Raw genomic sequence first — 144,179 nt, 5'->3', positions numbered from 1 at the left:
CTTTCAGAGAGAAGGTTGCCTTTCAGAGAGAAGGTTGCCTTTCAGGGAGAAAGTTGCCTTTCAGAGAGAAGGTTGTCTTTCAGGGAGAAGGTTGCCTTTCAGAGAGAAGGTTGCCTTTCAGAGAGAAGGTTGCCTTTCAGGGAGAAAGTTGCCTTTCAGAGAGAAGGTTGTCTTTCAGGGAGAAGGTTGCCTTTCAGAGAGAAGGTTGCCTTTCAGGGAGAAGTTTGCCTTTCAGAGAGAAGGTTGCCTTTCAGAGAGAAGATTGCCTTTCAGAGAGAAGGTTGCCTTTCAGAGAGAAGGTTACCTTTCAGGGTGGGGATGATAACTGTACAGAACACACCACATTGCGTCCATCTTCTTCTTCTTCTTCTTCTTCTTCTATTTTTGCTGGCAGCGCCACTGGGGTGCTATATCTCCAACCCCCCACTGAAATAGAAATAGAAATGGAATGCTGTCTTTCATATCCTCCTCCTCCCACCACTCCTCTCCTCTCCAGATTGACAGACAGGCCTCAGACAGTTCAGGTGATGAGGAGGAGAGAGTGAGAATGGAGATCGAGAAGGTGCCATGTTTGAACACTTCCTAAAGAAGGAGGCATCATGATGCTCTAGTCTCAGTGCAAAACACTGGTCTCCCAGACTCTGTTGGCAATTTCACTAGCATTGACTATTTAAGGATATGACAGATTGTGTTAATGTGTCTATTTCGTTTATCAAACTTGAACCATAGGACGGTTTTCTGAGTCTTTATTTATGTCTTTGAGGAATAACACATTTATTGATAGAGGAGAGCAATATAAATAATGTTCTTGTCATATGCCAGATGATGCATGGTTTTGGATTGAGCAACACTTACTGTAACATGTAGAGAAATAGTTACTTTGGCTGTAGATTGGTTCTCACATGAGGGAGGAAATTGATTAATATGTTCTTAGATAAAATTGAGTATGAACCATTTATGATCACAGTATATTTCTGCCTAAAATGTAGGTATAGGAATGAATTAATAATATGCATCTTCAATAATTCTACACCATGCCGTAGTTTAAGTACTTTTGCCCTAGTTTTGAAGATATTGAAACATATATCCCCAAAATACACCCAACAAGAGGAAATAACACCTTGGATTATGGTTTTAGGACAGTCCTCTCTTTGTATTTCTCTAAAATATCAGTTCTCCTCCTCAATTAAGTTATATTTTTGATGAGTTCATTAAGCCTCTTTGAGTCGTTAAGTAGCTTCAGTAACTTGCTCCACTGGCATGTTACGGCTGGAGGAGGGATAGGGCCACAGAACAAGGATTGTTCCAATCTCAGTCTCTGCTTCTAACCTGAACACAAGTGGCATTATTCTTCAAGATGAAATCGCTGTGAAACATTTATGGGGCATGTAGCAGATTACAGGGGGAACAAGATTAAGCCTTAGCGAGTGACTTTTCGGAGGTTGTTGAGTTAGCTTTTCTCACTCTGCTTCTCTGGATGGGGTTCAGATCACAGACACAATATTATTTAGAGTTTTAGAAAAATGCCACAACTATCATTAGTACATTATTACTTTTGTTGCTTCTAGTACAACTAAGATGTTTCCCTTGTTTCCATATAAAACATTCTGGAACTAGGTTGTGCTATTACCATTTTAATACCTTCTATTTAATTTATGCTAATTTACATATCATATTTGAATCTAATTTGAATAAGCACAACTTTGTTATAATTTCTAGGATCTGCAAACCTTATTTATGTGCTTTTTTTATTCATGTTATTTTAGATATCAATTTCTATGATCTGAAATTGTCACTATGGCAAAGTAATGTCTATGTGAAATGATGTGGTCTGGAAAAGCTGTGATGCAGTGGTTGTACCAACGTTGCTACTTTACTGTGCCTTTACTTCATGAATGTAGCTACAGTACATCAAGACTCTTCCCTGTTAGGGTGAAAACAGCTCCAATCCCCATGGTACCACCAGCACAACAAATACAGCCAGACAAATCCATTAGATAAAGATAGCTAACTGCTGTACCTAATTATTCTCAAGATAGAATTATGTAGGCAATGTGTTGATTACATGAGAAAAGATCTAACAACTGCATTCGTTTTAATTTACTTCTAACTTATTGATCAAAAGGGAATGTCAAATCCAGTTATGATTAATTTTGGACCAGTTAGTGAGTGGATTTGCTTCCCAGTAAATGATGTATGCTTGGGATATGCAGTTCCAGATACAGTGCCTTCGGAAAGTATTCATACCCCTTGACCTATTTTAAATTATCTCACCCATCTACACACAATACCCTACAATGACAAAGTGAAAACATGTTTTAGGATTTTTCTTCAAATGTATTGAGAATGAAAATACAGAAATATTTCATTTACATAAGTATTCACTCTCCTGAGTCAATACTTTGTATAAGCACCTTTGGCAGTGATTACAGCTGTGAGTCTTTCTGGGTAAGCCTCTAAGAGCTTTCCACACCTGGATTGTGCAACATTTGCCATTTATTCTTTTCAAAAGTAAAATTGGTTGTTAATCATTGCTAGACTATTTGCAAGTCTTGTCATAGATTTTCAAGTAGATTTAAGTCAAAACTGTAACTCAGCCACTCAGTAACATTCACTGTCTTCTTGGTAAGCAACTCCAGTGTAGATTTGGCCTTATGTTTTAGGTTATTGTCCTGCTGAAAGGTGAATTCATCTCCCAGTGTCTGGTGGAAAGCAGACTGAACCAGGTTTTCCTCTAGGATTCTGCCTGTGCTTAGCTCTATTCCATTTATTTTTTATCCTGAAAAACTCCCCAGTCCTTCACAATTACAAGCATACCCATAATATGATGCAACCACCACTATGCTTGAAAATATGGAGAGTGGTACTCCGTAATGTGTTGTATTGGATTTGTTCTAAACATTACACTTTGTATTCACAACAAAAAGTTAATTGCTTGCCACATTTCTTGTAGTATTACTTTAGTGCCTTGTTGCAAACAGGATGCGTGTTTTGGAATATTTTTATTCTGTACAGGCTTTCTTTTCATTCTGTCAATTAGGTTAGTATTGTGGAATAACTACAATGTTCTTGATTCATCCTGTTTTCTCCTATCACACATTCAACTCTATAACTGTTTTATAGTCACCTTTGGCCTCATGGTGAAATCCGTAAGCGGTTTCCTTCCTCTCCGGCAACTGAGTTATGAAGGACGCCTATATCTTTGTAGTGACTGGGTGTATTGATACACCATCCAAAGTGTAATTGATAACTTCACCATTCTCAAAGTGATATTCAATGTCTGCTTTTTTTATTTTTACACATCTACCAATAGATGCCCTTCTTAGCAAGGCATTGGAAAACCTCCCTGGTGTTTGTGGTTGAATCTGTGGTTGAAATTCCCTGGTCAACTGAGGGACCTTACAGATAATTGTATGTGTGGGGTAGTCATTCAAAATCATGTTAAACACTTTTATTGCACACAGAGTGAGTCCATGCAACTCATTATGTGACTTGTTAAGCACATTTTTACTCCTGAACTTATTTAGGCTTGCCATAACAAAGGGATTGAATACTTATTGACTCAAGACACCAGTCTCAAGGTCAGCAGTGAAGAGGCGACTCCGGGATGCTGACCTTCTAGGCAGAGTTGCAAAGAAAAAGCCGTATCTCAGACTGCCCATCTTAATCTTTTATTTTTATTGGCCAGTCTGAGATACGGCTTTTTCTTTGCAACTCTGCCTAGAAGGTCAGCATCCCGGAGTCGCTTCTTCACTGTTGACGTTGAGACTGGTGTTTTGCGGGTACTATTTAATGAAGCTGCCAGTTGAGGACCTGTGAGACACCTGTTTCTCAAACTAGACATTCTAATGTATTTGTCCTCTTGCTCAGTTGTGCACCGGGGCCTACCACTCCTCTTTCTATTCTGGTTAGAGCCAGTTTGCGCTGTTCTGTGAAGGGAGTAGTACACCGCGTTGTATGAGATCTTCAGTTTCTTGGCAATTTCTCGCATGGAATAGCCTTCATTTCTCAGAACAAGAATAGACTGACGAGTTTCAGAAGAAAGTTATTTGTTTCTGGCCATTTTGAGCCTGTAATCGAACCCACAATTGCTGATGCTCCAGATACTCAACTAGTCTCAAGAAGGCCAGTTTTATTGCTTCTTTAATCAGCACAACAGTTTTCAGCTGTGCTAACATAATTGCAAAAAGGTTTTCTAATGATCAATTAGCCTTTTAAAATGATAAACTTGGATTAGCAAACACAACGTGCCATTGGAACACAGGACTGATGGTTGCTGATAATGGGCCTCTCTACGGCTATGTAGATATTCCATAAAAAATCAGCCGTTTCCAGCTACAATAGCCATTTACAACATTAACAATGTCTACACTGTATTTCTGATCAATTTAATGTTATTTTAATGGACAAAAAAATAGAAATGTCCTTGTTTTTGAAAGAAAATCTAAGTGACCCCAAACTTTTGAATGGTAGTGTAGGTTGGATCAACATCGTAGTTACTCCACAATACTAACCTAAATTACAGAGTGAAAAGAAGGAAGCCTGTACAGAATAATAATATTCCAAAACATGCATCCTATTTGCAATAAGGCACTTAAGTAAAACTGATAAAAAATGTGGCAAAGAAATTAACTTCATGCCCTGAATACAAGCGTAATGTTTTGGGCAAATCCAACACAACACATCACTCAGTACCACTCTTCATATTTTCAAGCATGGTGGTGGCTACATCATCTTATAGGTATGCTTGTCATCAGCAAGGACTAGGGAGTTTTTGTTTGGATAAAAATAAATGGAATAGAGCTAAGCACATGCAACATCCTAGACTAAAACCTGGTTCAGTCTGCTTTCCAACAGACACTGGGAAACAAATTCACCTTTCAGCAGGACAATAACCTAAAACACAAGGCCAAATCTACACTGGAGTTGCTTACCAAGACGACATTGAATGTTCCTGAATGGTCTAGTTACAGTTTTGACTTAAATCAGTTTGAAAATCGATGGCAAGACATGAAAATGGCTGTGTAGAAATGATCAACAACCAACTTGTCAGAACTTGAAGAATTTTAAGAAGAATAACGGGCAAATATAGTACAATCCAGGTGTGCAAAGCTCTTAGAGACTTACCCAGAAATACTCAAATCAAATCAAATCAAATTGTATTGGTCACATGCGCCGAATACAACAGGTGCAGACATTACAGTGAAATGCTTACTTACAGCCCTTAACCAACAGTGCATTTATTTTTAACAAAAAAAGTAAAAATAAAACAACAAAAAAAGTGTTGAGAAAAAAAAGAGCAGAAGTAAAATAAAATAACAGTAGGGAGGCTATATATACAGGGGGGTACCGTTGCAGAGTCAATGTGCGGGGGCACCGGCTAGTTGAGGTAGTTGAGGTAATATGTACATGTGGGTAGAGTTAAAGTGACTATGCATAAATAATTAACAGAGTAGCAGCAGTGTAAAAAGGATGGGGTGGGGGGGCAGTGCAAATAGTCTGGGTAGCCATGATTAGCTGTTCAGGAGTCTTATGGCTTGGGGGTAGAAGCCTAGAAGTCTTTTGGACCTAGACTTGGCACTCCGGTACCGCTTGCCGTGCGGTAGCAGAGAGAACAGTCTATGACTAGGGTGGCTGGAGTCTTTGACAATTTTGAGGGCCTTCCTCTGACACCGCCTGGTATAGAGGTCCTGGATGGCAGGAAGCTTGGCCCCAGTTATGTACTGGGCCGTACGCACTACCCTCTGTAGTGCCTTGCGGTCGGAGGCCAAGCAGTTGCCATACCAGGCGGTGATGCAACCAGTCAGGATGCTCTCGATGGTGCAGCTGTATAATTTTTTTGAGGATCTGAGGACCCATGCCAAATCTTTTCCAGTCTCCTGAGGGGGAATAGGCTTTGTCGTGCCCTCTTCACGACTGTCTTGGTGTGTTTGGACCATGATAGTTCATTGGTGATGTGGACACCAAGGAACTTGAAGCTCTCAACCTGTTCCACTACAGCCCCGTCGATGAGAATGGGGGCGTGCTCAGTCCTCTTTTTTTTCCTGTACTCCACAATCATCTCCTTTGTCTTGGTCACGTTGAGGGAGAGGTTGTTGTCCTGGCACCACACGGCCAGGTCTCTGACCTCCTCCCTATAGGCTGTCTCATCGTTGTCGGTGATCAGGCCTACCACTGTTGTGTCGTCGGCAAACTTAATGATGGTGTTGGAGTCGTGCCTGGCCATGCAGTCATGGGTGAACAGAGAGTACAGGAGGGGACTGAGCACGCACCCCTGAGGGGCCCCCGTGTTGAGGATCAGTGTGGCAGATGTGTTGTTACCTACTCACAGCTGTAATCGTTGCCAAAGGTGATTTTAACATTTATTGGCAAGAATTTCAAAAAACATGTTTTCACTTTGTCATTATGGGGTATTGTAGGTGGGTGAGAATAAAAATATATTTAATCAATTTTGAATTCCGGCTGTAACACAACATAATGTGGAATAAGTCAAGGGGTATGAATACTTTCTGAAGGCACTGTATGTCTTCAACATGCATAGTTAAGTTGTGTTTCTCTAACAATTGCATTGACAAAGGTTAATAACATGTCACCTCCAGAAGACGTCAAAGACACTCTATAAGTATTCCTCATCAACCCTGTCAAGGAACTGAAAGGTTCGAATGTAAACAGAGATGCTAGGCCCAATTCTTAGAAGGGTCTCTCTCCTTCTCTCTCTCTCTTTCTCTCTCCCCAGTTCTCAGTCCTTCAACAAGGTACTTATCCAGGTAAATATCGAACTGTGTCTAAGAAAAATAAATCATATTAAACATAATCAATGCAAGTTGCTCAGGGCTCAGGTATTGAGATGCCAGTTCGATATAAATAATTCCATTGAAACTCAACAGAAAGATACAAATGAACTGTTTTCAAGTTCTAAGAACTGTATCTGTAACGCATAATTAATCCCTGTTGCTGCCTTAGCCAATCAGAGGGATAGTAGGGGAAGGGAAAGGAACAAATGAAAATAGCCGGGGGCGGGAGTTTTTAAAATGGTATTTCTGGTTAAAAGTGGATAGCTGTGGACGTTTTTTGTAATGTATACTGAACAAAAATATAAACGCAACATGCAACAATTTCAAAGATTTTACTGTTACAGTTCATAAAAGGAAATCAGTCAATTGAAATAAATTCATTAGGCCCTAATCTATGGATTTCACATGACTGGGAATACCGATATGTATCTGTTGGTCACAGATAACTTTTTAAAAAGATAGGGGCGTGGAGTCAGTATCTGGGGTGACCACCATTTGCCTCATGCAGCGTGACATATGTCCTTCACATAGAGTTGATCAGGCTGTTGATTGTGGCCTGTGGAATGCTTCACTCCTCTTCAATGGCTGTGCAAAGTTGCTGGATATTGGCGGGAACTGGAACACGCTGTCGTACACGTCAATCCAGAGCATCCCAAACTTGCTCAATGGGTGGCATGTCTGGTGAGTATGTAGGCCATGGAAGAACTGGGACATTTTCAGCTTCCAGGAATTGTGTACAGATCCTTGTGACATGGAGCCGTGCATTATCATGCTGAAACATGAGGTGATGGCAGCGGATGGATGGCACGACAATGGTTCTCAGGATCTTGTCACCGTATCTCTGTGCATTCAAATTGCCATCGATAAATGCAATTGTGTTCGTTGTCCGAGCTTATGCCTGCCCATACCATAACCCCACCGCCACCATGGGGCACTCTGTTCACAACGGTGACATCAGCAAATCGCTCGCCCACACGACGCCATACACGTGGTCTGCGGTTGTGAGGCCGGTTGGACATACTGCCAAATTCTTTAAAACGACATTGGAGGTGGTTTACAGAAATAAACATTACATTCTCTGGCAACAGCTCTGGTGGACATTCCTGCAGTCAGCATGCCAATTGCACGCTCCCTCAAAACTTGAGACATTTGTGGCATTGTGTCGTGTGACAAAACTGCACATTTTAGAGTGGCCTTTTATTGTCCCTAGCACAAGGTGCACCTGTGTAATGATCATGCTGTTTAATCAGCTTCTTGATAGGTTGATGGATGATTTTGGCAAAGGAGAAATGCTCACTAACAGGGATGTAAACACATTAGTGCAGAAAATGTGAGAGAAATAAGCTTTTTGTGCGTATGGAAAATTGCTGGGATCTTTTATTTCAGTTCATGAAACATGGGACCAACACTTTGTATGTTGCGCTTATATTTCAGTTCAGTGTCAACATCTGTTGTGTATAGCTAGCTGTGCCACTAGAGATCCTGGTTCGAATCCAGGCTCTGTCGTAGCCGGCCGAGACCGGGAGACCCATGGGGCGGCGCACAATTGGCCCAGCGTCGTCCAGGGTAGGGGAGGGAATGGCCGGCAGGGATGTAGCTCAGTTGGTAGAGCATGGCGTTTGCAACGCCAGGGTTGTGGGTTCGATTCCCATGGGGGGACAGTATAAAAAAATAAAAATAATGTATGCAACTGTAAGTCGCTCTGGATAAGAGCGTCTGCTAAATGACTAAAAAATGTAAAAAAATAAATATATAGTGTATGAATTGTATACATTTCTAAGAAGAGTTGATGATCGAGTGACGATAACAGGTAGCGACTCTAGATACCAGGAAATTCTAGGGTTTCCTCTGAGTGTCGTGAAGAAATGTAATCTGGCTAACTAGCAAAGCCAGCCCTCCGCTTCCCACCACTTCACTGAATATGGACCGCTCTCGCCTGCATTGAAACACCCGCTCCAGAAGCCACACACACCTACTACCCACCTAGCAAAATGTTGTTGAAAAGACGTTGAAGATGACTATGCCTGACGTCCAATCTACGTTAGGTTTTGGTTGAAAATTACATATTTTTCAGATTGTTGTTTCAACGACTTGAAAACAGCGTAATTTCAATGGACTTGCATACACATGGACACAGTATCAAACATTTGTCTAGGAACAATCATACATCACTCCAGTATTTACACACAGTATTTATTTACTACATTCAAGTGCTAATTGTCTTTATTCCACTACTGGGAAAGCATGACTCAAATCACCTACTCACACTTCAAACATCACAAAAAATGTGAATTATTCCATGCCTCACCATTAAGTGAATTATTGCCAATACATATGAACAAAAGGGTTTCCATTCAGTTTTTGATCATTCATATTTAGATTTCATGTAACATTTAGTAATCATCATTATTTATGCAACCAACTGAGAATGTATTTCAACAATGATATTGTTTACAAAGCAATGGAGTAAAACAAGCTTATATTTTGGGTTGGACATTGCATCCTATTCTTACTATTTTAATCAATGGCATCAACCAATGAAAACCAATGAACCGACCAATCAACCAACTCTTGCAAAATGTAGACATGGATTGTGTATATGTGCCATTCAGAGGGTAAATAGGCAAGACAAAAGATTTAAGTGCCTTTGAATCGAGTATGGTAATAGGTGCCAGGCACATCGGTTTGAGTGTATCAAGAACTGCAACGCTGCTGGGTTTTTCACGCACAACAGTTTCCTGTGTGTATCAAAAATAATGCACCACCCAAAGGACATCCAGCCAACTTGACACAACTGTAGGAAGCATTGGAGTCAACATGCAGCCCTGTGGAACGCTTTCGACACCTTGTAGAGTCCATGTCCCGACAAATTGAGGCTGTTCTGAGGGAAAAAGGGGGGTTGCAACTCGATATTAAGGTGTACTTAATGTTTTGTACACTCAGTGTAAGTTTAGTATCACTTTTCAACACATCCAGTGCATTTATGTTGAAAATTAAAAATGTTGAAATCAACAATACGTCAAAGGATTTAAATAGTGGACTTCCTGACGGGCCGCCCCAGGTGTTAAGGGTAGGCAACAACACATCTGCCACACTGATCGTCGACACGGGGGCCCCTCAGGGATGCATGCTTAGTCCCCTCCTGTACTCCCTGTTCACCCACGACTGCGTGGCCAAGCACGACTCCAACACCATCGTTAAGTTTGCTGACGACACAACAGTGGTAGGCCTGATCACTGACAACGATGAGACAGCCTATAGGGAGGAGGTCAGAGACCTGGCAGTGTGGGGCCAGGACAACAACCTCTCCCTCAGCGTGAGTAAGACAAAGGAGCTGATCGTGGGCTACAGGAAAAGGCGGGCTGAACAGGCCCCCATTAACATTGACGGGGCTGTAGTGGAGCGGGTCGAGAGTCTCAAGAACCTTGGTGTCCACACCAACGAACTATCATGGTCCGAACACACCAAGACAGTCGTGAAGAGGGCACGACAACACCTTTTCCCCCTCAGGAGACTGAAAAGATTTGGCAGGGGTCCCCAGATCCTCAAAAGGTTCTACAGCTGCACCATTGAGAGCATCCTGATCGGTTGCATCACCGCCTGGAATGGCAACTGCCCGGCATTTGACCGTAAGGCACTACAGAGGGTAGTGCGTACGGCCCAGTACATCACTGGAGCCAAGCTTCACTCCATTTGTTTTTACACTGCTACTACCCGCTGTCTATTATCTATGTATAGTCACTTTACCCCTATCTACATGTACAAATTACCTCGACTAACCTGTATCCCCCGTACATTGACTCGGTACCGGTACCCCCTGTATTTAGCCTCATTATTGTTATTTTATATCATTTTTTACTTTGTTTATTTAGTAAATATTTTGTTAACTCTTTCTTGAACTGCATTGTTGGTTAAGGGCTTGTAAGTAACCATTTCATGGTAAGGTCTACACCAGTTGTATTCGGCGCATGTGACAAATAAAGTTGGATTTGATTTTGACCTCTCACTTCACTGGCTGTAGAAGTGTTCTTCCTAACCAGTCCCTCAACAGCTCTCTGACTGAGCTCCACCCTCATTGGGTCCTCAGAGAAGAGGAAGGCTTGGGAAAGATGGAGGGATGGAAGGATGAATGGATCAATCATTCAACAAGTCAGTAAAATAAAAAGAGCGTTGATAAGCTTAAAATGTCCATCGCCCACCCATGGAGAGACCTATATACTGCATCTTACCCGCCAAATAGTCTCGTAGGTAGCGTGGCGTGGCGGCTTGGCTCATCTCCTGGTCAGTAGGGGGTGAGCGAATCATCACTGGTTCATACACACACAGGACAGGGGCATAGAGCCTAGTTAATACAACGCTACTATAGAGAGAAATAGAAATGGCGTCTTTTTGAAGGCACTAACTCCACCTTGGTTCGTTGGACAAAGCCTACGGGGAAATTAATGCCGTTTTTTGGAGGTTTTTTGGATAAACGCTGAAAATAAGGTCTGTTGTAAACACAGGCTTAGGAGATCTTATAAGTTTTGTTCTATGTGATAATCTTCATCAGCTAACGTAACTTTTTGTGAATTTTGAAGCATTTATGTAATCAACTGACTGATGTTATCTCATAGAACAAAACGTATAAGATCTCCTAAGCCTGTGTTAACCTCAGACCTTATTTTCAGAGTTTATCCCAAAACCGTATTCTTTCCCCCATAGGAATGCCTGAACGAACCAGAGGTAACTCATTTATTGATTTTAGGACTACAAGCTGGCGAGCTCTATACCATGCCTTCTTAACTGCCATGGGAAGATTAATTAAGTTCTAATGATATGAATTAAATATGAAACTTGTTATGGGTTTGATTATGATAATGCTATCTCTTACCTATCCAGCACTGAGTTTGGGTCAGCTCCTAATTTCTGGGCCACTGAAGCAGCCTGGGATGGTACTGCCTGAGAGGGTACAGTCTGCCCTTTGACCTCTTGAGGAAGATCCAATCTTTCATCAAGCTGCTTCTTTTCTTCACCAGACGGTGGAGTCATCAGTGAGAGCAGCTCCTTGGTCTCCTCATCCTAAGGGAAAGAAACACTGAACACACATCCTTCCCTGTGTCCTAACACAGGACTCATAACAAGGCATAGCCTACTGTAGGGGTGCACCTCAATAGTCTTCAGCTTCCTCTATCTCCTTTCTTTCATTGTCACTGATCTCAACAACAGATAGGTGAAAGCATTATTTGTTTTCCCCCGTCCAGTTCATTCAGATCAGTATGAGCAGAGAACAGAATATAGTGACAGTGAGCCACTTCAGACTATTGAGATGCACCCTAAACCTTGGGTAAGGTGCTATACTGTACTGTACCTCCAATTTGAGCTGGGCTCAGTTGATGTTCATGCAGGAGCGGAGACAGTCCCCAGCCACCATGCTCCTCACATGCACTACGTTGCTGTCCAGGTGGCTTTACATTCCTCCCAGCATGAACTGCAGCAGCTCTGACAGGGGAAAGGACATGAGGGTTGTGATTATTAGGCACCAAACGGAAGAAAACAGACTACTTCAACAAAGCGGGACTACATGGACACTTCCCATAACAAAACATTCATAGTCGTTTCCTAGGAAAAATGTTCTTCATTTCTCAAAGGAATACCGGAGGCGGACAGGTCAGAAAGTAGTGTGAACAGCTCTGATGGTGTGACAGTACTGTGCCGTAGTGCTGGGGGTGTTAGCTGAAAGTAGCTCCTGTAGCTCTGCATCACTCAGTCGTCCAACACAGCAGCAGAGCCCTGCTCACAGAGCTGCTGCTCCAGAGGGGGTTGGCCCAGGCCTGGCACAGCGACCACAGCACCTGGACACACGCACAGTCACGCACAATCAACAACACTGTCATAAATACACATATACAGTTGAAGTCGGAAGTTTACATAGACCTTAGCCAAATACATTTAAACTCAGTTTTTCCACAATCCCTGACATTTAATCCTAGTAAAAATCCCTGTTTTAGGTCAGTTAGGATTTATTTCAGCTTTTATTTCTTTCATCACATTCCCAGTGGGTCAGAAGTTTACATACACTCAATTAGTATTTGGTAGCATTGCCTTAACTTGGGTAAAATGTGTCGGGTAGCCTTCCACAAGCTTCCCACAATAAGTTGGGTGAATTTTGGCCCATTCCTCCTGACAGAGCTGGTGTAACTGAGTCAGGTTTGTAGGCCTCCTTGCTCGCACATGCTTTTTCAGTTCTGCCCACACATTTTCTATAGGATTGAGGTCAGGGCTTTGTGATGGCCACTCCAATACCTTGACTTTGTTGTCCTTAAGCCATTTTGCCACAATTTTGGAAGTATGCTTGGGGTCATTGTCCATTTGGAAGACCCATTTGCGACCAAGTTTTAACTTCCTGACTGATGTCTTAAGATGTTGCTTCAATATATCCACATAATTTTCCTTCCTCATGATGCCATCTATTTTGTGAAGTGTACCAGTCCCTCCTGCAGCAAAGCACCCCCACAGCATGATGCTGCCACCCCCGTGCTTCACGGTTGGGATGGTGTTCTTCGGCTTGCAAGCCTTCCCCTTTTTCCTCCAAACATAACGATGGTCATTATGGCCAAACAGTTCTATTTTTGTTTCATCAGACAAGAGGACATTCCTCCAAAAAGTATGATCTTTGTCCCCATGTGCAGTTGCAAACTGTAGTCTGGCTTTTTTATGGTGGTTTTGGAGCAGTGGCTTCTTCCTTGCTGAGCAGCCTTTCAGGTTATGTCGATATAGGACTCGTTTTACTGTGGATATAGATACTTTTGTACCGGTTTCCTCCAGCATCTTCACAAGGTCCTTTGCTGTTGTTCTGGGATTAATTTGCACTTTTCGCACCAAAGTACGTTCATCTCTAGGAGACAGAACGCGTCTCCTTCCTGAGCGGTATGACGGCTGCATGGTCACATGGTGTTTATACTTGTGTACTATTGTTTGTACAGATGAACGTGGTACCTTCAGGCATTTGGAAATTGCTCCCAAGGATGAACCAGACTTGTGGAGGTCTACAATTATTTTCTGAGATCTTGGCTGATTTCTTTTGATTTGATGTCAAGCAAAGAGGCACTGAGTTTGAAGGTAGGCCTTGAAATACATCCACAGGTACACCTCCAATTGACTCAAATTATGTCAATTAGCCTATCAAAAGCTTCTAAAGACATGACATCATTTTCTGGAATTTTCCAAGCTGTTTAAAGGCACAGTCAACTTAGTGTATGTAAACTTCTGACCCACTGGAATTGTGATACAGTGAATTATTAGTGAAGTAATCTGTCTGGAAATAACTGTTGGAAAAATTACTTGTGTCATGCACAAAGTATATGTCCTAACCGACTTGCCAAAACTATAGTTTGTTAACAAGAAATGTGTGGAGTGGTTGAAAAACAAGTTTTAATGACTCCAACCTAAGTGTATGTAAACTTCCGACTTCAACTGTACCTTTTTATTTGAAATAACTATTAAAATGTACTGTATATCTGTGATTCAATAATTAAATAACGGTCTGGCTCCGCTTTTAAGCAAGCTTAAAAAATGTAACCTCTAAAATTCACAGGCAGAGTTCTGGATACAAGGGCTAACATAAACGTATGTGGTAGCTGTGCCTTGCATTGTTGATATTCAAGTCAGCAGATTTCTGGATTTCTGGATCACTGGTAGAAGCTTGGAATAATGTGTACACTTGATATTCCTTCACTAAAGCCTTATTTCTGTTTCTGTTTAGATGAAGCAGGTAGACAGGGCAGAGTTCCATATATGGCTGTGGCTGCCAAGAAGGTGGTCATTGAAGTAGAGGGCATGCCGGGTGGGATAGAGTTAAAAAAGCCCTCCCACTATGGCATGGACCAACTATCTTCCATTTTGGAGGCAGGCCGTGGCATCAAGTTCTCAATGAATGCTCTCTACAATGTTTCAATGCATAATTGTAATGTCTTGGTCATTGAGATGAACAACAATGACATGTACAGTACATGCAGTGACTTGACCCATTACTTTAGGCAATCAGGACATTCCCTTTGAACAGATACCCATTGTGGCCACTGCTCTCACTAAAGGGCAACTGTGGGCTTTACTATATATGGCCATCCACCACTTGTTATAGTTTTTTTCTGGGTCAATGTGTCTGCTGATTATGAAAAGATGAAGCAAATATTTGATTTTAGAATATCTGTTTACAGCTGGGGGTGGTGCTGGGTCTAAAGCTGGGGCTGGAGGTGGAGCTGGAGCTGGGAGTGGAGCTGGGCCTGGAGATGGGAGTGGAGCTGGAGATGGGAGTGGAGCTGGAGATGGGAGTGGAGCTGGAGATGGGAGTGGAGCTGGAACTGGAGATGGGAGTGGAGATGAAGAAGGAGATGGGAGTGGAGCTGGAGAAGGAGATGGAAGTGGAGCTGGAACTGGAGATGGGAGTGGAGATGAAGAAGGAGATGGGAGTGGAGCTGGAGCTGGAGATGGGAGTGGAGCTGGAGATGGGAGTGGAGCTGGAGATGGAGATGGGAGTGGAGCTGGAACTGGAGATGGGAGTGGAGATGAAGAAGGAGATGGGAGTGGAGCTGGAGAAGGAGATGGAAGTGGAGCTGGAGATGGAGATGGGAGTGGAGCTGGAGATGGGGACATCCTAAAAAAGCTATTTACTTTTCAAGCTGAGTAGTCAGCTGAGCATTCCTGTAATTGACGGGACATCATGTCAGAACTAGAAAATATTATACAAATATATAAGCGAAAACGTAACAGTATGAAAGCATCTCAACAGAAAACTAACCAGTTAGGAAGGCAAAACCCATTTGAGTGTAGATTTGAGTGTAGAGTGGATTATGCAGCGTGAAGTGTTGGCACACAGGTCAGAAGACTTCGTGTAGAATGGATTAAGCAGGGGAGGGGGGAACTCATGTTTCTGGGATATGTAGTGAAAAGGGGCAGGTGACAGCAGGAGGTGGTGATAAGAGTATAAAGTAACAGGGAGTAGCTATGCAGATGCAAGAGATTGTGGGACCAGGACACAGCACACAGTAGGGTATAGAAATGTGGCAGTCATGACTGGTAGGGCTAAGCCAGACAGAAAGGGGTGTTTAGAGATGGGATAAAACCTTAGGTCAGATATGTAGCAACTACTTACGTGACTCGATGTTGCTTAGCGAGAGTTTCCACTTATCTCTCCTGTCAGGTAAGGAACAACGTCCTCTTGTCTGTGAGGGTCTCCTTTATCTGACGGGTCCAAACTTCCACGTCCGACTGTGTGCTGCCTACAACATAATCAAGGGCCTAATTAAATCTATTGCAGAACAAAATAAACCACACTGGCAGTTGTGCGGAGTTCTACATGTGCAATGCTCACAAGTTAGTGAAAAATATCTTATTAGGAATTTTACTAAAATATCAAATTGTCAGTGAAACCACAGCAAGGATTTCATCATCAAATCAATCAAATGTATTTTATAAAACCCTTTTTACATCAGCAGTTGTAAAACAGCGTCACAAAGTGTTTTACAGATACCCTACCTAAAACTCCAAAGAGCAATGCAGAGGCAGAAGCACAATACAAGCGGTTCATGGTGTGCATGCTTGTCAGACTGATGGATAATCACAACAGGATAGAGCACACAAAAAAACATTAAAATGTTCGTAGATGACCAGCAGGGTCAGGTAAAGACCATAATGGCTATAGAGGGTGCAAACATTTCAAGACTCTAGGGTCAGATGGCTTTCAGGTTTAAGGAAGTCAAGGTTTATGGGTGGGGTGGGTTGTGGGAGCTAGTACCTTTCTGTTCACCTTCCCACCCATGGGCCAGACTACACTCAATCATAGGACTGACAGAAGAGAGAAGTCTTCAGTCTAGACTTGAAGTTGAGACTGAGTCTGATTCTCTCACATCGGCAAACCATTCTATAAAGAGGAGCTCTGTAGGAGAAAGCCTTGACTCCAGCTACTGAAGCCCTGCTTCCAATTCATCTGATTGAATTAGCAGGAAAGGATCATTATATATTAACAAAATTATGAGCAAAACACATGGAATCTAACCTGGAATACTGTTTAGCAGCACCATCAACTCCTCCTTTGCCTCAGTTTCCTCCTTCATGACCTTCTGCCAACAGAGTTGAATTGCTGGTGCTATAACATATGAAGGTGAACATACATTTCATAGATTGTTTAAAATACATCAGAGTATTTTTTTGCAAAATGATATCAACACAATGCTGAACAATGGGTTGTCTCAATACTTGACCCTGGCTGCATAGTAGAGGAGGGCATCGGTGAGGGTGTCAACACGATGAGATGGTGTCATCTCTTTTGAAATCTTCCCAAATGTTCTAAGGTAGGACCACAACCTCTCCATCTGTTCTCCGTCAGCAAGCCCACTACCAGTCACATACCTGGTACCATCAGTGACCTGAAATGTAAAGTACAATCAGAAACCATAATGAGCATTACAATGAGTGATGATGATTAAGGGACTAGGACAAATTACAACAAGCTGTTTCTTAATATTGTTAGGGCAACTGTGCGTACTACAAAGAATTGGTGTTTAACAGAATATATTATAAAGAAAAACAATTATTCATTACCTGACAGTCAGCATCATGAGCATAGCCATGAAAGGCCGGCACTGCAAATGTAGTGTCCACCATCAGATCGGGACTGTTTTTCTAAATGTCAAAATAATTTAGTGAAGGAGCAGTTATTTTGTGCATTTTTGTGTTAAATATTACTTATGATTACAAAGCAGGTATGGAGCAAATTGTTTCAAGACATTCATAAAACCGTATCAAGCGATTCATGAATCTCTTACTACAGGGTGGTGTTTAAATATTAAATACATTAACTAATGTATTATGATAGCTAACATAGATTGATCTATCAATTTTACCTGTAAATGAGGCTTCAGCTGGCATGCAATGTCATAGTGAAGAAACTTTTTCTTTCAGGTCCCCCAGCAGGAACACAGCATTTACAAGCCTGAAATGACAGTTCAACATCAGTCATATATATATATATATATATATATATATATATATATAACAAAAATACATCAGCTACACATCTGAAGCATCCATCTATCCATCCATCCACATGCATCCATCGACATACTTCTCTCCTCTCTTCAGGTTCAGGAACTTCAGCGGATGCTCATGCCTGCACGCCATCCCAAACACACCAGTTATGTCCAGTTTCTGGGTTTGGATCGCAGCGCAAAAAAAAAAGTCACATTCACTAAGCAGTTCATGTTTCATCCTATCTGTTCAACTTTTTTTTTAAATATTGACAGAATAGTCCAATGGTAGAGTCGCATCACCAAGGATAAAGGACTTCTCCTGATTTCAATTAAACATTAGCCCAGCTGTTGGTAATACACACAAACACACGGCACACAGACGAGGGCTAGTGAAACTAACTAATTGTGAGATACATCCCATTCTTCAAAATCCAGTATACCTCAGTTGGTGTGTCTGATGCCCCTCCTACAAAGCAGTCAACTTTGTCTTGGTCACAAAAGAACCACCCAGAATGTTTGGGACCCTCAATGCTGGTCCCAGACTATCTTTTTCTGGGAAGCCCAAATAGGGCATCAGCTGCAATAATTTGATGACCGTTTTCCTTTAAAATAATAATGCAAATAATTAATTATGGTAAAATAGATCAAATGAAATCAAATTCAAAGTTGTCATTTGCGCAGGAATACAGCGTAGTGTGCACAATACAATGAAATAAGTAGATAACTACAGTATATTAAGTACAGTACAGTAGTTGCCATAGCAGCAAAGAGTCAGTTCAGTTTTCATCAAGTCTTATGGCTTAGAGGGAGAAACTGTCTCTGAGCATGGTGCTGCTACACTTGATGCTCTGATACAGTTTGCAAGATGGTAAAAGAGCCAGATGTCTTAGTTTCCTATTTTGATATAAGGCCTACCTCTAACGTCAACAACTGTCAGAAGACGGTTGTACTGGCTGTGACAGTCATGGTCATCTTGTCTCCTCCACTCCCATCGTAGGCCCACCGGGACACATGGGATGAACTGCCCTGACTAAGACAGACAGACAGACACAAAGTTGTTGTAGAACAGACTACAGTAGCTGCAGATTTGAAACTACACTATCAGGGGGATATTTCATTGCACAAGTTGTTAGAAAACTCCAAATCAACTCTGTGCTTGGCACGCCAGATTTAGCCACATTTACCTTACTGCTGCAGGGAACTGTATCATTAATAGAAACTGAACTGTATATACATGATCAACATTTTTGACTGGGAAGCAAAAATGTTTTGCCAGAAGGTGGACAATGTTAGGAGTGCTGTGTGTTCTCACAGCACAGGTGGCACAGAAATATTTATCTGAGCCACAATCCCCACAGCACCATAGCTCAGCCTCCTCCAAAACTATACACACAATGCAGATGGCGTTGGGTTGGGGACATTCCAGCTCCACTGCAGGCATGTGGAGTAGCTCCCTCAACGCCTTCCAGGCCTCAACATCAGCTGCCTTCCTTTTTTTTTATGCTGGTGAAGGAGGTGCATCACTGCAGCTGGGCACAACTTCTGCTGCAGAGGGAACCGGCTCTGTTCTCCCAGTACTCCCTACAGAGTAGTGACAATTGTTACTGAGTGGACTATCCTGGTTAAATTAAGTTCAACAGAACTGAACAGAGCAACTTTCTCACCGATCCAAGTTGATGGCAGGGGTGTACGTGCTATCACGCCTCTAGTCAGGTCTCTGTAAACCAGCGTGGCTCTTTTTCTTCAAAAAGATGGCATCTGTAAAGAAACACAAGACAATGACAACTGGCGCAACGGTCTAAGGCACTGCATCTCAGTGCTTGAGGCGTCACTACAGACCCCCTGGTTTGATTCCAGGCTGTATCACAACCGGCCGTGATTGGGAGTCCCATAGGGCGGTGCACAATTGGCCCAGCGTCGTCCGGGTTTGGCTGGTGTAGGCCATCATTGTAAATAAGAATTTGTTCTTAACTGACTTGCCTAGTTAAATAAAGGTTAAATAAAATAAAATAAAAGTTTGATTTACTCTAAATGAAGATATAATATTAATGACATGTAAATTATCTGATACATAATTATCTACTGTATCATAATGCATGACTAGTGGAGTTACTTTGCTTTCACTAAATTATTTTCTTATAGGGAATCTAAAAACAGTTATGGGTAGGAAGTTGTGCTTCGCATGGACATTAAGTAGTCTGAAATGCCTCCAGACAGGTGATGACACATCTTTGGGCATCAACAAGCATGGGACAGGAATATTTTGGGCATCTTGGCTAATGGATGATTATTGTTGGAATTGTTATAATGTACCATCTAATACTTGCTTAGTCCAGTGGTTCTCAACCTTTTTTGGTCATTGTAGGCCCAATCACATCTTGCTCTACCCATAGTGTGTCACAAGCTGATGTGGATGCGGTGTTGGAGTCAGGCACAGGACACAGAAGCTTAGTCGAAACGACTTTAATTGTCACAAAGACAATAACAAAAATAACGGGCCTCAAACACAGGAGGCGAGCGATTACGCAAACAGTGCGTAAAAACACTAACTACTAGAGCACAATAAAGATACACCAACGGACAGGCGGACAACAACACACAACTGCAAACAAAACCAAAGGAAACTTACAGGTGACATAATCAATACATAAGACGAAACAGGTGCACCAACAAGACAAAACCAAACAAACATTGAGAACATCAAGCGGTAGCAGCTAGTACTCCGGGGACGACGAACGCCGAAGCCTGCCCGAACAAGGAGGAGGAGCAGTCTCGGCGGAATTCGTGACATAGTGCCTCCAAAGTACCCCCTAATATGCATTTTAAATGTAGGCATATCATATGAAATGAGTCTTTCTAAGTACCCACTTTGGACATTGGTTCCTTGTTATATGAATGGTGTAAGCAGTGGCTACAGAGAGTTTAAATCAATGCAATAAAGTGTATATTTGCACACTTCGGGAAAAATGTGGATATTTAAGACAGAGACAGGACACGCAGCCTAGCACCGAAAACAGGAAATGACACCATGCCATGGTTCCCGGGAAATTTTAACCGAAAAGACTGCTAATTTCAAAATTGCAAATCCTTTTAATGGATTATATATTCAAATCGAATTGCACTCAAGACATATTCTTCCCTACTATGGGTCATATTAGCGGGCTATCCCGGGGTAAAAACACTTTTTAAAATCCATTAAATTAGGTTTTTAAATCAGTTTAAAAAGCAATACGATTAATTACCTTTGACGAAGGGGAAAGACGTCAGTTCTTCTAGTTTTAGTTACAGTGTCACGATCGTCGTAAGAACCGGACCAAGGCGCAGCGTGATAGGCATACATCTTTATTGGTGTACACAACACGAACAAAAACAACAAACGATAAAACGATACGTGAAGTCTAAAGGTCATACAACAAATCTTACGGAACAATATCCCACAATAAACTAGTGCCAAAAGGCTGCCTAAGTATGGTTCCCAATCAGAGACAACGAGAATCAGCTACCTCTGATTGGGAACCACCCTGGCCAACATAGAAAACACGAACTAGAACACAACATAGAAAATAACACTTAGAAACTCCACACCCTGGCTCAACATATAAGAGTCCCCAGAGCCAGGGCGTGACAGTACCCCCCCCCAAAGGCGCGGACTGCGACCGCGCCAACCAAACCCAACAGGGGAGGGGCCGGGTGGGCATTCCGCCTCGGAGGCGGATCCGGCTCCGGGCGTGACCACCACTCTCTCGCTACCCCCCCGTAGCGCCCCTGGTCTGGTCTGGCCCCGCTGGCCGGAGCTGGACTGGACACCGGTGGAGCGGATTGCTCAGGCTCCGGTGTGGAGCAGGCATGGGCTGTGCCGGACTGACGACGCGCACCACTGGCTTGGTGCGGGGAGCAGGAACAGGCCGGACCGGGCTGGCGACGCGCACCACTGGCTTGGTGCGGGGAGCAGGAACGGGCCGGACCGGGCTGACGACGCGCACCACTGGCTTGGTTCGGGGAGCAGGAACAGGCCGGACCGGGCTGGCGACGCGCACCACTGGCTTGGTGCGGGGAGCAGGAACAGGCCGGACCGGGCTGGCGACGCGCACCACTGGCTTGGTGCGGGGAGCAGGAACAGGCCGGACCGGGCTGGCGACACGCACCACTGGCTTGGTGCGGGGAGAAGGAACAGGCCGGACCGGGCTGGCGACACGCACCACAGGCTTGGTGCGGGGAGCAGGAACAGGCCGGACCGGGCTGGCGACGCGCACCACAGGCTTGGTGCGGGGAGCAGGAACAGGCCGGACTGGGCTGGCGATGCGCACCACAGGCTTGGTGCGAGGGACAGGAACGGGCCGGACCGGACTGGTAACACACCCCAGTACCTCTCGCCGTGCCTCTACACTCTCCTTCTCCCTCGTGACCAGTGGCCCCCGTAACCTGGCGGCCTCCTCTGCAAACCTGCCGAACCGCTCTATCAAGGCCTCCCGCTGCCTCGCCGTCCACGGTGTGAGACCCCCCTAAAATTTTTTGGGGCTTGTCTCTCCCCCGTGAACATGGCCTCCATGGCTCTCGCCAGACTCTCACTCTTCTCCTCCCAGGTCCATCCTCTCTCCTCGTCACGCTGCCTGATCCAGTCGAGGTGGGATCTTCTGTCACGATCGTCGTAAGAACCGGACCAAGGCGCAGCGTGATAGGCGTACATCTTTATTGGTGTACACAACACGAACAAAAACAACAAACGATAAAACGATACGTGAAGTCTAAAGGTCATACAACAAACCTTACGGAACAAGATCCCACAATAAACTAGTGCCAAAAGGCTGTCTAAGTATGGTTCCCAATCAGAGACAACGAGAATCAGCTGCCTCTGATTGGGAACCACCCTGGCCAACATAGAAAACATGAACTAGAACACAACATAGAAAATAACACATAGAAACTCCACACCCTGGCTCAACATATAAGAGTCCCCAGAGCCAGGGCGTGACATACAGCACAATAAAAATGGTCATTACCGCCACCAACGTATACGGGGTGTAATAACAGCCGTGGTTGATGCTTTTTGTTTTGAAAGTCGTCACTGTGCTGTGTGGCTTCTGTGTGGTCGCGAGAGGAGTAAATGGTGCGAATGGCTCAGTCTTTTGACCCCCTAGCACTTGCGCAGTAGCGTTGTCAAAGACGAAATGGTGGTCAAAATATCGAATTCAAATTGTTATAAATTCAGTTGTTAAATTATGCACCCAGAAGATTACAGGCCGTTTTCAGTCATATTCTGCCTATGTCACAACATCTGACAATTTGACAAAATTGTGTATTCTTAGCTATACATGGTTCACCCTGTGGACTGAGACTCTTGTAAGACTAGAGGGGATTTCATGAATCACTTGCCACGAGGAAGTGATTTTATGCGTTAGATATTTGTTTTGCCCAAGAGTGCTTTTGGAAGATGCTTTTTTATTTATTTATTTATCCGTTAATGCAGGCTAAAGCTGACAACATGACCACACAGAAGTTGAAATAAAGACACAAGCCATTCACTCTGAAGATTAGGCCAGGCCCAGCCTCCCATGCAGCTATCCCTCTGGGATTCTGGAGTTGTAATCAAAATCCAGAATGGATATTCTGAACATATCTGCTTTTAAGATATTAATCTTAGAAATGTTGCTTCTTGTTTGATCTAAGAATTTGTCTTTTAGAATTTGCAGTGAAATCAGGAAATGTGTTCTAGTTCTAGTAATGTGTTTGTGTTCTAGTAATTGAAGCATCTTGTCATTGTTAGGAGCATTATGTAACCGTTGCACACAAAATAATTTGTGATTTTGGGAGCTGCGCATATAAACATGTTTTAATGGAACCATATAAAGACAGATCTACAGTACTGGCCTACTTTTAACCCTCTGACCCCAATATTCATGGATCTGTCTCCACTCTCTTGTTTGATATATTTCACATTTGATGCTAATTCATATTAAACTATGTGAAAAAACATATTGTTTTGCAGGTAGAAGCCATCTATTCCTCTCTATCTATCTTCCCATGCCTATTCCAAGTCACACAGCCAGGCACCTGTTGCCCTGAGCACACAAACACTTAATTAGAGCAACTGACAAGCCAATGAGACCCTGAGGTTTAATGGCCTGGCCTGCTACAGCTGTAGGATCTTAATTTGATCACTATTTTGTTGCTGAGAATTTTCAAATGCAAACATGTAGTGTATTTGTGGTTTGAAAAGGCTTTTAAAGTTTGTAATTCCCACTTTAACATTTCAGACTTGATTCGCTGTAACAAAAATGTATCAACCCCTACAAAAGCCTATGACATCACCAGTTTCCAGATCAGTTCAGATGGAGAGGAGACAAACTGAGGAAGCCACTGTAGACTACTGAGATGCAGCCGGAGTGTCCAACAACAGGGTGGTATTCACTAGACCCCAAACGGAAGAAAACTGACTGACACGGGGTGGGACTGCCTGAACTTTTCCAATAAGAAACGCTTATTTGAGTTTTGCTATGTCTTGAAACGGTGTGCACTAATGAATACAACCCAGGTTTGAGGAACCTACCAGCAGCACCATTACTCCTCTATCAGTGAACCAACATCTGAGTTTCCATTGTCTGGTTAGAAAACATTCTGTGAACTCAACATAATGTGCCTTCCCTCAACACAAAATATCCTATTTGTAAGTCGCTCTGGATAAGAGCGTCTGCTAAATGACGTAAATGTAAATGTAAAAAAAACATTTCCATTAATTATAATCTACATAATAATTCACATTTCCTGTTGCTGCAGGATTATTTTCCTGCTGTAGAAAACTGGTTCAAATGAAGATCTTAGGTCTGTCCAGCTCTGATCATGGTGTGGTAGTCTGACCACGGCTGGGCCTATGGTAGTCAGCATGGTCCTGAAGAGCTACTGCCCCCTAGAGTTAATTCTGTCTCTGGTCAGTTATAATGTTGTTCTGATGGCCCACAAAGCAATTTTAGGTTCACTTTGATTTTACAGGAAACATTTTAAATATTAGGAGTATTCACTGTTACGATGTAACAGGGCATGAAAATAAGCTTTGAACAAAAGTAGGCTAAGACTACAGAACCAATGCTACTCTAGTTTCTATGGTAGGAAGGTCTTTCCTTCCTAATTAGAATCTTTACATGATCAACTACTCACTATCCACACACAGTCCAGAATCAATGTACTGTTCATGGTTTAAAAAAAGTTTTGAAGTTGAAGTGATATCTTCCTCAAGAGAAATGTAGGAAGTCTAATCATGTTTGCTCAATGCACAATCCAATCTGATTCGTCTTGCCATAACCATACTGAACGTATACCTAAAATGCATAGCAATGGTCTTAAATATATTTAAACATGTGTAGACAACAACCAGTCTCAGTGCTTTCTATGTTGGGGCCCTGTGGCTGTGCTTTGCTGTGTATATCAAAGAAAAGGCCTTGGTGCAGATGCCAGAGGAGAGAGGTGTCAGGACATGAGCAGGAGGAGAGGAATGGAAGCAGCCGGTCCTTGTTTAATTAGTGGTGGCTCCTTTCAATTCACCAACGGAGGATTTGCCTTGTTTATAACCCAGATCCTGTTTTTCTAATTCTCTCCCTTTTGTTTCTTGGACAGGGAGCGGATCTGGCTCTTTTTGGACATTAAATAGAGAGCCAATTCAATCGGAGGAGACGTTCTCTCTCTCTCTCTCTTTCCATCTCTAAATCTCTCTCTCTGGGCCCCGTCTGCCTCCATGCATAGCCTTGAGGCCTTTTGTATCCTAGCCCTCACTGCATGTGTCTTCACTCCCCGGGCTGGTCAGATTTTTTTTGTCTTGTGGGGATAATCAGCTTGGAAGAGTGCAGTGTGATGTGGTGGGAACTGGAGCTGCTCGAGGGTCCTCTCTGAAGGTGTTTGTTGTTAAATAGAACAATTCAGCTAGATCTTTAGAAAGCCTGACAAGAGCAGATACTCCCTGCTGAACATGTTCTTAGCCCGTCACACAAAGGCTCAAGTTTGTTTAAGAAATTGCTGCTAAAGAAAGCGTCAACCCATTAAGGTAATTATATGGAACCTGTGTCACATAAAGGCTTAATTGATGTTAATGTTTGTCTAATTGGGGATTCAGGGAGAGCAAAGGACTAAAGGTCTTCTTAGCACTTTCAGGCGAGCCTCTCAGAAGGGTCCTTCTGGTTTTCACACTTTCCACAATGACTGCCCGTCTTTCTCACATTACGGCCTGTTTTCAGCTCCTTCCAGAATTCTGCAGTATTACATAGAGCACAAAATAAGGGTGAAGAGCCATTGTCTAGTGCAAGCACTTCTCAAAGAGTGTTCCTGACAGGGATTGTTAAGGGACTCATGTAGGAGACAAGGGGGTGTGAGGGTGAAAGCCACAGTCATCCACTCCTGTCATGTCTCCACTGCTGCAGCAATAGGCTCCTAATTGCTGTATCGTTTTTTTTCTTCCATTCCTCTATTCTTTTAAACAAATACTTCACCCAGGCTAGGCACCTCGTGTTCTTATACTCTTATTGCACAAGTTTTCTAATGTATTTGCACAATGTGAATTTATTTTATTTTACTAGGCAAGTCAGTTAAGAACAAATTCTTATTTACAATGACGGCCTACAGCGGCCAAACCCGGACGACGCAGGGCCAATTGTGCACCGCCCTATGGGACTCCCAATCACGGCCAGTTGTGATACAGCCTGGAATCGAACCAGGGGGTCTGTAGTGACGCCTCAAGCACTGAGATGCAGTGCCTTAGACCACTGCGCCACTCAGGAGCCCATGTATAAGGAGAATGTATAAGGGAACATTAGTTTAAATAAATGGTACGTTTTCCTATTTGTTTTGTTCTATATATCTTCTAATGGGGAAAGAGATTTCTGTAATCTAACACAGCAAGAAACAGAGGAGAACTCTCAAACTCTCTCACACACAAACCAATCATTTTCTCTGGTTGTTTATTTAAGTCGGAGACATTATGTGGCATAACGTTTATCTGCCTCTAGTTTGTTGCTACTCCATAATTGATATACACAGTTATAGAGTCAATGTGAAATATGTTAACTGGAAAGAGTAGAGTGGAGTTAGAACCCAGAGTTAGAACCCAGAGTGGAGTTAGAACCCAGAGTGGAGTTAGAACCCAGAGTGGAGTTAGAATTCAGTGGAGTTAGAACCCAGAATTAGAACCCAGAGTGGGGGTAGAACCCAGATTACACCTTACTCTTGTCTAATTAACCAGTTCCATAGTCTGTTTTGATCGACAGAGCTAGAAGAGACAAAACAAATAAATGTTTCCCACATTTTGCCCTAACCTGTCCTCATCTGATTCTGAAACACCTGTATGGCTAAATCCAAGACGCTAGCTTTGTCTCTTTCAAACATTTCCTGTCTGTCTAATTGCTATGAGCCATGTGTTAAAACCAACGCATGCTTTTCTATGTTAAGCTAAAATAGGAGCAGTGGTGAATGGAGAAGTGATTGTGCGGCTGTCAGACTCCCGCTGGAGTCTCTCTTTGCAGACAGGGAGGAAGTGTGAGGGGAGGAAAAGGAAAGGCACTTCATTTAACTTCCACCAAGCTGATTGAGTGGAGAAGGCAATTCAGATCTTAAGTGGAGTTCACATCACAAACCTGACCCCCTTACCCAACCCCACCCCACCCCCACTCACCCCTCCCGTACTCACCCTGTCAGTCAAAGCTCACAAGCCAACCTTGGCCATATTCAACAGTCCCCACCACCACCAACAGTGAGTAATGAATGGCCACTGAAGAACACCCTGTGTGTATCCCAAATGGCACCCTATTCCCTACATAGTGCACTACTTTTGACCAGGTCCCATATGTAGGGAATAGGGTGCCATTTGGAACATAGCACCTGCCATGGCGGTAACCCTGGGCCCAGGCATGATGTCTCTGTTCCCCTTCCTGATTAATTTCACCCATCAGATGGAGAGAAAGAGGTTGACAAGCAGTTTCCTTGACTCTGTGGCCTTTTCTCATTTGGGCAAAGTCCGTCCTCTACCCTCTGTCCTCCGTCCTCTCTCCTCCATGGCCTGGAAACCGATACGTGGTTGAGTGGTCGAGGGGATGTGAATTTGTTAGTAGGCGACCAGAACAGTGCCCTCCCCTCCTCGATAGCCACCTTTCATCGAGGATAGTCATGTGAGTCCTTCGTGGAAGAATTTTGAAATCTGCCACACCTCCTTTGAATGAGCTTTTGTTTTGTCAGAGGAGAAAACCATGCACACATTTAAAAACAACACGCTACTTATCGTTTTATCTATTCAATGTTTTGCACAACAAACTTAATTTGTTTTGAACACTTTATACATTTATTTTGGGATCCACCCATGTAAACGTCATTTGCATGATGATGCGTGAGTGGAGAAGGAGTCTAATTTTATACAAGCACATTTTCGTCCACGTTCCCTCTCCTCGCCGCCTCTCTTCGATGACTTTTGACCGTTTTCAAAAGGAGCTGAGAGAGGACGGAGGAGAGATGACGCAGGAGTTGAGCAAATCCAGTTGAGAAAAGGCCTGTGTGTCTGATTGTGCCCTTTCACCTCCCTGGCCCGACTGCTTGTCATAGCATGAAGCCCAGACCTTGCTGCTGCTGGGCTGGCTGGCAAACCTCCATCTCCAGCCGAGAAGGGAATTTGAGACTTTCTTTGCATTGACTGGCTGCCACACCTGCGCCACCAACCCCTGTATTAGAAATATGTCAAATGCCTGTCACCAACACAATGACCAAATAACCAGGTATATTCACTATGCCTCAAAGAAAAATACACTCAATTTAAAATGTTTTTTCCCATCAAAGATTTGGTTCTTTGCAAGTGTAGGTTTATAATGACAGGAACCTACTGACTAAGTGACTGCTATTCATGCCAAACTTTTTCATTTGTCGACAAGCAATGAGGCACTCTACCTACTCGGTGTCAACAATCTCTCGTCATGAAATTAATAAAAAACGTGGAATGTCATTACAAGCAGTTTGCACAACTCTGTGACAACAACGAGCCTGCTGATAGGTTCAGGCAGTGGTTTTATACCCATGACATATTATTCATATTTCTTGATTGATTTTAAAAGCAAATGGACTCCTTAATACAAGTAGTTCACTTCCCCGCCGAAAGTGTTTCTATCAAAATGTCATCCCTGGCAACAAGGAGTAACATAATCACAGTATTTTGTTCGGAACAATTATCTGCAAACCCTTGTCTGCAAAGTGTCATGTTACTCATCAAAGTACTCTGCGGGTGAATAATGACCACAGGTCGTAACCCTTGACCTATCTGGATCACCTCTAAGAATCTGCGAGTCAATATGCCCCCGTCCATGCTGCTGCCTCCTCTATTACCCGAGCCCTGCCTCACTCCGGCAGAAAGAAACTTGACTCCACATCAGCCCTGAAATCACGTTAGTACTGTTGTTGTTCATGGTAAGTGGACAAAATATTTGGATGATCTAAAACAAGCACAATAATTGAATATGTGATTTGGCTAGTAGCAGGTGTTTGGAATCTCGAGCTTGTCTCAACATAATGAAGCATTCTGTAAACAAAAGCAGAGTTGTTATGTTGCTTCCAGCATGCTGGGGATATGCTCAAATGAAACAACTAATTTTCTTGATAGCATACTGTAATCATGCTGTTCCTCTACCATGCACTGTGCTGCTCTGGCTGAGTGGAGAAAAGCGTATTAATTAATTATCCAGCAGTTCCCCTGGTAAGAGAAAGAGGGCCCTCCTTCCAGGGCTAAGCTGCTATTAATCATTATACACATACAGGAAAGAAGTGAACAATCATCCAGCTCGCCTGGGAAGAATGAAATTATTGTGATTATTTATTTATTATACTCACGCCTCTGTGTGTTTTGTGTGGGGGGTTGCAGTCCACTTTTGATTGGGCAGTGCTCCCTGATCAAATGTAATTTAGTAATGATCAACGTTGTGGAGCAGTAAACAGCATTTGACTTAATTCAAGGTTGGTCCAAAAATAATATTGTGGCTATTTATTTGCCATGTAATTACCATCCGTATAATAGCATTTATAAAACTAAGAGTGGGCTGGTACACACTCTTAGTTTCAGAACACTTAGAAATAATTTAATAACATTTTAACGTTTAGCTTTTTAGTATTACTGTTTTTTAGCTAAGTGATAATTAAATGATCTGAACATGACGAATATAACTCACCATAACATCAATGATTTATTTACTTACTAAGAAAAAGTTAGATTTTCTATAACTATAAGATACCAGAACTCCATTGATTTAAGCTACGCAGCTGAGAGTCATCTTCAATAGATTGATGGAGTAGAGAGAGTTGGTTATCTCACCCTTCCATTTCTCTCCCTGTCCCCTAGTCTGTCCCCCAGTCTGTCCCCTAGTCTTTCGCCCAGTCTTTCCCCAAGTCTGTCCCCTAGTCCCGCTCATGCTCAGTCTTCTGTTCCCCAGTCCTACTGATGTCCAAGGGAAGGTCACAGGGCATCAGCACAAATCATCCCAGTCTCAAGAGCTTCATGTCTGCCTCTTCACCTCCTTTAGGATATAGTTTAGAGAGAGAACAATAAATCTGTGGCCACTTAGTATCTCCCTTGTCTTGCTCTTTGTCCTGCACCTGTGGAGAATGGCCCTTGTGAACCAGTGGAGGAACAAGAGTCAGGTCAAGGGTCAAAGGTCAGGGCACTGTCAAGAGGAAGTTGTCTCTCAGAATAGAGAGTCACATATCATTAATCTAAAGTGACAGCCATCTGTTAATCAGGGAATTACCTCAAGCCCTAGTTGTTCACTTAATGCAGCTTTGTCACAGTGAGATACACTTCTACGTGCCTGTAATTTGCTGCATGAGCTCGACCATGATTCATGTAACATGATAAACAGCAATTTTCTTGTAACTTTATTTCATTATTTATTCATAAAATTCTGAAGCTAATTTAAAGATCCTCTTCTCAAAAAACTTGAATCTATTCTTCTAGTTAGAGGTGTCAAATTCATTTTTCTAAAACATGAAAAAAATCTTCATCAATATATCATGAATAACCAATTATCAATCCAAATAATTTAATTTGGAATGGGTGTCCAACAGAAGGCCTCTCTTGGTGTTTTAATGAAAGGAAATACCCAATGTGACCCTGTGTTCATCCAAATACCCAAACTGTGATTTATTTTACCTTTATCTCACTGGGTAGCCTAAGTTGATTGACGTCTAGAACCAATAGGACCCTGAACAGCTTCTACCCCCAAGCCATAAGACTACTAAATAGTTAACCAATAGCTACCTGGACTATCTGCATTGACCCTTTTTGCACCAACTCTTTTGACTCATCACATACTGCTACTGCTTATTATCTATCCTGTTGCCTAGCCACTTTATCCCTAACTATGTACAGTTGAAGTCGGAAGTTTACATAATCTTTGGTTAGAGTCATTAAAACTCGTTTTTCAAGCACTCCGCAAATGTATTGTTAACAAACTAATGTTTTGGCAAGTCGGTTAGGACATCTACTTTGTGTATGACACAAGTAATTTTTCCAACAATTGTTTACAGACAGATTATTTCACTTATAATTCACTGTATCACAATTCCAGTGGGTCAGAAGTTTACATACAATAAGTTGACTGTGCCTTTAAACAGCTTGAAAAATTCCAGAAAATGATGTCATGGCTTTAGAAGCTTTTAATAGGCTAATTTACATCATTTGAGTCCATTGGAGGTGTACCTGTGGATGTATTTCAAGGCCTACCTTCAAACTCAGTGCCTCTTTGCTTGACATCATGGGAAAATCAAAAGAAATCAGCCAAGACCTCAGAAAAGAAATTGTAGACCTCCACAAGTCTGGTTCATCCTTGGGAGCAATTTCCAAACGCCTGATGGTACCACGTTCATCTGTACAAACAATAGTACGCAAGTATAAACACCATGGGACCACGCAGCCGTCATACCGCTCAGGAAGGAGACATGTTCTGTCTCCTAGAGATGAACGTACTTTGGTGCGAAAAGTGCAAATCAATCCCAGAACAACAGCAAAGGACATTGTGAAGATGCTGCAGGAAACAGGTACAAAAGTATCTATATCCACAGTAAAACGAGTCCTATATCGACATAACCTGAAAGGCCGCTCAGCAAGGAAGAAGCCACTGCTCCAAAACCACCATAAAAAAGGCAGACTACGGTTTGCAACTGCACATGGGGACAAAGATCTACTTTTTGGAGAAATGTCCTCTGGTCTGATGAAACAAAAATAGAGCTGTTTGGCCATAAGGACCATCGTTATGTTTGGATGAAAAAGGGGGTAGCTTGCAAGCCGAAGAACACCATCCCAACCTTGAAGCACGGGAGTGGCAGCATCATGCTGTGGGGGTGTTTTGCTGCAGGAGGGACTGGTGCACTTCACAAAATAGATGGCATTATAAGGAAGGAAAATTATGTGGATATATTGAAGCAACATCTCAAGACATCAGTTAAGAAGTTAAAGCTTGGTCGCAAATGGGTCTTCCAAATGGACAATGACACCAAGCATACTTCCAAAGTTGTGGCAAAATGGCTTAAGGACAACAAAGTCAAGGTGTTGGTGTGGCCATCACAAAGCCCTGACCTCAATTCTATAGAAAATGTGTGGGCAGAACTGAAAAAGCGTGTGCGAGCAAGGAGGCCTACAAACCTGACTCAGTTACACCAGCTCTGTCTGGAGGAATGGGTCAAAATTCACCCAACTTATTGTGGGAAGCTTGTGGAAGGCTACCCAAAACGTTTGATCCAAGTTAAACAATTTAAAGGCAATGCTACCAAATACTAATTGAGTGTATGTAAATTTTTGACCCACTGGGAATGTGATGAAATAAATAAAAGCTGAATTAAATCATTCTCTCTACTATTATTCTGACATTTCACATTCTTAAAATAAAGTGGTGATCCTAACTGTCCTAAGGCAGGGAAGTTTTACTAGGATTAAATGTCAGGAATTGTGAAAAACAGAGTTTAAATGTATTTGGCTAAGGTGTATGTAAACTTCCGACTTCAACTGTACATGTCTACCTCAATTACCTGTTACCCTGCACATCGACTTGGTACTGGTACCCTGTGTATATAGCCAAGTTATCGTTACTCATTGTGTATTTATTCCGTGTTCTTTTTTATTTTTTTTAATCTCTTTTTTTCTCTCTGCATTGTTGGTAAGTTAGCCTTTCACTGTAGTCTACACCTATTGTTTACAAAGCATGTGATAAATAAAATGTGATTCAATGTGACTGAGATATGTTGTTGTCCCACCTAGCTATCTTAGGATGAATGCACTAACTGTAAATCGCTCTGGATAAGAGCGTCTACGAAATGACTCAAATGTAAATGTAAAAAATGTAACACATTCTCTTTTAAAACAACGACCTGGAGTGTATGTGCCAGTGGAGACGTGGGGGCTGAATCAGCCAGCTGGGGGATGATTAGGTTACCATGATAGTATGACACTTCAGGTCAGCAGCACTTGGCAGGCTAACTCCGGAGTTAGCACCCTTTTAGCACCCCTACTCTTCCGACAATCTCCATGGAGTCTTTATTGACTACTACCCAGAGTCATTCAGGACCTCGGGTTGAACCTCAATCTCCTCCATTTGCCTGATGTCCAATACTGTCTGATCCCAGGTCTGAGGGCAAGCTGTCCTGGGAATAAAATCCCATGTGGAGTGCAGGCCAGTGGCAGCATGGCAGAGCGTCAGGGGGGCCGTGGGAAAGCATCTGACTTGTCCCCTCCCTCAGGCAGGCAGTGTGACTGTGACAGACAGGGCCTGAGGCTCACTGAGGTGTGTGTGTGTGTGTGTGTGTGTGTGTGTGCGTTTGTTACTGTGTGTGTGTGTGTGTGTGTGAGAGACAAGTCAGGTAGACAGGAGAAGACAGATCAGCAGCTGGGTGTTCCTCCCTCTCTCTCCTCCTGTATTTCCTCAGGTGGCATGCTGGTGTCAGGTATAACCTTCACAATGCACCGTGTTTGGAAACAAACATGACTCTCCAGCTTCTCAAATGAACGCCCATTCAAAAGTGTTAGGGAACAACCTCTGGCTGGGTGAGACTTTACTTTGAAGTGAAATGAATGGGCTAACATAACCATCTGGGCATGATTGTCTAGTTCTCAGTGCTGTGGATTATAATCAACCTGGTCTCAGAGCATTTCATCTTATTCTGAAAGGGTTAGGGTTAGGGGAGAGGTTAGCTAAAAGGGTTAAGGTAAGGGTTAGGGTAAGGGTTAGCTAACATGCTAAGTAGTGCAAAGTAGCTAAAAAGTAGAAAGTAGATGAAAAGTGGCTATTTAGATAAAATGCTAAAATTATACACCCACTCCGCCTTAAGTAACCATCTGTCTAATGTGACCATACCAAACGTAACATATCATACTAATTTGTGTGTCCCAGATTTACGTATACTATGTTACGTCTAGTCTATGAGACCTGGCTCTTATAATACATAAATAGGAATGATAGTATAGTGACTGTTTAGCATTTTCCAGACTTTCCATCTCACATTGGATTGAGAGTTGAAATAATTAAATGATTAATCTTCCTTTGCTGACGTGTGTGTTTTTATCAATTGCTCCTCAATTAAGAACTATTTCTGATCTCATCTCAATACGAATAGGTGATTAAAACAGGCACCCGTGTAATTATTATTGACGGCACCCATCGTCTGAATTAACATTTGCTGTGTCTGGAAATCAAAGAGGGAATTACTGTGATGTGTGATAATAACATGGAGATGTGTTTTCCCTCCATGTAGTCAGTAATCAGAGCATAGAGAACACGGCTCGACGGTGCACACATACACGTACACGTGCACACACACACACACACACGTGCACGCACACACACAAGCAAAACAAGCAAATAACAAACTAAATTGAAACAGGTAATACTGCATGTTCTTGACTGAAACAGTCAACATACGAGGAGAGTGATAATGTGTTCCATCATGTCACATTGTTGTCTGCTTTTAACCCTTGTGTGGTGTTCGGGTCTGTGGGACCCATTTTCAATGTTTACTAAAAGAAGAATGATACAATGAATTATTTTTTCAACCTGAGACTCATTGGCCTTGGCTCATTTTCTGTGAAGAACATGTAAAATAACACATTTTCATTGAGTGCACACTGTGCACCCCCCTACACATTTATATTACATATGTGGTGTTCGGGTCCACTGGACCCGAGGGTAATAAAGTGTGGAAAAGTGTGTGTGAAGGTTTGCTGTGTGCCTTCACTCTGTCTGCCTCCTCCCTAGGCCTGCTGTTTCAACATAGCAACAAGAACCTGTCTGTCTCCCTGCCTGTCTCCCTGTCTACCACATTTCTCGCACTCTTTACCCTTTGTAATGTGTGAAACCTCACAATGTCTTGCGGGAACCTGCACAATGTTATTACAATACATTATTTCGATACATTGTAAAATATTCAGTCTTTTCCCACACTCTACCCCAGCCAGGTGCAAATTGGGGGAGGGAAACAACAAATAAATAGGTTTGCATGTGTGGCTCTTTACCACAATCAATCATTATGGCAAAAAGAATCTCTGCTCAGAGCACCTTAGAATTTTTTTTTGCAGAGAGAGAAGTTGAAGAATTTTCCAAATCTCTGGACCGCCTTCCCCTGTTTTACAACCCTGGGCCCAACGTTACTGTTGATGAGCAGCTTATGACATTTAGGGTCCGCTGCCCCTTCAGGCAGTACATACCGTCTAAACCTGCAAAATATGGAATCAAGATCTGGGCTGCCTGTGATGCTGCTTCATCATATGTGGGGAACTTGCAAGTGTATACGGGGAAGCCAGATGGAGGAGCCCCTGAGAAGAACCAAGGGATGCAGGTAGTCCTGGATGTGACACAGGGACTCCGTGGCCACAACATCACATGCGATAACTTTTTTACTTCGCACAAGCTGGGACAGGAGCTCCTCAAGAGGAAGCTGACGATTGTAGGAACAGTACGAAAAAACAAGCCAGAGCTCCCACCTCAGCTGTTGAATACACGGAACAAGCCTTTCAATTCCTCTAAGTTTGTGTTAACAGCCGACACGTCCTTAGTGTCCTATGTGCCAAAGAAATGCAAAAATGTGGTACTCATGAGTACGCTTCATAAGGATGAGAGAATCTGTGGCCAGGAACATCAAAAAACTTAAATCATAATGGATTATAATGCCACAAAAGGAGGGTTGGACAATTTAGACAAGCTGGTGACTGGCTACAGCTGCAAAAGAAGAACCCTACGCTGGCCACTTGTGATATTCTTCAACATCTTGGACATCTCGGTGTACAACGCGTTTGTCATCTGAATGGCGTTGAACCCAGATTGGAACAGGGGGAAGCTCCAGAGGAGACGGCTCTTTCTCGAGGAGCTGGGCAAGGCATTGGTAAGACCTCAAATCCAGAGGAGGCAACATATCCCAAGGACCCCAGCTTCTGCAGCCATCGTGAGGAGGATTCAGGAGGAGGATGCTGGTGCCCCATCTGCCTGACCCACAGAACCAACAACTCTAATACCGGAAGTATGTGTGAGTGATATTGTTGCATGTGTGTCTGACTCTCCTACCTTGGCCTGCTGTAACTATATGAGTGAGTGAGTGAGTGAGTGAGTGAGTGAGTGAGTGAGTGAGATGTTAGTAAAATTCCTGAACTAAGTGTTTTCATCATTCTAGATAGCAGCCGGTAGCAACAAGAAGAAGTGCTGCGATGTGTGTGGATCCAAGAAGGACAGGAAGACACAGTACACATGCATCAAGTGCAAGAAATACATTTGCAACACACACACAGTAAAACTCTGTCCCTCATGTGGTGTGTAGACCGGCCTTAATTTGTGTTCAATGGGGCTCATTTATCATTTCCATAAAATACTGTATGTAAAATTTGTCCTTCCAATTTGTTCAGTTCAAAGCAATAAACATCAATAGTGATGAAAACCTTGTTTCATTTATATTTGTTCAAGATAAACATGATTTATTCCACCCATGTCTTCATTATAATTGATTTTTGTTGACAAAAATAAAATGTTATCCAAAGAAACTACTAGCACTTTTATATATAAATGGCAAATATTAACCATGTATGCTGTCAATATTGCTTGTAATTGATATAAGTCAACATCTAAGTATTAAGTATTTGTACGTACATTGTTATGGCTGTATTGTTTTAAAAACCCAATAATGTTGTGGGTCCATCAGACCCGCGAACATTGGGTGAATAACAAAAACATGAACACCACACAAGGGTTAATTGATTTTGGCAACCCTTGGTTGTGGCCCAAATAGCACCCTATTCCTGATGTAGTGCACTACTTGACAAAACTAAATTAGCCAACAGGTGAAGCAGGTCAGAAAGTTTTTAAGAATTCCAATCATCACACGAAAAATTCAAGTCGGCCGCGTGTCATACAAGACATGTGCATTTTATCTGATACAATATTATTTTTTATCTTCTTCTATTATAGTATTTTTCCATCTGATTGTATGGTTGCATTGAGTGCTGCTAGTCATCTGTAAAATGGCGGGATCCTAATTGGGAGAGTGTGGTTTGGTACACTGACTCTCCCACCAATATCAGTCATCTCTAATTGCAGTTCATGAGGGAAGATGTCGGGGGAGATCAAGCAAACTCTTGCCTCACCATTATTTCACGTTCCCTCCGTATTTCCACTATGTGATTCCATGTTGCTTGACAGCAAATGGAAGGAGGCGTGGAAGGTGGTGGCGGGATTGAAGGGCTGTGATACCTGCAGCTCGTCTGAAAGCCATGTTGTTTCAGTGCACTGTGGAGCCTGCTGCAGTACGTTGTGTTCAGAAGTAGAAAGGATCAGACCCCCTTTACCTGACCAGCTGAGGCATTCGGGCCCCACAGGGACCCTTCCAACAGATTGGTAATGAGCGCCCTGGCTGTATCTGGGGTTTGCTAAGGCATCACAGGTCGTGGTCGTCTCCCCCCACCCCCCTCCTCCCCCCTCCTCCAGGGAGACTGTAGTTGAGAATAATGAGAGGGCTGAGACTTCAATGTGTCCATGATTCACAGAGACCATCCGTGCGGATTAGCTTTCTCACCATGTACACAATGTCGATGTGGATTCCCAGGGTTAGGAACAACACAGCCAGATTGGCCTGGTTCGGCCCTGGGGGTAGAAGGCCCTTTCCCAGAGTAGAAACACACACCACTCAGTGGGCCCATGTAGTTTGATGGTAAACCATAAATACCTGTTGGCCCCCAAAAAATGGATTTGACAGATTCCTTGGAACACAAACACAATACTACCTGCTAGATTAGCACATGAGACAGAACAATGGCCTCGCCTTGCAAGCATTCACTCTCAAGATAATTTAAATGGATGGTGAGATAGAGTCAAGTGCAGTAAGTCAACGACCCGTTAAGATGTCGTCCTTGTGTCTTGAAGTATTAGCAACAATGCCAGTGTCACTGTAGTGTTCATCACTCTTTTCTCACTAGCTTCTCCCTCTGATTTTCTCTACAAGATGCCAGCAAGAAAAAACGCAAAGGACCTGAGGGACAAAGGAATGCGTAAGATTCAAAATAAACTCTCTCAATATGCACCTTAGAACAATATGTTTAGCATTTGGATTTTGTAAACAGGCATGTCTAATCAAGAAGAATGGTTGTGTCAGTAATGGCCATTGTACTCTCGCTATTAGAGTTATTCCTACAGCGCTTTGGCTGTGAACTGTCATTATGTTTGACATGAATTGGACTCTCTCACAATCCATTGTGCTCAATTTTGTCCACTTTGCACTTTGATAGATTACTTGATTAACTTTACACAAAAGTGAATTAATTTCTACATAATAACACTCCTCTGTATATCATTATGGAAGCAGTGGAAAGATATAACACTGTGTATGACAGCATTTTTTATCTATGGTTACAATGACTTTGTATTAACATTCAAATCAAATCAAATCAAATCAAATTTTATTGGTCACATGCGCCGAATACAACAGGTGCAGACATTACAGTGAAATGCTTACTTACAGTCCTTAACCAACAGTGCATTTATTTTAAACAAAAAAAAGTAAAAATAAAACAACAACAAAAAAAGTGTTGAGAAAAAAAAGAGCAGAAGTAAAATAAAGTGACAGTAGGGAGGCTATATATACAGGGGGGTACCGTTGCAGAGTCAATGTGCGGGGGCACCGGCTAGTTGAGGTAGTTGAGGTAATATGTACATGTGGGTAGAGTTAAAGTGACTATGCATAAATACTTAACAGAGTAGCAGCAGCGTAAAAAGGATGGGGTGGGGGGGGCAGTGCAAATAGTCCGGGTAGCCATGATTAGCTGTTCAGGAGTCTTATGGCTTGGGGGTAGAAGCTGTTGAGAAGTCTTTTGGACCTAGACTTGGCACTCCGGTACCGCTTGCCGTGCGGTAGCAGAGAGAACAGTCTATGACTAGGGTGGCTGGAGTCTTTGACAATTTTGAGGGCCTTCCTCTGACACCGTCTGGTATAGAGGTCCTGGATGGCAGGAAGCTTTGCCCCAGTGATGTACTGGGCCGTACGCACTACCCTCTGTAGTGCCTTGCGGTCGGAGGCCAAGCAGTTGCCATACCAGGCGGTGATGCAACCAGTCAGGATGCTCTCGATGGTGCAGCTGTAGAATTTTTTGAGGATCTGATGACCCATGCCAAATCTTTTTAGTCTCCTGAGGGGTAATAGGCTTTGTCGTGCCCTCTTCACGACTGTCTTGGTGTGTTTGGACCATGATAGTTCGTTGGTGATGTGGACACCAAGGAACTTGAAGCTCTCAACCTGTTCCACTACAGCCCCGTCGATGAGAATGGGGGCGTGCTCAGTCCTCCTTTTTTTCCTGTAGTCCACAATCATCTTCTTTGTCTTGGTCACGTTGAGGGAGAGGTTGTTGTCCTGGCACCACACGGCCAGATCTCTGACCTCCTCCCTATAGGCTGTCTCATCGTTGTCGGTGATCAGGCCTACCACTGTTGTGTCGTCAGCAAACTTAATGATGGTGTTGGAGTCGTGCCTGGCCATGCAGTCATGGGTGAACAGAGAGTACAGGAGGGGACTGAGCACGCACCCCCTGAGGGGCCCCCCGTGTTGAGGATCAGTGTGGCAGATGTGTTGTTACCTACCCTTACCACCTGGGGGCGGCCCGTCAGGAAGTCCAGGATCCAGTTGCAGAGGGAGGTGTTTAGTCCCAGGATCCTTAGCTTAGTGATGAGCTTAGAGGGCACTATGGTGTTGAATGCTGAGCTGTAGTCAATGAATAGCATTCTCACGTAGGTGTTCCTCTTGTCCAGGTGGGAAAGGGCAGTGTGGAGTGCAATAGAGATTGCATCATCTGTGGATCTGTTGGGGCGGTATGCAAATTGGAGTGGGTCTAGGGTTTCTGGGATAATGCTGTTGATGTGAGCCATGACCAGCCTTTCAAAGCACTTCATGGCTACAGACGTCAGTGCTACGGGTCGGTAGTCATTTAGGCAGGTTATCTTAGAGTCCTTGGGCATGGGGACTATGGTGGTCTGCTTGAAACATGTTGGTATTACAGACTCAGTCAGGGACATGTTGAAAATGTCAGTGAAGACACTTGCCAGTTGGTCAGCACATGCTCGGAGTACACGTCCTGGTAATCCGTCTGGCCCTGCGGCCTTGTGAATGTTGACCTGCTTAAAAGTCTTACTCACATCGGCTACGGAGAGCGTGATCACATAGTCATCCGGAACAGCTGGTGCTCTCATGCATGCTTCAGTGTTGCTTGCCTCGAAGCGAGCATAGAAGTGGTTTAGCTCGTCTGGTAGGCTTGTGTCACTGGGCAGCTAGCGGCTGTGCTTCCCTTTGTAGTCTGTAATCGTTTTCAAGCCCTGCCACATCCGACGAGCGTCAGAGCCAGTGTAGTACAATTCAATCTTAGTTCTGTATTGACTCTTTGCCTGTTTGATGGTTCGTCGGAGGTCATAGCGGGATTTCTTATAAGCGTCCGGGTTAGAGTCCCGTTCCTTGAAAGCGGCAGCTCTACCCTTTAGCTCAGTGCGGATGTTTCCTGTAATCCATGGCTTCTGGTTGGGGTATGTACGTACGGTCACTGTGGGGACGACATCATCGATGCACTTATTGATGAAGCCAGTGACTGATGTGGTGTACTCCTCAATGCTGTCTGAAGAATCCCGAACATGTTCCAGTCTGTGCTAGCAAAACAGTCCTGTAGCTTAGCATCTGCGTCATCTGACCACTTTTTTATTAACCGAGTCACTGGTGCTTCCTGCTTTAGTTTTTGCTTATAAGCAGGAATCAGGAGGATAGAGTTATGGTCAGATTTGCCAAATGGAGGGCGAGGGAGAGCTTTGTATGCGTCTCTGTGTGTGGAGTAAAGGTGGTCTAGAGTTTTTTTCCCTCTGGTTGCACATTTAACATGCTGGTAGAAATTAGGTAGAACGGATTTAAGTTTCCCTGCATTAAAGTCCCCGGCCACTAGGAGCGCTGCATCTGGATGAGCGTTTTCCTGTTGATTAATGGCCTTGTACAACTCATTCAGTGCAATCTTAATGCCAGCATTGGTTTGTGGTGGTAAATAGACAGCTATGAAAAACATAGATGAAAACTCTCTTGGTAAATAGTGTGGTCTACAGCTTATCATAAGATACTCTACCTCAGGCGAGCAAAACCTCGAGATTTCCTTAGTATTTGATTTTGTGCACCAGCTGTTGTTTACAAATATACACAGACCGCCACCCCTTGTCTTACCGGAGTCAGCCGTTCTGTCCTGCCTATGTAGCGTATAGCCTGCTAGCTGAATGTTATCATTGTCGTCGTTCAGCCACGACTCGGTGAAACATAAGATATTACAGTTTTTAATGTCCCGTTGGTAGGATAACCGTAATCTTAAATCGTCCACTTTATTTTCAAAAGATTGAACGTTGGCTAATAGGATTGATGGAAGAGGCAGTTTACTCGCTCGCCGTCGGATCCTTACAAGGCACCCCGATCTACGTCCACGATATCTCCATCTCTTCCTCACGCGAATGACAGGGATTTGGGCCTTGTCGGGTGTCTGTATGACATCCTTCGCGGCCGCCTCGTTGAAGAAAAAATCTTCGTCCAATACGAGGTGAGTAATCGCTGTCCTGATATCCAGAAGCTCTTTTTGGTTATAAGAGACGATGGCAGAAACATGATGTACAAAATAAATTACAAATAACGCGGAAAAACACACATAATAGTACAATTGGTTAGAGGGCTGTAAAACGGCAGCCATCTTCTCCGGCGCTGTTCATTCTTCAAATCGGCAGGTAATGACAAATATCCAGAGAAAAGCATTGAGACATCTATTTACAGTGGGGGGAAAAAGTATTTAGTCAGCCACCAATTGTGCAAGTTCTCCCACTTAAAAAGAGGAGAGATGCCTGTAATTTTCATCATAGGTACACGTCAACTATGACAGACAGAATGAGAATTTGTTTTCCAGAAAATCACATTGTAGGTTTTTTAATGAATTTATTTGCAAATTATGGTGGAAAATAAGTATTTGGTCAATAACAAAAGTTTCTCAATACTTTGTTATATACCCTTTGTTGGCAATGACACAGGTCAAACGTTTTCTGTAAGTCTTCACAAGGTTTTCACACACTGTTGCTGGTATTTTGGCCCATTCCTCCATGCAGATCTCCTCTAGAGCAGTGATGTTTTGGGGCTGTCGCTGGGCAACACAGACTTTCAACTCCCCTCCAAAGATTTTCTATGGGGTTGAGATCTGGAGACTGGCTTGGCCACTCCAGGACCTTGAAATGCTTCTTACGAAGCCACTCCTTCGTTGCCCGGGCGGTGTGTTTGGGATCATTGTCATGCTGAAAGACCCAGCCACATTTCATCTTCAATGCCCTTGCTGATGGAAGGAGGTTTTCACTCAAAATCTCACGATACATGGCCCCATTCATTCTTTCCTTTACACGGATCAGTCGTCCTGGTCCCTTTGCAGAAAAACAGCCCCAAAGCATGATGTTTCCACCCCCATGCTTCACAGTAGGTATGGTGTTCTTTGGATGCAACTCAGCATTCTTTGTCCTCCAAACACGACTGAGTTGAGTTTTTACCAAAAAGTTATATTTTGGTTTCATCTGACCATATGACATTCTCCCAATCCTCTTCTGGATCATCCAAATGCACTCTAGCAAACTTCAGACGGGCCTGGAAATGTACTGGCTTAAGCAGGGGGACACGTCTGGCACTGCAGGATTTGAGTCCCTGGCGGCGTAGTGTGTTACTGATGGTAGGCTTTGTTACTCTGGTCCCAGCTCTCTGCAGGTCATTCACTAGGTCCCCCCGTGTGGTTCTGGGATTTTTGCTCACCGTTCTTGTGATCATTTTGACCCCACAGGGTGAGATCTTGCGTGGAGCCCCAGATCGAGGGAGATTATCAGTGGTCTTGTATGTCTTCCATTTCCTAATAATTGCTCCCACAGTTGATTTCTTTAAACCAAGCTGCTTACCTATTGCAGATTCAGTCTTCCCAGCCTGGTGCAGGTCTACAATTTTGTTTCTGGTGTCCTTTGACAGCTCTTTGGTCTTAGCCATATTGGAGTTTGGAGTGTGACTGTTTGAGGTTGTGGACAGGTGTCTTTTATGCTGATAACAAGTTCAAACAGGTGCCATTAATACAGGTAACGAGTGGAGGACAGAGGAGCCTCTTAAAGAAGAAGTTACAGGTCTGTGAGAGCCAGAAATCTTGCTTGTTTGTAGGTGACCAAATACTTATTTTCCACCATAATTTGCAAATAAATTCATAAAAAATCCTACAATGTGATTTTCTGGAGAAAAAATTCTCAATTTGTCTGTCATAGTTGACGTGTACCTATGATGAAAATTACAGGCGTCTCTCATCTTTTTAAGTGGGAGAACTTGCACAATTGGTGGCTGACTAAATACTTTTTTTCCCCACTGTATATTGTGAATTATTGTTGAAAGTGATCCATATTTTACACTTTAAAAAGATATAACCCCTTCTCACTACAAAAATCTTAGTGATAGATATTTAAAGTTGTTAGAAGTCTGAACATTTCTCAGATTTAGTAAAGGCACTTAAGTGTCAATCCATGAGTATCCACAGTAGCAACTTTCTGTAGCCCTTTAAAAAAAATCTGTATAGGCAGTATATCTTATCATATATCTTATCATAAATACAATATTCTCACAGCATCATTTTATTCCACCTTTTATTTGAAAATTCATTAAAAGCCCCATTTCAGTTTTTACATACTTCAGATACTGTGCGATGTGATTGCATGGTGGTTTTGTCGCTCGTTGTGACACTCATTTGGTGAATATGTAATAATTTATCAATCTCCCTCAAGTAGGAAAAGGACTCTTTGATTAGCACTGATTTGCACAGAAAGCACAGACAAAGGGCCAGTGTAATATTATGATGTTCAGACTACATACTCCAATCATTTAACAGCCCCTTACAAGATTGTGAGATTGTGTTACCACCCTCCTCTCACAGTGCAACTTCAGACCACATACAACAATAGAAACAATAATAAACCTACCTTGCAAGACTCTGCACTACCTCCTTCCAACCTGCTCTGCTCTCAGTGTTTTTGCATAGCTGAACTGGAATAGTCTGGCCTGCCCTAGGCACAATAATAATGCTTTGAATACAGCAGCTACTAAGCTGAAATAGAGTAGGGTAGGCTAAATTCCCACAGAATGGCAAGGAGTTGTGGTATCCCAGAATGACTTGCTAAGCCCCAAGGTGAAGGTTATAATCAGGAGGTTATAAGGCAGAGAATCAGTCAGCTCCTACATGACTCTCTCTTTCTTTCTCTCTCTCTCTCTTTCTTACCGCATCTCTCTCCCCACCTCTCTCTCTCTCGCTCTCTCTCTACCCCCACTCTTTCTCTCCTCTCTCTCTACCTCCTCGCTCTCTCTCTCTCTCTCTCTCTCTCTCTCTCTCTCTCTCTCTCTCTCTCTCTCTCTCTCTCTCTCTCTCTCTCTCTCTCTCTCTCTCTCTCTCTCTCTCTCTCTCTCTCTCTCTCTCTCTCTCTCTCTCTCTCTCTCTCTCTCTCTCTCTCTCTCTCTCTCTCTCTCTCTCTCTCTCTCTCTCTCTCTCTCTCTCTCTCTCTCTCTCTCTCTCTCTCTCTCTCTCTCTCTCTCTCTCTCTCTCTCTCTCTCTCTCTCTCTCTCTCTCTCTCTCTCTCTCTCTCTCTCTCTCTCTCTCTCTCTCTCTCTCTCTCTCTCTCTCTCTCTCTCTCTCTCTCTCTCTCTCTCTCTCTCTCTCTCTCTCTCTCTCTCTCTCTCTCTCTCTCTCTCTCTCTCTCTCTCTCTCTCTCTCTCTCTCTCTCTCTCTCTCTCTCTCTCTCTCTCTCTCTCTCTCTCTCTCTCTCCGAACTCATTGTGGGCCACCAGAGTGTTATTTATCTTCTCTAGCCAGGGAACCAGTCTCTTCAAATACCTCTGCTGGATGTTGATTAATGCTGTTGGACTGCTGCTATAAACAACCATGACCAAGTCAACATGCCTGGGATCGTAATATTTGCAAACAGTCAGGCGTATAGATGACATTGTCAGCAGCAGTGTCAGTTCACCTCTAGCTCAGTCAGCTGGGGAGAATATGGCTGCAGATATCTCCAAGGTAAACAAAATAGCTATAATTATTTGTTTATGTTATGTTCAGGTCAAATATACTCCTCATTCAAAGATGCAGAGGCAAAACCTGTAATAGCTACAAAGATGTTATGTTAGGTAATGTTCACCAAGAGGTCAAATATGGAGTACATAGATTCTTATTCAAAGATGCTGAGGCTAAACCGGCAATCATGTAAACCATTCCTATACTATTATCAGTGCAGTACACAAATCACACTAATGGTGCTGTTGTTCCCACAGAAAGTCTGAAGTTATAAAAGTCATCATACAGACAATCCTTTGCCACAAGAAAAACGTAACATGGCATAATGAGAATGTGGGAACGAAACTATCACATAAATATTTACAGACTAATAAGAGTCCACCACATATACATCGGAACAAAACCCAGGCTACTTCGTATCAAACTGTCCAGACTACTAGAGGAAGGTTGTCAAAGCAGTAGTTTGAAAAGGTGTTTGATATGTTGAAACATCAGGTAAAACCCTTTAGTCACAGAGCCCAACAGCTTTTTCTAAGCCATGTGACACTACTTAAAATGAGGAACACAGAGGCTTACTTCACGTGACTCTCTAATTAGATTCCTCTAAGCAGGAGTAATGTCATATAGGGAAAATATTTGTGAAGCTTGGTTGAAAAAGAATGTGTTTCATGTAAATAGTCAGAGGACCATTACTTTGCGGCCAATTACATTGCCCTCAAGTCATTTTCTTTTTTGAAACTAGTCTCCTGTCTGAAAATAAAATACAGAATGTAATCCTGTACACAACAATAATAGAATGACAAGTACATACTCTAACTCTAGCTTTAGCTCCCACCAGAGTAATGTAACGTAATGTCAGTCTGCCAATAAACTGAGGGTGATTTTGTGAGGCACCCAATTTGGATTTTCAGCAGGACACCATGATGATAAAACAACCTTATTCTTTGAGGTGCCAATCTCTTTTCAGAAAACATAGTATGGCCAAATGCAGGAAGCTTAACGGAATAGTGGTCAGTAATTTGCAAACAAGTCCACTTTTCATATTTTTCTACAAAGACAAGTTCATGTTACCATGGTTTCTGTATCCCCACAGGAAACATATAGTAAGACATTGGATTGCATTTCTGACAGCGTCTCAACAGTCTTATTCACTCAACACAGTCCCCATGCTGTAAGGACCTTAGTTGAAGGTAAGTTGAAGGTGAAGTTGAAAGTAAGTTGAAGGTAAGTTGAAGTTGAAGATAGGTTGAAGTTGAAGGTAAGTTGAAGTTGAAATTAAGTTGAAGTTGAAGGTAAGTTGAAGTTGAAGTTATGTTGAAGTTGAAGTTATGTTGAAGTTGAAGGTAAGCTGAAATTGAAAATAAGTTGAAGTTGAAAATAAGTTGAAGTCGAAATTAAGTTGAAGAAAAGTTAAAGTTGAACGTAACTTGAAGTTGAAAATAACTTGAAGTTGAACGTAACTTGAAGTTGAAAATAACTTGAAGTTTAAGTTAACTTGAAGTTGAAGGTAGGTTGAAATTGAATATAAGTTGAAGTTGAAAGTAAGTTGAAGTCGAAGTTAAGTTGAAGGTAAGTTAAAGTTGAAGATAAGTTGAAGTTGAAGATAACTTGAGGTTGAAAATAACTTGAAGTTGAAGGTAACTTGAAGTTGGAGGTAAGTTAGTCTTACCTCAGGGACAGTACCCTCGCAGTCCCCATGCTGTAAGGACCTTAGTTGAAGGTAAGTTGAAGATGAAGTTGAAAGTAAGTTGAAGATAAGTTGAAGTTGAAGGTAGGTTGAAGTTGAAGGTAAGTTGAAGTGAAATTAAGTTGAAGATAAGTTGAAGTTATGTTGAAATTGAAAATAAGTTGAAGTTGAAAATAAGTTGAAGTCGAAATTAAGTTGAAAAAAGTTAAAGTTGAACGTAACTTGAAGTTGAAAATAACTTGAAGTTGAAGGTAACTTGAAGTTGAAGGTAACTTGAAGTTGAAGGTAACTTGAAGTTGAAGTTAACTTGAAGTTGAAGTTGAAGTTAACTTGAAGTTGAAGGTAACTTGAAGTTTAAGTTAAGTTGAAGTTGAAGATAACTTGAAGTTGAAAATAACTTGAAGTTGAACGTAACTTGAAGTTGAAGATAGGTTGAAATTGAATATAAGTTCAAGTTGAAAGTAAGTTGAAGTTGAAGTTAAGTTGAAGGTAAGTTAAAGTTGAAGTTAAGTTGAAGTTGAAAATAACTTGAAGTTGAAAATAACTTGAAGTTGAAAATAACTTGAAGTTGGAGGTAAGTTAGTCTTACCTCAGGGACAGTACCCTCGCAGTCCCCATGCTGTAAGGACCTTAGTTGAAGGTAGGTTGAAGCTGAAGTTGAAAGTAAGTTGAAGGTAAGTTGAAGTTGAAGATAGGTTGAAGTTGAAGGTAGGTTGAAGTTGAAGTTAAGTTGAAATTGAAGGTAAGTTGAAGTTGAAGTTATGTTGAAGTTGAAGTTATTTTGAAGTTGAAGGTAAGCTGAAATTGAAAATAAGTTGAAGTTGAAAATAAGTTGAAGTCGAAATTAAGTTGAAAAAAAGTTAAAGTTGAACGTAACTTGAAGTTGAAAATAACTTGAAGTTGAAGGTAACTTGAAGTTGAAGGTAACTTGATGTTGAAGTTAACTTGAAGTTGAAGGTAACTTGAAGTTGAAAATAACTTGAAGTTGAACGTAACTTGAAGTTGAAAATAACTTGAAGTTGAAAATAACTTGAAGTTGAAGTTTAGTTGAAGTTGAATATAAGTTGAAGTTGAAAGTAAGTTGAAGTCGAAGTTAAGTTGAAGGTAAGTTAAAGTGGAAGAGAAGTTGAGGTTGAAAATAACTTGATGTTGAAAATAACTTGTAGTTGAAAATAACTTGAAGTTGAAGTTAACTTGAAGTTGGAGGTAAGTTAGTCTTACCTCAGGGACAGTACCTTCGCAGTCCCCATGCTGTAAGGACCTTAGTTGAAATTAAGTTGAAGGTGAAGTTGAAAGTAAGTTGAAAATAAGTTGAAGTTGAAGGTAGGTTGAAGTTAAGTTAAAGTTGAAAATAAGTTGAAGTTGAAGATAACTTGAAGTTGAAGTTAAGTTGAAGTTGAAGGTAAGCTGAAATTGAAAATAAGTTGAAGTTGAATATAAGTTGAAGTCGAAATTAAGTTGAAGAAAAGTTAAAGTTGAAGTTAACTTGAAGTTGAAGTTAACTTGAAGTTGAAGGTAACTTGAAGTTGAAGGTAAGTTAGTCTTACCTCAGGGACAGTACCTTCGCAGTCCCCATGCTGTAAGGACCTTAGTTGAAGGTAAGTTGAAGGTGAAGTTGAAAGTAAGTTGAAGTTGAAGGTAGGTTGAAGTTGAAGGTAAGTTGAAGTTGAAGTTAAGTTGAAGTTGAAGGTAAGTTGAAGTTGAATTTATGTTGAAGTTGAAGTTATGTTGAAGTTGAAGGTAAGCTGAAATTGAAAATAAGTTGAAGTTGGAAATAAATTGAAGTCGAAATTAAGTTGAAAAAAAGTTAAAGTTGAACGTAACTTGAAGTTGAAAATAACTTGAAGTTGAAGATAACTTGAAGTTGAAGGTAACTTGGAGTTGAAGGTAACTTGAAGTTGAAGGTAACTTGAAGTTGAAAATAACTTGAAGTTGAACGTAACTTGAAGTTGAAGGTAGGTTGAAATTGAATATAAGTTGAAGTTGAAAGTAAGTTGAAGTCGAAGTTAAGTTGAAGTTAAGTTAAAGTTGAAGATAAGTTGAAGTTGAAAATAACTTGAAGTTGAAAATAACTTGAAGTTGAAGGTAACTTGAAGTTGGAGGTAAGTTAGTCTTACCTCAGGGACAGTACCCTCGCAGTCCCCATGCTGTAAGGACCTTAGTTGAAGTTGAAGGTAGGTTGAAGTTGAAGGTAAGTTGAAGTTGAAGTTAAAATTAAGTTGAAGTTGAAGATAAGTTGAAGTTGAAGTTATGTTGAAGTTGAAGTTATGTTGAAGTTGAAAGTAAGCTGAAATTGAAAATAAGTTGAAGTTGAAAATAAGTTGAAGTCGAAATTAAGTTGAAAAAAAGTTAAAGTTGAACGTAACTTGAAGTTGAAAATAACTTGAAGTTGAAGGTAACTTGAAGTTGAAAATAGGTTGAAGTTGAAGGTAACTTGAAGTTGAAGTAAAGTTGAAGTTGAAGTTAAGTTGAAGTTGAAGAAACTTGAAGTTGAAAATAACTTGAAGTTGAAGGTAGGTTGAAATTGAATTTAAGTTGAAGTTGAAAGTAAGTTGAAATCGAAGTTAAGTTGAAGGTAAGTTGAAGTTGAAGGTAACTTGAAGTTGAAAATAACTTGAAGTTGAAGATAACTTGAAGTTGAAGGTAACTTGAAGGTAGGTTGAAGTTGAAGTTTAGTTGAAGTTGAAGATAAGTGTCACGATCGTCTGAAGGAGCGGACCAATACGCAGCGCGTGGAGTGAACATGATGACTTTATTTAATTTAAAGCAACCACGAAAAAACAACAAATGACGATACGTGAAGTCCTCTGTGACACCGACAGAACATACAACACTGGAACAATAACCCACAAAACAAAGGAGAAAACACACAGAATATATATGGCTCCCAATCAGAGATAACGAGCCGACAGCTGACACTCGTTACCTCCGATTGGGAGTCATAGACCAATCACCACTAGACACAAACAAAATGAAACTCACCCATCCCCAACACCACCAAATGCAATACACCCAAACCAATGACAATGAACAACCCTGGCTCAAATATCAAAGTCCATGGAGCCAGAGTGTCACAGTACCCCCTAAAGGTGCGAACTCCGGGCGCACCAATATCAGGACTAGGGGAGGGTCTGGGTGGGCGTCTGTCCACGGTGGCGGCTCTGGCCCCGGTCGTGATCCCCACCCCACCACAGTCACAACCTGCTTCGGTAGCCTCCTCCCAATGACCACCCTCCAACTAACCCCACCTGGACTAAGGGGCAACACCGGACTAAGGGGCAGCATCGGCCTAAGGGGCAGCACCGGGATAAGGGGCAGCACCGGGATAAGGGGCAGCACCGGGACAAGGGGCAGCACCGGGCTAAGGGGCAGCACCGGACTAAGGGGCAGCACCGGACTACGGGGCAGTACCGACTAAGGGGGCAGTACCGGACTAAGGGGCAGTACCAGGCTAAGGGACAGCACCAGGATAAGGGACAGCAACAGGATAAGGAGCAACACCGAGCTAAGGGGCAGCACCTGACTAAATGGCGGATCCTGGCTGGCTGGCTCTGGCGGATCCTGGCTGGCTGGCGGATCCTGGCTGGACGGCTCTGACGGATCCCGGTTGGACGGCTCTGGCGGATCCCGGCTGGACGGCTCTGGCGGATCCTGGCTGGACGGCTCTGGCGGATCCTGGCTGGACGGCTCATGGCTGGCTGACGGAACTGGCTGCTCATGGCTGGCTAACGGATCTGGCTGCTCATGGCTGGCTGACGGATCTGGCTGCTCATGGCTGGCTGACGGATCTGGCTGCTCATGGCCGACTGACGGATCTGGCTGCTCATGGCCGACTGACGGATCTGGCTGATCCTGTCTGGCGGAAGGCTCTGGCTGATCCTGTCTGGCAGAAGGCTCTGGCTGATCCTGTCTGGCAGAAGGCTCTGGCTGATCCTGTCTGGCAGAAGGCTCTGGCTGATCCTGTCTGGCGGAAGGCTCTGGCTGATCCTGTCTGGCGGAAGGCTCTAGCGGCTCCGGTCTGGCGGACGGCTCTGATGGCTCATGGCAGACGGGCGGCTTTGCAGGCTTTGGGCAGACGGGCAGTTCAGGCCCCGTTGGGCAGACGGCAGACTCTGGCCGTCTGAGGCGCATCGTAGGCCTGGTGCGTGGTGCCGGAACAGGAGGTACCGGGCTGAGGACACGCATCTCAGGGCTAGTGCGGGGAGAAGCAACAGGGCATGCTGGACCCTGGGGACGCACCGTAGGCCTGATGCGTGGTGCCGGAACTGGAGGTACCGGGCTGAGGACACGCATCTCAGGGCTAGTGCGGGAAGCAGCAACAGGGCATGCTTGGCCCTGGGGACGCACCGTAGGCCTGATGCGTGGTGCCGGAACTGGAGGTACCGGGCTGAGGACACGCATCTCAGGGCTAGTGCAGGGAGTCGGAACAGGGCATGCTGGACCCTGGGGACTCCCATAACGCCTAGTGCGGGGAGCCGGAACAGGGCATGCTGGACCCTGGGGACTCACCTCACGCCTAGTGCGGAGAGCAGGAACAGGCCGGGCGGGGCTGGCGACGCGCACCGTATCCCTGGTGCGAGTGGCCGGAACAGGCCGGGCCGGGCTGGCGGCGCACCGTATCCCTGGTGCGTGGAGTAGGAACAGGCCGGGCTGGGCTGGCGGCGCACCGTATCCCTGGTGCGTGGAGTAGGAACAGGCCGGGCTGGGCTGGCGAAGCGCACCGTATCCCTGGTGCGTGGAGTAGGAACAGGCCGGGCTGAGCTGGCGACGCGCACCGCATACTTGGTGCGTATGGCAGGAACAGGCCGAACCGGGCTGGCGACGCGCACCTTACACTTAGTGCGAGGGACCGGAACAGGCCGTACGCATCGGGAACACACACTACTGGCTGCACCTCGGGACTAGGAACGGGCCGGACCGAACTGGTTACACACCCCAGTACCTCACGCCGTGCCTCAACACCTTCCTTCCCTGCTTTACCCAGTAGCCCCCTTGACCTGGTAGCCCACTGAATCCGTCCCTTCTCTGCCTCCGTCAGCCCCCTTAACCTGGCAGCCCTCTGACTCTGCCTTGTGGCAGCCTCCTGCTGCTCCGTCGCCCAAGCCATGTGCCCCCCAAAAAATTTCTTGGGGTTGCCTCTCGTCCTTCCGACGTTGGCTCTGCCGACGCCGTTGCTCCTCTCTCCGTCGCCTCTCCTCTGTTTCGCTCCATGGACGGCGATCCATGCCGTCCAGGATTTCTTCCCACGTCCAGGACCCTTTACCGTCCAACAGTTCCTCCCATGTCCAGACCCTTTGCTCCTGGACGCGCTGCTTGGTCCTTTTTTGGTGGGTTATTCTGTCACGATCGTCTGAAGGAGCGGACCAATACGCAGCGCGTGGAGTGAACATGATGACTTTATTTAATTTAAAGCAACCACGAAAAAACAACAAATGACGATACGTGAAGTCCTCTGTGACACCGCCAGAACATACAACACTGGAACAATAACCCACAAAACAAAGGAGAAAACACACAGAATATATATGGCTCCCAATCAGAGATAACGAGCCGACAGCTGACACTCGTTACCTCCGATTGGGAGTCATAGACCAATCACCACTAGACACAAACAAAATGAAACTCACCCATCCCCAACACCACCAAATGAAATACACCCAAACCAATGACAATGAACAACCCTGGCTCAAATATCAAAGTCCATGGAGCCAGAGTGTCACAATAAGTTGAAGTTACGTTGAAGTTAGGTTGTAGTTTAAGGTAGGTTGAAGTTGAAGTTTACTTGAAGTTGAAGGAAACTTGAAGTTGGAGGTAAGTTAGTCTTACCTCAGGGACAGTACCCTCTACACAGTTTAAGGTTCTAGACAGCACCTTTTCTTAAGAGTGTATAAAATGTCATGAGAATTTTCTCATTCTGATTGAATTCAAAGTAGCACTCTCTCAGTCAGCCCTACTGTGAGAAAGAAAGGATAACATTAAAAAAGACAGCATATAGACAATTTAGAACTCAATGTTTGTTGCATGCCCAACAGGTATTTTACCCTGAAACCTCTTTATAGAAAGGACACGTGAGAGAAAAACTAATCAAGGGACTTTATTATTTTTCATTTAGTTCCTGTTCAAATTGGAGCTATCCTGGGGTCTCTGTAATGGACAGTTATCCAATCTCGCTCGCTCTGATTGAGATGATGATGCTCATACGAAAGTGCTTTTAGAACATTGGTTTATAATAGGGGCCCTTCATTAAAGCTCTGGACTAATGTTCTCTTTCTCACTTACAGTAGGGGGCTTTTATGGTTACCAAGGTGACGTTAGACAAAGCTTCAGCAAACACAGATGGTGTCACCAAGGTGAATAAGAAAGATAGCAAGGTGAGATCGACCGGGGAAAATTGCATGCCATTACTGTTAATATTTACTAATTAAAAGATCCAGGGAACTGGAGGGATGCTTGCACAATTCCTAATTTTTCAAATAAACCTCTGAACATACCCTTCATTATGACCCTGCCACTCTCTCTCTCTCTCTCTCTCTCTCTCTCTCTCTCTCTCTCTCTCTCTCTCTCTCTCTCTCTCTCTCTCTCTCTCTCTCTCAAAGGACATTAAAAGTGAGATGGAATTGAGTACATTACATTATTTAAAAAAATGTACTTTTCCCCATTGCTTTTTATATAGAAACAATGACTTTCATGGCAGTGTTTTACTTGTCATTTAAATGATACCGTTTAAAGACTTAGGAAGAAGCTGGTTTAATATGTTACATCATTTTAGAAATTGTTATTGTGAGTCTTAATTGAGTCTATGCAGTATTTGACAGGCTCACTGTAAGATTAATGTACAGTGATAGAAAATAGAGATGAAAATATCCTTTCTTACTTGCTTTTATAGTGTAAAATAAACAACAGTTTATGACAATACATTTTTTGAATCAAATCAACTTTCAAGTATTCATGTTGACCACCTTTCATGGTTCCTAGGGGGTCAAAAACATATTTGCGCTCCATCTTAAGTGTGAGACTCAGAGTTCCTCCATCGTTAGCCAGTCAAAAGCCTGTCAAACTACTATGCAGGGGTAGGGAGAAACTACCCCACCAGTTAAGACTAAAAACAAGGCCAGAACAGTTATTTTATATTTCACAGCATTCTTACAGTATATGGAATATTGCAATTGTTGTTTTCATTTAACCTTTGATTTATACAGATTATTCTCATTGAGATCAAAGCTATTTTACAAGAGAGACCTGTTCTAATGTTCTATGAACTGTATGAAATGTGCATATAGGCTGCACTAGTGTATTTGACAAGCTGTATGTTTCTACTGCTTTTTCCCTCCAGACAGAATCACCCAGGTCCAGCTCTCATCAACATTCTACTGTCTGTATCTGACCTACATTCCCACCAACTGGCACACAGACTTGATCATTCATCTGAATAAAATAGCTCCATGATATAGCCACTGACTGACTGAGCGGGAGATAGAGTGGGCGACTGACAGACAGAAACGGCACGTCAGTGACACAAAGAAAGCTGCTCAGAGTGCTATGTACGCAGCCTAACATGAGCAGGCCCAGCCCAGTTAGAGTTGGGAGGACCAACATTTACATTCCTTTTAATTGCCGATGGGAAGAAGAACATGCTTTGGGGAAGAAGCAGGATCAACAGACAGCACTGAGGGCAGATCCAGGCAGACCCGTGTGGAGTAGAGGACCACTAACATTGGCCTGCTGTGTCTGTGCAGAGACAGAAAGGAAGGTTTGTTTAAGCCCTAAACCTGCCTCCCTCTGCCAAACCCGTAAGCCCACTAATCTCCACCACATTGCCCAAGAACACACAGAGACTCAAAGAATCCCCATACAGCTAGTCATCCAATCCCTGCCTCCCTCAATCCCAGCAGAGTGCAACCACTCGCTTGGTCAGTATGGCATCCCTGGCAGCTAAACACAAACACACAGGGACGTTGCAGTGTTGGTGATGTAACTGCACAGAGTTTGCTGTAGTAGTGGTGGACGGTGGTGGTGTGGCCAAATAAAGGAAATGTTACCCTGCTCGACCACTTCCGCTCCTGGCCCCTTGCGTGCGAGGCAGGGTGTGCTCATTGATGCCAACTATTGAATTTCAGACACAGAGGGGCTTCTCGCTCGCCGGGTGGCTCTGCTCTGGCTGCCGGAGAGAGAGAAGTGGTGACCCAGAATAACTTTATCCAACAACTACTAGGAGAGTATGGTGAAATAATCAGGGCTATTTCTCTCTCTCAGTTTTCTAGTCAGACACATTTTGCAGCAGAGTGAACGTTGAGCCTCTTAACTACTCTGTTGCCTAAACAGCTAGCACTACCATAACAAACAAAAGCATATGAGCATAGACAGGCTAGGTGTGAAAGAATCCCAGGCAAACAGAGAGGGGATAGGGGAGAGAGAGCCTGTGAACCTGAATCTGTCTCTCGATTAATTGACAGGGAAATTGTTTCATGACTTTCCAGATTCTCTCTCTCTGAACAGAGGCAATAGCGCTCATTGGATACAGACAACAGCACATTTGTGTTTGGGCTAAATAAGTTCCCATGATGCTCTCTGGCACAGTACGGTGCAGCGAGGTTGATCCCATCCCAGCCCCCATCCCAGGACCCTGCATTCCCCACCACTAGGTCCCTGACATGTCCATGAACCATGCACTTGAAATGTTGCACAGTAATTGATGTTGATCCTAGCATGTGTTCAGACTCCACTACAAATTAGAAGGGAAAAGGTTATCATAATATTTAGCTAGCCCAATTTGTAGAACTTGAACTTCTCCCTGTGGGGGCATCCAGAGGAAAAAATATATGTTTTAAAGTTTAAGTTTTGACTAAGGGGATGGCAACATTGCTGAAATATTAAACAGAGTGGAGCACTCCAACAATCAATTGGAGGCGTGGCTGTGGGGATGGACAGTTGTCCTGGATGGGGAATAAAGGCTTCAGCACTCCAACACCAACATCTGAAGGGCTTCTCAGAGGGTGTGAAGCAGAGTGCAAGGTTCAGCCTAAAAAAAAGTGCTTTTGTGGATTGTGTGCCCCCTCTCCTCCCTACCCAACCCCATTTAACAAACCTCCAACTAATGGCATTAGGCATTCCATCTGTGTATTCTACTAAGTTTGAATAATTCTACCAACTAATTGTACTTTGAAAATGTTAGTCTTTATTAGATTAAAAACTATTTGGCACTTTTTTTTTCCAGAGATAGGCCATAAGTTACACAAGCAGTGAGTGAGTAATTGTATTCAGGTACATTGGTGGAGTCATTTGCTCTAGGTGATGCTGCTGAATAATTGGAATGAACGGAATGTTTAATTGATGTAATATATTTTGATTGAGAACACCACTGGTGGAGTGTGTGATTTGTAAGGTTATTCATTCAATTTCTCTGTATGTCATGCTCTTTAGATGAGCTATTCCTGGTTTCAGTTGGAACCCAATGTTTTTATACTTTAGATGTGATCTATCTTTTATTCATTCCACTTGTCCTCGTGCATGACCTAGCAACCCCTAACACTATATGGCCTATTCATTGGACAAGTAAGTTTCATTTGTGAAACGAATATTAAAATATATTTCCTCTTCTGCAGACAACAAAAAAAGTGGAATGTTCCATGCAGGAATAGGTGCTGTCATATTGTGATTTCAAATTCAAACAGACTAAAATGTGCAAAATAATTTTTGGCGTCCCAATATATTGGCAATGAGTGTATTGTCTATGAAGACCCTATCAAATATTGTCATGTGCAGGAAATTAAGTTTTATAAGGATGAGGTCTCATAATATCTAAAAGAGAGTGCAAGTTGTGGACAGAATTACAAACGAAAAGAAAGAATATGAAAATACTTATTATGCGGAAATAAATGTAGGCCTATGTTTTTCTGTGGGCTATTTAAAGAGGGCTGTAATTTAAAACTCAGTGTTATGTATAGGCAATGTGTGTGTTGAAGGCCTGTTTATAAGTTATGCTTGAAAAGTTGTCACCTGCTGTCGTCGCTCACTGACCGGTGCAACCACGGTTGTTGTAAAGAATGTGTTTGGAGTTGCAGAGTGACGGATGGCAGAGTATAACTGCAGGTGTACATTCTTCAGACAGCGAACTGCCATCCACTCAGCCTCACGCTATTTCCGCGGGCTAATGGATTCACTCTGTTCACATGGGCTCAGTGATCCTCCGCGGCTATTGTACGGCGCTCATGGGCAACCAACACTGATCTATAAATGTACTTGTGATGATGTGTCAAATAAACACCAAAGGACGCATTAATGGTCACCAAGCATTTTATATTCAAAGTTAAGAAACTATTTTCAAATGATCCTTTGGGGGCAACCTGGAAAGGAAAACAGTCCTGACACAAAATCAATATCAGAGGAATACAAGCCACCACTAAACGGTGCAGCGAGGGAAAGACCACATACTAGTGTAGTGTAGCCTGCATGAAGAAGTCTCGTTTGGTCTAGGCTATGTTCTCAAAATGGACATGCCCTCGACTTGAAAATTGACTTTTTATTATAACAATCCCACATTTAAAATGACTTTGTGGCTGCATGAATTTACTTTATGCACTCAGCGTATTCTTCTGTGTTGTTTTCTGTATGCAAACATGGAATATGGTGGAGTAGGAGTAAGCTATTTGTCTGTTTTCGTTCTTGTTGTCTAACAGAAGTACTAAATGTTTTCCTTTTGGTGGAATTATTATTTGTTTAGAAAGATTATAAATCTTGTTTATTTGTAGAATATCTCATGTTATAATGTTTAATGTAATTTTTATGTATTAGTAAATCTTATTTGAAAAGAATGGTATGAAGATTATGATAGCCTATTTAAATAACAATAATAGTGATTTTATAATAACAGCAACAAAAATAACATTGTTAATAATAATGTAGGCCTAATAATAATTAATTATCAATTAATATCAATAATACAATCAGTTAAATGTCTAAGTAATAATAACAATAAGCTAATGGTAATACAATCGCTAATAAGAACAATAATAATTACAATTGTGCTAAGTTTGTTGCTTATTTCAAGCGTCGGAAGATCTGTAATGACCGGGGTCTCGAATTTCGTCGCTTAATTAATCAACTCCTCGGGAGACTGAACTGTAATTTTCGTTGCATTATTGTTATACTCGAAGAATTGTGTAGGCACACCCAAAGTAGAGTATAGCCTATAGCCAGCCATAACAAGTGAATATCCTGTCTTTCCAAAAATGTATTGCTGACTCTTCATGGGTTCTTATCGAATATGGTTACAGTTTGCTATTTGTGATAGGTTTGTAATAATGTTTGCAATAAGTCAATTGTCCTAGTTATTAATGCATTCAAAAAGCAAACCTTATAGAGGAGATGGCTTCTCTGCGGCATTTTTCTCTTTCGATATGCCATACATGGGTAAGTAATCTTGATTTCACCAAATTGTGGATCTAATCTAATTCTACATCTACAGCTTTCAAAGAAGGCAAAGTGTGAACCCTCGTCCACTATTTTGACAATTATGCCTATAATTGCACACTATTGCATACTGCATTCGTTTATGTTCAACAGAAAATATGAGATAGAGAAAAAGAATTGAGCTGGTTCTATCTGCTCAGTAAAATACTTTTAAGAAATTAATTTGGTAATTTAAGTTTATGGTAGGTACAGTAGGGTAGTATTTCTGGAAGGATGCACTTTGAACTTGTTGAGTTAGTCCTAATAGTTAAATAAGATTTTTACTTGAAGCAATAACTTCTGCTCTTATTTGTTTGCGGTTGCCTACGAAAGTAGACCTATAGCCTACAATAGGCCTATGATATGGTACCAAACCAGGGACTCCGTCACAAGTCTGGTCATTTATAATATTCATGTTTTTGTCTTGCATGGAATGCATGTTTTCATTTACCGTATTTCTTAATTGTGTTTGTTTTTCTTGTGGCCCTTGGTGCCCAACTAAACACAGAAGTAGGTATACATGGACCCTGATCCATTGACTAAGACGGAAAACATTTTGTATTGAGCGCCATCTTATGGTAGAATAGTAATTGTTGTATATTCAACAGTGCGCGTAACTTTCCAATGTGCCAGTATAAACCAGCATAAGTGTTCTTTGCCTTCGTGTCTCCAAAGTATGAAAACGGATAACTTATCTCTTCAATAATACACAAATAAAACGTATTGCTCTGGAAATTGTAAATGTAAATGAAATTGATTATGAATCAGTCCCCCGAATGAATCACCCAACCTACTTAGGCCTTCATACCTATAATAAACCAAATCAACCACCCGACTCAACCACCTCTCAATCATATAAATGTAATCTCAACATTAATCTCTAAGTGAATAATAGTTTCTCTCTCACATTAGTGTCATTCAGCCAATGTACATATGGTTTTGTCTCACCTTTGGCTTGACTTTCTTCTCCCAGTTTCGGGAATGGTGGGCTCTTTTTCCCTCATCTTTCTCCCTGATTCTCCATGCTCATTATTCATGCAGTCCCCCTAAACTATGAATGAAGCTGCAGAATGAGTATGGGTGCCATGTTTAAAATAACTTGCAATTTGTAAACATGTGTTCTTAAGTCCTGTGGCCAGTGTACTCAAATGTAGGTCAAAATATAAGGCATTAGGCAAGGCATCGGGGTGTAAATGTAAAGCAAACTCACAAATAATGTAATAAATCCATGGTAGTAAACACTTACATATCAGCTTTGAAATATATTTATTTAAATGTGTAGCCAGAGAAAATAATTTATTCCCTGCAGACAATAATGCTGGTTGCAATTGCGCAAAGAGCACAAACATACTGTACAGTAGCCACATATGCAACATTCAGCATGACATCATGAACATGTTTCAACACTATAGACTAGAAAAGCAGCTAGCTCTTGATGAGAACAAATGCTTACAGGTATTCTACATTCACTGTTACTCTGTATCCAGGCCTCAGGATTTTGTTTTTCTTTCTCTCTCTCTCTCTCTCTCTCTCTCTCTCTCTCTCTCTCTCTCTCTCTCTCTCTCTCTCTCTCTCTCTCCCTCTCTCTCTCTCCCTCTCTCTCTCTCTCTCGCTCTCTCTCTCTCGCTCTCTCTCTACCATTCCAGCTATACTGGTTTTATGTGAATTCTCATCATGTCATCATATAAAGGTACATTCAAGAGTGAAATAAAACTTAAGTAATAGTAATAATAATAATATCCGTTCTCACTCTGAGTACCACTGAGGTTAGTCCTGAGCTGTTTCGTTGGGTTGCACCCAATCACAGTGAAACACATCTCATTTTGGTTTTGACTAAATCATTCTGCTGGCTTTTTGGGGGGGATTGGTTGCTGCTGTTGACTTAACGTACAGTACACCTGGATGATCCCTCACACCAAGAGTTTTACAGTATTAGAAATTAGATTCTCTTTCATTAGGCAGGTAGGGAATACGCCTGGTTGAATCATATACAGACTATTAGAAATGGGATTCTTTGTAAGTTAGGCAGTTAGTTTGAAGGCAGGGTTTGAATATCGAGCCCCTAGTGCCTGGCTGGGAGTAGAGGGATCAGTCAGTCAGTCCGTTGTGCTGTGGTGTGTTGTGTTGTGGAGGGAGTGAGACGGATCTTAAGGGTGCAGAGGCAGCAGTGTTCAGTACTACAGCACGCTGACTCTTAAGGGGGCAGAAGCCCTGCGTTTACAGTAATTCACATCACGCTGACTCTGTCGCTGAGGGCCACCATGGTGTCCGCCTCCTCCGACTCGGGGTCAGGCTCCACCCCCTCGCTGACATCGGCGTGCGGGTTGACCAGGTGGGCGGGGTACGTCAGGCCGTGCTGCTCAGCGTGGCGTTCCCAGCGGGTGTCATCGCTCTCGTGTGTGATGTAGCGCTCATGCATCTTCCATTCTAGGCCACGCAGGTCCAGCCACATTTGATAGTCCTGAGAGGGACATCATTAGCAGGAGCACAGTAGTTAGCATTAGCCTACAGTTTCAATTGTTTTCTAGTGATAGTTTCAAAAATAATAATTTTGACTTTTTCCTGCTGTTGGATTACAAACTAATTTCTCTCATCTCTCTTTCTGTAGGGCTTACCTGTAGCCAGGGGTGTCCGAGAGACTTACTGTAGCCAGGGGTGTCCAAGAGACTTACCTGTAGCCAGGGGTGTCCGAGAGACTTACTGTAGCCAGGGGTGTCCGAGAGACTTACTGTAGCCAGGGGTGTCCGAGAGACTTACCTGTAGCCAGGGGTGTCCGAGAGACTTACCTGTAGCCAGGGGTGTCCGAGAGACTTACCTGTAGCCAGGGGTGTCCAAGAGACTTACCTGTAGCCAGGGGTGTCCGAGAGACTTACCTGTAGCCAGGGGTGTCCGAGAGACTTACTGTAGCCAGGGGTGTCCGAGAGACTTACTGTAGCCAGGGGTGTCCGAGAGACTTACTCTAGCCAGGGGTGTCCGAGAGACTTACCTGTAGCCAGGGGTGTCCGAGAGACTTACTGTAGCCAGGGGTGTCCGAGAGACTTACTGTAGCCAGGGGTGTCCGAGAGACTTACCTGTAGCCAGGGGTGTCCGAGAGACTTACTGTAGCCAGGGGTGTCCGAGAGACTTACTCTAGCCAGGGGTGTCCGAGAGACTTACCTGTAGCCAGGGGTGTCCGAGAGACTTACTGTAGCCAGGGGTGTCCGAGAGACTTACTGTAGCCAGGGGTGTCCGAGAGACTTACTGTAGCCAGGGGTGTCCGAGAGACTTACTGTAGCCAGGGGTGTCCGAGAGACTTACTGTAGCCAGGGGTGTCCGAGAGACTTACTGTAGCCAGGGGTGTCCGAGAGACTTACTGTAGCCAGGGGTGTCCGAGAGACTTACTGTAGCCAGGGGTGTCCGAGAGACTTACTGTAGCCAGGGGTGTCCGAGAGACTTACTGTAGCCAGGGGTGTCCGAGAGACTTACTGTAGCCAGGGGTGTCCGAGAGACTTACTGTAGCCAGGGGTGTCCGAGAGACTTACTGTAGCCAGGGGTGTCCGAGAGACTTACTGTAGCCAGGGGTGTCCGAGAGACTTACTGTAGCCATGGATGGCTGACAAACTTGTCCAAATACAATAACTCTTCTTACTCCTTTGTGATTTGTACAGTATTTTTTATCTGTTACGTTGTCTGTTAAATCTCGAATTTAAAGATGAAGGGGAATACGGATTTTATTTTGCCCATGCTGTTTAAAACAAAACTAAATGTATTTGAGTGTTTACCAGCATTTGTAACATGAGTCTGATTATTATCTGTACAAAACAGTTAATCTGATAATACTTGTGGAATATAACAATACTTGCTTGATTTATGTTTTCCAGTTTCTTGAAATACTTTGCAAATGCAACTTATTTCTATGTGAAAACTGATATTGTCTATTCATTCCTTTTCCATTTTAGTAGACACTCTTATCCATTTTTACATTTTAGTCATTTAGCAGATGCTCTTATCCAGAGCGACTTACAGTTAGTGAGTGCATACATTTTCATACTGGCCTCCCGTGGGAAACGAACCCACAACCCTGGCGTTGCAAGCGCCATGCTCTACCAATTGAGCTACAGGGGACAACAGAGAGCAACTTAGTGAGTGCACACATTTTCATACTGGTCCCCTGTGGGAATCAAACCCACAATCCTAGCATTGCAAGCGCCATGCTCTACCAACTGAACCACATCATCACAAACCACTTGATGTCTCAATGTACTCAATTACTGTATTGTGCATTGTTTTTTTTTCATTGTGATGGAAAATCTATAGGTACAAACCTAGATGACCAGCCTATGTACAAAACAGTAACTACATTTACATGAAGTGGCGCAGTGGTCTAAGGCACTGCATCGCAGTGCTAGCTGTGCCACTAGAGATCCTGGTTTGAATCCAGGCTCTGTCGTAGCCGGCCGCGACCGGGAGACCCATGGGGCGGCACGCAATTGGCCCAGCGTCGTCCAGGGTAGGGGAGGGAATGGCCGGCAGGGATGTAGCTCAGTTGGTAGAGCATGGCGTTTGCAACGCCAGGGTTGTGGGTTAGATTCCCACGGGGGGCCAGTATGAAAAAATAAAAATAATTATAATAATGTATGCACTCACTAACTGTAAGTCGCTCTGGATAAGAGCGTCTGTAAAATGTAAGGATGGTAAATTAATATTGTACAAAAAGCGGTTGTTTTCCATGTTATTTGATCAAGAAAACTATTTAATTTGATGTGGATGTTTTGTATCTTTGCCCATAACTTTGTACCTTTTGATGTAAATGTTTAAGGACAGGGTTTTGTTCCTTCTGGATCCCATTAGAATGACAACCGCAGAGAATGGGATAGGGCAACAACTCTTACAATATTAACTATTGAATCCTGCAAGATACTGTTCTTAATATACAACTAAGTGGAGATGCAGAAAAAATAATGTTTGCCCGCACTACAGATGTCTATATCAGTGGAGGCTGCTAAGGGGAGGAAGGCTCATAATAATGGCTGAAACGGAGAAAATAGAATTTCATCAAACATATGGCAACCATATGTTTGATGTATTTGATACCATTCAACTCATTCCGCTTCAGCCATTACCACGAGCCCGTCCTCCCCAATTAAGGTCCCACCAACCTACTGTGGTCTATATATCGGTCTGATTATACTAGTAAAGGCCCAGTGCACTACTTTTGTGAATAAATATATTTTTTAGAAAATATATATTTTAATTAATATATTTTTTTTATTGTGATTTTTCATTGGGTGCTGCAGCACTCAGCACCCCTACTTCCCACAGCTATGGAAGGGTAGCTTACCTGTAGTCAGGGATGGCTGAAAGACAGGGCCAAAATGTACTAACTTTTCTTCCTAATTTGTGATATATGCAGTATGGAGAGCTTACCTGTAGCCAGGGATGGCTGAGAGACTTGTTTCTATATCTGTAATGATTTCTGTTAAATATCTAGTTTAGTCCAGAGTAAGGCTTACCTGTAGCCAGGCATGGCTGAGCGACTTGTCCACGCTGTAGCGCTTCCTCATCTTGACTTGCAGCAAGTTATTAATGAGGTCAATTGCTGGAACAACAAAGCAGGCCGTCAGAGGATAACTCATGGTGGGAAACCTAGAGGATTTGGCGCAGGCCGCTTTCAGAGCCATGCAAGGGCTAATGAGCAAAGCCAACATCATGTTAAGATTATTTCAGGGGTCATGGTTCTCTGAGTCCCAGTTGGGATTCTTGACCTTTAGGCCACTCCTCTATAGTACCAGGGATCGCTTGGCATTATGCACATGAATAGGCTGCAACAAGAATTGGTTCTCTCTCTCTCTCTCTCTCTCTCTCTCTCTCTCTCTCTCTCTCTCTCTCTCTCTCTCTCTCTCTCTCTCTCTCTCTCTCTCTCTCTCTCTCTCTCTCTCTCTCTCTCTCTCTCTCTCTCACACACACACACACTTTATCTCTCTCTCTCTCTCTCACACACTTTATCTCTCTCACACACACAGACTTTCTTTCTTTCTCTTTCCATCTCTCGGACAATGACGCATGCCATCCGCTCAATTCAATAGCAGCATAGTTGTTGGGGCCAGGATATGTGTTGTAGGCTTTCATAGTGGTTTTGTGAGCCATGGAGCACTAGAGGTGAGAGCAAAGTTGTGATAAGAGAGGTTCCTATGCAGGCCAGACAGGCCCTAACACGATTCAATGCAAAAAAATCTGCAGACTCCCTCAGATAACCATAATACTGACTCACTGACCTGGTAAATGCATGGAGTGTATTCATGGATGCCAAGGGAAGCAAGGCTTGCCAAAAAAATTTACCAATAAAAAAATAAAAAATAATGTATCTTTCATCTCTCTGTGTTTCATAATTTTCCTTCAATTCGCAAGCTGAACGTATCTCACCGGAGAAAGCATCAGAGTGAGCGAAACAGCGCCCCTCTGTCTCTGCATGTGTAGGCCATCTATCTGATGTTGTCTGGTCATAAAGAGTATGACATTGTTGCCACCCGTACCATTGAATGCAAGGGAAGCCAGCGAGCATTTGGCCTCCCTTGATAAAAAAGTATCAAGGGAACCTGAGTGAGCTCAACAGTGAATGGTCATGGCGCACCAATAAAAGTGTCAAGGGAAGCCAGTTTGGATTTGGCTTCACTCCTATCACATCGCATCAAGAGAAATACGTCATTGACAGAAACAACTTAAATTGTTGCCTCTCGTTGTGTTGTTGTCCTCCGGTGGCTAGCTAGCTAGCTAAAATTGGCCCTTTATTAAATTAGCCATGGATGGAGAAAGGGATTTGGACTTGTGGTTTTACTTAATTTTCCGTACTGGCCAATGATTATAACGCCGATTCTGATCCAACCATAAATTCATACATTGTGCCCCTGGACTGAGAGGATGGAAGTTCAATATGTACCTAGATGTGGAAAGCTAATGTTAACTAGCTAACATTGCCCATGAAAGGCTAGCAAGCAAGAATTTTAGCCAGGTAAAAGCGTGTACTGTATGTCAGAGTCATAGATCATTTCGTCAACATGAAAGAGAGGAGGATGGCATTGGCGTTTCTCTAGGGTGAGTCAACATGTTGTTTCTACTTGCACGAACGCACACACGCACATACACACAAATCTGAACCATTTACAGCCACACCATATTTAGCTTACGTTGATTGGACTAAATTGTTTTTGGTATCTTTTAGTTGTCACTGTATTAGACTAAGCATAGGTGATTTGATGATGTTGAAATGTTGAAGTTAAAATGGTGCTGGAATAGTGGAGGCAGCTCCTGTTTTCTTTGTGACTTGCGGTAACTCTCTGTGGTTCTAAATCAATCGTTTTTTAGTAGTCCGAAAATGTCGGAAACATTAACTTGCTTGACCATGCTGTAGGTCATGTAACTATTTGTTACATGCAGTTTGTTTTGTGGACTTCACCGAACAGAGGTTTCTCTCCGGTTTTGTGATGAAACAAATGTGTGGTTTAATTTATTCTGCCACTGTCTTCTTATTGTATTGGCCTTTAGGCCCATATACAGTGAAGGAAAAAAGTATTTGATCCCCTGCTGATTTTGTACGTTTGCCCACTGACAAACACATGATCAGTCTATAGTTTTAATGGTAGGTTTATTTGAACAGTGAGAGACAGAATAACAACAAAAAAATCCAGAAAAATGCATGTCAAAAATGTTATAAATTGATTTGCATTTTAATGAGGGAAATAAGTATTTGACCCCTCTGCAAAACATGACTTAGTACTTGGTGGCAAAACCCTTGTTGGCAATCACAGAGGTCAGACGTTTCTTGTAGTTGGCCACCAGGTTTGCACACATCTCAGGAGGGATTTTGTCCCACTCCTCTTTGCAGATCTTCTCCAAGTCATTAAGGTTTCGAGGCTGACGTTTGGCAACTCGAACCTTCAGCTCCCTCCACAGATTTTCTATGGGATTAAGGTCTGGAGACTGGCTAGGCCACTCCAGGACCTTAATGTGCTTCTTCTTGAGCCACTCCTTTGTTGCCTTGGCCGTGTGTTTTGGGTCATTGTCATGCTGGAATACCCATCCATGGCCCATTTTCAATGCCCTGGCTGAGGGAAGGAGGTTCTCACAAAGATTTGACGATACATGGCCCCGTCCATCGTCCCTTTGATGCGGTGAAGTTGTCCTGTCCCCTTAGCAGAAAAACACCCCCAAAGCATAATGTTTCCACCTCCATGTTTGATGGTGGGGATGGTGTTCTTGGGGTCATAGGCAGCATTCCTCCTCCTACAAACACAGCAAGTTGAGTTGATGCCAAAGAGCTCCATTTTGGTCTCATCTGACCACAACACTTTCACCCAGTTCTCCTCTGAATCATTCAGATGTTCATTGGCAAACTTCAGACGGGCCTGTATATGTGCTTTCTTGAGCAGGGGGACCTTGCGGGCGCTGCAGGATTTCAGTCCTTCACGGCGTAGTGTGTTACCAATTGTTTTCTTGGTGACTATGGTCCCAGCTGCCTTGAGATCATTGGCAAGATCCTCCCGTGTAGTTCTGGGCTGATTCCTCACCGTTCTCATGATCATTGCAACTCCACGAGGTGAGATCTTGCATGGAGCTTCTTGGCGATGCTCTTGTAGCCCATTACAGCCTTGTGTAGGTTTACAATCTTGTCCCTGAGATCCTTGGAGAGCTCTTTGGTCTTGGCCATCGTGGAGAGTTTGGAATCTGATTGATTGATTGCTTCTGTGGACAGGTGTATTTTATACAGGTAAAAGCTGAGATTAGGAGCACTCCCTTTAAGAGTGTGCTCCTAATCTCAGCTCGTTACCTGTATAAAAGACACCTGGGAGGCAGAAATCTTTCTGATTGAGAGGGGGTCAAATACTTATTTCCCTCATTAAAATGCAAATACATTTATAAGATTTTTGACATGCGTTTTTCTGGATTTTGTTGTTGTTATTCTGTCTCTCACTGTTCAAATAAACCTACCATTAAAATTATAGACTGAATATGTCTTTGTCAGTGGGCAAACGTACAAAATCAGCAGGGGATCAAATACTTTTTTCCCTCACTGTATATCACGGTGGCAAGGCATATGAACTAACAGGTTATAGAGCAAACAACGCAATTATCACAACACATAGGTTGTAATATGGCTTTTCTTTCTGGCTTGGGTTCCCCAGTGATTTTGCCCACGCACCGCTACTGGGCAAATGTAAGTCAGATTATCATAAAGGCATTCTGACTGTGTAGCAAACATTCACTATATGGTTACAAAGTCCAACAGAGACTCAGGAAGAGCCTATTCAGTCTGATTTTCAGTATCATTCCAACACAACTATATAAAATGTTATTTTAAAGTAATACAGTTATCACAGTAATGCATGACTCATTGCTGCTCGACAGACACCCACCTTCCTGGGACACCTTCTTCCAGGGGTTGGGTGGGTACATGAAGGCAGCGTTCTGGATTTGGTCGTGAATGTCCTCGTCCTCGTTGAAGGGGAAGGTGCCGCTGAGGCTGACGTAGATGATGACCCCCACAGACCACATGTCCAGGGAGCGGTTGTAGCCCTTATTCCTCAGAACCTCCGGGGCCAGGTAGGCCGGAGTGCCCACCACTGACCGACGGAAAGACTTCTCTCCAATGATGCGGGCAAAGCCAAAGTCGCACAGCTTCACCTGAGACACAGATAGGGTGTGTCTCAAATTACACTAGATTCCCCACTATGTTGGGAATATCAGTGACGTTTGAGACACGTCCATGTTTGACAGTCGGCTACAACACAATCTCACACTAGTGAATTTTACACTGCCATAGTTCCAAGTCTCGTATTCACTTGAACATGAGAAAGCGTGTAGGTAATCGAGGGTTCCATACTAGAGTAACTGGACGAAGACTTGTTAGAGAAAGCTAATTCATAACATCCTGTATGTTCTCCATCCAAACAGTTGGTTCCACAGACATGGCACGGATTACGCAAAAGGCCAGTTAACGTTATCACACTGTCTGTTCGATCTGGACATGATATGGTCTACAGACGATTTACTGTAGCTACAGAATGTTACCAAAATAGACTTTGGCAAGACTGCAGAGGACGTTAGTTCTCAGCACTATAATGACGCCAGTGATGTTGCCAGAGCATATTTTGGGAAATGAAAAACAGATATATAACAACAGACTCTCCTTCTTCCCGTTCAGAAAATATTTGTTGTAAATAACACAAATGTAATTTGTTTAACACCCATCCGATGCCTGGCCATGCCTAAAACAGTGACTCATAGTACAGTACAGAGCAGTACAGGGCTACGGCTATGGAGAGAAAGGCCGTGTATCAATGATTGGGAGTGTATAATTAAAATCAAGAGACATAGAACATTGTAGAGACACTGAGCGTGCAGTTGCCATAATCATCCACATTATCTTAGAGTAGACTGATAGATGAATGTCTGTTTATGTCTGTGAAATTGATGTTTCTGTTTTGGCTTGTTTGGAAGCTGAACTGGAGGTTTTCTTACTTGTGGAAAAGCGTCTGCAGACGCCAGTAAGACGTTCTCTGGTTTGAGGTCACAGTGGACGATGTTCTTGAAGTGGAGATGACGAAGAGCCTGAAGAATCTGAAAAATAGGTGAAAATAATGATTTGTACACGGTGAATGATTACTTTAATTAGGGATGATTCAAAAATGTAATATAATCTGGTCATTTGCATTTATATACTGTCAAACATTACTGCAGTGGGCTATATCAGTGTTCTGCATAAAAATATAAATAAATGTTTATAAATTACGAAATTATGAAAAATATTAATAACATTCCATCCATGAGGCCACTAGGTCATTTGACTACAGCAAAAAGCTACTTGAAATAAATAAATACATTGCATATCATAGTTAAAAGTGCAACAACACATGATTAAACAGATATTATGACATTATCAGAAAAATACATAAGCATGCCCGTAAACCACTTAGTTCACTGACTGTGTTTGTATACAGTATACAGTATGTGAGTGTCACAGCATCTGTAAAAGCAGGTGTGTGGCACTGCTACGGCACGTCAGTCCATTGTCTGCTAGCGACAACGCTTGTCAGCCAGGGTTACCTGTGAGACGAAGAACTTGGTGATGCGTTCAGGCAGCCTCCCCTTCTCACTGGACAGGATCATCTCCAGCATGTCTCCGTGGAGCTTCTCCATGACAACGAAGACGCGCTCCGGCGTCTCAAACATGCACTCCAGGTTCACTACCCCAGGGTGGTGCAGGTTCTAGGAAGTAAAAACAGAAACACAGGAGCCTTTTAAAGGAAGCAGGCAGAGTGCTCGACAGGCTCTTCAAACACTCACTGTGTTGTCAGGATAATAACCTCATTATTTACCTACCTACTGACACAATATCAAGAGACTCTCTATTTTTGTCTTTAGCTCTGTCATTTTTTTCTCATGTGTTCATCATAATGTGTGTCTGGCAACATCTGAGAAAAAGGTTATAATATGATGCGTTTCATAAGCACACACAGGGCCATGCGTGCTGGTGTGTGTTTACCTGAAGGATGGCGACCTCATTGCGTAGCTGGCTCTCCTGCTTGGTGGGGAAGCGTAACTTGTCGATGATCTTAATTGCTACATCCCGGCCAGTTTTTCTGTGCTTTCCTGTAGTATGGAGACATTATATTATGGAGAAATCAAAGGCAGGTTACAGGTTTATACAGGTGTTACTTCTCAGAATGAATGATTATCTCAAATACTTTTTTAAAAGATTCAAATTGATCTGATTAACCACTTTTAACAATGTACTAGCCATTTTTAACAATGTACTGTATTTGTAATTTCCCAATACAATAAACACCTCCTTGGTCATGCAAATATTTTGCTGGCATGAGATCAGGAGAGAATTGATATCAAGGCTGTGTCCCTCATGCAATCAAGTTAACACCTTTTTTGCAGGTTATCAGTGTGACAAGGTGGTACAAATGCATCACCTCCATAAACTATCCCAAATTGGCCCGATCCAAGGACTTCATCCGGGAATATCTGATACACTGAGCTGATATCCTGTAGGTGTAAAAATCCAGTAAATGGGTTTAAATGAAAGCTTCAAGTGTATACTGTCACAAATATTTTGTTTTTGTTTTGTCTACAACCATTTTTATCTCTTCTCACATGACAACTTAATACCCACTAATCTCATACACGACTGGAAGAGTTGCCCAGAAATATAATTATAACCAGTGGTACTGTGACTAATTATCGAGAGTAGCTATGGCAACTGCTTGGCTGAGTGGGTAATCAAAATAATATCCATTTGAGCTACTTAGAGGATGATCTCACCTCAGAAATCAAACCATGCATTCAGCTTTTTTATTTATGTTGAAGGTTGGGCATTAAGTACCAGCCACTGTCATGTGTAGTTTAGTGGATCCATGTCTGTGGAATGTTAAGTTGTCTACTGTCTTTTGTCTATGTCTATTGTCTAAAGAAATGCCTGCAAATAACCTAACCATGTAAGAGGAGCAGACATGAACCGCAATATATTATTACCGCAATATTATATATAATATTACATATATTATTACTGCAAAATAATAATATTATTAACGCAATATTATACTCACAAAAAAATAAAAATATACCCAAAGTCTTTCAAATGATGTGAGAGCAAATCCTACTTACCACGTTCTCTTGAATCTGGCAGTTGGACACTGAAATACTGATGGAAACATCCTCTGTTGGTGTAAGGGAAATGTTAAGAGTATTCCATAAGAGTTAATAGTATTCCATACTATAACCTTGAGAGTGTTCTTTCCTAGTGCTGAGTAGGGTTGGAAAATTCTGGTAAATTTCCCAAATTCCCAGGCTTTCCAGAAATCCTGGTTGGAGGCTTTAGGATTTGTCACGCCCTGACCTATAGAACTCTAGTTAGTTTGGTCAGGGTGTGCATGTTTAGTTCGATGTTGTTGTAGATCTATGTTTAGATCTAGGTTTCTATTTCTACGTTTGGCCGGGTGTGATTCCCAATCAGAAGCAGCTGTCGCTCGTTGTCTCTGATTGGGGATCATACTTAGGCAGCCAGTTTTCCTGCCTGGGTTGTGGGATCTTGTTTGTGTTTCGGTGTGTTTGGCTTGTTAGTGTATAGCCTTCCGACGTCACGTTTCGTTGCCTTTTGTTGTTTTGTCAGTGTTTATCCAGTTTAATAAACATGTTCGCATACCACGCTGCAGCTTGGTCTGACCCGTTCCTCAACGAGCGTGACAGAAGATCCCACCAAACGAGGACCAAGCAGCGTGGCCAGGAGCAGACATCCTGGACATCCTGGATGGTAAGGGATCTAGGACATGGGAGGAGATCCAGGCTGGGATAGATCGCCGTCCTTGGGAACAGACAGAGGAAGGAGCAACGGCGACACCGACGGCGCCGACCGAGGAGGAAGCCCGAGAGGCAGCCCCAATATATTTTTTTTTGGGGGGGGCTAAAGGGGTGGTCGGGGAGCGAGAGAGAAGAACCCCGACCACTGCACCCGGTGGGTTTCCAGTTTGAGTCCCTACGACCATGGGAATGGAACTGTTTTATACTGAGGAGTCGGAGGATGACGACGACGATGAGTTTCTGTTCCCTAACTCGTGGGGGCTCCCGGAGTAGTCCTCACTGGAGGAGGATTGGGCGCGGAGAGTAAAGGACTGGTACAGTCGTAGACCTCCAGCGCCGGTTCCCAGCCCGGTACACCCCGTACCTGCTCCCCGCACCAAGCCAGTGGTGCGTGTTCCCAGCCCAGTACGGCCCGTCCCTGCTCCTCGCACCAAACCAGTGGTGCGTGTCGCCAGCCCGGTACACCCCGTACCTGCTCCCCGCACCAAGCCAGTGGTGCGTGTTCCCAGTCCAGTACGGCCCGTCCCTGCTCCTCGCACCAAACCAGTGGTGCGTGTCGCCAGCCCGGTACGCCCCGTACCTGCTCCCCGCACCAAGCCAGTGGTGCGTGTTCCCAGGCCAGTACGGCCCGTGCCTGCACCTTGCACCAAGCCAGTGGTGCGTGTTCCCAGTCCGGTACGGCCTGTTCCTGCTCCTCGCACCAGACCAGTGGTGCGTGTCCCCAGTCCGGCCCGGCCTGTTCCACTGGTGCCCAATCCAGCTCCGGTCAGTGGATACACTCCGGAGTCAGAGCAGTCCGCTCCACCGGTGCCAAGTCCAGCTCCGGTCAGCTGATCCATTCCAGAGGCCAGAGCAGTCCGCTCTACCGGTGCCTAGTCCAGCTCCGGTCAGCGGATCCACTCCGGAGCTAGAGCAGTCCGCTCCACCGGGATCCAGTTCAGCTCCGGTCAGCGGCTCCACTCCGGGTCCAGACGTCAGCCCCTCTCTAGGTTCGGGGTCTCTCACACCAGGGTCCAGACAGGGATCGGTGCATCGTGGGAGGACAGAGAGGGGAAGCTCCGCGTTGAGGTCCAGACCGGTCCAGGGGTGCAACGCGGAGTCAGTAAGGGAGAAGACGTCACGCCTGGAGCCGGAGCCGCCACCGAGGCTGGAAGCCCACCCGGACCCTCCCCTGTTAAGTCAGGTTTGTGCGGCCGGAGTCCGCACCTTTGGTGGGGGGTACTGTCACGCCCTGACCTATAGAACTCTAGTTAGTTTGGTCAGGGTGTGCATGTTTAGTTCGATGTTGTTGTAGATCTATGTTTAGATCTAGGTTTCTATTTCTACGTTTGGCCGGGTGTGATTCCCAATCAGAAGCAGCTGTCGCTCGTTGTCTCTGATTGGGGATCATACTTAGGCAGCCAGTTTTCCTGCCTGGGTTGTGGGATCTTGTTTGTGTTTCGGTGTGTTTGGCTTGTTAGTGTATAGCCTTCCGACGTCACGTTTCGTTGCCTTTTGTTGTTTTGTCAGTGTTTATCCAGTTTAATAAACATGTTCGCATACCACGCTGCAGCTTGGTCTGACCCGTTCCTCAACGAGCGTGACAGGATTTCCTGCTTATTCCCCTCCTGAGTCCGGGAATCTTCCAAGCAGGATTTCTGGAAAACCTGGGAATTTTGGGAAAGTTACCAGAATTTTGCAACCGTAGTGTTAAGTAAAACAAGGTTGCTTCAATTAAATTAAATTAATTTATATAAGAGTTAATCTATCCCAAAATCTATCCAATTCACTCTGCTTATACGTACTGTGGCCACTGTGGCGTGACCCGTGTGACAGTCCTTTAGAGATGGCGGGCATGAGGGCGTGCTGGATGGCCATCTCCCACATCCTAGCCACATCCGGCCCGACCCCGCTGACCAGCATACTGCTGTGGGCCGACATGCTCCCCGGGCCCTCCGGCCTCGCCAGGTTCTCCCCTACATAGTAGACCAGGCTGCCCGTAGCAATCTCAAAGCAGTGGGCGTTGGAGCCCTCAGACAGCAAGTTGAAGGTCTTGGCTGGGTCCAGAGACAACACCTCTGACAACGGAATTTCCTGCCACATAGCAGAAGTAGTATTGCTCTTTGCTGTTTGAGGTCTAGGCCAGGTTACTGTAAAGCGCTTTGTGACAACAGCTGTTGTACAAAGTGCTTTATGAAATACATTTGATTGATTGATGTAGTAGCAGTCATTTTACAGGGATTAGAGCACTTGCATTTCAATATAAAGCATGATATTTCAAACTGATCAATGTCTGATCAATGTCTTGGTCCAGGCCGCCTATTTCTTGCTACAAATTACATTATATCTTAAGTCTTTATATGAAAAAGTGGTTGCAGCCTGCTTATCAGTCGAGAGTATAGTGTAAAACTGCATGTTACCTTGTCTTATTCAAACCCTAAATTACAGTAAATTAGTTTGCATAAAGCTCAGTTCTTTGATTTCAATCACCCTCACCCATAATAATCTATATAACATTTCAATTGATTTCTTACCTTGTAGTATTTGCTCCCTGTGTCATTCTGGAAAAGCGTGATGCATTTGCTGTCCAGCCTCCAGTAGTGTCTTTTCCTCTGTAGTGGAAACAGATAGAGAGCCTTGCACAGACTGAGACAACATAACATATGTTCCTGGTGCGTTCCACCTCTTGGCAATGGGGGTTTCCATCTATTCATAGCATCTATTATGCCATAGGTTAGTGCCCATAGCAGATTTGATTAAATAAAAACACAATTTAACATTTAAAAGACAGGCATTCACAAAATAACTTCAACAAAACATACAAAACATTACAATCATGGAATTGTGCAACTCTACAGCAGATTGATTAGTTGGTGTGACAAAAATACATTAATATAATCAGACTTACTAGAGTGTCTTTGCTGGTGAAGTGCACTAGCCAACCTTCCTTCATAATATTGCTACTTTTCCTCTTGGTGTTTTTGACTGACTGGACCACTCGCATCAGCGGGATGTTGTTGCTAGTAGACGGGCTTTGGAATGAAGGGAGTCAAACAGAAAACTCTGTGAATGTTTCTTCTCAACTTCAGGACTCAGTTAGGGTTATGGACTGGGTCAGGGTTGATCCAACGTGTAGACATGAAGTTAGGGTTATGGACTGGGTCAGGGTTGATCCAACGTGTAGACATGAAGTTAGGGTTAGGTTACAACTAGGATGTGGACATGAAGCTATGGTTAGGGTTAGGGTTGTGGTTGAGGCTAAGGTTAGGGTTGAACCAGAATGTGGACATGAAGCTAGGGTTAGGGTTGTGGTTGAACCTGGACGTGGAGATGAAGCTAGGGTTAGGGTTATGGCTAGGGTAAGGGTAAGGGTTGAGCCGGGGTACATTGCTTCATTCTAAGCAGTATGCTAGAGTGGATATTTTAACAGGACCTATGACTACTGTACATATCCACAGCCATTGGGGGGTCCCCCTGTCCTAGTCCCAGGCCCAGTCAATCACCTTATAGCCCTGTTGCAGTCATCCTCTGGGTCATGGAGGTCTCCCATTTCCCCATGGCCAGCCTCCAGCAGGCCCGAGTCAGGCACTATGGCCTCCTCCATGTCATCCATCAGACCACTGTTCCTGTCACTGTCGTGGTCGTCACAACCCTCCCCCATCACCACATCAGACTCCGCCCCTGAGCTCAGCAGATCTGGAGGAGGAGGAGGAGCAACAGGTGGAAACACACAAGGTGTAGGAAAAGAGAATAGTAGAACATTAAGTATGCCAGAGAAACCCTGTTTTTTAAAGAAGAAGAAAGAAGGAACCAAAAGAAGAAGAAAAAAATGAAAAATACAAAGAATATCAGAGCGGTAGTGTGGAAGAGATTTTAAAATAAAACAGTGATGTTATTTTACAGTCATAATTCGGTCGATATTTCAAGGAATATTCTGGTACTTCCAAGAATTCAGCTGGTATCCTATATATGATTATCTTTCTTCAGTCTCTCATAACTGAAGTAAATGTTGCAGAATTGAAAGAAACATATCCTGTGACATTTCTTGGAAACTATATGAGATGGACGACCACTTACTAGGAAAGATCTGTCACATTTACAGCAAATGACTATCTAAAGTGAAACTTGCCTCCATTTTTAGACACTTCTCCAAGGCAGTTGTTTGGTACTTTGGGCGCACATCGTTTATGACAGTTGAATTTGCAATCTGTAACCGTGAGAGAGAAACAGAGAGAGTGTGAGAGAGAGTGTAAGATGGGAGGGAGAAAGATAGAGAAGAGAGAGAGAGAGAGAGAGAGATGACATATCCATATGTAACCTGTCCAATAGCACTGTGACTACAAACAGCACCTTATCTGTCTGCTAGAGTACCTAATGAACCGTCTCTCATATGATACTATTACACTCTGTTCTGTTGTCTATATAAAGTACAACTCTATTGAAGTGATAATGCCAGAGAAGCTGGTGTTTGGAGGATATATTGGCACGGGTGTTGTTAAGCCCGAGACGAAATCGACGGCCAGCAAACCGTGCCAATATATCCTCCAAACAACGGCTTCAAGGGCATTATCACTTTTATACAACAGGTTACCCACATATTCAAATAATGATTGACATATTTTCATTAAAAACCGTATTTTGATGAATTTATTTATACTATTTCATCCTTCCACAAGATATTGTCCCGACACAAATCTAGGGTTGCTACCCAAGCCGGCTGGTCGTTCGTTCTATCGGTTCGGTTGCCAGAGACGCAACGTAAATGAAAGCAACATGACGGCTTGTGCACACTGTAGTAACCATAGAATTACAGTACAGTACATCTGTGAATTATAGGATCTCTATGGTAGTCACAACACTGTTGCTGCATTTGTGATTACCATGTAATTATACAGTTACAGGGCTATCTATTATTTAGACCATAATAGTTATTCAAGATGTCACAAAGAAAGCTTGAGGGAGAAACAACTGCCGTCTGTTAGCTCTACCAACTCTGTGACAACAAAGTCTTGAGATATCCAAAAATACCACCTGAAAATATTGAGCTGGCAAAAGCCCACGGGTGAGTCACACAGTATTACAGTAAGTACTGTGTGACTCACTATCATCCACACCTCCTCCACCAACCACTGTCAACCTCTCTCATTATCTCAAGTTTCTCTGAACCCCTACAGTACCTTTGCATTGCAGGCCTTGACGGAACAGGCCCTTGAGTAGCTTCTTGCAGTGCTGGCAGACGGTGGGGCGTGTGTAGGAGTGGACGACGAGGGTGTGAGGCACCTTGACTTTGGACAGGAGGATTTTGTCTAACTCTATGGGCCGGCCGATGTAGGAAGAGGACCTTCTCTCTCTGCCAGAAAAGAAGTCTGTCTGTGTCTTCTGCTGTGGAGAGTAGCAGGGTAGATCAGTCAGGGTGTTGCCCTGATGCCCCACTCAGAGCAAGGCACAAGGTAGGTAACAGATGTCATCAGCTACCTAAACAACATTTGTATTTGTCTTATTTTGACACAGGGAAAGAGCGACGTGCTTCTGGTGATAATAGGCGTATTGATACTGCAATAAGTGAGGGCAGGGTATTGGGGTACCTACCTCCATGCCAGGACTGACAGGAGACTGAGTATACAGCGAGGAGAGGACAGGGACACACACAGGGAGGAGGTGAAGAGAGAGATCAGAGTTAAACCAGAACAATATTCACACACATGACTGACTGCTGCTGGAGTAAAGACCTGCTCCAACAGAATTCATCATGAACACAACCAGCAACAGAGGCTTTCAGAATCACATCAGGTCCTTTATAGTAGGAACATGCTTCTCATCATAATCCAACAATTTGCCATTGGGAGGTTGGGAATGCGTAGGGCATGTAGTAATCTATGGTGTGTGTGTGTGTGTGTGTGGTGTGTGTGTGTGTGTGTGTGTAGTGTGTGTGTGTGTGTGTGTGCCTGGGTCCGTGCGTGCGTCCATGCCTGTGTGATAATGTGCATGTGTGTGTGTAGCTCTTCATGATGACCCACAGTAACCAGGGGTAAACTCACCAGTAAGGCCTCGTCGGAGGTGAAAGGCGAAGGCTCATTGGACCGTGTGGTGGTAAGGGTGGTCAAGCCGGTCAGAGAGACATTGGACAACCTCCGCTTGCGGATCCCACTGCAGTTATTTGGGATTTTAAAGGCACAGCGCTTGTGATAGTTCAGACCACAACCTTCAGAGGAGAGAAACAGACGGTTTCAGAGCAAAGGTGAGTTCACATGTAACGTGGCCATTTTTATACTTGCATCAAACTGGTGAGAGACTGTCTTTATGGAACTACACTGAACAAAAATATAAATGGAACATGTTAACTGTTGGTCCCATGTTTCATGAACTGAAATAAAAGATCCCAGAAATGTTCCATATGCATAGAAAGCTTACTTCTCTCACATTTGGTGCACAAATTTGTTTACATCCCTGTTAGTGAGCATTTCTCCGTTGCCAAGGTAATCCATCTGACAGGTGTAGCATATCAAGAAGCTGATTAAACAGGATGATCATTACACAGGTACACCTTGTGTTGGGGACAATAAAAGGCCACTCACAAAACACATTGCCATAGATGTCAGGTTTTGAGGGAGTGTGCAATTGGCATGCTGACTGCAGGAATGTCCACCAGAACTGTTGCGAGAGAATTGAATGTTCATTTCTCTACCATTAGCCGCCTTTAACATTGTTTTAGAGAATTTGGCAGTACATTCAACCGGCCTCAAAACTACAGACCACGTGTAACCACGCCAGCCCAGGACCTCCACATCCGGCTTCTTCACCTGCGGGATCATCTGAGACCAGCCACCCGGACAGCTGATGAAACTGTGGGTTTGCACAACCAAAGAATTTCTGCACAAACTGTCAGAAACAGCTCAGGGAAGCTCATCTGCGTTCTAGTCGTCCTCAGGTCTTGACCTGAATGCAGTTTGGCGTCGTAACCGACTTCAGTGGGCAAATGCTCCCCTTCAATGGCCACTGATACGCTGGAGAAGTGTGCTCTACACGGATGAATCCCGGTTTCAACTGTACCGAGCAGATGGCAGACAGTGTGTATGGCGTCGTGTGAGCGAGCGGTTTGCTGATGTCAACGTTGTGAATAGAGTACCCCATGGTGGCGGTGGGGTTATGCTACGGACAACGAACATAAACTACGGACAACAAACACAATTGCAATTTATCGATGGCAATTTGAATGCACAGAGATACCTGAGGCCCATTGTCGTGCCACTCATCCACCACCATCACTTCATGTTTTAGCATGATAATGCACAGCCCCATGTAGCAAGGATCTGTACACAATTCCTGTAAGCTGAAAATGTCCCAGTTCTTCCATGGCCTGCATACTCACCAGACATGTCACGCATTGAGCATTGCTCTAGATCGACGTGTACGACAGCATGTTCCAGTTCCCACCAATATCCAGCAACTTTGCACAGCCATTGAAAAGGAGTGAAGCATTCCACAGGCCACAATCAACAGCCTGATCAACTCTATGTGAAGGACATGTGTCACGCTGCATGAGGAAAATGGTGGTCACACCAGAAACTGACTGGTTTTCTGATCCACGCCCCTACCTTTTTTTTAAGGTATCTGTGACCAACAGATGCATATCTGTATTCCCAGTCATGTGAAATCCTTAGATTTGAGCCTAATTTCTTTATTTCAATTGATTGATTTCCTTATATGAACTGTAACTCAGTAAAATCGTAGAAATTGTTGCATGTTGCGTTTATATTTTTGTTCAGTATAATTAGGAATCATCTAATGGACCAAGTCATTCATGGATTGTTGAAACTTTGTCTTTGGGAAACGTTCCTTCATGAGCTCGCCACCATTCCAGTCAGACACCACAGTATGTAATACTTCACTTTTATACATATTAGGCTATTGTGTATACCTCCATCCCCTCTATGCACTACCTTTCCACCTGCCTCTTCAGCCTGACAGAAGACAAACTGTTCTCTTCTTCCCAACACTCTTCAAGCAGGGGCTTTGCTGCTCATCACAAACCCTGAAGAGACCTCTTCAGACTAGAGTACACCAGAGTGGCCTGTATCCCATGTACCCTGATAATATCCTCTCTTACAGAGTTACATAATTGTGTCGGAGTGGCTGGAACCTAATTACATTAGTTGAAATAGGCCCAGGGCTGCGTCCCAAATTGTACCCTATTCCCTACAAAGTGCACTACTTCTGACCAGAGCTCTGGTCAAAAGTAGTGCACTATATAGGGAATAGGCTGCCATTTGAGATGCAGTCCAGGGCTCCTTCTGTACAGTACCTACCTTCACACTTGAGGCCCTGTCTCACCAGGCCCCACAGCATCTCTCCACAGTGGTCACAGAAGGCAGGGGACCGGTAGGAGTGGACAAACAAGCCATGGGGACGGATCTGGAAGTCCTCCACTGTGGCAGAGGCTAGAACAGGACAACAACAACAACAACAATAGTCAATGGTTCAATTCCAACATTTTCCTCACACTCCTAGATCAAGAACTGAGTTGTATTCTGTGAATAGTGATATAGTAGTGAAGTAGTGTGGTGGTATGGATGTAGAATTAAAAATGAATGGCCATTCCCTGGTACAGTATTTGTATATGTTGAGGTAAACAAGGCTTTTTGCTGCATATGGAGTTGTGATTTTCTGATTGGCTGGTGCAGTTAGGCTGCATTGGGCCAATGGGATAGAGTGGAGAGCTCAGCATAAGAGTAGACTGCCTCATCAAACACACACATCTCCCCACTAACATGCTTGTCTCAGCACGCTCAAGTAGAATACATTCTGATTGGCCATTCTGCTGGGTAAACTGCTTCAATTTATTCCAATTATTGTTTTGCTTTTTGTTTAAAGGCCAATGTATGTTTGGAAATTTAACAACATGTAAACTGTCATTACATGCTTCAGAAAATGAGTGTGTGTATGTGAATGTGGTGCCTAAGTAGGCTTAATCTAAATAAATACTTACAGTACCAGTCAAAAGTTTGGACACACCTACTCATTCAAGGGTTTTTCTTTATTTTTTACATTGTAGAATAATAGTGAAGACATCAAAACTATGAAATAACACCCATGGAATCATGTAGTAACCAAAAAAGTGTTACAAAATGTGGAAAAAGTCAAGGGGTCTGAATACTTTCCAAAGGCACTGTGCATCCTGTAGTGTTACAGTGTGTTACATTTCAGTGATCAAACAGGGCGGAAAGCATTTTCATTGGAAAGAGTTCAAGTTGACTTCTTCCTCTCTTCCATATTTATGTTTACAGTATGGTGTACACACCCCTGCTTGCATCCAGTAGCATCCTGCGCCAGCGTGACAAATGTACGCTGCTCACACCCTCATGCTGATGACAGCAAAAGTGTTTTTAGCATCCTATCCACCTTCACACTAATTAAGTTGCTCTAGAAGTCGAAAAGCTCAAACGAGGAAACACAAATTGTGAGATCTTTGACAGGAAGACTGGCTGGTGAAAACAACTCTCTGGGATGCAGTTTAACACACCGTAATGTTAATTTACCAACCATATGCATTTTTATTTCTCCTTGTAGGTAGGAGATTTTACCCAAGTGATCATCTGTGAAGGGAATTCATGATTTTATTGATGAGTTCAGTGGAGTGTGGCTCTGTCAAGTGGGGAACCGTTTATAGCAGCTGCTCTACTGCTTGCTGTTTGGGGTTTCAGGCTGGGTTTCTGTATAGCACTTTGTGACATCTGCTGATGTAAAAAGGGCTTTATAAATACATTTTAATGACATTTTTTTGTTGGTGATATTAGTATGATAATACTCACACTGTCTCCCCTCATATACCTTCTAAGACTTATCAAGATTCAGGAACAGAAGAAGGTTATAACTTGTTTTGATATTTTATCTCAAATGTGAGTGTGAGCATAAGCTGAGATGAACTGAATAAAGACAGTAGTACAAAAAGAAATACCTGTGCAGTAAGACATACCCATGTGAACCTTTATAACATGTGACCCTAACATAACACAATAGCCCCATGTCTCCCCTGTCGCTGTACCACAGACACAACTAAATCACCTGAGCCCTCTCCTTCCCAGCGAGGGGGGTAGCGGAGGTGTCATTCTACCCCATGTCTCCCCTGTCGCTGTACCACAGACACAACTAAATCACCTGAGCCCTCTCCTTCCCAGCGAGGGGGGTAGCGGAGGTGTCATTCTACCCCATGTTTCCCCTGTCGCTGTACCACAGACACAACTAAATCACCTGAGCCCTCTCCTTCCCAGCGAGGGGGGTAGCGGAGGTGTCATTCTACCCCATGTCTCCCCTGTTGCTGTACCACAGACACAACTAAATCACCTGAGCCCTCTCCTTCCCAGCGAGGGGGGTAGCGGAGGTGTCATTCTACCCCATGTCTCCCCTGTTGCTGTACCACAGACACAACTAAATCACCTGAGCCCTCTCCTTCCCAGCGAGGGGGGTAGCGGAGGTGTCATTCTACCCCATGTCTCCCCTGTCGCTGTACCACAGACACAACTAAATCACCTGAGCCCTCTCCTTCCCAGCGAGGGGGGTAGCGGAGGTGTCATTCTACCCCATGTCTCCCCTGTCGCTGTACCACAGACACAACTAAATCACCTGAGCCCTCTCCTTCCCAGCGAGGGGGGTAGCGGAGGTGTCATTCTACCCCATGTCTCCCCTGTTGCTGTACCACAGACACAATTAAATCACCTGAGCCCTCTCCTTCCCAGCGAGGGGGGTAGTGGAGGTGTCATTCTACCCCATGTCTCCCCTGTTGCTGTACCACAGACACAATTAAATCACCTGAGCCCTCTCCTTCCCAGCGAGGGGGGTAGCGGAGGTGTCATTCTACCCCATGTCTCCCCTGTTGCTGTACCACAGACACAATTAAATCACCTGAGCCCTCTCCTTCCCAGCGAGGGGTGTAGCCAGGGGGTAGCGGAGGTGTTATTCTACCCCATGTCTCTGTACCACAGACACAACTAAATTACCTGCCATACTGTAGCACGCTGAGAGGGGGAAGAGAAAGCCTGCCAAGTGTTTGTAAAAACACTTTATCAGTGTCAAGATTGATACTTGGATCACTTCCTGCTCTTAAGCTAAGATAAGCCCACCCCTGATTTCTCACCGGGTGAGGCAGCCAAACTTTCCACAACAACGGGAGTGAGTGGAGGGGGGCAGAACACTGCCAAACAAAGCCGACCCACTGGTCACACACTGGTTGAATCAATGTTGTTTCCACGTCATTTCAATGAAATTACATTGAACCAATGTGGAATAGACGTTGAATTGACGTCGTTGCCCAGTGGAGAGAGACATCACTGGACACATAGAGATGAGCAATGATTTATGTGACAACTTACTGTTTTGTTATTTTCATAAATGCTTTATTACTTCACGAGAGAGGGGCATCTGAGATAGAGCTTACAGTATTTGGTGAATTTGCATATTGGGATAGTTCCAAATGTCCAGACCTTGACTTGTGAGTTGGTTTTTCTGATTGGCAGCTAAGCTTCTGGTGGTTTTAAACAGGATAGTATGTGAATAGATGATCTTAGGTAGCAGGCCACATCAGCTAGACAGCAACATGCCCTCTAGTTCTGTATTTGTCATGCAGCCAGTTATATATGTTATTGTCTGTTGTGTTGACTGACTGAACCATCTAGCTATTAGCCAAGCACATAGAATACATACACGCTTTTGCCATGTAAATCAATTTCATAGTAACATCATGTCCTCACTATTATCATTGTGTCTTCTGATTAGTCCATTACCCTGGGTAACATTATATCTCTCTCCTCCTTTTCAAGCTGCTATTATGGAGATGCTTTGTACTCTGTTCACAATCTGTATGAAGCTAGAACATGTTCTGCATTTTGAACACAACAAAAGGAACCTTCCATTTTCTGATATTATTCAACCTCAAGGGTTCATAAGAGAGTTCACCTCTCTTCCCTATATCAAATGGTCTATTCCAGCAGCTACATAACTAACAGAAAATACAGCTGAATAGAACCAGTGAATGCAATTGGCCTATGTTCAATTGCATTAATACACTGTGGACAAAGGTCATATGATTGTAGCCTATATGCAAACAGAACACAGGTGAACAGAAGTCACCCTCAAACAGGAGCATGCTGCATACTCAAATCCAGAGGAACAATGTCGGTATTGAGCAGTGATGAAGATGATGAAGATAAGGTTGTGCCATGTGTGACCTTCTAAGGATGGATCATTTTGATTAGGGCAACCGCATCAGAAAACCAAAACAAATGTTTCTTATTGGTCAAGTTTGGGTAGTTCCTCCCTATTTCAATTTTTTTCTCTTCCGTTTTGGGCCTAACGAACACAGCCCTGTTCTAGTGTGTACTATAGCCTTACCTGACAGGACCACCTCAACCAGGTAGTGTGTAGTGTGTGTATCATGCAGTGCGTATTGTGTAGTGAGCACTGGTCTTACATTTACATTTAAGTCATTTAGCAGACGCTCTTATCCAGAGCGACTTACTTACCTGACAGGACCACCTCAACCAGGTCTCCCTCTGTGATGTCTGTAGCACATTTCACCAGCTGGAGGATGTTCTCTGAGCCTGGGTCGTGGCGGAACAGCAGGATTTTGTCATACATCCCATAGAAGCCACACTCGGGTAACTGTGTGGGAGAGAACAAAAGGACTAGCTGGCATTGGTTAACATTTTATAGGTTTTCTTGTTTGGTTGACTTTAGTTCTGTTCAAAACAGATTTGTTGTTCTATTGCTTGTTGACTAAGTGGAGAGAAATGTACAGTCATTTCCTTTCAGACAATTTAAAACATTATATTAAAATTGTCAAATTAAAGAGGCCTTTTTCTGCTTTGTTTGTATGCAACCCAAGAAGACACCAGTCTCAATAGAGGCCCTTCTGGAGACATCTCACACAGCTGACTAGGACAGATTGTACTGTATTCTCCATATAGTTCAACCTAATATACATAATACTGTACATACCATTTTATTTTCCAAGTTATATACTGTCTATACACACCATGTATTTATATTTATATTCTGTATTCTGACACTGCTCACTCTAATATCTCTACGTGGATTGTTAATTTGACTTGTTCTGACATTTCTTGATTTATTGTTTTAGATTGTTTACTTTATTTGTGTATTTGTATTGTATTTGCTAGACATTTGACTGCATTGTTGGAGCTAGTAACATAAGCATTTCGCTGCACCTGCTACAACACCTGCAAATCTGTGTACGCGACCAATAAACCTTGATTTGATTTTGATTAGATTAACCTAATAACATTTAGAGGAACAATGATGTTATCTCTAAATTCAATTTAGAGAGCCCATGGTTCAGATTTTCACAATTGATGATACAGTACTGTCTGATACCCAACTGCCCATTGATGTAATAAATATACTAACACATTACTGAGAAGCTCCAATGGTTATTCAGGGATATTTACAAAGCTGTTCATCACAGCCTCCATTCAGTAGTAATGCAAGTCACAGCAAAGTAATATGCCTCTTCAAATTGAATTGGTTATTTGCTGCTGATTATGGAGCCCCATAATGATGCAGAATGTTATAAGCATGTTATGAGCCCTTATGATGTCTTATTATACGGCTTATAATATGTTATATACAGTCTTTACCAAGTGGCAGAAGCCTATGGCCTACAAAAAGACTTGGCAATTGTCCTCCTTTGGTAAATGTAGGGTAGGTGTTTAACCAAACAGTATGTTGCCAAGGAGCCCACATTAATTAACAGAGGCTTTACTATATTTTAATGAAGTTAGAAAAGTACCTGTGCTTAATTCAATTAAAGACCAAGGATACTAGAAAACGTGAAACGTTCAGAATATTGCACATAGACACGTATTGGATAGAGCTGCACATTCTGTAACGTTGCACCCAGCTGAACAGACCTTTGGTATTTAGAAACATAGCAAAAGAAGATCGGTCTGTTTCACCATGTTCTGTAGTAGAACATTGGATTTCTAACAGTCAGTTTTCACTAATCTATCCAAAGTCAAACTATGCTGTGCTTTAGGTCAACAAGCACAATGTAAGACTTGCACTACATTTAAACACTATTTCTGTGGTTAGTTACTAAACAGTTTTAGGAATAACAGCCTGCCAATCAATCCAATGTCAAAGAAAAGAGCAACATATTGACTGACCTGTGTAGTGTGGTGAGGGAACCACTGCTGTGCATAACCCGCTATTGATCTACTCTGATGAGTTAGGTTACAGCATGTAGCCAATTCCACTATTTCACCATCTAGCCAAGCTCACATCACACAAACACACACACACACACACACACACACACACACACACACACACACACACACACACACACACACACACACACACACACACACACACACACAGGGACACTGTCGTTTGATTCAACTGTTACGATTAGACTAATCAAATGACAACTTGTTAGTAACAACGACAATAGATTGTTGCAATATTATTATTGTAATAACTCTGAGAGATAATTCTACGTTTTGCAAAGGGAGCACCTGAGAATAAGGATGCAACAGAAACAGCTAGAGGAGAAGGAGACCTAGTAGATTAAAACAATTTTAAAAAATGAGAATGAACAATGATAATCCCTAGCAAATATTGTCTAAGACAAAAAGAAAGCAGGCTTCAAGTGACATGGAAATTAACATAGCTCTATCAAGGCTGATGTACTGCAGTGCAGGTCTCATGTAGTGTCGCTAACTTACCTCTGTAATAGATACAGACTCTCTGTCTGTCAGTTAGTCACACTCTCAGGAGGACTAATGGAATAATGGTTGGAAGAGGGAAGGTTGTCAGAGGATTGTTGATCTGTATTCCTATTATGGAAGTGAAGACGTTGAGAAGGCTTAGCTCTAATTCCTATTTAGTGATTGTAGTTTGCGCCCTTTTATTTTGACCGAAACACATATTATAACTTTGAACTGATTGTCTTTTTTTTTTTAAGTAAAGCATCTCACAATTGTACTATGAGTCTAATCTGTTATCTATTCCTATTGTGAATAATACATCTTAGTAGCAATATCACTAATTTTAGGGTGTTTTCACACTTGGTCTCTTTCAGACAATTTCTGTGAACTCAATGTGGTTCCCCAATTTTTTTGTGCAGTGTGAACACTCCAAAAGGAACTCAGACCCCTCAAAAGAGCCCCTGAAGCGAACCGAACTGACACCATCTCGAGAAGTGGTCTGAGTTCGGTTCGCTTTAATTCCAAGGACCGGCTCCCTTTTTTAAGGCAATATGAACACAAAGCTCTCCAGGTTTGCTTGCCATTATGCAACACCGTTTCCCCTGCCATAACGCCTCACATTGGTTCTGCAAAAGTGAGAAGATGATGATGCAGATTCGCTGAAAAATCGTATGTGTGGCATTTTGTACTGACAAGATGTTTCTGATTATTTGTTTGCAATATGTGATCTATAGACTAAGAGAGCTTCATAAACTGTTAATCCGATTGTGGGGTTTGAATAGCATGAGAATACAACAATATTTGGTCATAACCACAACAAAGGGTACAAAATCAATGATAGCTCTTAAAGGGGCAGTAGCCTACATTGGGTGTAAAATGTTCAATTACAGCAATTTTTTATCTGCAATTATTCTTTATTTATTCTGTTACCAAGCATATTTACATGTTAATATTATCTTCTGATTATAATTATTATATCTCGTCTTTTAACTAAATTAAATATATTAGCTTCCAAAATGTAAGTAGGTATATCTAGCTGTCTGATAACACATTGTGATGGAATGGCTTTTGCTGCACTTTGTAAAAACCCAGAGTGCATTGAGTGAATGTTGGAAAAAGATATTGGTTCCTTTCATAGCAATGTGAATGCAAAGATAACTCGGACCACAAAATAGGGGAAGTGAACTAGCAAAAGAGTTGAGTCCTCATTCAAAGGCAAGGGCAGTGTGAATAAAAAAGGGATCTGAGTTCTTTTTTTTACCCCAGAGTTCACTTTAAAGAGGACTGAGATCGGTTCTTTTAAAGAGGACTATATGTGAAAAAACCCTAACATGTTTGTCTAGTTGAAATTCAAACAGCTCCTGCACGCTCAGAAATAAAGGTTTCGATTTGTTCCTAAAGGGGCACAAACACTTGTCACTTTAGTGGTACCCTGTAAGGTACGTCCCTTGACCTTTAGTTATAGGTACATAATTGTACCCTGGCAGTTTGTACCTTAAAATAGCCAATAGTGTTCCTTAGGGGACAAGATAGTACAGGTAGAAAATGTGTTGCTTTAACGCTGTAGGGTGTAAAGCCTTATTTGCATATTTCCTAGGGTGCCTTTCAAACGATTTTTAGAGTTACCAGTACCACCCATGACTGTGTTTGCTAGTGACAGAGACATGGTTGTTGCATTCAATGGCTTCAGTCCTGTAGAGTGCCTAAGTTAACATTTGATCATTGAAATCCAACTATTTATGACAATACATTACATATATCATAAGGCCATACTTTGACAGCCTAGTTTTACCGCAACACAGTGGTCTGAAACTCCTGGTTTGCAGGCCACATCGAGCAAGTCACATTATGCTGGCTTGCAAAGTGATATGTAATTCCTATTTGAATCCAGCCAGAGTTAGGATATCCATAAATGTTAACTTTTAATCACCCGCAATTATAATGACTGCCAAGGTAGGGAAAAATTATAAATGAGACTACCTAAACCAGGGGTGTCAAACGTCCGGCCCGCGGGCCGGATCAGGCCCGCAAACGGGTTTAATCCGGCCCGTGAGATGATCAAAAATAAATAAAATAAAAATAAATAATAATAATAATAATAATTTTGTAAAGTATAAAAATGCGCTGCAATTTTTCAATAAAATAAACTGCTGTTCCAATTGCATCCACTGGTTGGCGCAATAGCAATTGTGTTAAGCAAGCAAACTGTTTATACCGGGGCAGAGCAAGTAGGTCAAGCACGTGCAGCCAATGAGCTACTTTGTTTTGCCCGCGATATTTATTACGGCTTCTACTTTTAACATTATGTGCTTTGGCACCCTCATTGCCCCAATATGTCTCTGTCAAAAAAGAGAAAAGTGGACGCAGAGTGCAGAGTGTTCCAAGAAAAATGGTCATCCTATTTATTCACTGAATTGAATGGGAAAGCTGTATGTTTGGTGTGTTCAGAGCATGTTGCAGTGCTGAAAGAATATAACCTTCGTCGCCACTATGTGAGTCTTCATGCCGACAAATATGACAACTTTCAAGGACAGCGGCGATGAGAGAAGCTGAATGAACTGTTGGCGGGTCTGAAGAAACAGCAGTCTGTGTTTACTCACAGCCGAGACATCAGTGACGCTGCAGTGAAAGCTAGCTACCTCATTGCTAATGAAATCGCAGTGGCTTCAAAACCATTTAGTGAGGGTGAATTTGTAAAAACATGCATGATGAAGGCAGCGGAGATTGTGTGCCCTGAAAAGCGGCCTGACAAGAAACACAGTTGCAGACAGGATTTCCGATCTTTCAGTGGATTTGGACAGCCAGTTGAAGCAAAAAGTAAAGTCATTTATTGCGTTTTCGGTTGCAATTGATGAAAGCACGGACATTACAGATGTTGCACAACTGGCCATTTTCATCCGCGGAGTTGATGACACATTGACCGTCACCGAGGAGTTCGTGGAGTTGGTGCCGATGACAGATACGACGACAGCAGCTGATATTTTTACCGCACTCGTCGGCGCGCTGGACAGGGTCGGACTGGACTGGTCCCGCGCTGTCAGCCTGGCTACAGATGGTGCGCCCTCAATGATCGGGAAAAAAGCAGGCGTTGTGACAAAGTTCAGAGAGAAAGTGCAATCTGCAAATGGAGGACGTGATTTTTGGACTTTTCACTGTATTTTGCACCAGGAGGCTTTGTGTTGCAAGTCATTAAAGATGGATAACGTCATGAAGGTGGTCATCCAAACTGTTAATTTCATCCGATCCAGAAGCCTGAATCACCGTCAGTTTGACAGCCTTCTCAGAGAGAAAGACCACATCTATGGCCTGCCATACCACACTGAGGTAAGATGGTTAAGCCGAGGTGCTGTGCTGAGGCGTTTCTTTGATTTACGAGAAGAAATTGAACAGTTCATGGAAGAAAAGGGCAAACCAGTGTTAGAAAGTCATTCCGCAGAATGGATGCAGGACCTTGCATTTATGGTGGATGTTACAGAGCACCTGAATAACTTGAACAAACAGCTGCAAGGGCGCAACAAAGTTGTCACGCAGTATTATGACAGCATACGTTCTTTCAAGTTGAAGCTGTCATTGTGGGAGACGCAACTTGCCGGTGGTGATGCAGCTCACTTCCCCTGTCTGAAAAATGTGTGCGCGACCCAACATGTGGCAGACATGAAGCGGTTCAAAGATAAAATAACGGGACTGTTACGGGAGTTTGAGCAACGCTTTCAGATTTATGTTTATATGTTTTTATGTTGATGTGCTATTGTTTTTAATTTATTTTATTTTATTTGTATATTTAACCTATTCTTGACTCTGTGGTTCTTGCACTTGTTTGGGGAACAGGATTTCATTATTTTTATCTACATTTCTGCCTGAGAAATGACACCCTGATATAGTTCTGTGATCTGTGATATACTTCTGTGAATCACTGAGGCATTGTGTGTTTGTGTGTTCTTTGTCCTCAGAACTTTCAAATAACTTGAGGTGTTTTATGATTAATAGTGATGTTGTGCTTTTGGACACTGTCCTCAGGCTCCAGCTTTATGTTTATATGTTTTTATGTTGATGTGCTATTGTTTTTAATTGATTTTATTTTATTTTTATATTTAACCTATTCTTGACTCTGTGGTTCTTGCACTTGTTTGGGGAACAGGATTTCATTATTTTTATCTACATTTCTGCCTGAGAAATGGCACCCTGATATAGTTCTGTGATCTGTGAAACAGTTCTGTTAATCACTGAGGCATTGTGTGTTTGTGTGTTCTTTTTCTTTTTATGATTAATAGTGATGTTGTGCTTGTACTATTTTGAACACACTGTCCTCAGGCTCCAGCTTTATGTTGTATGTTGATCGTATTAAAACAAAGAAAACAATCTGAAGTTGTTGTTTTTAAGTTATATATACCATGATTTTTCCGGTCCGGCCCACTTGGGAATAGATTTTCCTCCATGTGGCCCCTGAGCTAAAATGAGTTTGACACCCCTGACCTAAACCATCTAAATGGGAACAACCATCTCAGTAACGGGTGCAATAAGTCCAAATGCTAACAGATTGGATTAGTTTAGAAAAATGTATTTACATTTGAGTCATTTAGCAGACGCTTTTATCCAGAGCGACTTACAGGAGCAATTAGGGTTAAGTACATTGACAGATTTTTCACCTAGTCGGCTCGGGGATTAGAACCAGCGACCTTTCGGTTACTGGCACAACGCTCTTAACCACTAAGCTACCTGCCGCCCATGTATGTTATTTATCTTTGTGTAGCATAAGATCAATCAATCAATCAATCAATGTGCATACAAAAACACATATTGAAACAAACAAACAAAAATTTACCTGCAATAGAGCATGCTGGGAAATATGATAATGATGGGCTTGGTTTTTGAGAGTGTGTGATGATTGTATCTTTATATTCAAAATATTGGGTACAAAAATGTACCATTATAGTAGATGTACCCTAAAAGGTACCGAACAGTAGGCCTACCATGTAAGATTATATGTGTACCTCTGAAGGTACATTATGTTTATTTAGATGTTTAATTTTTATTGTTTTATTTAGATGTATACTGTACCCTAACCATACCCTTATTTCTAAGTGTGGAACATACAAAGCTATATCTCAATTTTCTCTACCTAGTTAATGGCAATAGATCTCTCTCCTGTCAGCCTCTAATGAGGTCTGTACAAAAATATATAGAGAGGTAAGTGTGGTACTGAGGTCACCATGACAGCAGCCCCACTGTAACAGTAGGGTTGTCATGGCAGCGGAACCCAAGGCTCGCTTCCTGATTTAAATTATATTCATTTATTTGACACAACGGATTCACATATATCTGCTGAATGTCTGAGCTATCAAAAGAAAAGCAGAGAGACACTGAACCTTGTCATTTACCCCCTCACCCCCCCATGAGGAAGATATGCTTCTTTTAAAAGCACAGGAAATTCACAAGCAATAGTTCTAGCTATATTGCCTCTCTGGGGAGACTGATGTGGCACTTCCAAGATGGCCTTTCAACACTGTTATTTTCCTGCTTTATGTTTTATATGGATAAGTGTGATGTACAAAGAACATCAATTTGGAGGCCGTCTTCTCCCTCAAACAATAGGCGCAGTCAGTGCCATAGCTAGCTAAAGTTCTGTTTTTAACACTGTTAGAAGCAGCTGTGGCTCGGTCCGTCGGCTGAGGCGGAAATAGCCACTGAAAGCTATTCAGCCTGTGTGAATCACCGATGCAGCTCTAACTGCCGCTCTGCTCTTTCACGCCTACGCCATAGACTACAGTCTTATTGAGTTGCCCTTCCTTCCTTCCTAGAACAGCAACCTATGCTTTGCTTTCACCTTTCACCTTGGTAGCAAACTCCACTGTACAAAGGTTTCAATCTTGTTGGTGAGGTTTTCAAACAAGATATTTGTGACTAATGTCACTTTTCAAAGTAAAACAAAATCATACTTTCAAAAGGTGGACTGAGTGAGGAATAGTCTGGTCCTCTGTTGCTAGCGGGGATGTGTTTTTTTTGTTTTCATGAATTAATCAACTGAATATAGTGGTGAATGCATGAGGAATTTAAAAAAGCTATGAAAAACTGCAATATAGAACACAAACTGTGACGCTCAACAATGTCATTGATTCATGACTGAGTGAACCTGTACTATAAGTGTCTCAAGCCCTGTTTATACCTGGTTCTAACGTTGTCACGATCGTCTAGTAGCGAAGTAGACCAAGGCGCAGCGTGTGAAAGAAACATGACTTTATTATATTAAAGTACTAACAAACCAAACAAAACACGACGCGTGAAGTCCAACGGTTAACACTGACCGTAAAGGAACAAAAACCCACAACACCCAAAGGAAAACATACAGATTAAATATGGCTCCCAATCAGAGACAACCAGCCGACAGCTGACACTCGTTGCCTCTGATTGGGAGTCATACAGGCAAACATAGAAACAGAACAACTAGAATACCCAACATAGAAAACGAACACATAGAATGCACACACCCTGGCTCAACATATAGAGTCCCCGAGCCAGGGTGTGACAGTACCCCCCCCTAAAGGCGCGGACTGCGACCGCGTCTAAACACCCCAAACAGGGGAGGGCTGGGTGGGCATTCATTCCTCCTCGGAGGCGGCTCCGGCTCCGGCTTTGACCACCACCCCTCCATACTACCCCCGTAGCGCCCCTGGTCCGGTCTGACCCCGCTGGCTGAATCTGGACTGGACATTGACGGAGCGGATTGCTTACGCTCCGTTGTGGAGCAGCTGACCGGTCTTACTAGGCTGACGACTCGCACCCCGGGCTTGGTGCGAGTAGCAGGAACGGGCTGAACCAGGCTGACGACTCGCACCCCTGGCTTGGTGCGAGTGGCAGGAACAGGCTGGACCAGGCTGGCGACTCGCACCCCTGGCTTGGTGCGAGTGGCAGGAACAGACCGGGCCGGGCTGGCGACTCGCACCCCTGGCTTGGTGCGAGTGACAGGAACAGGCCGGGCCGGGCTGGCGACGCGCACCGTAGGTTTGGTGCGAGTGGCAGGAACAGGCCGGGCCGGGCTGGCGACGCACACCGTAGGTTTGGTGCGTGGAGCAGGGACAGGCCGGGCTGGGCTGGCGACGCACCCCGTAGGCTTGGTGCGTGGAGCAGGGACAGGCCGGGCTGGGCTGGCGACGCACACCGTAGGTTTGGTGCGTGGAGCAGGGACAGGCCGGGCTGGGCTGGCGACGCACACCGTAGGTTTGGTGCGTGGAGCAGGAACAGGCCGGGCAGGGCTGGCGACGCACACCGTAGGTTGGGTGCGTGGAGCAGGAACAGGCCGGGCTGGGCTGGCGACGCCCACCGTAGGTTTGGTGCGTGGAGCAGGGACAGGCCGGGCTGGGCTGACGACGCACCCCGTAGGCTTGGTGCGTGGAGCAGGAACAGGCCGGACTGGGCTATGGAGACGGATAGGAGACCTGGAGTGAAGAGCTGCCACAACCCGTCCTGGCTGAATGCCTACCTTCACACACTCTGTGTGAGGCATCAGCACAGGACGTACAGGGCTGTGTACCCGTACTGGCATAACAGCACGTGACACTGGCGCAGGATATCCGGGACCGAGGAGAGGCACTGGAGGCCGCGAGCGCTGAGCCGGCACACTCCGTCCTGGCTGCATGCCCACCTTCGCACAACACGTGCGGGGTGCTCGCACAGGACGTACCGGACTATGCCGGACCACTCGCGGCACAGTGCGCATCTCCGCATACCGCGGAACCTGCCCAGTCTCATGCTGCCATGCCTGAGTACGGGGAGTTGGCTCTGCTCTCCATCCAGGCTCCGCCAACCTGCCTTCTGGCCCCCAAAAGCCGGTGGCCTCCTCTCTTAATCTCCCGATTCGCCCTGTGGCAGCCTCCTGCTGCCCAGTCGCCCATGCCGTGTGCCCCCCCCTAAAAAATTATTGGGGGTGCCTCTCGCCTTTCCGACCACGGCCCGGTTGACGCCGCTTCTCCACTCCTGCCTGGGTCTCCCCCTTCATCGCCTTCCGGTACCGGACGGCCTCCTCCTCGGTAATCTGCCCCCAACCGAGGAGGACATCCACCAGCGTCACCTCCTGCGTGTGTTCCTGGACACGCTGCTTGGTCTTTGTATGGTGGGTTTTTCTGTCACGATCGTCTAGTAGCGAAGTAGACCAAGGCGCAGCGTGTGAAAGAAACATGACTTTATTATATTAAAGTACTAACAAACCAAACAAAACACGACTCGTGAAGTCCAACGGTTAACACTGACCGTAAAGGAACAAAAACCCACAACACCCAAAGGAAAACATACAGATTAAATATGGCTCCCAATCAGAGACAACCAGCCGACAGCTGACACTCGTTGCCTCTGATTGGGAGTCATACAGGCAAACATAGAAACAGAACAACTAGAATACCCAACATAGAAAACGAACACATAGAATGCACACACCCTGGCTCAACATATAGAGTCCCCGAGCCAGGGTGTGACAAACGTGCATCCTTTGTCTTGATCTTGTCCTCATTCTGATTGTGCCCACATTTTCAGACATGTGTAGACGATTAATAGATGCATTCTGATCTGATTGTGATCAGATATTCATGACCACCCCTGGAGGTAGTCAGGCGTGCATTGTGTCTGGATATCTTACAAGTGTAGACAGATATGGACAGTGAAACCATTTAAATCATAATTATCCTGCCTTCTAAAATCATTGACAGGTAGCACCATTGACTTATGGCATCAATATGTCTTAAAATAAATAAATACATATTATATTTAGAAAGAATAGGCCTAGCTGTCAAATAATTTGCATACAGGGAGGGACCAGGACATCTGGTCACAATGTGGACACAGTGGACGGATATGAGACACATTTTGATACATTGTGTAGACATACAGTGGGGAGAACAAGTATTTGATACACTGCCGATTTTGCAGGTTTTCCTACTTACAAAGCATGTAGAGGTCTGTCGTTTTTATCATAGGTACACTTCAACTGTGAGAGACGGAATTAAAAAAATTAATCCAGAAAATCACATTGTATGATTTTTAAGTAATTAATTTGCATTTTATTGCATGACATAAGTATTTGATACATCAGAAAAGCAGAACTTAATATTTGGTACAGAAACCTTTGTTTGCAATTACAGAGATCATACGTTTCCTGTAGGTCTTGACCAGGTTTGCACACACTGCAGCAGGGATTTTGGCCCACTCCTCCATACAGACCTTCTCCAGATCCTTCAGGTTTCGGGGCTGTCGCTGGGCAATACGGACTTTCAGCTCCCTCCAAAGATTTTCTATTGGGTTCAGGTCTGGAGACTGGCTAGGCCACTCCAGGACCTTGAGATGCTTCTTACGGAGCCACTCCTTAGTTGCCCTGGCTGTGTGTTTCGGGTCATTGTCATGCTGGAAGACCCAGCCACGACCCATCTTCAATGCTCTTACTGAGGGAAGGAGGTTGTTGGCCAAGATCTCACGATACATGGCCCCATCCATCCTCCCCTCAATACGGTGCAGTCGTCCTGCCCCCTTTGCAGAAAAGCATCCACAAAGAATGATGTTTCCACCTCCATGCTTCACGGTTGGGATGGTGTTCTTGGGGTTGTACTCATCCTTCTTCTTCCTCCAGACACGGCGAGTGGAGTTTAGACCAAAAAGCTATATTTTTGTCTCATCAGACCACATGACCTTCTCCCATTCCTCCTCTGGATCATCCAGATGGTCATTGGCAAACTTCAGACGGGCCTGGACATGCACTGGCTTGAGCAGGGGGACCTTGCGTGCGCTGCAGGATTTAAATCCATGACGGCGTAGAGTGTTACTAATGGTTTTCTTTGAGACTGTGATCCCAGCTCTCTTCAGGTCATTGACCAGGTCCTGCCGTGTAGTTCTGGGCTGATCCCTCACCTTCCTCATGATCATTGATGCCCCACGAGGTGACATCTTGCATGGAGCCCCAGACCGAGGGTGATTGACCGTCATCTTGAACTTATTCCATTTTCTAATAATTGCGCCAACAGTTGTTGCCTTTTCACCAAGCTGCTTGCCTATTGTACTGTAGCCCATCCCAGCCTTGTGCAGGTCTACAATTTTATCCCTGATGTCCTTACACAGCTCTCTGGTCTTGGCCATTGTGGAGAGGTTGGAGTCTGTTTGATTGAGTGTGTGGCAGGTGTCTTTTATACAGGTAACGAGTTCAAACAGGTGCAGTTAATACAGGTAATGAGTGGAGAACAGGAGGACTTCTTAAAGAAAAACTAACAGGTCTGTGAGAGCCGGAATTCTTACTGGTTGGTAGGTGATCAAATACTTATGTCATGCAATAAAATGCAAATTAATAACTTTAAAATCATACAATGTGATTTTCTGGATTTTTGTTTTAGATTCCGTCTCTCACAGTTGAAGTGTACCTATGATAAAAATTACAGACCTCTACATGCTTTGTAAGTAGGAAAACCTGCAAAATCAGCAGTGTATCAAATACTTGTTCTCCCCAATGTATTTCTGAAAATGTGGGCTAATTTCAGAATGTGGACAAGATCAGGACAAAGGACTCATATTAGCGGCAGGTATAAACGGGGCTTAAGTCGAGTTCCAAGTCCAAGTATAATCATGGTGAAATTATCTGATTTAAAAATGGAATATGTACAGTTGAAGTCGGAAGTTTACATACACCTTAGCCAAATACAATGAAATTCATTTTATCACTATTCCCGACATTTAATCCTAGTAAAAATTCCCTGTTTTAGGTCAGTTAGGATCACCACTTTTTTTTAAGAATGTGAAATGTCAGAATAATAGTAGAGAGAATGATTTATTTCAGCTTTTATTTCTTTCATCACATTCCAAGTGGGTCAGAAGTTTACATACACTCAATTAGTATTTGGTAGCATTGCCTTTAAATTGTTTAACTTCGGTCAAACATTTTGGGTAGCCTTCCACAAGCTTCCCACAATAAGTTGGGTGAATTTTGGCCCATTCCTCCTGACAGAGCTGGTGTAACTGAGTCAGGTTTGTAGGCCTCCTTGCTCACACATGCTTTTTCAGTTCTGCCCACACGTTTTCTATAGGATTGAGGTCAGGGCTTTGTGATGGCCACTCCAATACCTTGACTTTGTTGTCCTTAATCTATTTTGCCACAAAACTTTGGGTGTATGCTTGGGGTCATTGTCCATTTGGAAGACCACTTTGCGACCAAGCTTTAACTTCCTGACTGATATCTTGAGATGTTGCTTCAATATATCCACATAATTTTCCTTCCTCATGATGCCATCTATTTTATGAAGTGCACCAGTCCCTCCCGCAGCAAAGCACCCCCACAGCATGATGCTGCCACCCCTGTGCTTCACGGTTGGGATGGTGTTCTTCGGCTTGCAAGCCACCCCGTTTTTCCTCCAAACATAACGATGGTCATTATGGCCAAACAGTTCTATTTTTATTTCATCAGACCAGAGGACATTTCTCCAAAAAGTAAGATCTTTGTCCCCATGTGCAGTTGCAAACCGTAGTCTGGCTTTTTTTATGGAGGTTTTGGAACAGTGGCTTCTTCCTTGCTGAGCGGCCTTTCAGGTTATGTCGATATAGGACTCGTTTTACTGTGGATATGGATACTTTTGTACCTGTTTCCTCCAGCATCTTCACAAGGTCCTTTACTGTTGTTCTGGGATTGATTTGCACTTTTCGCACCAAAGTACGTTCATCTCTAGGAGACAGAACGCGTCTCCTTCCTGAGCGGTATGATGGCTGCGTGGTCCCATGGTGTTTATACTTGCGTACTATTGTTTGTACAGATGAACGTGATACCTTCAGGTGTTTGGAAATTGCTCCCAAGGATGAACCAGACTTGTGGAGGTCTACAATTCTTTTTCTGAGGTCTTGGCTGATTTCTTTTGATTTTCCCATGATGTCAAGCAAAGAAGCACTGAGTTTGAAGGTAGGCCTTGAAATACATCCACAGGTAAACCTCCAATTGACTAAAATGATGTCAATTAGCCTATCAGAAGATTCTAAAGCCATGACCTAATTTTCTGGAATTTTCCAAGCTGTTTAAAGGCACAGTCAACTTAGTGTATGTAAACTTCTGACCCACTGGAGTTGTGATACAGTGAATTATAAGTGAAATAATCTGTCTGTAAACAATTGTTGGAAAAATTACTTGTGTCATGCACAAAGTAGATGTCCTAGCCGACTTGCCAAAACTATAGTTTGTTAACAAGAAATTTGTGGAGTGCTTGAAAAACATGTTTTAATGACTCCAACCTATGTGCACATCAGCTGCAACTGAACGACAAGTGTCTTAGTAGTGGGAGAGCAGTCTGTCGCAGCGGTACTGTATACATCTCAGTGGTTAGAAGTGTCTAAAAGCACCGTGGTCATAAAGTTTGTAAATTAATGCCCAAGAATAGCAAAACCAAATGCTATACTGCTCTGACAAAGGAAGTACACCATGACTACCCAACCTATTTTCACAGTTGTGTGGAGATGAGTGACTAAGCAGAATTGAGTGGGGGAAAAAATACTAAGAATAACATGAGCACTCTCAAAATGGACATGGGTTGTTCCACGAAATGAGTGCCTTTGATATTTTAAGTAGAGGTTGTGCACCAATATTACATTTTAAAAGGCTGTTATATTCAATGAAGTGCCCTTTAATAAAAAAAAAGTGCCCTTTTGCATCTATCCAGTGTATGTGACCATAAATAATAACAATAAATAAATATTGACCACATGGAGAATTCAATAAGAATCAATCAAAAAATATATATGAATAAATTGCCAAACATTCTAGATTTTGTCATGTCCCTCTGTGCACCCTCTGTCGACTTCCAGGAAGATTTTAACCCACTTAACCCCAAAATGTTTTCACCATCATTGTAAAGTTATAATGTTGTTTTGACAAAGTCATTTCAAACTGATTCATTTTAAGGAAAAAAATAAAGCTATTCCCTAATTTTAAGGTTAACCCTGTTACGTGAACTGAACTCTCGTTTTAATATTGTGAAACTATTCCTTTCTAAATATTTGTTTCAAAAGAAACATTGAACATCTGATAGTCAAATCATAGTGTAAAAGCAGGTGAGCTGGTTCTACTCTTTTTGGCAATTTTCTGGTGTTTTGTGGTGGAAAACTGAGTGGGTCGAGCATAACACGTGAAAAGCCTGTTACCCATAGATAGACAGGCTAGAAATGTTTTAACAATTACTTTTTTGCCCCTCCCGGTTGCACACAACAAGCTTCCATTCCCCCTGTCACAAGGGGATGTATGGCTGATTTAAGATAAAAAATTGTCAACCCTGTTACGGTCAACCCTGTTACTTTTTTTGGCACTTAATAGGTAGGCACTTTTACTATAGTATTTAAACAATATATTTAACCTCTTGATATGGGAAAACTTGTTTTTTATGAAGTTATGACAGAATGTTAAAATTAGGTAAACGCAAACGTTATTTTTTTCTCCAAGTTACACTTCTCAAAAGGCACCGAATTGGTGGAATGACCCACATAACATGCTCATTCCTTTGATATCAATTGCCTCTTCCTTTTGTTAATTTATTTTTGTTTCATGTTATGGATCAGTTTCCAGTGCTTGTACCTCATGACTGTGGGCGTATATTGCTTACTATTTTGTTCTAATAATGGAGTTACTGTAAATATTAGCCTTGCATCACATAAATTGGACACCATTTCAATCGAATTGCAACTTACAAATCCTGACAATCTTATAGGCTCATAGGATCACCTTCCTGTCAAGAGCGATGGCATGTACTCCCAAAATACAGTGCATTACGTAAAAAGTTAAACACCTTTCCTTGTGTTTACTCACTGACACCTTTACCCCAGAAATAGTGTGGTCTTTGGCCCAGAGTCCTGACTGAGTTGTGTAAATGGAAAGCCACTCCATATCAAGAGACAGAGGTGTGAATGTGGCTTGGCTGATACTGTATAGCACACACAGTATAGCACATACAGATAGTGACCCCTCGAGATTGCCTGACTTGTCCAAGCTCTTGTCATCACCGAAGGTGAGATATTGTCAAACTCCACTGTGCAAAGTTTTACATTTAAAAAGGGTTCCAAAGGGGTTCTTTGCGGAGGGATAAGGTTATGCCAAGAACGGTTTTCATCTGAAGAACCCTTTTTGGAAGACTAGGGTTCTTTGTAAGTCAAAGGGTTCTACCTTAAAACATCCTAAGAACCGTTTTGGAAGAAAGGGCTCTTTGATGATTCTTTAGAACCCTTCTGAATTTGAATAAGCTTTTTTATTGTAATGTTTTTTTATTTCTTTTAAATAGTGACTGAGCATTAGTGTTTACCTAAGTGTTTCAACGTTAACATCAGGAGTTGGAGTAATCTGATACACTTAAAAAGATAGGTGTGAGAATGTTTTCTGTCTTTCAATTTAGTATTTTCAATGATTTTATTGAGCAGAGAGTAAGAGAATAGTATGAGTGAACCGGCAGTGTATTGTATGGTACACAGCAAATTGGCCAGTTTTACCTAGTGTTGATTTTTCAGTGTAACATTTATAGTGTTGATTCAGGAGTTAAATTAACTTAACACTCAATGGTGCAAAAGAACCCCACTGTTGGTGTTAATAACCAGAGTTGAGTGTGATTGTGTCATTTTGACACTGTGTAGGGAAAAACACTGAAAAAACCACACTCATCATTATCATATTTCCCAGCATGCTCTATTGCAGGTTAAATTTCAGAATTGTTTGTTTCAATATCTGTGTTTTTTGCATGAACATTGATTGGTTGATTGATCTTATGCTACACAAAGATAAATAACACATTTTTCTAAACTAATACAAACTGTTAGTAGTTGGATTTATTGCACTCGTTACTGAGATGGTTGTTCCAGTTTAGATGATTTAGGTAGTGTCAGTAATCAATCTTCTCTACTCTGGCAGTCATTCTGAATGCAGGTTGAGGTTGAATGAAAGTTCCAATTGTTGGATTTCCTCACTCTGGCTGGATTCCAATAGGAATTACACATCACTTTGCAAGTGAGCATAATGTGACTTGCAGGGCTGATGTGGCCTGTAAACCAGGAGTTTTTAACACCACTGTGTTATAATTAGGTCACCAAAAGAAAGTCCTTATGATACAGTATACAATATGTAATGTATTGTCATTTTTAATTTTAAAGGCTAGTAAGGTTGGTGAAACCGTTCATTTAGGGTTCTAAGAAGAACCTTCAAAGATACAAGGGTTCTTAGTAGAACCGTTCATCGAGGGCTCTAGGTAGAACCATTTACAGGGGGTTCTATGAAGAACCCTACATAGAGGGTTGTAGGTAGAACCCTCTGCAAAGGGTTCTACCTAGCACCAAAAAGGGTTCCCCTATGGGGACAAACCGAAGAACCTACTACTTAACTTCTACTTAACACCTTTCTTTCTAAGTGTATTAGACACATATTTCCAAGACTAACCACGCATTCACAGGAAAATGTTATTGCGCTTCTTCACATAGAATCTGAAACTTCTTATCCACACAAAAAACAATTAGACTGAATCGTTAGTTATGTTTTCAAAGGTCAACCTTGAAGTGATTTTCAGTTAATGTGCGGCCAGTACAGCACTGTACAACAATATGGTGAGGTGATGTGTAATGTGAGAGTTTTTAATTACATTACTTGGACCATGCCCGGCATCAGGTCACACTGACATTAAAATTGTAATTTGTAGAGGAAATCCAAGCTTCATCTTGATAAAAACATTATGTTCTAAGAGTAAATACATAATACACTTTGTTATGGAGCTGCTGAGAAGCAGAAGCAGAAGCAGAAGCAGAAGGACAAGAACAAGAAGAACAATAACAAGTTCTGCTTTATTAATCTGGATTATTCATGCTTTTAACACCAAATATTGTGTGCTGAAATCTATATTCTGAAAGCTAAACCATGTTGATCCTTATATCCCTGCTACAGTGCAGCCATCATCACGTTGTCACAGCAAACCCCTAGTCACCACTTCGCATGAACACTCAAAACCAACAGAAAATGTTACACAATTAATTAGCTGACAACCTCCATGCAGCCCACGTCCACACCTCAGCTGTTCTAGGCCCATATCGGACCCTCACAGTCACAGGCTCGCTCCAATATACAAACACATGAAAGGCATTTGAGGTTAAGTAACTCACACAATATCAGTAATTCTCAAACTGTAGTTCATCCAGGTTACTCACATGTTCGCATTCTCTCACATTTATTCATTGATACCCATTGAATAGAAAAGAGAAAAGACTCAACCACAACGTATGCAATAAATGTGTTCTTGTAAAACCACCATTGTGCATTTCTGTCAATGAGCATCTGGGTCCTGTGTGGCTCAGTTGGTAGAGCATAGCGTTTGCAATGCAAGGGTTGTGGGTTGTGGGTTTGATTCCCATGGGGTACCAGTATTCCCTACTGTAAATTGCTCTGGATAAAAGCCTCTGCTATATGACTAAAATGTAAATGTCTCCAGCCAGGGTATTATCCCTGTGTGGTATGAGCAGTGTTTTCTCATATGTCTAGTCTACCACTCCAAACTGTTTCTCACTGTGCGTTCTGCAGGCCAGCTGTAGCTGGTTGTGGTGTGACAACCATTGGTCAATACTGTTACACCACCAGGATTTTGTTTCTCTGCCTCCCTCTGTGCACGCACACACACACACACAAACCCTATGACTGGCGGCCATTGAAGAGCTGTTGCTGCAGCTATTGCTATTCTTGTAGCCCTCAGAGTGATATGCGGTACAGTACACATAAACGCTCACACCACATACAATTACAAGCAGAAGGCAATCTCTCTAGTCTAGACTAACCCTGCCACAGTTCATATTGCTATCTTGCAAAAAAAAAATATGTGATTTATGTAACTCTTCAGGGATACTAGTGTACAGTGCATTCGGAAAAGTATTCGGACCCCTTCTAAAATTGATTAAATAAATAAAAATGATCATCAATCTACACACAATACCCCATAATGACAAAGTGAAAACAGGTTTTTAGAAATACCTTATTTATATAAGTGTTCAGACGCTTTGCTATGAGACTCGAAATTGAACTCAAGTGCATCCTGTTTCCATTGATCATCCTTGAGATGATTCTCCAACTTGATTGGAGTCGAGGCACAGATCTGGGGAAGGGTACAAAAACATTTCTGCAGTATTGAAGGTCCCCAAGAACACAGTGGCCTACATCATTCTTAAATGGAAGAAGTTTGGAACCACCAAGACTCTTCCTAGAGCTGGCCGCCCGGCCAAACTGAGCAATCGGGGGAGAAGGGCCTTGGTCAAGGAGGTAACCAAGAACCCAATGTTCACTCTGACAGAGCACCAGAGTTCCTCTGTGGAGATGGGAGATTCTTCCAGAAGGACAACCATCTCTGCAGCACTCCACCAATCAGGCCTTTATGGTAGAGTGGCCAGACGGAACCCATTCCTCAGTAAAAGGCACATGACAACCTGCTTGGAGTTTGCCAAAAGGCACTGAAAGGACTCTCAGACCATGAGAAACAAGATTCTCTGGTCTGATGAAACCAAGATTGAACTCTTTTGCCTGAATGCCAAGGGTCACGTCTGGAGGAAACCTGGCACCATCCCTACGGTGTAGCATGGTGATGGCAGCATCATGCTGTGGGGATGTTTTTCAGCGGCAGGGACTGGGAGACTAGTTAGGATCGAGGGAAAGATGAACGGAGCAAAGTACAGAGAGATCCTTGATGAAAACCTGCTCCAGAGTGCTCAGGACCTCAGACTGGGGCGGAGGTTCACCTTCCAACAGGACAACGACCCTAAGCACACAGCCAAGACAACACAGAAGTGGCTTCGGGACAAGTCTCTGAATGTCCTTGAGTGGCCCAGACAGAGCCCGGACTTGAACCCGATTGAACATCTCTGGAGAGACCTGAAAATAGCTGTGCAGCGACACTCCCCATCCAAACTGACAGAGCTTGAGAGGATCTGCAGAGAAGAATGGGAGAAACTCCCCAGATACAGGTGTGCCAAGCATGTATCGTCATACCCAAGAAGACTCAAGACTGTAATCGCTGCCAAAGGTGCTTCAACATAGTACTGAGCAAAGGGTCTGAATACTTATGTAAATGTTTTTGCTTTGTCATTATGGGGTATTGTGTGTAGATTGATGAGGGGGGGAAATGATTTAATCCATTTTAGAATAAGGCTGTAACGTAACAAAATGTGGAAAAAGTCAAGGGGTCTGAATACTTTCCGAATGCACTGTATTTGAATAGAGTTGCAAAATTCTAGTAACTTTCCCCAAATTCCTAGGTTTTTCAGAAATACTGGTTGGAAAATTCGGAAGCAGGAAATCTGGAATCCTCTAACCTGTATTAAATGTGAATTTGGGGAAAGTTAACAGAATTTTACAACCCTAGTATTGAACACTTGCATTAAGAGAGAATGTCTGGTATGAAAGCTAGGGAGATAGCTGATAAATAATAGGTACCATGGGGTATGATGGGTGGGTGTCCATGATCAGTAAAGAAAGTAAATCATTGTTGATTGTGAAGACTAATTACTGGAACAAAATCAATTAACGTGTCTCACTGTAAATGAAATTCCTACTTGTTATTATACTGTACTTTTCATTTTACAGTGAATAACCAAGGGTCTGGAGTGCTCACTCACTTAGCTGAATAACTATGTATACTGTATGTACACTGTATGTATACTGTATGTATATGAAACTGATCTTATGCAGTATGCACTGCACTAATTAACAAGCATTTGAGATGTGTAACACCTGAATCTGACATGGACTCTACTCTAATGTACTGTACTCGCTACCAATCTCTTACTCTCTTTCTCCCAGACACAACTATAGTCGACAAAGAGAATACGTTCTTGGTTAATAATTTGACACTGTATTTAATTACAATTATCTTTTAAGACTGTTTCTCATTGTCACCTTAACAGAGATACTTTTTAGGAGATGGGAAACTCAATTGGAATCGTATTAACGGCCATTGTGTGCGTTGCCCACACGTCGTGAATGGGCCGCGCGTTTCATTCTGGGTGATTCTGGGACAAGCAGTGCACTCCTCAAGGAGTGAATGGGAGTCAATTGGGCATTAGCTCAAAAACAGAACATTAGCATACATTACGTTAACAAGAAGTACAGCATTAAAAAAAAATTAAATCCAGTTTGCTACAGCAGGAAAAGAATCCTGCAGCAACAGGAAATGTGAATTATTATTTGGATTATAATTAATGGACATTTTTGTAGGGGTTGATAAATTTTTCATAAAGGAAAATCAAGTCTGAAATTTCAAAGTGGAAATGACAAATTTCAGAAGCCTTTTTAAACCTCAAATATACTACAAGTTTTACATTTCCTGCATTTCCGGAATGTTCTCCTGCAACACGGTGATCAAATTAAGATCCTACATCTGCAAGTATCTCTGAACTTAATAGCTGTATTTTCACACTTTATAGAGACTATTTTACAGCTCTGCCATACTGCTGGCATGCCCACACCACCCCAGTGCAGTCTCTCAGTAGGTCTACACTGTACTGGCTCTGCTACTGTAGGCTCTAGTCTATAGTGTGCTCATTAAAAATGTTTAAGTTCTGACTGTGAAGGTTTACCGTATAATGTTCTGTACTGTACTGTAGCCTATGGATGTGTCGCAAATGGCATCCTATTCCCAATATAGTGTACTACTTTTAACCTGGGCCCATAGGGAATAGGGTTCCATTTGGAATGCAAACTATGTGTGTTGTGAGCGTGGTGAGGAGTTACAGTACATTCCATCTCACAGAATGTCATATGCACAAAGATCACTGACATTTTAGAACAGTTTTGAATAACAAGACAATGATCAACCATTCATTTTTATTCAAACGTGGTGATCATTAGAAAATATCAAGGAAGTGATCACAGTGTTATAAAACTATTGAAGTTATTATACATAATCCAGTTGTACTGTACTTAACACCTAACATTAGGACTGGGTATTGCCAGGGACTTCACGATACGATATTATCACGATACGTACAGTGAGGGAAAAAAGTATTTGATCCCCTGCTGATTTTGTACAACAAAAAAATCCAGAAAGACGCATGTCAAAAATGTTATAAATTGATTTGCATTTTAATGAGGGAGATAAGTATTTGACCCCCTCTCAATCAGAAAGATTTCTGGCTCCCAGGTGTCTTTTATACAGGTAACGAGCTGAGATTAGGACCACACTCTTAAAGGGAGTGCTCCTAATCTCAGCTTGTTACCTGTTTAAAAGACACCTGTCCACAGAAGCAATCAATCAATTAGATTCCAAACTCTCCACCATCGCCAAGACCAAAGAGCTCTCCAAGGATGTCAGGGACAAGATTGTAGACCTACACAAGGCTGGAATGGGCTACAAGACCATCGCCAAGCAGCTTGGTGAGAAGGTGACAACAGTTTGTGCGATTATTCGCAAATGGAAGAAACACAAAAGACTGTCAATCTCCCTCGGCCTGGGGCTCCATGCAAGATCTCACCTTGTGGAGTTGCAATGATCATGAGAACGGTGAGGAATCAGCCCAGAACTACACGGGAGGATCTTGTCAATGATCTCAAGGCAGCTGGGACCATAGTCACCAAGAAAACAATTGGTAACACACTACGCCGTGAAGGACTGAAATCCTGCAGCGCCCGCAAGGTCCCCCTGCTCAAGAAAGCACATATACAGTGGGGAGAACAAGTATTTGATACACTGCCGATTTTGCAGGTTTTCCTACTTACAAAGCATGTAGAGGTCTGTAACAAAAATCCAGAAAATGACATTGTATGATTTTTAAGTAATTAATTTGCATTTTATTGCATGACATAAGTATTTGATCACCTACCAACCAGTAAGAATTCCGGCTCTCACAGACCTGTTGGTTTTTCTTTAAGAAGCCCTCCTGTTCTCCACTCATTACCTGTATTAACTGCACCTGTTTGAACTCGTTACCTGTATAAAAGACACCTGTCAACACACTCAATCAAACAGACTCCAACCTCTCCACAATGGCCAAGACCAGAGAGCTGTGTAAGGACATCAGGGATAAAATTGTAGACCTGCACAAGGCTGGGATGGGCTACAGGACAATAGGCAAGCAGCTTGGTGAGAAGGCAACAACTGTTGGCGCAATTATTAGAAAAAGGAAGAAGTTCAAGATGACGGTCAATCACCCTCGGTCTGGGGCTCCATGCAAGATCTCACCTCGTCGGGCATCAATGATCATGAGGAAGGTAAGGGATCAGCCCAGAACTACACGGCAGGACCTGGTCAATGACCTGAAGAGAGCTGGGACCACAGTCTCAAAGAAAAGCATTAGTAACACTCTACGCCGTCATGGATTAAAATCCTGCAGCGCACGCAAGGTCCCCCTGCTCAAGCCAGCTCATGTCCAGGCCCATCTGAAGTTTGCCAATGACCATCTGGATGATCCAGAGGAGGAATGGGAGAAGGTCATGTGGTCTGATGAGACAAAAATAGAGCTTTTTGGTCTAAACTCCACTCCCCGTGTTTGGAGGAAGAAGAAGGATGAGTACAACCCCAAGAACACCATCCCAACCGTGAAGCATGGAGATGGAAACATCATTCTTTGGGGATGCTTTTCTGCAAAGGGGACAGGACGACTGCACCGTATTGAGGGGAGGATGGATGGGGCCATGTATCGCGAGATCTTGGCCAACAACCTCCTTCCCTCAGTAAGAGCATTGAAGATGGGTCGTGGCTGGGTCTTCCAGCATGACAATGACCCGAAACACACAGCCAGGGCAACTAAGGAGTGGCTCCGTAAGAAGCATCTCAAGGTACTGGAGTGGCCTAGCCAGTCTCCAGACCTGAACCCAATAGAAAATCTTTGGAGGGAGCTGAAAGTCCGTATTGCCCAGCGACAGCCCCGAAACCTGAAGGATCTGGAGAAGGTCTGTATGGAGGAGTGGGCCAAAATCCCTGCTGCAGTGTGTGCAAACCTGGTCAAGACCAGGTTTGCACACAAAGGTTTCTGTACCAAATATTATGTTCTGCTTTTCTGATGTATCAAATACTTATGTCATGCAATAAAATGCAAATTAATTACTTAAAAACCATACAATGTGATTTTCTGGATTTTTGTTTTAGATTCCGTCTCTCACAGTTGAAGTGTACCTATGATAAAAAATTACAGACCTCTACATGCTTTGTAAGTAGGAAAACCTGCAAAATCGGCAGTGTATCAAATACTTGTTCTCCCCACTGTACATGCCCGTCTGAAGTTTGCCAATGATTCAGAGGAGAACTGGGTGAAAGTGTTGTGGTCAGATGAGACCAAAATGGAGCTCTTTGGCATCAACTCAACTCGCCATGTTTGGAGGAGGAGGAATGCTGCCTATGACCCCAAGAACACCATCCCCACCATCAAACATGGAGGTGGAAACATTATGCTTTGGGGGTGTTTTTCTGCTCAGGGGACAGGACAACTTCACCGCATCAAAGGGACGATGGACGGGGCCATGTACCGTCAAATCTTGGGTGAGAACCAGACCTTAATCCCATAGAAAATCTGTAGAGGGAGCTGAAGTTTCGAGTTGCCAAACGTCAGCCTCGAAACCTTAATGACTTGGAGAAGATCTGCAAAGAGGAGTGGAACAAAATCCCTCCTGAGATGTGTGCAAACCTTGTGGCCAACTACAAGAAACGTCTGACCTCTGTGATTGCCAATAAGGGTTTTGCCACCAAGTACTAAGTCATGTTTTGCAGAGGGGTCAAATACTTATTTCCCTCATTAAAATGCAAATCAATTCATAACATTTTTGACATGCGGTTTTCTGGATTTTTTTGTTGTTATTCTGTCTCTCACTGTTCAAATAAACCTACCATTAAAATTATAGACTGATCATGTCTTTGTCAGTGGGCAAACGTACAAAATCAGCAGGGGATCAAATACTTTTTTCCCTCACTGTATGTGGTGATACGATATGTATTGTGATTCTATACTGTATTATGATTCTATTTGTATTGTGATTTGATACTGTGATTTTATTGTGATTCGATGTTCCAAACATATTGCGCTCCATATGTCAGCTGCAGAGTGACAAGAGAGAGATATGAGGAAACGAGCATTGATCAGTCATGGAAATAAAAGTGCTGAAAACAAATTGGCTCCATATTTATAAAGAAGATGGAGAACAAGCTATGAAGGAAAAATACTGGAGTTTTGGTGCTGGTACAGCAAACTAGCACAAAAATAATATTGCAATACTGTCAAAACGGTACGATATATCGTAAAAATATTATATCAAATCAAATCAAATGTATTTGTCACATGCGCCGAATGTTTACTTACAAGACCTTAACCAACAACGCATTTTTTTGAAATATTTACTAAATAAACTAAAGTTAAAAAAGTAACACAATAAAATAGCAATAACGAGGCTATATAGAGGGGGTACCGGTGCTGAGTCAATGTGCGGGGTACAGGTTAGTTGACGTAATTTAGGTAATATGTACATGTAGGTAGGGGTAAAGTGACTATGCATAGATAATAAACAGCGAGTAGCAGCAGTGTAAAAAAAAAGTCTGGGTAGCCATTTGATTAATTGTTCAGCCGTCTTATGGCTTGGGGGTAGAAGCTGTTAAGGAGCCTTTTGGACCTAGACTTGGCGCTCCGTTACCGGTAGCAGAGAGAACAGTCTAGGACTTGGGTGGCTGGAATCTTTTTTTAAATGTTGGGCCTTCCTCTGACACCGCCTAGTACAGAGGTCCTGGATGGCAGGAAGCTTGGCTCCAGTGATGTACTGGGCCGTACGCACTACCCTCTGTAGCGCCTTACGATCGGATGCCGAGCAGTTGCCATACCAGGCAGTGATGCAACCGGTCAGGATGCTCTTGATGGTGCAGCTGTAGAAGTTTTTGAGGATCTGGGGACCCATGCCAAATCTTTTCAGTCTCCTGAGGGGGAATAGGCGTTGTCGTGCCCTCTTCACAACTGTCTTGGTGTGTTTGGACCATGATAGCTTGTTGGTGATGTGGACAGCAAGGAACTTGAAGCTCTCGACCCGCTCCATTACAGCCCTGTTGATGTGAATTGGGGCGTGGTGTTCTGCCCTCCTTTTCCTGTAGTCCACGATCAGCTCCTTTGTCTTGCTCACGTTGAGGGAGAGGTTGTGTCCTGGCACCACACTGCCAGGTCTCTGACCTCCTCCCTATAGGCTGTCTCATCGTTGTCAGTGACCAGGTCTACCACTGTTGTGTCATCAGCAAACTTAACGATGGTCTTGGAGTCATGCTTGGCCACGCAGTCGTGGGTGAACAGAGAGTACAGGAGGGGACTAAGCACGCATCCCTGAGGGGCCCATGTGTCGAGGATCAGTGTGTCAGATTTGTTGTTGCCTCCCCTTACCACCTGGGGGCGGCCCGTCAGGAAGTCCATGATCCAGTTGCAGAGGGAGGTGTTTAGTCCCAGGGTCCTTACATTACTGATGAGCTTTGTGGGCACTATGGTGTTGAACGCTGAGCTGTAGTCAATGAACAGTATTCTCACATACAGTACCAGTCAAAAGTTTGGACACACCTACTCATTCCAGGGTTTTCTACATTATAGAATAATAGTGAAGACATCAAAACCAAAAAAGTGTTAAACAAATCAAAATATATTATATATTTCAGATTCTTCAAATAGCCACCCTTTGCCTTGATGATAGCTTTGTACACTCTTGGCATTCTCTCAACCATCTTCACCTGGAATGCTTTTCCAACAGTCTTGAAGGAGTTCCCACATATGCTGAGCATTTGTTGGTTGCTTTTCCTTCACTGTGCCGTTCGACTCATCCCAAACCACCTCAATTGGGGAATTGTGGAGGCCAGGTCATCTGATGCAGCATTCCATCACTCTCCTTCTTGGTAAAATAGCCCTTACACAGCCTGGAGGTGTGTTGGGTCATTGTCCTGTTGAAAAACAAATGATAGTCCCACTAAGCACAAACCAGATGGGATGGCATATGGCTGCAGAATGCTGTGGTAGCCATACTGGTTAAGTGTGCCTTGAATTCTAAATAAATCACAGACAGTGTCACCAGCAAAGCACCCCCACACCCTAACACCTCCTCCTCCATGCTTTACGGTGGGAAATACACATGCGGATATCATCCGTTCACCCACACCGTGTCTCACAAGACACGGTGGTTGGAACCAAAAATCTCAGTATTTGGACTCCAGATCAAAGGACACATTTCCACCGGTCTAATGTCCATTGCTCGTGTTTTTGGCCCAAGCAAGTGTCTTCTTCTTATTGGTTTCCTTTAGTAAGTAGTGGTTTCATTGCAGCAATTCGACCATGAAGGCCTGATTCACACAGTCTCCTCTGAACAGTTGATGTTGAGATGTGTCTGTTACTTGAACTCTGTGAAGCATTTATTTGGGCTGCAATTTCTGAGGCTGGTAACTCTAATGAACTTATCCTCTGCAGCAGAGGTAACTCGGGGCCTTCCTGTGGCGGTCCTCATGAGAGCCAGTTTCATCATAATGCATTTTTTTGACCGCACTTGAAGAAACGTTCAAAGTTCTTGAAATGTTCCTTATTGACTGACCTTCATGTCTTAAAGTAATGATGGACTGTCATTTCTCTTTGCTTATTTGACCTGTTCTTGCCATAATATGGACTTGGTCTTTTACCAAATAGGGCTATCTTCTGTATACCCCCCCTACCTTGTCACAAGACAACTGATTGGCTCAAACGCATTAAGAAGGAAAGAAATTCCACAAATTAACTTTTAACAAGGCACACCTGTTAATTGAAATGCATTCCACATGATGCTTGTTGAGAGAATGCCAAGAGTGTGCAAAGCTGTCATCAAGGCAAATGGTGGCTACTTTGAAGAATCTCAAATATAAAATATATTTTGATTTGTTTAACACTTTTATGGTTACCATATGTGTTATTTCATAGTATTTTTCTTCACTATTATCCTACAATGTTGAAAATAGTAAAAATAAAGAAAAACCCTTGAATGAGTAGGTGTGTCCAAAGTTTTGACTGGTACTGTAGGTGTTCCTTTTGTCCAGGTGGGAAAGAGCAGTGTGGAGTGCAATTGAGATTGCGTCATCTGTGGATCTGTCGGGGCGGTATGCGAATTAGAGTGTGTCTAGTGTTTCCGGGATGATGGTGTTGATGTGAGCCATGACCAGCCTTTCAAAGCACTTCAAGGCTACAGACGTGAGTGCTACGGGGCGGTAGTATCAACTTTTTCCCCCAACACTGACAGAAACCACAGTTTCATTTGAGTAATTTCAATTATTGAGCCGTGCAGTGTTTACGTAATTACTAAAGTAATTAACAGTCAGGCAGAGGTAAATTACTTTGGTGTCTTTCTCTATCTGTTCTCAGTGGTGAGGATGAGTACAATGCTCTGTAATGAGGAGGGCTCTAGCATCACTAGCATCTATTGTAAAGGGGCAATCCGGAATTGGAATTTCATATAGCTATTAATCTTATCAGAATGTTATGATACCCCATCAGAACCCAAAAGATAATATTATTTTACTCCATTGTTTGCAAGTGTAAACAAACACTGTATCGCATCTCATGGAAGGTCAGTCCTTGCATCCATAACGGCGTCTATGTAATTTGAGTGCAGTTACATTTCTCCAGCCTCATCCCTCAGTTGTTTACAAGTGTTTTGTTGTTGTTTAAGTTACAGACTGCAGCTTTAAAGGATGCAACCAGAGCCAATGAATATTTGTCTGTAAGAACACACTAGATAACACAAAGTCGACACAACAGGTTTATACTGTACATCCTAGTTAATTAGCAGATGAGACCAAAGAGGGCTTTTATGGTGCCGACACTAAGGGGAGAGCACTCATGAGAGTGCAGGGGCAGAAAAGGGCTATGATCCTCAAAGGGAATGGTGACCCTCTACAACATCTATTTTATGCTAATAAAGGTGCATGGTGCTTAGAATGCTTTCCAAAACAGCTGCTCCACAATGGCCTATGCACATCGCACAACCTTCATCTTCGGTTCTGTTCTTCCCAAGGTAGGTAGGTGTGTGTGTGTGTGTGTGTGTGTGTGTGTGTGTGTGTGTGTGTGTGTGTGTGTGTGTGTGTGTGTGTGTGTGTGTGTGTGTGTGTGTGTGTGTGTGTGTGTGTGTGTGTGTGTGTGTGTGTGTGTGTGTGTGTGTGTGTGTGTGTGTGTGTGTGTGTGTGTGTGTGTGTGTGTGTGTGTGTGTGTCTGCTAGTACGTGACCCTACAGCACATGGCTCTCATCAGGATAATGGCACTCATATGGATACTTCACAGGCAATCATCATCAGTTGCCAAGCAACTGGGGGACCATTCTCTAACTAGGAGACAAACCTTGGGGAGCTGACAACAGAATGTAATAATTTCGCTAATTCATTTCTAATATCTTGGGGACACGTACAGTAAACTATAACTTGATCATGTTTGTTTAATGTTTCTCATTTGTAGAAGACCAGGGATGAAAGTTAAACACTACCAGATCTATAATGTACACAGTCATGGAGAAAAAAGAAAATACAATTGGCTATCATCATGATATAAAAATCACTATCTTTATCTCCATATACATCTCATACATTACTTCTGTTTCTCAAACCATATTCAAGACAGTATGAATTTATGAAAGCATCCCAGTCATTATGGTGGGTGAAGAAATAAAGAAATCTTGGTGTAAAGAAGAAGAAGAAGAAGAAGAAGAAGAAGAAGAAGAAGAAGAAGAAGAAGAAGAAGAAGAAGAAGAAGAAGAAGAAGAAGAAGAAGAAGAAGAAGAAGAAGAAGAAGAAGAAGAAGAAGAAGAAGAAGAAGAAGAAGAAGGGAGGGAGGGAGGGAGGGAGGGAGGGAGGGAGGGAGGGAGGGAGGGAGGGAGGGAGGGAGGGAGGGAGGGAGGGAGGTGGATGAGGTTGGTTGAAGTACTTGTGGGATGGATGCTTCGCCTATCACTAAGTGGTCATCACTGCTCACATCACAGCTCTACCTATGGACTGACGCTGACTGAACAAGGAAGTTAGCACTTCCTGTGAGAAACCAACGTGGTGCCAACTGATTAATAAGGACACTTGAATGAAAAGAGCTGTAGAGAGTGGTAATGTAAAAAGGTGGTAAAACTTCAAACAAAGGCGCCATCCTTTTAATTAGTCCTGATAACGCTTGGCTCTACAGGATTCCAATGAGATGGCCTGTTAACAGTATATTAGGTCTATTAGACAGCCTTTTGATGGAAACCAAGATCCTGGTTGAAGAAGTGATGAAGAGGTCAAGGAGGTGACTGCCTGTCCTCGTGTCTCTGTCCAACATGATACATTTACGAAAAATGTATCAACCCTTACAAAAATTTCCATTAATTATAATCCACATAATAATTAACATTTCCTATTGCTGCAGGATTATTTTCCTGCTGTAAGAAACTGGCTGAAATGAAGATCCTGTCACAGTTCCCTCAGCCAGAACCCAGAAGCAGACCAGGACAAGGAGAGTTGAACGAAAGTGAGGGTTTATTCAGATAACAAAAAGGTGCAGAATAATCCAGGGACAGAGCGGGCGGCGTGGTTGAGTAGTTGGGGGTGCAGTCTGGGTCCAGTGATGGCTCGGCAGCCGCCGACCATCAGGCAGAGGTGGGGTGAAGGTTCCGGACGTGTGACTGCAGGTGGAACAAAAACGGAGGTAAGGACACAAAAACTCAACAAAGTGCAAAATAACAAAACTCACGCTAGAACGCTCAACTGATACAACGAACACCTACTGTTCATGGCTAACGATCCGGCAGGAACTGGATGTTGGGCCAGAGCCTAAGAAAGGTGCTGATTAGGCCCAGGTGTGCAGATTGCTCACAGGAATCAGGTGCGGAAACCAGAGCGCTCCCCGGAGCGTTCCCGAACCCTCGGGAAACTGGAGCTTACGACCAGACCCCGACTCAGACAGCCGGGATCGTTACAGTACCCCCCCTCCGACGAACGCCACCGGGCGGACTCCCCGGAGCGCCAGGATGGAGGCGGTAAAAGTCCCTGATGAGATCCGCATCTAGGACCTGTCGCCGCGGAATCCAACTCCTCTCCTCCGGACCATACCCTCCCAGTCCACGAGATACTGAAACCCCGGCCCCGCCGTCTGGCATCCATAATGCGACGCACCGTGTAGGCAGGACCACCTCCGATCATCCGAGGAGGAGGAGGAGGAGGCGGAGGAGGCAACAGAGGACTGAGGAAGACAGGCTTGAGGCAGGAGACATGAAAAGTGGGATGGACTCTGAGCGTCCTCGGTAGTTTGAGTCGCACTGCCACTGGATTGATCACCTTCTCCACCACAAACGGACCAATAAACTTCGGTAACAACTTCCTAGACTCAGTCCGTAACGGAAGATCCCGTGTGGCCAACCAAACCCTATCTCCGATGGTATAGGTGGGAGCGGGGATCCGGCGACGATTCGCCTGGAGCTGATACCGGTCCGAACCTCTAAGGAGTGCCTTTCTGGCCCGATGCCAGGTCCGGTGGCAACGCCGAATATGGGCCTGAACAGAAGGCACTGAGAGCTCCTTCTCCTGAGAAGGGAACAGGGGAGGTTGGTAGCCATACAGGCACTGGAAGGGAGACATCCCAGTGGCCGATGTAGGGGAGAGTATTGTGGGCATACTCAACCCAAGGCAACTGAGAGGCCCAGGAGGTGGGGTTGGAAGAGACCAGACAGCGTAGCGTGGATTCCATCTTCTGGTTGGCTCTTTCCGCCTGACCATTGGATTGGGGGTGAAAACCAGATGTGAGACTGACGGTAGCTCCAATGGCCAAACAGAAGGACTTCCAGACAGCAGAGGTAAACTGAGGGCCACGGTCGGAAACGATATCACTGGGCAAACCGTGGATCCTGAAAACCTCCCTAACCAGGATCTCGGACGTCTCCGAGGCAGAGGGAAGCTTGGCAATAGGCACAAAGTGGGCGAACTTGCTGAATCTGTCCACGATAGTCAGAACGACCGTGTTCCCCTCAGAAGCGGGCAACCCCGTGACGAAGTCCAGGGCCAGATGCGACCATGGACGCCGGGGAATAGGAAGGGGATGAAGTAGTCCAGAGCTGGGCCGATTGGTACTCTTATTCTGCGCACACACTGGACAGGCAGCAACAAAACCCCGAGTATCCTCGGCCATGGCAGGCCACCAAAAAGCGTCTGCGAAGAAACGCCATCGTCCGAGCCACGCCCGGTGACAAGCCATCTTGCTGGCGTGGGACCATTTGAGGACAGCAGGACGAACCGACTCAGGCACAAACAACCGACCGGGTGGACCGTTACCGGGACCGGGCTGAGTCCGAAGGGCCGCCAGCACCTCCTCCTCAATCTTCCACATCACTGCTCCCACGACGCAGTTCCGGGGGAGAATAGTCTCGGTCTTGGACCCACTCTCCTCCGTCTTGGAGAACATCCGGGACAAGGCGTCCGCCTTGCCGTTCTTAGATCCAGGTCGGAACGTCAGGGCAAACTTGAATCGTCCGAAAAACAACGCCCACCTGGCCTGACGGGAGTTGAGACGTTTAGCCGATTGCACGTAAGCAAGATTCTTGTGGTCAGTCCAGACAATAAACGGTTGCTCCGCCCCCTCCAACCAGTGGCGCCACTCCTCCAAGGCAAGTTTCACCGCGAGAAGCTCCCGGTTACCCACATCGTAATTCCTCTCCGCAGGCGAAAGGCGACGAGAGTAGTAGGCGCAGGGATGGAGTTTACTGTCCGTGGAGCATCGCTGCGACAGGATGGCGCCAACTCCCACATCAGACGCGTCCACTTCAACGACGAACTGACGGGCCGTGTCCGGTTGAGAGAGAATCGGTGCGTTGGTGAATCGCCTCTTCAAATCCAGAAACGGCTCGATCCGCCTCCGGATTCCACTTGAAGGTCCTGATGCTGGAAGTCAAGGCAGTTAATGGAGCGGCCACACGGCTGTAATCCCCGGATGAATCTGCGGTAGAAATTCGCAAACCCCAAAAATCTCTGGAGCTGCAATCTCGTACCGGGCTGGGCCCATTCCAGAACCGCTCTAACCTTCTCCTGGTCCATCCTAATCTCACCCCTGGAGATGATGTACCCGAGAAAGGATGTCGTGTGGGCGTGAAACTCGCACTTCTCGGCCTTCACGAACAGGCGATTCTCCAATAATCGCTGCAGAACCTGCCGGACATGCTGGACGTGGTCGGAAGGTTCCTTCGAGAAGATCAGAATGTCATCCAGGTAAACAAACACGAAGAGACCGATCATATCTCTCAGGACGTCGTTCACCATACTCTGGAATACCGCTGGAGCATTGGTCAGTCCAAACGGCATCACCTGATACTCGAAGTGCCCCATCGGTGTATTGAAACCCGTCAACCACTCGTCCCCCTCTCTGATCCGGACCAGGTGATACGCATTGCGTAGGGTCTAACTTGGTGAACACCGTAGCACCCTGTAAGGAGTCGAAGGCAGAACTCATCAAGGGCAGGGATACTTGTTCTTGACCGTGATGTCATTCAACCCCCGATAGTCAATACATGGTCGAAGAGAGCCATCCTTCTTACCCACAAAGAAGAATCCTGCCCCCAGGGGTGATGACGAGGGACGAACGAGACCAGCAGCTAGGGACTCCTTGATGTAGGTCTCCAACGCCTCACGTTCAGGTCGGGAGATACTGTATAACCTTCCCTTGGGGTAGACAGCTCCAGGGACCAGGTTGATGGCACAATCATATGGTCGGTGGGGAGGGAGTGACAGAGCCTTCTGCTTACTGAAAACTTCCCCCAAATCGTGATATGTCTCGGGAACCAGGGACAAATCTGGAGGTTTAGCCTCAATCACCTGACTGGGAACCGAATGGGGGCAGGCAGTCTTGAGACAGTTAGCATGACAATCCAGGCTCCAACTCGTTACCTTGCCCGTCACCCAATCGAACGTGGGATTGTGTTCCTTCAGCCAGGGGTATCCAAGGACCAGGGGAACATGGGAAGACGGCAGAATGAAAAATGAAATCATCTCAGAATGATTCCCTGACAACCGCATCTTAACCGGTTCAGTCCTCATCGTGATACGTGCCAGACTACTGCCGTTCAGAGTGGTCGCTTCAATGGCTTCCGGCAATTGCTCCTTGGAAAGCCCCAGCTGTTCCACCAACTCGGCATCAAGAAAGCTTCCACCGGCACCTGAATCGACAAAAGCGTTAAGCGCTAAGCTCTGATTCCTGTTCACAAGGGTAGCCGGGAAGCGGGGTCTGACAGAGGTACTGAGAGGTTGAAACTGGCTCGCTAAAAGTCCTCCCAACTTTAGCGAGCCGGGCAGTTTGACGACCGCCGGGAACAGGTGGAGATGTAATGTCCCGAGCGACCACAGTAGAGGCAGCAGTTGGTCTTACGTCTATGTTGACGCTCCTCCTTGGTTAACCCGTGCCGCCCCCCTTGCATGGGTTCAGAATCGGGAGAGAGGTCCTCTCCACTAATCCTTAGTGGTGGAGAATGATCGACGTGTTCTGGTCCACCACCCGACCCGACTGGGAACTGAGAAGCTGATCGATTGGACGGACCCCATTGCTTCTCCTCCTTCGCTCTCGGACTCGATTATCCACCCGAATAGACAAGGCTACCAAGCTGTCCAGGTCACTAGGCTCCGGATAGGAGATCAACTCATCCTTGAGCTGCTCCGACAGACCCTGGTAAAAAGCCGCTTGCAAAGACTCCTCGTTCCACCCACTCTCCACAGCCAACGTCTTGAACTCGATCACGAAATCGGCCACGCTGCGAGTTCCTTGGTGAAGAGAAAACAGGCGCCTAGCTGCGTCCCTCCCCTCGGACGGAATGGTCGAAGAGCTTCCTCATCTCGGCCGTGAACCCCTGGTATGAAGCCATGCAGGGATCCTGTCGTTCCCAAACGGCTGAAGCCCACTCCAGCGCTCGACCACGCAGCAACTCAATCACAAAGGCTATCCTAGCCTTGTCTGTGGCATAAGAGTAGGGCTGTAGATCGAACACTAATCCACACTGCATAAGGAAGGAACGGCATCCTCCCAGCTCCCCCTCATATTTATCCGGCGTCGGAACCTTGGGCTCACGGAGGGACACAACTTCAGAAGCGGCAGGCGAGATGGGTGAAACCGGTAGTGGGTCCTCCACCGGACACTGGCGTTGGTTCTGGACCTCCATCAGGCCGGTAGAAAGGTTCCGAACTGACAACGCGATCTCCTGTAGTACCGTGCTATGATGGCCCAACATCTTCTCCTGCTGGGTAATGGCATGGCGAACTGAGTCCAGGTCCGCTGGGTTCATAATTGGCCGGATCGTTCTGTCACAGTTCCCTCAGCCAGAACCCAGAAGCAGACCAGGACAAGGAGAGTTGAACGAAAGTGAGGGTTTATTCAGATAACAAAAAGGTGCAGAATAATCCAGGGACAGAGCGGGCGGCGTGGTTGAGTAGTTGGGGGTGCAGTCTGGGTCCAGTGATGGCTCGGCAGCCGCCGACCATCAGGCAGAGGTGGGGTGAAGGTTCCGGACGTGTGACTGCAGGTGGAACAAAAACGGAGGTAAGGACACAAAAACTCAACAAAGTGCAAAATAACAAAACTCACGCTAGAACGCTCAACTGATACAACGAACACCTACTGTTCATGGCTAACGATCCGGCAGGAACTGGATGTTGGGCCAGAGCCTAAGAAAGGTGCTGATTAGGCCCAGGTGTGCAGATTGCTCACAGGAATCAGGTGCGGAAACCAGAGCGCTCCCCGGAGCGTTCCCGAACCCTCGGGAAACTGGAGCTTACGACCAGACCCCGACTCAGACAGCCGGGATCGTTACAGATCCTACATCTGTATCTCTGTTTGTTTAACTACAGATTACTCCTGTAAATCTTTGTTCAGCTTGTAATTGTATAACTGTAATAAAAACCACATGACTTAATTGAAAGGCACAGCTTTACAGTGAGTATGTTTACATGCACACTAATAATTCTAAATTAAACTGATTATGGCAGTAAGCAGATTATGCAATTGTCATGTAAACACCGTAGTCTGTTTATCTTAATCGGCATAAGGTCAAAATCGAAGTAAGCATACGCCGATTAAAACACCTGATTTTCTGAGCAATCTTTCGGATTATTAGGACGTTACCACTTAATCAGCGTTCCAGCAGTGTATTTGATCTGCGCATGTGCTACCACCAGCCGAGAGCCTCCCTCTTTAGCTCGAGTGAAGTGTGTTCGGAACAACTAAATGTATACGTTTTAGAAGTAGTTTTCACATACAAACTCTATATGTCTGAACTCAGAATCAAATATGCTTCCCAAAAATAACATGTTCACTGTGGTAGAACGTTTATTTTGATTGGCAATTTTCTGCATATGAGTATCATCAAGTAGCCTGATTTCAGATGTGTCAATGTAAACAGGATTATTAGGGAAATCGTTCTTCTTGCAAAGCATGCAAACATGTTAATGAACTATTATATTAATCTGACTGTACACAATAATCACATTTTTCTGTGCATGTAACCGCACTCAGTGTCTGAATCAGTATCAGTTTCAGACTGTCAGACGGACAGTAAAGGTTATTGACATGTCCATCTATTCTATAACAAGACCTTTTCAAGGAACTTCTCTTTGGACATGACTATCAATGTCATCATTGCCCTTAAATTATCTAACTCTCTCTTTGCCACAGTAAGATTATCTCTATATTTTGGTCTATAAATAGGCATTCTAATCAGTACACCAGACTTCTTTAAGTTGGCAAAGAAGACCCAGAGAGCTGTCAGAGTAGTGCTGTAAACTTTGATTGGACCTTGAAGCTGTCAAACATTTGATGCAACCACTCCCAAGGAGGTAATTTATCCTAGAAAGAGCAATCATCGTGCCAAACTAGCTTTTAGATTACTAATTCTAGCCTCTTTATAGTAGGCATTTAGGGCCAAATCTTAACTTCTATAAAGTGAACTCGATCCATCCCTGGATATGCTAATGTTAAATCAAATGTACTTTCTCATAATCCACACTGTATAGGCCCTGTTGCATACTGTTAGCTTTGTCACTTTATACACCACACACACACATACGCACACACTCACACACATTTAAGATCTCACCTCACTTCATACTATTTAAATGAGTGTTAAGTGTTTCTGAGCAGCTATACATGAGAGGGAACCTCTCTGTGATAAAATGTGTCTAGAAAAGGTGTTGAGGTACAACCTCCTGTAGTTCATATATATTTTGTTCCTTACTTAATTAAGAACATAGTGTCATTTCCCCTCACACACTAATAACCCTGGGACAGAAGGTGTTTCTGCTTTCTAGTGTCACGTCACTATTACTACTGTAACCCTTAGACAACATCAAAAGCCTACATTTTAACACCCATGCTTCAGAGGATGACAGAGGTGCAACCCAGGCACTTTATATGTGTTACCGATACCAATTACAATAACTTGGGCCCGTGGAAACGTTATCATGTTGGAACGGAAATAACTGGGCACACACTGGATGAATCAACGTTGCTTCCACGTCATATCAATTAAATTACGTTGAACCAAGGTGGATAAGACGTTGAATTGACGTCTGTGCCCAGTGGTATGGATTATGTCACGCCATACAATAGACTGAAGTCTGTATACCTGAATGTAAACATGTACGCAAAAGTTAATAGATCACTAATAACTAGGCTTATCTGCGCATATTTACATGTTTTTCAACTAAATCGATAATAAGGATGGCGGTACAGAAGTGATAGGATATTACCTTCTGGTCCACGATGGAACATGCCATCTCCCGGACTTGAGCGAGGCTGAAGTCGACAGAGTCCAAAAGAACGGGCTCGCGGCTCAGCCCGATCTGTATCTGGAAAGAGATGCCATTGGACCCCGGGGACAGGGGACTTGGCGGTCGGATCACTGGTGGAGCGCTCATATGAATCTCCCGGGAGTCAAAACAATACCGATTTGACATAGGTTAGTAAATGTACTTACTTGTCTAACCACTAAACAACTGCCTGTTTTGAATATCAAACCAAAACTTCAAATCTCCGACCGTGTCATGAATGCAAAATATGACGAGAGATTATTAGGATAATAAAACGAATGATAGAAACCAGAGAGATATTGAAAAATCTATTAAACAATTTGAGAGGGTGAAAGACGATGAAGTATAGCCTACGTCAGTTATGTTTGAATGTTCGGATGTGATCAGAGCCCGCCTCCTGCCTGGCTGGCTGATGATAGCTCTCATTATCAGTGAGCCAGGGTGATGCGAGAGGAAAGGAGAGTTGAGCGGTGACGAAGAGTGAAATGGATGGTAGGCTACCCCTCATCCTCTCTTTAACAAACCAAACAAGTGTAATTATAGGCTTGGGTACCACTGTGGCTGAACGAGAGCTGTCCTCTCAAACATCCGAAATGTTGACTCAATTGAGATATTACCACCGACTAGACTTCCATTCTGTTAGAGCCAAGAGCCAAATCTAGAAGTTCATGTTATGGCTAAGGCAATGGGACAATCACATGTAGAAATTCAACAAAAAGTGCCTAATTATGGCTAATTCAACCTAATTTGAAAAGTTTAATAAAGTATATTTTGAACAGGGGCAAAACAAATGATTAGATGAGCTATTCAACACCTGTAGTTGGGATATGCACAAAAAAAAAACATTTCCAATTCACACATGCATATTAGTACACTCTTGTACATGTGTGAAATAGGACAGGTATAAGCACACACCAAATTATTATTATTATTATTATTATTATTATTATTAGCTGGTCCTTATGAGTGATTCTAGAGGGGGAACTGATCTCAGACCTGCTCCCAGGGATAACTTCCTGGTGGTCCATAACAGCATTACAGTAAAGCAGTAAATAGGATAAATTATTGTACAGTGTTCAATCTTGCCTGTGAATTTGAATCTACAGGTAGGCCTATCATGTTTCACACACTATTTATGTAATTTGTTCAATTAGAAAATAAAAAGACACAGATGTTAGTTATATCATGTAATACTGTGGGTTTGCGAACAGTATTCTTAGAACAGTAAGAAATACTGTGGATTTGCTAAACAGTGTTCCTAGAACAGTAAGAAATACTGTGGATATTCTAAACAGTATTCTTAGAACAGTAAGAAATACTGTGGATATTCTAAACAGTGTTCCTAGAACAGTAAGAAATACTGCGGATATTCTAAACAGTATTCTTAGAACAGTAAGAAATACTGTGGATATTCTAAACAGTGTTCCTAGAACAGTAAGAAATACTGTGGATATTCTAAACAGTATTCTTAGAACAGTAAGAAATACTGTGGATATTCTAAACAGTGTTCCTAGAACAGCATGTGTGCTGGCATGTTGGTAACAGGCTGGGAGAGCTCAAGACTAGTGGTTGCTAGGAGAGAGAGAGAGGACAGCTGATGCTTCTCCTCCTACGCTTCAACCTTGTACACATTAATGCTTCAGCTCAGCTGTAATACATTTACACCAGCAGATATATGCTTTTCCATCATATCAGCTTTGAGTATTTTGGGGGCAGCTTGCAGCTGATTAAGGTATAGAGACATCACAACAGATACATTTACAGTACTTCATTCTTAGTGAAATCAAAGCCTTTATAGGTGAATCAGACCCTGAGATGTGTTATCTGTGTCCCCGAGTGGCACTGCCATAGAGATTAATCTCTATGAATGCTGTATCCACAATCACAGTTTGAACCTCAACCCATTTTCATGGTCAAGCTGTATACAAATATATAGCATTGCATAAGGAGATGTAACTACAGTATCCACCTTACAGTATTTGACAGAAGACAAAGTCCTTTTTCAACCATTATGCCAACTCCAATATGTGACATATGTCATATGAAAGCCCTGCTAGACTCTCATCGAGATGGATGGATGTGTGGATGGATGGTTGGTTTCCATCATTTCAGGCCTGCTGACCATGGCAACAAATTACTCTGATTATTGTAAGCCTCTCTGAAAAAATAGAGGGACAGAGCCATTATGAATCCTCTTAGAGGATGTGTTTCTGTGTGTTTGTTTGGAAGGCTGATACAGTGTGAGACTGTCCTCTTTTTGATGGAGATATGTTATCTCTGTCAGTGTATACATCTGCAAAGTGTTTTGTCTGTGAAGCCTATTGTAATATATATAATAAATGCCATTTAGCAGACACTTTTATCCAAAGCAACTTACAGTCATGCATGCATACATTTCGGTGTACAGTATGGGTGGCCCCGGGAATCAAACCCACAATCCTGGAGTTGCAAACGCCATGCTCTACCAACTGAGCCATACAGGACCAGACTATCATCTGTCTTAATCCCAGTATTTATTTATACATTTCATACAAATTGTTCACACCAAAAAATACAAAATAGCTAGAAAACATTTTGACATCATGCATACAGTGAATATTTCAATCATCATTTCTATCCTCTGGTAGCTACACATGATTCACTGTACAGACTGTTGACCCTGGTGTGCAGACTGTTGACCCTGGTGTTTTCAGACTGTTGACCCTGGTGTGCAGACTGTTGACCCTGGTGTGCAGACTGTTGACCCTGGTGTTTTCAGACTGTTGACCCTGGTGTGCAGACTGTTGACCCTGGTGTGCAGCTTACATGCAAAGGTCCAAAGAAAATGTCTACCTACCCTGATCTAATGGCAAGATTAGATAATCATTTCTGCAGCTTCATGATCACAAATACATCTGGATCATAATTATGGATCCCCTTGTTGAAATAGATTACGCCAATAGATAGTGAAAGAGACTAGAGAGATGTTTTTCAGCGCTTGCACTTTACTTAGAGCAATCTCACCTATTTCAAGAGATGGAAGTGTCTAATCTATTTCCAGTTATAGATGTGTGTGTTACTTTAGGTCATAGGTCACCTTAGCGGACTTAACTTCACTCTATGGTGAAGGAAGTTTCCGATAAACTTCACCAACGGCGTGGAGCCGAGACTAGGCTTTGTGGAATCTAGCTCCGACTATATCGATTCGCCCAAGGTCAATACTTAAAAAATATGAATCGCCCACCTTGTACCTATGTTTGTCCCAGTGGAGGCTGCTGAGGGGAGGACGGCTCATAATAATGGCTGGAACGGAGTAAATGGAATGGCATCAAACAAATGGAAACCATGTGTTTGATGTATTTGATACCGTTCTACTAATTCCACTCCAGCCATTACCACGAGCCCGTCGTCCTCAATTAAGGTGCCGCCAACAACCTCCTATGGTTTGTCCCCTGTAATTGCATGCATTTCTTTGTTTGCTGAAATCCATACTTTTTCAATAAACGTTAATCAAATACAATGACCAACTGTTTGGTCATTGCTGTTGCTCTAAGATGACAACTCAGCGCATATGCGCATGTGCCAATTGAAAATTAACAAGGAAATAGTCGATGGTGGTATTTGATAAATGTTTATTGAAACAGTATGGATTTCAGCAAACAAAGAAAGGCACGCAACTACAGGGACAAACATAGGTACAAGTTGGGCGTTTCATAATTTACATTTTTTAAAGTATTGACGTATCGATGTAGTCAGAGCTAGATTCCACCAAGCCTGGTCTCGGCTCCACGCTATTGGTGAAGTTCATCAGAAACTTCCATCACCATGGAGTGGAGTTTAGTCCGCTATAGTTACCTATGACAAACACATTAAACGATTGTTGTTCTTTCCCCTCTTTGCTCATTGGTTTTGAACATTATATGGACATTAAATAACAGAGTATTTAGTTTGATCCAAGTAAACAACATACCGGTATTTCCATTTCAGTTGATTAACCTTTGAAATGAATGCATGTCATTTCATGTTTGACTCCATAAAGTCTTCGTAATGACATATAATTTCTCTCCCCAACAACGGAAACTATCATTATTCCACTGATAAATCAGTAAAATAACATTTTTGAAATCTGTCTAAATTACAGTAGATCAGAATCAAAAGATGATCTTTGCATGTCACACATGAAGCAAATGCAATGTCAATTGCCAACATTTGTCAAAGCACCTCCCGGAGGATAATAAGGCCTCTCTATGTATGAGAATGTATGTAATAAGCAGGAGAGAGTTTTGGAAGCATGCAGAAAAGGAGAAAAAAATAGTATGGTTGTCAGGTATGAACGTTTTCAGTTAAGCGCCTCCCTTTTTCAGTGTTCTCTAGTTGTAGCACTGCTGTCCTCTCACTCAACAATTAACTTAATCTCTCTCATTAATCATAAGGTACAAGGTAATCGCTACATTGTACATCGGAGGAGAGAAGACATGTAGTCAGTCTGCTGCTGCTGCTGAGAAGTCCTGTGTAGTTCAGTTGGTAGAGCATGGTGCTTGCAGCGCCAGGGTTGTGGGTTTGATTCCCACGGAGGACCAGTACAATAAACGTTTTCAAATGTATGCACTCACTACTGTAAGTCGCTCTGGATAAGAGCGTCTGCTAAATGACTAAAATGTAAATGTAAAATGAGAAAACCTATTGGAAAGTTTGTGCCATCGTTGTAGATGATGCCAACATTTCAAGGTTGCATTTTGGAGATGTGCTAATGCATTTAACACATTCAGTATGGCATGTACAGGATATCACTCTAAAAATTAGGGGTTCAACAAGGGTTCTTCTAAGATCCTCAAAGTTCCTTGAAGAGCCTTAAGGTTCTCGGCACTGAAAAATGCCCCCAAAAGTTTATTCCAAGAACCCCATAGGAGGTGGGTTAATCGAGGAACCTCTTTAGTTCTTGGGGGTTCTTGCAGGAACCTAACTGCCCAACTGAAAAATTGTATTTGAATTTGAGACAACAGCAGGTGCAGGCACTTAACTGAAACATTTTAAGATCTCCTCAATTTATGATCTAAATTTATATTGTTTTCATATTTGTGCAAATGGCTGTGTTATTTGACACTTTCTCCCTTTAAAAAAAGTATTTATAAAAAAGAAAATGGACACAATTCAATGGATATGAATCAACAAAGAGGTATGAATATGTACGAATATGTTAAAGGCTATAGCTGCCTTGGGTGCATATGACTGAACTGCCCACTTATTTGTGTGTGTCTGTGTCTGTAGGTATACTGACGAGGAGGCACACAAAGTTATGGACAATTGGTATTGGTTTGTCTCATAATGTTATGCAGATCACATGTATCATCTACAATTCATTTGAATGAATGGTTTCCCTAAAACCTTATAGGACTCATTCACAGCAGCCATCTTCCTCCTCCCTGACCTCTTCAATGAAGTTCCCAGAGGCCTCTACATTATGGACAAGGTATGTGTATGAAAACTGTTATCAAAAGTGAACAGTTTTTTCATTCACATAATGTTTACCAAAAAAACCAAGATATGAATACTGTTGTGTGCACGTTTTGTTAATCATCTCTGTATAATTATATATTTATTGTATTCAGACTTCACCCTCCCTACACCTCTGATGAATATAACAGGAAACCTATTCTATCACCATGCACTGCAAAATCATTCTGGCTATGGATAGCCTACAGAGGACATCAACATCAACACACCAGAGGATATATAGTAATTATTTGACTTGGGGTGGGAGTTTATTCATATTTAGATTTTTCAATTCTGCTGGATCCTCCAGGAACCTTTACTTTTTAGAGTGTACACATGCAGGGATGGAACTTAAGGATTTTGCAATACCATCTGCCAGACGGTAAGGGAGTAAACAGTCCGTGGCTGGAGTGTGTGCGGACCTTGATGATGCTGCAGGACTTCCTCAGGCACCGTTTTGAGTAGATGTCCTGAATGGGTGGGAGCATGGCCCCAGTGATGCCGTCTTCACCACCTGTTGGAGGGCCTTGTGGTCATGGCCGGAGCAGTTCACGTACCGTGATGCAGCCGATAACCCCTGGAGAGGAAGCTAGCCAAGATCTGGATCTAGAACTAAAATATATTACAGCTACAATACCCAATACACCAACTGCCATACAAAGGTTCTGATTACTGTAAGATGACAACAGTGGAAAAGTCAGAGGTAATCAGAGTTTGCCTCCTCTGGCCATACCCTGTTATTGCAAGGCTGACGATGCAATGAATCCAGCTTGTACTGTACTGTCCCTACAGTGTTGTATATTCCTTATATGGGTACATTTTGGCTCTACTTTAAATCCCTATGGTGAAGACACACTATCTGTTATGACACATTTGTGGTAACAGAGCAAACAGTTCCTGTTTGTAAGTTATCACTGTCTGCCATTGTTATTCTTACCATGGGTAATATTCAAATCACAATGGGATGCATGCATGTAGGTGTTAAAACATCACAGCACTTGATGCCATGTTGTTTTGGGTGAAGTTTGTTTACTTGTTGTCATCAATGCACACAAGAAGCAAAGAGTAGCTTAGTAGTAAGAAACACTATACGCAATGTCTGTGTACTCTCCATCCCAGATCATGGACCCATAAGGATAACACTACTATTATAGCAGACTTTAATACCCTACATCAAGCACGAACACATTAGACAGAGTGTGTTTTGGTGACTTGTGGGGGAACTAGAAGCCTGATGCTTCTGTATGGTGTGCATGCTCCAGTCAAATCATGTGTGTGTTTGGAACTGTTGGCTGACTTAATTTGCTGCACTGGGAATCCTTTGAGATGAACCACAACAATTAATTTCTCCTCCATCAATGGCTGATATCATACAGTCTTCTGTAGATGAGTGGTAAAACTGCATCCTCAAACACAGCCATTGTTTATGATTATGGAGCCAACAAGTTTGATCCACACAACTAAGTAGATAAACATATTATTGCCATTTTATAAGAATCAAACAAGGGATAACGTCTTAAACTTCTTAAACTTTAGTCATTTATAATCTTTGTTTCATTAACACTGTTATATTGCTCAGCTGCAAAGTGAATATGTGGATCATATAGCTTTTTCTGATTATGGAAATTTGAAATACATTTCATTTGGGGTGACATTTCCGTCATGCAAAAGAGCACAGATCTGCACAAAACTACTGTAGAAGTCATTATAACTCATTGCTACGTGTGGACGTTGGTTGAGAGATTGGCTAGTGATACACAAAATTAACAATATTTCAAGTTCTCCTGTTACTTTGAGATATGTGAATAGTATTACTACAAGAAAACACATTATGGGAGCACTCTCAACCTTAATTAAGGTAAATGTACAGAAGCCCCTAATTCATAATCAGTGTAGAACCTAACTTGCCGTTTGATGACAGCTGACAGCTCTGTTAAAAACACACTCATCACGGTTTACTCAATGGCAGTTGTGAAACATAATATTGCCATCCCCTCATACTTCTACATAGATATTTATAAACATATACCTTGTTTCTCCTCCATCATAAAGATGTGTGTGATTAAATGTGATTGGTGTATAATGTAAATTCTCCTCGTAATTGCACCTCTCTCTCACATGAGGAATAACAACAAACTCTCCAGCTTTCATAATAGGAGGCAGTGAACTCTAGAAGCCTATTTTTGACACTTAAGTGGGAAATTGAATAGCAAACAGAAGAAAACATATTGCAACAGTGCCAGGGGCAGCCCTCATCCGACCCAAATAAAAAACAACAAAGTGCACCTTTAATTATTTTGTGTCTCCCACAAACAACTTTAATTGAGTCGGAGGAAGCAGGGGAGAGACAGCCAACACATTGGCTTGTGTTCATTAGGGATTTTAAAGGACTGCTACTGTCCCCTAACAGATATTTTCTGTGACTACATAGTCGCAGGCGGCTAATGACCCTGTTGACACCCCTGTCGTTAGCTGAGGCCCCAACAGGCAGGCAGGCACAGGTGGTGGTGGAGGTGGGTGCGTGGACTCCTCCATCAGTGCATGGGTCAGTAAACTTCATAATAGACCCCTATGGGACACACTATATCCATCTACAGTTTCAAACCTGCAAATTGAACTCCTGTGCACTGGAGGAAGAGGGTCTCTACAGAGCTTTTATAATGCAAGACATTTAAAAAAGGTAGCTGGGGGTAATTTAGGAATGTAGAGCTAGAAATGTTAAAAAAATCTGCCTTTTTCTGATCTCCACTAATCCATATAGTTTAATAAAAATTGCATCGTATTGTGTCTGGCATTTTCAGCTGAGAAACAATCGATTTACAGATCCAGACACATTGAACTCAAGCATGTAGAAATAATATATAACATGTAGCAGAGAGGATATTTAATGTGGTAAACCAGTCAAATTAATGGGTTGGCAGCAGGACCACAAGTCATGGTCTCCTTGTCCTTTGTTTTGATGTTGCCCTTGTGGTTTCTTCTGTTGCCTTGGCAACCTGTAATCGTAACAATTGGTGCAATATCTTGACAGTGATTTTCTAATGGTGTTGTTGGGCCACTGGTTGCTACAGTGTCTACTTTAGCAGCATAAGATAAAGGAGGTGTGTATCTGTCTGATCTGATGGTCTCTCACTCATAGCATCTGTCATGTCCACCATGAGAATAATAGAGCCTCAATCATTGTGATATCATATGAGGTATTGTATCTCCTCCAATGAGCTATCCACTTAAAGCCACAATCCTGAGTTTGTGTCTCAGCAAAACGGCAGCCTTGCCAGAGGCAAGTGGCTTGGGAAAATGTAACCGCTCTCAAATTCATAGATGGATGAAAGTTTGACAGTCCATGTGATCTAAAAAGCACTCGACCTAAAACAACAGAAACCTTACCCTTAGTTCAGCACAGGGTTATATATCATGTGAATTCTCCTCTCAGGTGAACACGTGCACATCTCAACACCTCCCTCCCTCCCCTCTGTTCATTGGCTCACCGCCCTTCAAACAGCCGACACACACACACACACACACACACACACACACACACACACACACACACACCATATATGATATGTATCTGGTTAATTGCAAATCATCTGTGATGTACACGACTGCTTCACTAATTGCTGCTGGAAGCTGTGCTCATTAGTGGTTCTCATCTGGCTTGGTACACAAGCTAAACAACCTGCAAACGATCCAGCAATTACTGCTATTTTACCACTCCATGGCCGGGCGAGAGAGTGTATCAGGAAAATATCTGCAGTAAATAACAAAGGGGCGTTTGCCTGCAAATGTCTGAAACTCCCTCCACCACCGCCCGTCACAGAGTGAGAAGAGAAGTGCCTCATTAAGGGGTATTTGTGTGTGTGTTTTAAAGGAGCCACACTGGGGTAGTCCTGAAGGTCTTTACCAAGGCTCTCTAAAGTACAGCAACACGCCCACATACAAAAGTATGTGGACACCCCTTCAAATTAGTGGATTCGGCTATTTCAGCCACACCCATTGCTGACAGGTGTATAAAATCAAGCACACTCCATAGACAAACATTGGCGGTAAAATGGCCTTACTGAAGAGCAGTAGAAGGGCCTTACTGAAGAGCTCAGTGACTTTCAACGTGTCACCGTCATAGGATGCCACCTTTCCAACAAGTTAGTTTGTCAAATTTCTGCCCTGCTAGAGCTGCCCCGGTCAACTGTAAGTGCTGTTATTGTGAAGTGGAAACGTCTAAGAGCAACAACGGCTCAGCCGCGAAGTGGTAGGCCACACAAGCTCACAGAACGAGACCGCTGAGTGCTGAAGCACGTAGTGCATAAAAATCATCTGTCCTTGGTTGCAACACTCACTACTGAGTTCCAAACTGCCTCAATAACAATAACTGTTTGTTGGGAGCTTCATGAAATGGGTTTCCATGGCCGAGCAGCTGCACACAAGCCTAAGATCACCATTTGCAATGCCAAGTGTCGGCTGGAGTGTGTAAAGCTCTGGAGCAGTGGAAACACGTTTTCTGGAGTGATGAATCACGCTTCACCATCTGGCAGTCCAAAGAACGAATCTGGGTTTGGCGGATGCCAGGAGAACGCTACCTGCCCGAATGCATAGTGCCAACAGTAAAGTTTGGTGGAGGAGGAATAATGGTCTGGGGCTGTTTTTCATGGTTCGGGCTAGGCCCCTGACTTCCAGTGAAGAGATCTTAATGCTACAGCATACAATGATATTCTAAACAATTATGTGCTTCCAGCTTTGTGGCAACAGTTTGGGGAAGGCCATTTCCTGTTTCAGCATGACCCCGTGCACAAAGCAAGTCCCCGCAGCAATGTTCCAACATCTAGTAGAAAGCCTTCCCAGAAGAGTGGAGGCTGTTATAGCAGAAAAGTGGCGAACATTACTCCATATTAATGCCCATGATTTTGGAATGAGATGTTCAACGAGCAGGTGTCCACATACTTTTGGTCATGTACTGTATCATTTATTGACCAAACTGAGTTTTCTTGTTTACCAATAAAGTGTTGCTACAATGACAATGTGTGGGTCTATATCCTAGCGTCATGTGAGTCACAGGCATCAGTCTCGACAAAAACATCTCTAGTCTACGCAGCTGGGTGACAGACAGACACGCAGACGGACGGACGGACGGACAGGTTTGATCTCACAACATTTCAAAAGATTGATCACAGATACTTCCTTTTTGTGTATATTTACACAGTCATTTCAAGTGTATCATTAATATTTGCTGTATGTGTTGGCAGAGGTTTTTTGGCAAAATGTCTAAACTGTCAAACTAACAGCTCTCAAAACACAACTACTAAGCATGCAGGGTCACGTACTATCAGACATACACACACACCGATTAATGCTGCTCCCTCCCTCACTTCCCTCCCCTCTCTGTGTGTCTCTCTCTCCCTCCCTGTCTCTCTCCATATCTCTCTTTCAATTCAATTCAATTCAATTCAAGGGGCTTTATTGGCATGGGAAACATATGTTTACATTGCCAAAGCAAGTGAAATAGATAATAAATAAAAGTGAAATAAACAATAAAAGATTAACAGTAAACATTACACTCAAAACAGTTCCAAAAGAATAAAGACATTTCAAATGTCACATTATATCTATATACAGTGTTGTAACGATGTGCAAATACAGTGAGGGAAAAAAGGATTTGATCCCCTGCTGATTTTGTACGTTTGCCCACTGACAAAGAAATGATCAGTCTATAATTTTAATGGTAGGTTGATTTACTTGCTCGTGACAGAATGCTAAATTGTAGCTGGTCCCGTCAGATAACCTGGCACACGTTAGCCCTATGCTAACCTCAACAGGTGGCACTGGTTATATCCTGGCACAAATTCTTCATCAGCCTATAAAATGTTGTAGGCCTGCATGTATGTGTAGCCTACATAAGAATGTACTAATGACAGCCAAGTGTCTTCCTAGATTTAGACAGTGAGAGACAGAATAACAACAACAAAATCCAGAAAAATGCATTTGACCCCTCTGCAAAACATGACTTAGTACTTGGTGGCAAAACCCTTGTTGGCAATCACAGAGGTCAGATGTTTCTTGTAGTTGGCCACCACGTTTGCACACATCTCAGGAGGGATTTTGTCCCGCTCCTCTTTGCAGATCTTCTCCAAGTCATTAAGGTTTCGAGGCTGACGTTAGGCAACTCGAACCTTCAGCTCCCTCCACAGATTTTCTATGGGATTAAGGTCTGGAGACTGGCTAGGCCACTCCAAGACCTTAATGTGCTTCTTCTTGAGCCACTCCTTTGTTGCCTTGGCCGTGTGTTTTGGGTCATTGTCATGCTGGAATACCCATCCACGACCCATTTTCAATGCCCTGGCTGAGGGAAGGAGGTTCTCACCTAAGACTTGACGGTACATGGCCCCGTCCATCGTCCCTTTGATGCGGTGAAGTTGTCCTGTCCCCTTAGCAGAAAAACACCCCCAAAGCATAATGTTTCCACCTCCATGTTTGACGGTGGGGATGGTATTCTTGGGGTCATAGGCAGCATTCCTCCTCCTCCAAACACGGCGAGTTGAGTTGATGCCAAAGAGCTCGATTTTGGTCTCATCTGACCACAACACTTTCACCCAGTTCTCCTCTGAATCATTCAGATGTTCATTGGCAAACTTCAGACAGGCCTGTATATGTGCTTTCTTGAGCAGGGGGGACCTTGCGGGCGCAGCAGGATTTCAGTCCTTCACGGCGTAGTGTGTTACCAATTGTTTTCTTGGTGACTATGGTCCCAGCTGCCTTGAGATCATTGACAAGATCCTCCCGTGTAGTTCTGGGCTGATTCCTCACCGTTCTCATGATCATTGCAACTCCACGAGGTGAGATCTTGCATGGAGCCCCAGGCCGAGGGAGATTGACAGTTCTTTTGTGTTTCTTCCATTTGCGAATAATCGCACCAACTGTTGTCACCTTCTCACCAAGCTGCTTGGCGATGGTCTTGTAGCCCATTCCAGCCTTGTGTAGGTCTACAATCTTGTCATCCTTGGAGAGCTCTTTGGTCTTGGCCATGGTGGAGAGTTTGGAATCTGATTGATTGATTGCTTCTGTGGACAGGTGTCTTTTATACAGGTAACAAACTGAGATTAGGAGCACTCCCTTTAAGAGTGTGCTCCTAATCTCAGCTCGTTACCTGTATAAAAGACACCTGGGAGCCAGAAATCTTTCTGATTGAGAGGGGGTCAAATACTTATTTCCCTCATTAAAATGCAAATCAATTTATAACATGGATTTTTTTGTTGTTATTCTGTCTCTCACTGTTCAAATAAACCTACCATTAAAATTATAGACTGATCATTTCTTTGTCAGTGGGCAAACGTACAAAATCAGCAGGGGATCAAATACTTTTTTCCCTCACTGTAGTTAAAGTAAAAAAGGGAAAATAAATAAACATAAATGGGTTGTATTTACAATGGTGTTTGTTCTTTCTCTCACATACACATGCACACATACACAAACAAAGAGGGAACTCATAGGGACAATACTCAAGAAGCTGTGCCTTATTTTATTTTTTTCAGCTCACCTATTCTTTCTCATTCCTTTTAAAACAGGATTTTACAGAAAAGCCTGCTGTCCGCCCACACAAAACCTATTTTCCTCCATCACTCTTTACAATGGGAAATAATGTCTCAAAGGTAGGATTTTGAAATGAATGGCTTTACATTTGATAAACCCATTACAGTGGGTCCATACTAGCGAACATAAGCAATAATTACAATTTAAACTGGTTCTCAGGCACAAAATGCTTATCAGCCAATTAAAATGGTTGATTTACTTACACCTGACAGAACGCTAAATTGTAGCATCAGATAACATGGCACAAGTTAGCCTTATGCTTTATGCTAACCTCACCAGGTGGCACTGATTTTATCCTGGCACAAGTTCTGCATCAGCCAATTAAAATCGTTGATGTGGTTGGACATGTTCCAACACTTGTTCATGGAAGTGTCTTTAACATACTGTACCTCAGTCCAACAGCACAAAAGCAACTATAGCATGTATTTGACTGACTGGTCAGATGGCTCTCTGTGTAAAGTGCCTAATCCATGTAATTGTGGCAGATTGTGGCTAGAGTTCCCACCCCCTCTAAAAAATGTAGATTTATGTGTATTGTGTTAGTGTGTTGAAAGGGATGCCAACAACTGAAAAATTAAGATTATGAATTAATTTAATAAGGAGCTACCTCAATCTTCAGTTTTGCACACAACACACTGCTATTGCCTAATAATCATATTGCATAGGCTATATTACATGGACGTATAATAATCATATTGCATAGGCTATATTACATGGACGTATAATAATCATATTGCATAGGCTATATTACATGGACGTATAATAATCATATTGCATAGGCTATATTACATGGACGTGTACACCTAAACGTAGGCCTACAACGTTCGTTTTTTTATGCATTTTTATAATCATCTGCTTTGTCACATATGCGTTATTTGACTCGAGGAGGATGAGTATTACAAAGTGTACAGTAGGACTGTAGTTTGCACTCTCGATATCGTTCTACAGATGGCAATACTGCAGTTATTTTCAAATACGTTTATCACGAGTCCGGAGGACTCGAAATCGACAGTCTAAATCTAGGAAGACACTTGGCTGTCATTAGTATATTCTTATGTAGGCTACACATACATGCAGGCCTACAACATTTTATAGGCTGATGAAGAATTTGTGCCAGGATATAACCAGTGCCACCTGTTGAGGTTAGCATAGGGCTAACGTGTGCCATGTTATCTGACGGGACCAGCTACAATTTAGCATTCTGTCACGAGCAAGTAAATCAAATATTTGAATTGGCTGATTCGCATTTTGTGCCGGAGAACCTGTTTACATTTAAATTATTGCTTATGTTCACTAGTATGGACCCACTGTAATGTGTTTATCAAATCCTACTTTTGAGCCATTATTTCCCATTGTAAAGAGTGATGGGGGACAATACTGTTTTAAAAGGGTTGACAAAGAATAGGTAAGCTGTCATTTATTTTAAAGAAATGCACACTCTTGAGTATGGGAGTGGTGGAGGCCATTAGCGGGGATATGATTGGCAGATACAAGGACATTCTGTACCAAAGACCAGGGTAATTATCCCAGGTGTCATGTATGCTTTGTGTGTGTGTGTGTGTGTTGTGTGTGTGTGCCTGTGAGCGTGAAATAAAATTGTAGATTGCCTCTCTCTTGACCTTCTCCCTCTTTGGAAAGGTTTGTTATTAGATATATTCACATGTGACTATCCACATGTCCTCACCTTTAGATATTAGAGAACATGTAATATAATTACCCAGAGAGCATGAGGTAAAGGTAGCAGACTGGGGAGTGTTGGTTGAATCCAATCCTGTTGGTCCTGTTCTGGGGTCCAGACCTGGGTTAAAATGCTATTTGATCGTTTCAAATAATGTATATGCTGGATTGAGCTTATCTGGCTTAATGGATCAATAGAATAGTCCCAAAGTACAAACCCCACCCATCTGGCACTCCATGCAAGGGATTTCCAATAGCATTTGAACCCAGGGCTGATGTGGTGTTGGTGCAGTACATAGAAAAGGCTATCTGTGGTGCTGGTACCATAGCCATTAGCCAGTCAGGGAGGAGCTAAGATAACTAAGCCCCTTATGAAGTGCTCCATGCACCAGGTTGGTTTGTCATCACCACCACCAGCAGCAGCTTTCCCACCTTCCCCCCAAACTCAGGGGAATCAATTTAAACAAATAAAGAACATATTGTAACTGGGCTCATTGCAGCGTTAATGAATGTAGCAGACGCTAAGAACACAGAGTCCCAATTACTAGGGGAACCGGCAAGAGCCCATTTGCCATTTGTTATATTAAGTATTTAGAATTAGCACCCGTCCAAGTATAATTAAAAATTGTGCCACTTTCACCTTCAACATGTGGAGACTTGTTAATTTATAACTGTTTTCATTTCACCCTGGTGATTTCAACAGATGGCATGAGAAAATGTGAAACTAGATGAAGTAATATACATTTGTACAAATATGTAGATGTTGAAGTTAATGTAGTGAATAGCTGGTGAATCAGGTTTTGGCAACAGTAACGTGTTTGACATAAGAAGAGAGGGTAACGAGCGGGGATGAGAGGTCTCTAGACACTTACTGCAGTTTGTGTTGAATCTAACCAGTTTTATCCAGAAACAAGTCAGTGAAGTATAGACACTTTGAGAACCTTGTTACAGCATCATATCCTGATCATTATATTTAACGTATGACTCTGGGTGCTTGTATTTTCTGCCATGATTACCACCACACTATCCATAGAGGCGTAGGTTTCTCATTCTGGACTACTTTGGCTGGAATTCAATGCAACCCACCATAGCACATTTACACAGTCACTGTCTTTGTGTACAAACTTCTGCCACCGTGCATACACACTTCTTATTCTGAAAACTGGAAGCTACATCTACATGTGATTATCTGGGGGAATAAATAAAGTAATGCAGGCCAGGTTCAATTGAATTCAGCCCTTTGTACTATCCAGCATTTCTTGAATGGTCTATATCTGCTCAGTGCAGCCTCAGTGTTTGTAAAATGGTGGTGTATGTGATGGTGGAAGGGTTGCACAATTTCCCAAAATTCCCAGGTTTTCTAGAAATGTTGGTTGGAGGATTTCCTGATTATTTCTTCCTGATTATGGAAATCTTCCACAATTGCTGGAAAAAACCTTTTGCAACATACAGTAGTAGGTGGTTGTATGTTTGCAGTGACGTTAGTGTGACTCAGTGACACTGGGACATCATGGCAGTGCTCAGTGCTAGGGTAATTTGGCACAGTGGGCACTAACAGACAGACTGCTCCTCTGAAACTCTGCAACCATGTAGACATCCATGAATCAGATCTGGGTTCAAATAGTATTGATTTTCTTTCAAAATACTTTCAGTGTCTAATTGAGTCTGCCTGGAGTGCCAGATGGGTTGGGGCAGAGCCATGTATTTAGAGGGTTGGGACCATAGAATTTGGGAATTAGAATACTAGAATAGACATTAACCTTCTTATGATTGTCCAAAGGTCAGCCATGTTGGTCAAGGAGTTGGTCAACCATACTCCCAGTTGGTATTAGATAGAATGTTACGACCCTGCCCGCCTGTGGGGAAAACAACCTGTGGTTACCTAGGTTCCTCCGTTGTTTCACAGCAAAAACTTGACCTTTTTCAAATGCAATTGTATTTTTAGTCAATTACAAAACGACATTTAAGAAAAGTACAACATGTCTAAAGAATACTTTTCAACATGCCTGCTCCTAATGTTCTCACTACTTAGAAACACGTAATACTGTAGGGCTTCCCTCATTCCCCTTTTCATGATGATGCTAACAGCAACTTGAGTGAGTGAGTGAGTGCTAGCTAGCTACCGACCGGAACATTAAGCTAGCCAAGACCAACAACACAAACAAACGGACTATACAGCTTAAAATAGTGAGTGAAGTTACAAACATACTGTACTAAACAAGTTAAATGTCTTACCTGTAATTAAATGTTTTCCACACACATAACTACATGTAGCCTACTTGGACACCGCGTCCCCACACATTTCCCACTCTCCTGCGCCGAATAGCCTGAAGCCACAGGGCTCTTCTTGCAGGCTCTATTTCCCTACGTGGAAGTATTGCGAACCGTAGGTTGGGATTTTTTACCTGGCTACATGTAAATTCAACAACACAGCAGCCTTTTGGCTCTTTTACAATGGGGGTCAATAGGAAAGAATGTTTATTTTCCCCAATTTGTGGAAATAGTCGAGGGAAATTCCTTATTATTATGTGAATACCGACTGGGACCATGGTTTGCCAGTACTGTGATAATATAGTGTAAAACAATGAATGTGAAGAATGTATATGCACTGTATGTGTATTAGATAGCTAGCCAGAAAGTTTTAGAGGAATGATTCGATTAATATTTCAAATTAACTGCCAATATGTCAACATTCCATTCAAACAATGCAGTCAATCCACAGCCATACACTGGCTCAAATCAGTTGATAATAGGACTCGTATTGTATCATATAATACACACAGCTTTCCAAGAAAACAAAATAGGAGACATTTGTGACCGACCGCCTTGAAATCGGTCTTATTTGAAATTATGTTTTTTACATTGGATAAAAGCAGAGACACAGAGCTACAAAATGGTATATTATACACTGCATTTAAGGGAACAATGGGAAAGTAATTCTGCTTTGAAAGTTGATAAAGTTGTAATTTCACTTTTGAGAAAATGGCCTTTGAATGTTTTGGTACCTAGTGAAGAGCACTTCTTTGTCTACACCCATTCAGCATCGTTCACACCCTCTTAAGCTTTAGCCCTACCCATCTCGTTTCGCTCTCGGAGCGTTCAGGGCGCACACTTGATGTTGGGGAAATAGGGATGTCTAAAAAGCGCAGTCTTATATTTAACCAGCTTACTTGTTTAACAAAACACTGTTTTGAGGCTTTACTTGTTTTTTTAAACAAGTAAGCTGGTTAAATAAAAGACTGCGCTTTTTAGACATCCCTATTTCCCCAACATAATGGCAATGTCTGTATTTCGCCAAATAACTCAAAATGGATGTATTTTGATGTTTTGAAGTTCTACACTATTTTATTCCGAATAATCTATTCTTTCTAATGATGTAAATGTGAGTAGCATAGTATGCTGTGATCAATTGCTGGTAGTTAAAACTTCAAAATTATATTTTTACTCATGGAACTCTGAGGTTGTCCCATTGTTTCCTATAGGGGGAATAGGGGTATGATCATATTTTACCAAATATCTCACAATGTGTATATTTTTATTTTTTTCAAGTCGGACACCATTTTAATCAGGAGAATCTCCTCTTTGTAATTATGTACGTCTGGGCAGTTGTCATTGATCACTAGACCAGAAATAGTCAGAAGTTTTCATTTTTTCCCTACTTCCTCATTGACACTATCGAGGTGTGGATGTTTACTTTCTATGCAAGTTTTTTTTTTTCTCATAAAAATTGATACTTTTTTTTGCCATTTAGGGGAAATGGAATTCTAAGCATCACTCCAGTCAGAAGAGGCTCTGCGAAGGTTAGTTTCAATTCATTTGCTATGGCCTCGCACTAGTGTTCCAGCTCAGCCAACGCTCTTTGGCCATTTTTCAGCCTTGGGTGAATTTTGACTCGTTCTATTGTCCAGCCTACCATATTCAACGGGTGTTGTGCGTTCGTAAATTCTTCAGTTATTCTGAGCTCTGGCATACTCAAACTGAATTTACAAACACACCCGAAATGGTTACTTGCATAGTGGAGTCTTTTGTTAAGACATGTAGCTAGCTAGCTAGGTAAACAATTAACCTAGCTAGGTAAACAACATGTAAGATCATATATGTCACGTAACGTTAGTTAGCTAGCCAGCCAGCTAACGTTAGCTAGCTAGCTAAACAATTAACCATAATCCCAACGCATGACGTTACAACCCTGCATGAAACATTGGGCTCTAACTAGCCAAACAAACAGCTCTGAGATAAAATAATATCATCATACACGTACCGTTAGCTAGCGAGCCAGCCAGTTAACGTTAGCTAGATAGCTAACAGTACACTTTAACTTGAAATCAAACCACTTTCTGTCAAAATTAGAAACTTGTAATATCTGAAAATGTAGCTAGCTAGACTATCTTACCCGTATACATCATGCATGATGGACGCGTCTCCCTGTCACGATGCCATGGTTGCCCTTAGTTTGAAGATGTACTCCGGAGACAGGTGTTTTCTCCATCTCTTTAGCTATCATACTCTAATTTCACTGATTTCAAAACTCGATCCTCCAGAAAGTGGAGAGCAACACTTATGCGGCTCCACTACACAATAAAAACATTTTTAAGCCGCGTTAGACAGGATTACCTACCCATACTGACCAGCTGAAATAGACAGAAGCCTTCTATATGGCAGATCAATCTGATCTCCTCTCTCGGCATGTCCAGCCCACTAATTATCTCAGCCAATCATGGCTAGTGGGAAAGTTGCTGTCTTTTTCTGTGGCTTAACCAACTAGGCTTGTAATTTAACAATTTTATTCGTATTTACAGATGGCATACAAGTTTGTTATTAAGGCACATGAAAGTTCACATGTTCCAGAAGGCATTTCAAAAAACGCATTTTGATTTTTTAAAAAGGTTTACGTTCAAATTTGAAGTTGTGACCCGTGACATATGCCTAGTTTCCTGAAACGAACGAGTCACATTTATGGTCTGTTAACATATATTTTAGAAAATTGGTATAAAACCTGTATAAACTGTATATTATAAACTTTAGAATTACGAGACAAAGTTTTAAGTTGACTATAATTCCATTACAACATTTCTGATCCATCACATGCCTTACTCTTATTTTCCTGCATAAGTAAAAGCAGGAACTGCATCACCTATGCCTCTACTGCCATTTATTCCAATTAGACTGGTTTTGGATTCCTCCCTGACCAAGATGGCTGCCATTTTCACCCTATTATGGAACTTTTATGGTTTATGACATAGCCCCTCTAGTAATTTAATAGGATCTCTATGGTTGGGACATTCAGGTTTCTGCATTATGATGTATTTACATGACACTACAACATTCTATGGCAGCCATGTTAGCTCTCCATTAACATAACATGTGGAATGCTATGTAACTGAATGTCCAGAATTAGAGCAATATTCAAAATTCGAAAAAGTTGTCCAAGCTCTCTCAATATAAGGCTCTGGGTTGGGTTTGCACTATTCAATTTGTTCCATTGCACTAGTTAAGCTCAATCAAGTGCAGCTAAAGTATTTAAAGGAAAATAAATAGGATCTACTATTTGAACCTAGGTCTGTTCCCTTTAGAACAGTAGAACACATTTCACCATCAAGCTGTTTATAGAGATGAAATGTTACTGAGATTCAGATATCTAGGCCTATTATTTGTTACTGTCTGGAATTCATACGTCTACTCTAAGTGTATTATAGTTGTATAATCCTCCTCTGAACTGTCATATCACTGTTTAAACACCCCTCCCATACGCGTGTACCACAGAGGACAGATTTATTGTATTTCAAGTTAATAAAACATATAGTAGAGACATCTTTCCTGTTTCAAACAGATACACCAGTCTTCTTACATGGTAACTGTGAATGAGGATGGTAATGAGATAAATAATTAAGTGGAATGCACATTGGTGGAAAATCACACATGGGTAGTGTACACAGTAGAGGATGTTCCTTAGGTCAGGCAAGACGAGATCGACACAGAGGAGTCAGAAACAAATGTAAACATCATCACAAATGCTTCTCTGACCCAGGCAGGCAAACCGTTGTAGTCTGTCTTTGTCTCAGAAGCTGCCTGGCTCGCTCACACAGTAGTGTGGACTGACTGGAGTGTGTTTTCCTTCTATTACCATGACAACGGCTCCCTGTCTTTCAAAGGCTGTGTGTGTGTGTTCACATATGTATGCCAATATGTATGCCTATACCCATGTTTGAATGTTTAGGATCTCTCTCTCTCTCATCAGTATCCCCCATAACCACAGCTTGCTTAATTATTGTTTGTCATTTTAGACAGAAATAAGTAAGATATACATAAGAGTGTGTATGTGGTATGGACGGGCCGGTTGCAGGCATAAGCGACATAAGCGGTCACTAAGGGGCCCCCATTGATTTTGTTAGTCATTCTCACATATATCATATTAACATATCATATATCTTTACAAAATATGTAGAATTGCAGGAAATTAGCTTAAAAACTGCAAAAATGTCTCTCCACCCCATGGCAAAATGGGTAGAATTGCATGAAATTTGTTATAAAAATGCAACATTTTCTCTGCGCCCCATGGCAACGTGTAGAATTGCAGGAAATTAACTTCAAAACTTACATTTCTCTCCACCTTCAAGAGAGGGGCCACTAAAATGTTTTGCCATGAGGTGGGGGGCCCCCTAACCAGGTCTGCTTAGGGTACCCAAAAGGCTAGAGCCGGCCTGGGTATGGATGCTTTCACGGACTTGTATGATGAGGTAGTATGAGATGAACTAGCATTAGTCCACACCTGCTGCCTTGATTTGCATACTGACAATATGAAGATACAGCACTGATATTGGACTGATTGTGTTATCAGACTCATCATACTGTAGCTACTAGCTAGTATAGTTACACTCTAACCAATGAAGTTGATTGAAGCACATTTCTTCTGCTCAGTAACCAGGATATGTCACGGATGCCGCCGAGGCTGCTCCTCCTCCTTGCTCGGGCAGGCTTCGGCGTTCGTCGTCCCCGGAGTACTAGCTACTACCGTTTGATGTTTTCGATGTTTGTTTTGTCATGTCTAGTTAGTGCACCTGTTTCGTATTCTGTATTGATTATGTCACCTATAAGTTCCCCTATGTTATGTTTGTATTTTGTGTGTTAT

The 144,179-nt window shown here is 43.1% G+C and overlaps 1 protein-coding gene across 1 annotated transcript; it reads right to left on the bottom strand.

Moving 5' to 3' along the window:
• Positions 1-60,102: 60,102 nt before the first annotated feature.
• On the bottom strand, positions 60,103-122,707 carry LOC121544720 (serine/threonine-protein kinase D1-like). The gene is made up of 19 exons (XM_041854811.1): positions 122,261-122,707; positions 84,360-84,498; positions 80,151-80,282; positions 77,883-78,046; positions 77,434-77,457; positions 77,022-77,226; positions 75,974-76,051; positions 75,348-75,540; positions 74,753-74,876; positions 74,379-74,456; positions 73,650-73,938; positions 71,173-71,225; positions 70,482-70,554; positions 70,046-70,152; positions 69,607-69,768; positions 69,022-69,120; positions 67,917-68,184; positions 64,020-64,105; positions 60,103-60,988 (listed from the first exon to the last, which is right to left on the bottom strand). The coding sequence occupies exons 1-19, from the start codon at positions 122,465-122,467 to the stop codon at positions 60,755-60,757; spliced, it is 2,715 nt and encodes a 904-aa protein (XP_041710745.1). The 5' UTR covers positions 122,468-122,707; the 3' UTR covers positions 60,103-60,754.
• Positions 122,708-144,179: the final 21,472 nt, after the last annotated feature.

Source organism: Coregonus clupeaformis, chromosome 29, assembly GCF_020615455.1.
Source record: "Coregonus clupeaformis isolate EN_2021a chromosome 29, ASM2061545v1, whole genome shotgun sequence".
NCBI classification, from domain to species: Eukaryota; Metazoa; Chordata; class Actinopteri; order Salmoniformes; family Salmonidae; genus Coregonus; species Coregonus clupeaformis.
This window is presented reverse-complemented; position numbering and strand designations above follow the sequence as displayed.

Excerpts from the sequence above, each read along its gene's own strand:
- LOC121544720 (XM_041854811.1), bottom strand. The coding sequence starts at position 122,467 with ATGTCAAATCGGTATTGTTTTGACTCCCGGGAGATTCATATGAGCGCT. Across the intron at positions 80,283-84,359 it reads GGTTGAGGTGGTCCTGTCAG|CCTCTGCCACAGTGGAGGAC; the intron begins GTAAGTAAGTCG and ends GTCCTGTTCTAG. Across the intron at positions 75,541-75,973 it reads AGAAGTGTCTAAAAATGGAG|ATCTGCTGAGCTCAGGGGCG; the intron begins GCAAGTTTCACT and ends CTCCTCCTCCAG.